The following is a 144179-nucleotide window of genomic DNA, read 5'->3' as shown; positions in this document are numbered from 1 at the left end:
TAATGTCACATTAATGCTTAACATATTTATGTATATATTAGTTCAAATGTGACCAAATGGAAACAATCGTATGTTTGAGAATATAGATCGACGATCGAAGTTCAGCGAAGTTATCCTCAGTTGAGACATTACACTGCGGACTTTCTCTTTTATATGATAATTTATGCATAGGCCCGGGTGAATTTGACCGGGGAGAATCGGACCCAGAGGTATAACGCAGTTTGCTCTTTCCACGACGTTTTCAAAGAGCATCATACAAACATGGCCAAAAGTTTGTTAATCAGCGTAACAATATGCAAGGCCTTAGTAAAGCTTCTAAACAGATTTCTAGGAGGTATGTTGAGGAGTGAGTGAGTTAATATTTAGCGTCACATTGGCAATATTGTAGCCATATCGTGACGAGAACAATTTAATTTATATCAATATTAAAATAAATAAATTTAGAAGGCAAAATCCTGTCATCGAAGGACAGTAAAAATACTAGATTATCACACCTCTTAATTTAAAACTAATACGCTATCATAAAAGTATATCACTATAAACAACAGTACAATATAAAAACGGGCTATAGATCACCAGCAACTGAAGGCTGATCACCATGCTAAGAACCATGGGGACTTAAAGTACCTTTGCTACCTGCACGCACCCTAGCTGGATTTATACCATCCCTTTAGCCGCTGGCGATTGTAGGAAAGTTAAGCTATAATTTAAAATCACACAAATGCTAGGTTTAAACATTCTGGTACTTTGAAGGTTTTGGGACTTACGTATCCTCGCAGGAGGACAATAATTTTACAGTACTTTAAGCCCCTTTAAGGATGCAGCCACTAACAATCTCAGTTGATAATCTCAAATACCATTAATAAAACATGAATCTTTTTACAAAACATATTTCAATACTTGTGCAACAATTCTATTTCTTTTAAAAACTCAATAATTACATGATAAATATGTTGAGGATATTTCCAAATTTGACCAATTGTATCAAAATGTTCAATGCAATTCCTTATTTAGAATCGTGCCATATTTCGATTATTGAGGTACATACGCAGTTCTTTGCGTGAGCTTTTGATAGGTGCACCCCATTTTGCAAGGATACTTGTTCATAGTAAAGGATAGATAGTTACCTAAACCATTTCTTGTCACATATGTGAAGGACTTACTTTGGTGTCATTTCTGAACAAGGGTGCCCGAATCTAGTTCCACAAACATAGCAGCATCCACATGCGTCTTTCACGAGGTTTCGTCTTCTGCACCCCTTAGGCTTCTCACATGTAGCCTGAGAACAGGGAGGACAGGTTTGACCAACGGCCTGGTTCACCAGCACCACAAGGACAACCACAACCAACAAGATGTACCTCATAGCTGTTAATGTTTTTGAGGATAAATAATCTCAGTTGTTTTTCTGAAAACAGATTAAACTTTAAAGAAAACAATATCTTATATACACTTTTCGATATGGTTGTGGGTGATCGCCATTGGACGTTGCTTCTTAATGACCACTGATAGGCTTGGCCGTATCACCCGCCCAATCAGTGTGTAAACTAGTTATTGCATGTGGTATCCACGCCCGGACATTTAAAATGATCCCTTCATCAATATTTTCAGCATCTTCTGTGTCAATATATACAGCTGTAAAAAGGGTAAAGCACCCCTATATATTTTCAGTGAAACGTGTATTGGAATGAAACAAAAAACAATATCAAGAACATCAGCATTAATAACAAAAGTGATCTGAAAAAAGACTCCTAGGAGAATATGAAATCACCATCTCGGGTATATTTTTTAAAGGGAGTGAGTGAGTCAGTGAGTTAGTTTTACGCCGCACTCAGCAATATTCCAGCTATATGGCGGCGGTCTGTGAATAATCGAGTCTGGACCAGACAATCCAGTGATCAACAACATGTGCATCGATCTACGCAATTGGGAACCGATGACATGTGTCAACCAAGTCAGTGAGCCTCACCACCCGATCCCGTTAGTTGCCTCTTACGACAAGCATGGGTTACTGGAGATGAATATTCTAACCCGGACCTTCACGGGTCCTTTTTTAAAGGGGAGGTGTATTCAACTAAATCACGTGTTTCTCATTTAAAACAAATCGGTATTTTAGAATGAACTATCTTCAATTTTCTCACATTGAAATTGGAACAATACAGGTAGTGAGATGTAATGACATTATGAGGCCTTAGGTCTCTCAGCCAAGAGTAACCCCTCTTAGAGTATGACGGAATTAATAAACATTGATTTCGCCTGGTCTCTATTAAAGTCCCAAAGCAAAAAGATACTCATAGTGAAATTAATCGCATAAAAATGAAGTATGTAAAAATACGAATAACGCATTTTAGTTCAAGCTACGAGCTTGATTGGTCGAGTGTAGTTTCATTCCTATACCTATACCTCTCCAAACAAAGCGTCTTAGAGCAGCTGAGCTGGATATTGGCGCTATACAAATATTAGCATAATAATACTTCTTTCTCAATAAAATACCTATTTTGGATAACAATGTTGACGTATAACATCACTAAATGTATCAACTCATTGAAATACATCGTATTTCCCTAATTCTTGGTGTGATACTCTTTCCAAGAATATTATTAAATTAATTAGCAAGTGTATGCAACGAGCATGAAAATATGAGCAAATGATACACAGCGTAAATTCTGACCTTTACTTTGTTTACATTTCAAACACGTTTTCAAAGCACAGCGTTCATTTCACACTTGATATACTGGTATTTTGCTTGCGTTCACAGACACACTTGGTATTTTGTACATGGACCATTTGTCATATAGTTGGAATATTTCGGCGTTAATCAACCAATAACTCAAGCTATTTTATTGTAAAATGTATGAGGAATTCACGGATTCATGTCCGTGTATCATGAAATATGGCGGAAAGTTTGACTTCGGCGTTCGTATTTGCGTTTTTTTTCAAATTTGAAACCATTCTTAGCGATAATGGGGTCATCGACGTTCCAGAATGATCACTGGTGATTTCCTAAATACCAGTGATTCGATAGTTATACTTAAAAATACACACAGACCGGCGTGAATGGTTATCTGGTATTGTGTCCGAGATGGCGAGATGTAGGATGTTCTTCTGTCCATTCGACTTACCCCTGTACTGATTCAGTCCATTCGACTGATCCCTGTACCGTTTCAGTCCATCCGATGGATCCCTGTACCGTTTCAGTCCATCCGACTGACCCCTGTACCGTTTCAGTCCATCCGATGGATCCCTGTACCGTTTCAGTCCATCCGACTGACCCCTGTACCGTTTCAGTCCATCCGACTGACCCCTGTACCGTTTCAGTCCATCCGATGGATCCCTGTACCGTTTCAGTCCATCTGACTGACCCTGTACCGTTTCAGTCCATCCGACTGATCCCGGTACCGTTTCAGTCCATCCGACTGATCCCTGTACCGTTTCAGTCCATCCTGACTGATCCCTGTACCGTTTCAGTCCATCTGACTGATCCCTGTACCGTTTCAGTCCATCTGACTGACCCCTGCACCGATTCAATCCATCCGACTGACCCTGCACCGATTCAATCCATCCGACTGACCCTGTACCGTTTCAATCCATCCGACTGACCCCTGTACCGTTTCAGTCCATCCGACTGATCCCTGTACCGTTTCAGTCCATCTGACTGACCGCTGCACCGATTCAATCCATCCGACTGACCCCTGCACCGATTCAGTCCATCCGATGGATCCCTGTACCGTTTCAGTCCATCTGACTGCCCCTGTACCGTTTCAGTCCATCTGACTGACCCTGCACCGTTTCAGTCCATCCGACTGATCCCTGTACCGTTTCAGTCCATCTGACTGACCCTGCACCGATTCAATCCATCTGACTGACCCCTGCACCGTTTTCAGTCCATCCGACTGATCCCTGTACCGTTTCAGTCCATCTGACTGATCCCTGTACCGTTTCAGTCCATCCGACTGACCCCTGTACCGTTTCAGTCCATCCGATGGATCCCTGTACCGTTTCAGTCCATCCGACTGACCACACCTATCAGGAGTGGAGAAATTACAACACAAGTATATTCATATACTTTCCAACACATTGTATCCTTGCATTACCTACAGATATGCCTTGTACAACATTTCTTCATATATAATAACATCTAATTCCCATCAAACTGTTGACATTCGTATTTCTCTTATACAATAAGAAATATCACAATGATAGCTGAAAGTCAAACCACACAGGTTGTGTGCACCCACACAGTGAACTGCATGCCACACCAACAAAACTTCACTCGACAGCCAATTCCCGCAACACGAAAAAGGTGAAAGAGTTTCATCTACTTCATGATCGCTGCATAAATGATAAGAGAAACAAACCACTCTCCACAACACTGTATGAAAAGAATGATAGCTTCATATTTGCAACAGTCATTTGTCCCTTTTATCGAGCAATATTTCAGGAACTCCAGCCTTTCGTATCTACTTTTCACAATGTTTGACAGTCAATTTAGCATACTCTTTCTTCGAAGATTTCAAAGAACGTCACACTTATCTTGGTTACAATTTGATTTATCAGGCTAACAACAGTCAAAGCCACGTTTTGACATGTGTAGAGCATTTCCAAATTTGACGAAAGTGTTACCATTATGATATCCTACAATTTCAGATTGAACTATCCTGTTTAGGATGACCAGTAAATGCGAAAGGAGCTCAATCTCATGGTAAACAGAGACATGCTGTTATGGGCACTATGTGTACGGGGTGTTTGAAAATATATGTTGATGTATGAATGTATCGTTTGTTTCTTTGTTGCTTAACGCGGCAATCGATCTACGATGACTTGTGTCAACCATAAAAGCGAGCCTGACCACCCGATTAGTCGCCTTTTATGATAAGCGTGGGTTGCTGAAGACCAATTCTGATCTGAATCTCCATGAGTAGTTTGGAACTATCATGATTGAATCGTCGCATATCACTATCAGAGAACACATGAACATATGCTACTGAGGATTGCAAGAACTGTATGCCCCATCAGCGTCAAAGACCTGGTGACACAACGGAAGAATTAAGGAGAGGCATAAGCATCCTTGAAACTGAGTCAACACAACCGTCTTTGGCGTTTTACACTTCAGATTATAAAATGTGTCCCTCGACGGAATGAGAAGTTGACAAAAGAAGCAGTTTTATACACTACTGATCCAAAGAAGTCACATTTGATATTTGACATCTTGCCCCTATCCTCCTAAAAGAGCGTTGGTGGTCAGCTGTCACACTTGCCCGTTGTTGTATGCCCTCAATTAGTTCATTATTATCATACAACTATTCTTAGAAAATAAAATCTCTTACAATTTAAGATTTTATATCAAAATATATTTTGGTCTGTACATATATATATATATATATTATCTGAATACTCATATTTTCGAGTATTCTCTTCTTTGTAGGAGTATAAGAAACATTAGTGCATCTATAAAACGCATAACATTCAATACTGTCCCACGCACGTCACTATAATTACTCAGCGGATTTGTATGAGATATAACTAAAACTGCAGCTGAGAAACCACCTCATCCTATCAGGTACCCACTCCTTGCTGAGTAGAACAGAGACATATTTACCATATTACCACACATATTATTACATGTAATACATAGATTTTAGTTTGAGGTAGGTGCGAAGCGTTAGAATCACTCAGAAGACATGATAAAGTACAGGTTAACCCATACAGGGACTCTTGGCGACCCACATTCTCTGTTCCCTGTGCTCACAACCATCTGCCACCCCCTAAATCACGCCAGATGATATTTTTTCAATATAGGTCCCATTATCTTTATAACAACTGGTTCTGGACTAATACGTTTCATCCTTTTTATTAGTCTTATCGACACTGTCAACAAAAATAATGTCATCTGTTTAATTCTTTAGGGCGTCCGCAAATACCAGCTGTGGGCGATTAATCCCATTAGAACGAAAGATCAACGGACGGTCAGTCTTGATAAAACGAATACAGTATATACAGTGTAAAAAGCAAATTGCTGATCCTGAGAATCGGTCAAATTACCTCATTACGTTACTGACAAAGATTGTTAGAAATAATTGCTAATTCCTTCTATATAGTAATTTTCATTTACTTATAACCTATATTTAGGGAACATAAGAAACACAAGGAACTGTCATCTGAATGTATAAACTGACGAATATAAGTAATACATGTATATTCATCGAAGTATATGTTTGTGCATATATATGTATGTATGTGTGTACGTGTGTGTACGTGAGCTTTATGTAAAGCTGTGTAAACCTATGTATTTATGTGTATATATGTAAATACACTTTACATGATTCTGCCTTAAGAGGTCGTTAACCTCAGTTTACACGACAATTTCATGTCCGAATGGGGTCAACCCTGTCTGATCAGGGTTTTCCACAAGACAGTGTTGTGTCTGTCACAATATTTAGTAGTAAAATAGTCTCTTTTCGTGGAATATTTCTTCTTCTTCTTCTAGGATATTGATATAGCGCTCATATCCAGGCAACTAGTGCATGCTCAAGGCGCTGGTATGTTTGGATGTCAATCTCAACGGCACATCGTATTATCAAGCTCAACTCCCTGGGGAGTATACAACTCTGTCAGCCACTAGGCGCACCGAGTTATTGTGTTCTTTCTCATCCTAACGAGGTACCCATTCACAGCTGGGTGAACTGGGATACATAGCCACAGTTCTTTGTCCATGTTCACTGCACGTTGCTGTACCCGCAACTAGGTGTTTGCACGTATTCATGTGGCCACCATCTGGTCATATACCAACGGATTCGTGGGTTCTTTTAAGTGCTCAGGGTTGTGTACTGTTCACTAGGGGTTGTGACAACACTGAAAGAGTCTGCACACAAAGTTGACTCAAAGGTTTTTACACCCGGTCACAGGTGGGCTCGATCCACCTCGCTGGATCACTAGCCTGGCGCCTTAGCCAGCTCGCCCACCGCGCGTGGCAAAAAATATCAATACTATTGACAGGCAACTAAAGCTTTGTGTAGATATAATGAATAAATGGTATTACTTAAATGGTTAAATTCATAAACTAATTGTATCCATTTTGTCGAAAAGTATCGTCAAAGAACATTTATTATTTTTATATACCAGCGCCTTGAGCAAGCACTAGTTGCTTGGATATGTGCGCTATATAGATATCCTATAATAAATAATAACAATATAACAAACCTAAGTAGTAAAAGTATCGAAAATCTTAAGTTTATGGTTGATGAGCATTAGCTATATATATTTCCTTAAGGCCCTTGATTTGCTGTAGGTTGCCTCTAATTCAAAGGGGTCAGAAAACCCTACTCCAACTGTACCGAGCACTTATACGCTCTAAACCCGATTATGAATCCGTCGTCTTTTTGTGGAGCCTGTAATTATGATATAAACGTAATACAGTCGAGCACCGTTGTGTCGAACTCTGATAACTCGATAACTCGGTTGTCTCGATATAACATCTCGGTCCCGGCAAAATCCATCATAATTTATCGTTATTCAAGCTCTTTTTACTCGATACGGATGTCTCGATATTTCGGATATCTCCATATAATTTCATGGTTCCAATAAGCAAAATTACCCTTTTAACTCGATATTTGCAAAAGAAACTCGATATTCACCTACCGTTCATTGGTCTAGGTCAAAAAGTCCCTTGAGACATGGGCAAGTATCCCTCAAACATACTGAGATGCGTTTTGTTTTCTTTCATAGTCATATGTGATGATATGCCCTGGTCGGATGTCTCAAGTTCGGATAACTCGATATGTTTTCTTGGTCCCATGAATATCGAGACAACGGTGCTCGACTGTAGATACTATTCATCATCAAGGCCTGAAACTGTCCCTTGGTGTTTTCCGAACTTCTCCAGTTGCTAGTCTGTACATGGAGGTTGATGAGCCGTCATAAAAACGCCGCGTCAAATTATCCTTGCAATATGTGACAAATCTAATCCAGCATCAGACTTCACTTTTCATCCTATGTATGGGGACCTTTATAAAAAGAAATCCCACCAGACAGACATCTCTTTTGTCCGCCAAAATATAATCATAGCCCAAAAAACAGTTTTTGTCGTCTCCTCCATGACAGTGTGTAAAGCCGGAGGTTGAGGTGAACCTGACATAAAAACAACGAAAGAAATAAGAAACAAACTAATTAATTTATAAAAAAGCATACAATCAATTGATAAACTCGTATAACACTTACGAATCTATATGTTACAGATGTATCCAATGATGGTGACATTGTTGTCAGCGCCACTAAAATTAGATCCAAATATTCTTATCCAGATTAACCAATTACCAAATAACTGTTGTGAACCTAATGCCATGTTAACAATCCTCAAATTAATCAGCAAACAGTCAGAGTGTAAGCAAATTATGTGATTCTCTCATTCTCGTTCGTGCCTTAAACCATTAAAAATATCTAATGTACACATTCACTTTTACTTGAAATTGTTGAATTTCGTAATAATCTGGTTACCCCTCCATACTGGAATTAGAACGGCTGATGCACTCGATAAATCAGCACACAATAATTCACCACTGCTCATCCCGAACAGTGATTATAAACCTTTCACATTCGGATCTGACTAAAAAGAAGAGGGATACCAGGTATAAATAAGCTGTCAGTTTCCAGTCCAAATTTGAAGATGTAATGATGCGATGATGTATTGGTCATTCAATATATACCCATGCATATTCATTGGAAGGTGAGGATCCTCCATTCTGTATCCTTTATGAATCCCTGTCAAGCCTGTCCAAGGCATAACTAATTCAAACAGTCATCCATGAACTTCTTAATGTGAGTTCGTTGTAATTCTTGGTTTTCTAAACAAAAATTGCGTTATTACACAAATTGTGATTGCTATGTTTCGTAAATAATAACAAGCTTTATATTTTCGAACATAAAATGATTGTCTGTTGCCTTTCCCTTGACGGGATTGAAGTACTGTAACATCATTGTCCCCCTGATGGGGTATAGTAAGTCTATATCATTCAAGGTATATTTTATCTTCCACGGGTTTTCAAACGCAGAATATTAGTCATTTTGAATTTAGTTAAATTTCCTAATTATCGCCACGGAGAGAAGGGATTATGTAAATCCGGCTAGGATCCATGCAGGTAGCAAATGTACTGTAAGTCCCCATGGTCGCTTGCATGGTGATCTAATTTACCTTGGGTTGACTGTAATCTATAGCCCATTTATATATTGTATTGTCTTGGATAGTGCGATTAGTTTAAAGTTAAATGCTAGTTTCAAATCTAAAGCTGTGATAGTCTAGTTTTTTTAATGTCCTTTGTCAACGGATTTTACAATCAAACTATTGGTTATCAATAAACATGTATGCCTTCGTTTAGTCACGGTATGGTTGAAATATTGCCGATGTATCTTAACATATTGTTACTCGTTAACATCAGATGCCGGCAGTTCTTCGCTCGCTTTGTGGTATGGGCCTGTGTTTCGAAGAGTTTCAGAAAATGCACATGACGCAGGGATGTCCTATCCCAACATCGGTGCCGACTTGAACATTAACCACACGGTTGTCAGTCGACTGGTGAGGGAGCACTTGGCCGCCGGTGAAGAACATGATCGTCCAAGACCTTGAAGCCTTTAGGATCTCCATGTCTTATTTCGTCTGACACTGGAAAATGGGAGTCTGACTCTCCTCCAGTCAGATCCCATGGGAGTATTGTTTTGTTTTTGTTTTGCCGTAATATTGCAGCTATATGGCGGCGGTCTGTAAATAATCGAGTCTCCACCAGGCAATAAGGCAACATGAGCATCGATCCACTCCATGTTGATACAATGACATGCACAAATCAAGTCAGCGAGCCTGACCACACGATCCCCTTAGTTGCCTCTGACGACAAGCATCGGTTGCTGAAGACCAATTCTAACCCGGATCTTCAAGGGTTTCCCATGAAATCAGTATCCTCTGGAAAAAAGTACAAGAAACACATACCAAACATCAGTCCCGCTGAAATGAGTTTGTTTTGAGAATGTCTGAATATGTGTTTGTTTCAGAACTCATTACTCAGCAATATTCAAGCTATAAACGATTTTAGATCTGCGACCAGCACTTACCATCGATCTACAAAGTTAGGTAAAGACTACAAACATCAACAACATCAGCGAGATGGACCAGCCGATCCCTTTAGTAGCCTCTGACGACAAGCTTAGGTTTCTGGAGCCAAAATTCAAAGACGTATCATCACATGGGCCAAACGCTTAAATCGGAGCCACTGTTCAAGTAATTAACATCAATTACAGGCATAAATATTAACGCAAAAGGCAGCGGGCAAAATACAGATATCCAACCTCACTCTCCTTTGATCGAAGTTTATTGATCATCAATGTACAGAGCATAATAAACAGATGGTACTTGACAGTAATATATTACCTCAATGACAGAACATCTGGCGCAGGAGTGTGTTTATCATAAACGCCATTTTAGTGAACTTTCTATGCGGTTGTTTACGTTCTTAATATATCCGTTTGTGGTTCATTTTGTGGAAAATGTTTATCGCATATTGTTCGAAGTGTTCCAGCTGCTACAACATCTAATATTATTCACATATTCGCAATGAGTAGGTGGAGATTTATTTACAAGTTGGCAACAGGGAACGAAGACAACGAGAGATGAAAGATCTCAAGAGAAAATGAAGCCTTTAAATGGCATTTAGAGGAAGAGACTTTTTATTGATGTCAACTTCTATAGTTGCCATAGGTTTTTTGGCTTTAACCATTCTATTCAGTTACCCTTTTCGATGAAACTTTGTTTATTGATGTATGACATTATATGAAGTGTTCAGTGAAACATATGTTAAATGACATATTATATGATTTGCTGTACAACAAAATAAGTGGAATAATAAAAAATTTCAAAAACTTCTCTATTATTAGGAACACAACGCTCATTCACCTGATGAAGGAGTAAGTACGTTCTCCGAAACGTGTTCCCCAGAACTTGACATCCATAAAAACTCATTTCCTCAAGAGAGAATTGCTTATCGATGTATTTGTACACACTAGCAGCACCTCCACACTCCACAGCAATGGGATTACTACACCGCTGTACCAATTCACATACCCGATGACGTGTACATATTATGCGAAAGCAGACATATGCTGGACTTGGTGTATTGGCTGCACTTAAAGGAGACAAGGGTCCTGAGCTGATGATGAGTCTTTCCATCCTGACCAGGTCAGGATCACTCGAGCTCTCGTTGTTTTGCTTATTTACTCTTATATGTGTAATGCGATAAAATAACTTTAGGTTGGCAAAAGGCAGTGTACATGACGCAAAGTGCAAAATAAAATAGGCACAGGTATGGTTTTTCAAGGGTAGGTTCTATGAATATCGAGTGTATTGGCAGTGTGGTGTGAAAACAGCACCTGAGACCATCGCGTGAATGACTGACTGACTGACTGAGTTTGGTTTTACGCCGCTTTTAGCAACATCACGGCGGGGGACACCAGAAATGGGCTTCACACATTGTACCCATGTGGGGATTCGAACCCGGGTCTTCGGCGTGACGAGCCAACGCTTTAACCATTAGGCTACCCCACCGCCCCTCGCGTGAATGAAACAGACCTGACAGAAATATGAGTGAGTGAGTGAGTTTAGTTTTACGCCGCACTCAGCAATATTCCAGCTATATAGCGGCGGTCTGTAAATAATAGAGTCTGAACCAGACAATCCAGTGATCTACAACATGAGCATCGATCTGCGCAATTGGGAACCGATGACAGAAATATGAAAAAGAAGGCTTTTGTCCTCGCCGTGTTTGATAGTACCTTCCTGTTTTGCACCAAAATGCAATGACCGTATTTCTGGCATTGAATTCGTTGTCCCTTTTGACACTGTGACAAGTTTCAGAAAAACATGGAAAATGTTCTTACCATGCGTACAACATGTCACGCTTTAAACCCAAAAATAAAGTTGTTCAACTCCTTATTGTTCTTTGTGCCTTAGCTTTGGTATCTCCCAATGTCTTGACTGACTGTGGGTGTGTATCCGGTTTTGCTGCCAGAAACATTTCTTCAGACATTTTGGGTTAGTGTAGGTGAGTCTTCATATTCTTCGAAAATTTCTGGGTAGCTTCGATGAGACAGCGTTTCTATTTGGAAATCCTTTTTGCTGTCTGGGTTGCATTTGAAGGCGGCAAGGGTCCTGAGCTGAAGACGAGTCTTACCACCCTGACTGGATCATTCGATCATATACTCCGAACATTTCTTGGTGACAGCGTTTCTTGTGGAAGATGCTATTTGCTGTCTTGGTTGCATTCAAACGGAGCAATAACCCTGACCTGATGATGATGATTATGACTGTGTCAGGATTATTCGAGCCCTCTTTGCTTCACCTTTTATTCTAATACGTGAAAAAATAATTCGACGTAAACCTTGACGTTAGCATGGGAAATATGTTAAAAAAAAAAACAGCTGCAATTCAAACTATGTCATAAGCATGAATAAACAATGCCATTTGTGGTGTGCTGGCGATTATGTGCCTGATTCTAAGAGTGAAGGTTCGAATCCCGGATAGGACTCAACCGAACAAAAGTACTAGAATCTGTACTTTACTGTGAATGTTTAATCCCAAACATAACATGCGTTACATATATCATAAGCATGTATTATAGAATCAGTGCCAAACGATGACGATACTCGGTGTTATAGGCGTTTCCGCCAACCGGTTGTATCTGCTAAATACCCCTATATCTGGATTTCACGTAAGATGCTATTTATGAGGACATTTAACATGCGTCTCTTTTAAGCAAATATTTCACTTCAAATACAATTTACTGTCACTTTGTATGGATAGAAAAGGAGCGATATCTAATCGAAGTACATTTTCACCTTTTCACTGTTAAGAATTACCTTTTACCTATTTTCCAGCTTGTTGAATAAAGTCCTTAAGCTCTAAGTGTTTTATCTATGCTGAATCAACTACAAATAAATATGTGGTCTTAGACATTAAAACCAACCATCTGTTACTGTTTTGAACAAATCTAGGTCCAAGAAACATATTTCGTTACGTGTTAGAGCGGGATCTTGTGAAATACAGAGATCTCAAAGGGTGATATATTGTGGTTTGAAGCTAAAATCGCATTACCAAAATCATAAACACGCCATATTGTGACAGATGCTGAATATAGTCGTACACAAAGACTTAAATCGATTCTCTTTAGGTATATGTGTACCTATGTACATGACTGGAGGCCATCTGTTCCCACAATACGTCAACAAGGGGAAAGGGGGTTACAAACTGTTGCTTGACTGCAAGGCAAAAGAAACGTCGTAATTTTGGAAATGACATTTAAGTATGAATGGAGTATTTAAACCTATTTTTTTAAATATACCCCGGAAGTCAAGTTTGAGGAAAACATTAATCGTGGTCGTATAGCCTGTCTTGCCCAATAAAGTGTTGTTTGAGATTGAGGCTAGAAATGTTTTTGTTTGTGGAAAGGGAAGAGTTAGCACAAACACAACATTGAAATCGAAATGCACGTGCATCATGCATGCATTCAGGCATAAATTGCCGGCTTGAACGGCAATCGTTTACTTGTTTTCTGAACACAGCAGCTATGGCTAGGTTAAGCGAGAGTTGTTGGTGGACGATATGACGGTCCTGGCGACGTGTTGTTGCACGGGGTAGACCACTACGTGGACGGTCATCAGTGCTGTTGGTCGCGTTGTATCGCTGTCTAAGACGTTCTATCGTTCGTACGCTGCAATTGAAGCTGCAATGACTTGAAGTCATTAGCAATGACCAATTATCGAGCACGTATCTTACTTGTTACCAGCGTCTAGACGTCCATTTCATGGCTTGTTGTTCGTTGATCTCTCATGGGTACAATGAGTGAAGCCCATTCCTGGTGTCCCCGCCGTGATATTGCTGCGAAAAGCGGCGTAAAACCAAACTCAGTCAGTCAGTCAGTCAGTCATTATTTCATTAAATATGTTTCACGTGAAATAACGACTTATAAGATTAGATGCTGTTGATTCATAGTAACATTTTCTGGCCAATAAAAACACCTTCACCCAGTTCAAACATCCAAATACCCAGTACATAATATCATTTCTGGGTCATCGCTACTGATAAGTTTAGTTTTACGCCGTTTTTAGCAGTATTCCTGCAATATCACTTCGGGGCACAACAGACATGGGCTTCACACATTGTAGGGATGTGGGGAATCGAACCCGGGTCTTCGGCGTGACGATCTAACGCTTTAACCACTAAGCTGCCCTACCACTCCCTACGTAAGGCCTGACACGTTGACTGATGGAAATCATGTATTTGCATTTGGTACATTTTCGCCTTTTGGGGTACGAGTCATCAAGGTGATGAGGTACGATTAGGTGCTGGTTATTCAACATTTGTGTCCCTTAACCAATTCTAGTACGGATCTCCCTGGGTGCTGAGTGTCCAGTGTTCATCACCAGCTCAGGACCATTGTCCTCTCTACACGCAGCCTAGATAGAAGGTGAGGTGCAATGAGGTTAAACGTCGTACTTGAGAGCAGTTCGCTCATGCATACGAGTGTATGTGTATGTGGCGCTGCTTGTACTAGCCCAGACTTAAGCTGGTTTTATAGTACTAGCTCACTGAGTTACCATGCCGCAGTTAAGCATGAATACCCCACTCAGACACAGTATACTGACTCCGAGCCGACCAGTCCTTGTTGTACCCACAAATGCCGAGCGCATTGCAGGGACAAACAAGTACCACATTTTAACGTCTTTTGGTATGACGCGGCCGGGGATCGAACCTGCAACCTTCCGCTCTCCAGGAGGACGCTCTAACCACTACACCACGGAGGCGGTCAGCCCAGATAGAAAATGAAACTTGGTTGTACTGTGGATGAACACAAAACCACAAGGATGCCTTGGCGAAGACGGTAAATAAAATATCGGGCCACGCCTTCATGCCGCAAATATACTGTCTTTGTCAAAGATGGACACCGACTTACAATGAGTTGAATGGTATCAATGCATTCACTGCATAATCTGCATTACAGATGTACACATTGATGTAAAACATATATTGGTGGTGTCGAGTGGAAAGTGACTGGTCATGAAGAGCACAGAGGAAGCCGTCTGTTTTACTTTTCAGTCGAGCCGACCTCATGGAAGCGAAGCACCATTGGAAAGTTGCGGTTCTTCACTATGTCTTGCATCACTGGTCCGTATAAGATAACTGTGAAATACCCTCTTTTAAATTCATGTCCTGGAAAGCAAATTGCGCAGTATCTGTCAAATCGCAGTCACTGCGTTTCATTGTTACCATTGCAAAAGTACTGAATGGTTCTTGGCGTTGTGATCTGCCTTCAGTTGCTTGCGATCTACAGCATGATATATATCGTATTGTCTTGAATGGTAATGTTGATTTTATCGAAACACTTTATTGATTTTTGACGTCGGCAGTAATCTTACGAGGACTCTTTGTAATCTGTATGTATATATTTCCAGTTCTTTGTACATCCAGTCTATTGTGAAAAGTCCCATTGGGTAGTTACGCACAACACTAAACTAGCCGTCCACTCAAAGGACTCTAACCAGTGAGTGGCGTTTCGATGCAGTTAGGAGGTAGATCGATGGAGGTGGGGACGTCACTGATCATACTGCTCACAATACTGTGGTGATATAATACACTAGATCGGCTACAACGTTAACCTTCTGAATCCGGACCAGACGGCCCGGTGGCTAACACCATGACAAATGACTGGTATACGACTGTAGCATCCGTTTAGTTGTAGCATCCGTAAAGTACTAACGGGTCTGTCACCATGGTTTTTCTCCTGGTTTTGTCTTACCTCCCATATCTTGACGAACGTGACGTCACAGATCAGATATTTTATTGCCAACTCAGCACAGGGGTTTTCTCGCATAAAGGTCTAAAATAAATAGCCTCTCTTCATAACGCGGGTTCGGTCCGTGTTTGAATTGGTCTGTACTAACCCATGCTTGTCGTAAGAGGCAATTAACAGGATCGGGTGTTTCGCTGACATGGTTGATTTTGACCGACCTAAGTAAATGTAGGTGGGTAGTTTGGTCCCCTCCACACTTAGAATTTGAAACGACTTTTAACAGATCAAGTGCTTTCAAACATTAAGCTTTAAGTGATTTAATACGTGGCAAAAAAGTTAAATGAGAGTCGAAAATAGACCCAAGAACTTGGCCTCCTTTACAACTGTGATGGGGTCGCCGTTAAAAAATCATTCTCGGTCTTTATGCGGTTTATATTTTCTGCAGAAATGTATACATTTAGTTTTTGTTATAGAAAAATTAGACCTGTTTTCAAGTGACCATTTCTGAATTTTATTGAGACAGTTACTTCCACTCTGTTGTATGCATATTTTTACCTCTACAAGAAATATTAAAATCATTCACAAATAGTGATCCATCAAGTGAATAACTTAAAACCTTTGAAAGGCTATTGATTCTAATGCTGAATAAAGTCACAGAGAAAATACTGCCCGGTGGAACACCCTGATGCTGATTATAGTGGTCTGACAGGGTTGATCCCACACGGACTTGAAACCGTCTGTCGGTTAAAAAGTTAAATACAAATTGAGGCAAGCGTCCTCTCAACCCAAAATCATGTAAATGTTTTAAAATACCATGCTTCCAAGTGGTATCGTAAGCTTTTTCAAGATGAAAAAGGATGGATACACCATGTTGTTTTTTATAAAAGATTTTTAACGAATGATTTCAAAGGAACCAAATGGTCAATCGTACTTCGGATTCTACAGAAACCACATTGTAAGTCACTGATTAGATTGTTGGTTTCTAAAAACCAAACTAAGCCATTACTGACCATCGCTCCATGGTTTTACAGACAGTTAGTTAAGGAATTACATGGATCTGTGTGATCCCTATCAGGCTTGGGAATAGGAACAACTATGGCGTTTCGCCATGAAGGAAGAAAATGTCCCGTTATCCAAATATGGTCTAGTAGCAAAAAGCAAAAGGTGTACGTAATTGTCAGTGTGTGTTGATTGAAGCTATACATTAAGATATTCATATAATGCATACATGAACATTCCAAATGCTCTTCAACCTGTAGTAATAGGTGTACGTAATTGTCAGTGTGTGTTGATTGAAGCCTTGTACACTATGAACTATTCCGACATTAAGGACATTCCACAACCGGGAATCGAACAATGAACAATTTGGATAATGATAATAACATAATATTCGTGGGAGAATTAGTGAGAAATGCTCATGAATTACGAAACACAGCCGCTTCAGAAGAACAAAATCGATCAATATGTTCAGTCTTGGCACGGTTATATAGGATATAGTTCTGAGATAGACTTGTAATAAAATCAGTGTGAACAAACGCTCTTTTGAAGACTAGCGTTCGCCTTTACGTCCCTTGTAACAACCCTCATTAACATTTGGGTCATGTATTTACTATCTTCCTGTAGTGTACTTTTGTGGAATAGCGTAAAAATAAAGCGAAAAAAGGGATTCGTCCTCTCTGTGATCGCTGTTGTAGAAGGCAACGCCTAAATACAAAGAAAAATCAACATATGAACTGAAAACTATCATAGAATTGGTTTATTGTACTGTTAGAACAAAATAAACACTGTCACTGCATGCCATTAACTGTTTAATTATTGAAATTATATGCTGTTGTACCACTGCCATTGGTACTTTAATTTAAATTATAATGAAATTAGAAAAGGTAATCAAACAATGGGGTTCCAAATTGTTACCGGGACAATGGGTAGCCTAATGGTTAAAGTGTCCGCTAGACAGACCCGGGTTCGATTCCCCACATGGGTCAATGTGTGAAGCCCATTTCTTGATATTGCTGGAATATTGCTATAAGCGTCGTAAAACCATACTCACTCACTCACATTGTTACCTTCAGTATCACAAATAGTAAATTTGGGGAACTCCAACTTGACAAGAAAAATAAGAGCAATTTGTCTTTTACGAGTGTTCATGGATTAGTGCTGCGACCCAACGTTTTCAAACTGACAACACAACACGTTAGTTGTTCTCAGGCATCAACTAAATTACACGTACATAGTTTTTTTGAAACAAATGCTATTTTGGTAATTCTATACTGATGATAATGATTGAGGTCTTTTTCAACCAAGAGCTTTCGGCATCTGCTACTTGATTAAGCTTCATACAGCAACGACATCCATCCATCCATCCATCCATCCATCCATCCATCCATCCATCGGCTGCATTTGACACGTTTACAGAAGTTCCGTCTGTCCGGCTGTTTGAGCTTGTTCACAGATGCAAATACACTTAAGCCTGCTACAGAGTCTGTCCACCCGTCTGTCAGAACTGACAACTTGATCATAGAGCTATAGCGTGTAAATAGTGCGACGTAATGTCCCTTTTCGTCAACGTTTCTGTTTCAACTATGAAGTCACTGACCATATGGCCTTTCGTTCATTGCATTACAAACTAATTACATGTACTATCTTTCATATACCCAGATAGTAAATAAATAGGTATGTCTGTTACGGATTCAGACATTACTAATCGCCGCTATACAGGTGAAATACTGTTGGCAGGTGTGGGCATCAACAATAATTCGCTTTATGGAGCCTCATCCCATTACGTCGACAACAGCAAGACAATACTGCCCCAATAGTTCAACTTTAGTCATTCAGCATCTGCTGCGCCCAGTATATCTGAATCATGATTCGCGAGTTTATTTTTCTATAGGCTTGTCATTTGAAATGTGGTTTAACTGTTGCAGTTTAATGTGACAAGATACAAGAATGAAGACGCCTGCTGTTTATGGCCTTCAGTTACTCTCATAACTGTAAAGTGATCATTCAACGTAGACGATGTTATAACTGAAGTGGTGACATAAATATAAGAATGACATACATTGAAAACTAGTATAGAATAACACAATCGAAAACTAATAAGAAACATTCGGCAATTCAAACTGAATTCCAGGATCTTTTCAATTTCTTGTTGTGTAAGAAACTGCATCAACCATAAATGTTCAATGAAATTTTAGTTTGGTACATTTGAACGCGTTGTGGGAATGAATGGAACTTTGGAAATGTGCAAATGAGCATATAGTTAATTTTGATCATCCCATTTGGCCAGAGATTGGTAGACAGTTACGGAATATGGGTTCGGCACCAGTGCCAATCACGAGTCACCAGTCACCTGCAGTCTAGCTGCTTGGCTGACACCGTCCATCACAAATTTCCTCTTGACGTAGCCAAAGATATTTATCTTAAACTTGTGGTAACTGAACTCATCAAGCTGAGCTCCCAGCTGAGATACCTGCAGCATACCTCATCACAATGAGCCGTGCTTTCTTCATAGTAGTTGTAATACTCGGTCTGTTTTATGCGGATGGGTTAAAGATCGCGGAGGGGCCAGCGTTGGAGACCACGGGAGGGCGCACGTTGGAGACCACGGGAGGGCGCACGTTGGAGACCACGGATGAGCGCACGTTGGAGACCACAAGTGAGTCCTTGGAGGGGTTCACGGAGACGTCCATGAAAGGCCCGGCTTGCCTTCCTTGTTCACAGGTCGAGTGCAAGGTCCTAGATTGCCCTCTATGCAGCCACATCAAAGACCTCTGTGGTTGTTGTGATATTTGTGGTCGGACACTCGGGGAGCCTTGCTCCGGATTATACCGGTGAGTATTACATGGTTTAATTATTTTCTCGAAATACACGTCGCACAGGAACGACTAAGATCACACCGGTACGTCAGAAGTTCAAAGTTCTTGAAGGCCCGGGTTCCCATATGCGTTAAGCTAATATCTAGCGTTCCCAGACGTGGTTGGCATACAACTATACGTGGCGTAAAACCACCACACTAATTTGTCCCAAAATCGTTTACACTCTGAGACATTTTTCTACAATTTTCTGTATCAATCAATCTTTATTCAGAACTGAAGGCCACATATACTAGAAGGCAAATATTATGGATGACAACTTCTTCTTTATTGTATGTCACAACGTTTCTGTGTGATTCCCTGTCCCTTCGTCAGGTGAACTGTAACAAACAAGATACATCAATGAGTATATATACTAAATATACACAGGCCCATAGTACAAGTATATTCAAAGTTCAACAGCAGAGCGGATTTCTCTTCATAGTAGCATGATAATTAAACAAAGCAATATTTTCAATTAATATAGGGTTACCAGTTGACAATAGCTGGATAAATATGTGTTTTGACGGTTGTTTCATAAAATAACTGGGTATATATTTGCTTCTAATGTTACTATAATGATCACAAATTAGCAGAACATGATATTCGTCTTCCAGGAGATTTACTTTACAGCATTTGCACACAGTAGGTTTGTTGTGGAATATTCCCTTATAACACCCTAAATCATAATAAACGGAATGGAACTGTCATAAGGCAATTCTTACTTACTTAATATTGATATATCGTACATATGGTTCACAGTTGAAATTGTCTTTAAACAGGGAATAGGTAAACACCCAGGGAGGATTTTGGAGTTTTACATGCCACTCCCGTTTAAAGCAATCTTTGCGTCTTCTTACAAGAAAATGTAAGAAATGCTGTTTATTTCCAACTCCCTGCCATATCCACGCATAGCCAGGCCCAAGTCTGAATAGAACTGTTTTCACGTGTGAAGCCCAATTAAACCTATTACACTCGACGCTTGCGTTTAAATCTAGATTACGTAACATTTTGTAAGCATTTGATGGGTAGCTTTAACCAGTAAGCAATACAGCGTTTAAGAGTGTACACATGAATAGGATATCTACCAGTTGCTCCAAGGACAATTGTATTTGGTGTAGACACTCGCAAACCAAGGACTCATTTACATGCATAAAGTAATACCCTTTCCAAGCAATCGTGTTCATGAAAGTCCCATAATTCTATTATTGGAAGTATCTTACAGTCGAATATTTGGAAGTCGATATCATATGGCAAATCTTTAAAGCTAAAAAGGCATTTTGTAATAGACACTAAATCTTTCTTTGCCTTAATTGAAATGTTTTCGGGAGAGAGGGACCAAGTTAGAGTTCTATTCAATGATACGCCAAGGTACTGGTAGGAAGACACAACTTCAAGCGTAGTTGATTTATCTGCCCACTTTTCTGATTTTGACAGTTTTGATCCATTTCTAAAGATCATTATTGTAGTTTTATCAAGGTCACTATGTAAGGACCATGTATTACAGTTGGTTTCTAAAGCCATAATTTACCTCTGTAGACCAATAACATGTTGATCCTCACTGAGCCTACTTACATCACTCTTCAGCTCAGTTATTGTATTCGTAACACTTCACGTGTTCCTGTATATGTAAAACTTCGTGTTTTAGCTGCATGACGTCGCCTTGAATAACATTCTTCATCTCAGTAAGGGCAGACGATAAGTCAGCTTTCAAACTGTCAAGGGCTGCTTGAGTGACTGGGCCAGGGTTTTGTTCAACGTCACTACAACACAATAACTCTTTACATCAAGATTTCCCTGACAGTATACTGCACACGAAGAGTTGATCGTTTTCGTGGCTGATACAATTTGTCATTGACCAATGCACATGGACAACAGATATACTGTAATGCTTCAGATCACATCCAAGTAACCTTCTTGTTACTGAAAGGGCAAAGTTAAAAAAGACTGTGTTGTGAATACTACCGAGCAGGCATGCAACGACAAGAAGGCTCGCCATTCTGTAGTTATACTCAGTTGTTGTTGACCAGTTCGTTTCTGGGTTATAAACACCATCTTGTCAGTCTGGCTCCACCCTGGTCGATGTGTGTACCGTCCGATACGTTGTCTCCATGTTGTCATATCCACCATTGTGGTCGACAGCCTCAAACGCGTGTTTGAACTATTTGTGTGTCATATCAGTCTTCAGTTTGCTCCTATACAACTGTAACACACACAACATCCTTCACCCAGTGTCATTTGCGATGTCTCTTCAAACGAACGAAGACGCTGATACTGTCGAACCAGTTTCACCACCTTTGGAATGATCACATGGTATTTGGAAAGAATATCACCGTTTGTTCTCTTTTCAAATTCACCAACTATTCTGATATCGTGTCTGCTGGTACGTGTGATATTGTGATACAATATCGCAGTATAATTAAGTGTATTGATTAACAGAATACACCCTCGGTCGCACATTCCCCAATGAGCTGAGAAATAAAAAATGATCTGTTGCCCGCTGTAATAATACGTGTATTGTTAGAGCATCCGCAGTCTGCCCTGAAGAACCAGGTTAGGAGGTCTTCAGCGTCCGTTGACCTGAGAGGCGACTCCATCTTATGGTCCGGCTCGGTGACTTTTCATCGTATCCTAGTTGTGCAGACTGGCGCCAAAGGATAAAGGAGTTCCATTGTTTTGTAGAACGGTGCGTTGAGACCCGTGAAGATCCGAAATAGAATAGTTCTATCGTCTGTGCGTGACGGCTTGTCGTAAGAGGCAACTGATGGGTCTCTTGTTCAGGCTTTCTAAATTAGTTGATGTGAAAGTCATATAAATTGCGTACACCGATGCTCATGATGTCAATCACTGGATTGTGTTGGTCAGACTTGGTTAGTTACAAACTCATTTGAAACACCTGTTAATACTTGGTAAAGATCAAAGAAGATGCCAAGGTGGGTGACAGTAAATTTCATATGGCAATTATGCAAAATGTCCTCTTAAATGTTCAGACAATACGGAAGCGTAGTAGGGCCACGATGAGAAAAATGTTTGGTTTTACTATCTCCTACGTAGTACTTAATATCTCCTACGTAGAACTTATCATCTACTAGGAGATACTAAGTCCTACGGAGGAGATACTAAGTCCTACGGAGAAGATACTAAGTCCTACGTAGGAGATAGTATGTATGATTATGAGACTGAAAAAAATTCACCGTGGCCCTACTACGCTTCCGTAAGAAACTGAGTAAATAAAGGTTGATTTTATGATTAAGAATAATGTCATGTTCACCACATGTTCATTTCTGAAACAGGTGCACGGATGACTTATGGTGCATACATGTGGATGGAGACAGAGCAACTGCAAGACGTCAACTTGAATGGCATGATTGGTACACAGGCGTGTGTGGAGCTCTGGAGACATAGTAAGTTACAGTAAATTAGAACCTACGCCGCTGAGGTACGGGGAATAGTGGTCTCAGGAGATGTGCACAATTCAGTTATTCATGCTACAAAACCTTCCATCTGGATTCCTGTGTCACAGTCCCCATTGTTCATAGTATGGCGGCCTAACTTTGAGTGGTGATCTTACCACCATTTGGAAAAGGTTTTATATGATATTTGTCATATTGTAAGGTTCTATATGTGTTGTAAATAATATCTGTGATACTCTTTTTATTTCTGTGTCCTTTGCCGACGGGTTATAGAGATAAATTTATGATTCAAGATTAATGGTTGGGATTTTAAAGCAACTGAAGTTCTCCCGACATCACTATTCAGTACTCACTCACTCACTCACTCACTCACTCATTCATAGGTTCGACACCCGGTCAGCCCCGATTGTGTCTCCAGGTTTGTCACTCCCATACCTGTGCTCGTGGGTCTCTCCAAACGGGTAAACGTCTTAGACACGCCTCGTGTTTGCTTTTCCTGACATTTGTAGCTGACACACGGTGATGTAGTGAGTGAGTGAGTTTAGATTGACGCCGCTTTTAGCAATATTCCAGCAAAATCACGGCGGGGGACACTAGAAATGGGCTTCACTCATTGTACGTATCACATGATTTGCGAGTGTTTAAAGAAAATATATATACTAGCCACATAAAGAAACTGTGCACACAGAAAATTCCTTCAGAATTGGAATACAACACAGAGAAGACGAAATGATGTAGACACTTTAGAAGCTGAAGTATCGGACCACAACAAAATGTCAAAAGAACATGAACAATATTCGTAACGGTGACGTCAGAAGTTCTAAATCGAGGACGGCGTCACACGACGATGTCACAAAGTCAATAACGGGTATGACCACCATGTGCGTGAAGCACAACAGTGCACCGAAAACGCATAGAGGCTATACCAAATGAGCATTGAAGGCATGGGGAATGGTCTTGGACGTGGTCACTGCCACCTGGAACCTGTGTCTGAGAAGAGGCACCGGAATCCATCTGTCCTGTCTTGGCGTCGTTACGTCGGGGATGCCCAGAACGTGGGTGGTTGGCGACGTCATTCGTGTTTCGATAACGTCTGGTCAATGCAGATATCGTGTTACGTTGGCATTGGCAATGTGCTGCCACCTGTTGTTGGCTTATTCCTGCTCGAACCATTCCAATGGCTTCATGACGTTAAGCAGATGTTAATCTTGGCATGATGTGCATGTGACTTCTCATATGAATTTGTGAACGTTTGGTTGACAATCAAGCTTTTGACAGTGACAGCAATTTCTGAGTTTCACAGGTTGTGTGCAGCTGCACGGGCTGCGCGTGCAGAAACACATTGCAAGTCCATAGGTCACCATCAATGACGTCACGTTGCCTGGCACGTGCATGAGCGTTTGATTGTCTCCAATACTTGCTATGTTTACACTTGTATTTATGTACAAAGACGCTGTGTGCCTACATCAATATTTTCTGTGTGCACAGTTTCTTTATGTGGCCAGTATATATCGCGGTAAGGAAAACTGAACACAAACCAGACAGGTGTTACATGTATTTCGTTTTCATATTTCAGACACAGAGGGCTACCAAGGCATCTTCTTGAGATTGATCGCCTTTTCAACTCATGAATAAACAAACATCCTCAAACAAAACGTGTTCTGACTTATTTGACGACGTCATTTGAGTGTTTACCGCACAACCTAATCGTTGGTAGCAGGTGTCCGTCTTGTGATGTGATGGAATACTCACATAGTGTCATGATTCAGAACATATTGCTGAGGCTTAGTGAATCGAACCAGTGTCAAACTTTCAAAGTTTAAACACACATACACGTTTAAAGCATTCCTGCTGTGCACTGGAAGTTGTTCCACAGCCTTGGACGTGTATTGACTAAACATCGGATACCAGACGCTGCACGTCCAGTCTTTGTTCAGTATTTAAAGCATCCATGACGTCATTGTCAGTAATTCGTCAAAACACTGAACAAGAAACAGCGTACGTAGGATGAAGTTTGTCCTTGTCAGGAAATCAATTATACTCGGTACAGACAAGGTACTATTGACTACCAGTTGTCGACTTTATACTGCCGACACATTTGACATGTCATAATCATTTTAGACTATCGAGTAGCACTACATGCCGATTGCATATCAAGAGTGAGTGAGTATGGTTTTACGCCGCTTTCAGCCATATTCAAGCGCTATCACGACACCAGAAATGGGCTGCACACATTGTATCAATTTGGGGAATCGAACCCGGGTCTTCGGCGTGACCTAGTAACCAACCGCCCCTGCATATCAAGAAGTGAATTGATGTAAGACTTCAAAGTCGAACACTGCGAAACTTTGTCTTATATTCTTTGTGTCTTATGTAGGGACTGATGAATAACGCACTATCGGCTACATACACAAGCAAAACGTTTTCTTTACATTATTGTCACAACTATTTCTCAAAAACATACACATAACATAACCTTCAAACGGTAGAAACTTTTACTATTAAAATTCTATAACTACTGCAAAGTGGTTAATGGAAATGAGATCTGTATGACCTAGCTTTTATCTTATAATCGCTAGTAAACGCGTTGTCATTCTGTAATGAAGTGCTCATTCCATATATAGACGTAGAAAGTTGAAAATCGAAAATTCGTTTAAACGTTTATACACAATGCACGAATGCATTAGTCTTCTGTATCATATCATTTCTTTCCGATGCAGGCATGAAGACTAAGATTGGCTGCAACGTTCAACCGTAACATATGTAATTACCCAAAAGTGTCATTAGAGAAAACCAGCCCAGTTTCTTCAGTAGAATCAAAAGCTGTCCTGTTGAACATTTGTGTGTTGAGCTTATGTGTTAAGCTTATGTTTTGAGTTTTTTGTCTCAAAATAAAAGTTTGGTCCCTGCGTAATTTAAATTTAGTCAAATGTGTCGTACCTCGAATCCTATGCTAGAAATATTTACGTAGGTGCCTTCAAAATATACATATCGGTGTACTTCACTTTTTAAAGGCCGGGGTTCAAACCTATACGCAGATGGGGTGTGGCCTCCTTACCTTGTCGAAGCTATTTTTCGATGCACAGCAATGCAGTATTCAAGTACATTCCATGAAATATTACAAAACTGACTAACCGATTCATGATGAAATTAAGCCATAGTGTAAAGAAGTATGTTATGAAGGCTCACGGTAAAATGTAGGGATGCAGACAGTCTGAAAAACATTTTGAAAATATAGTTATCTTTTTTCAAATCTAGATTTGAATTTTCCACTCTATCAGTCAGGTGGCCAGAGGAGATGCGTTTCCATAGAAACAAGCCTGTGAGTGGGTTAGTTTTAGGTGAAGTTTCAGATTTCAGGCAGGCTGTGAAAATGCTTTCTCCCCCCCCCCCCCCATCCCACCCCATGCCGTGCAGGGTGAGGACTGTACACGTATTTGATGTTGACATCACCATGTTGAAGAGTTTATTTTCAGAAAATAAGTAAAATGCGAAATTTCATATATGCTAATCAAATTAAACTCTTTAGTCATAAACATATGTAGTGAAAAGGTTGAAGGACATTTACTATAAGGCACATGTTTATACTAGTAGTAAATTCAAAATTGACATTGCCAGGCACCCATAACCGTTAAAGTCCTGTCACTCATGGGCAGATAACATCGACACTGGAGCAGCCAAATCCATGTTGTTGTTTAAGGTTTGCATCCCTGCCTTTAAGTTTAGTCTCACGTGACTATGGACGTTCGATTAAACAAGACTCGAGAGTGATTTTTGTTGTTGAGTAAAGTACGCCCAGAGAATACCGAGAAGGTTGGGGAAACGCTGCCAGGCAAGCACGCGGGAGCGTGGCGGCCAACAAATTAACGTGCAACACAAATTTTCTATCTGCCGTCATTATGTTACAGAAAGTGAAAACATGCTATGACTACCAGAAACTCAGCACAACCACTCCATCGACAGGCGGCAGAAACGGTCAGGGGCACTTTTCGGCTGCGACTTCAATGGTGTCAATCACACAGAGCATGACTACAATAGCATGTCTACAATAGCATGCCTACAATAGCAATGTAGACGTGGTTGTCTTCATAACTAGTCATGCTTTTTTGGCTTCTCCGTGCAAACGGAAACTATAGCAGATTTAAACTAAACACAAGAATGTAACTATAAAACGATATTTATAGACAAGACAATGCAATACAATAATGAGCTATTATACCACCAACAACTAAGGGTGGACCACCTTGTAGAAACCAGAGATGGATTTACACTATCCACAAAACCCTGTTACGCCCTTCAGCGTGTAGGGCACCAACAAAGGATCGCCACTCTTGTCTGTTCTTGGCTAGGTGCTGTGTTGTACCCCATGGCCAGGTGTGGTTTAGGGTCTTCAGTTCGCTCTCCACTGTACGTGGTGTTCTTTGGCCTTCCTTGCTTCCGTCGTCCTTCTTGGGTCCAGTGTAAAGCAGTGCGTGTACTATTGCCAGGTCCCATCCTGAGAATATCCAATCCACCTCCATCTTCTTCTGGTTAAGATGGTATTTATACTTTCCATTTTGCAGGATTGTTGGGCCAGAAGATTTTTAGGACCTTTTCGGAGGAAGTGTGGAAAGTACGCAGCTCTTGTACAGTTTAAGTTTGTAACGACTTCCACACGTTGTTCAGCATACGAAAGGCATTGCGTGCTTTCCAAAGGCGTTTTTTGTCGCTGCCTGCGCCTCCGTCGTGCCTGGTGAAATTGCCAAGGTAGAAAACTCCTCGGTCATGCTGAGATTTTCCCCGTTTACTAGGACAGATGCTGGATTGGAGATGTTCAAAGGCATCAAATCTGTCTTTTTCTGCTTTTACTCGGAGACCTAATTGTCCTGCACATTGTTCTAGACGAGATGTTTTTCCTGGATGTGCTCTGTCTCTCTCTCTCTCTGTCTCTCTCTCTCTGTCTCTCTCTCTCTCTCTCTCTCTCTCTCTCTCTCTCTCTCTCTCTCTCTCTCTCTCTCTCTCTCTCTCTCTCTCTCTCTCTCTCTCTGTGTGTGTGTCTTTAGGAGGGAGGGAAACTAGTGCAATGCATAATGTCATCTGATTCCTCTTGGCTGGACTTCTGTGGTTCTCCGCGTTACCCAGTCTATTGCTATGTTGAAGAGTACTGGTGACATGACACATCCCTGTCTGACTCCAGTCTACACTTGGTATATATCGCTGTTGCCTACTGTGCATGAGAAGTTGGTGTAAAAGCGCTCGGTGAGGAGAACTATTTCTTGTGTGATTCCGTAGTGGCGGATAATTTTCCATAGGCTGTTTCTATGGATGCTGTCGAAAGGATTTTTCAAACTCCACAATGTTGATGTAACATTGTCTTTGCCATTCAATTAAAACCGTTGTGGGAATAAATATACTTTGAATAACCAGTCTTCTCGTCACTATATGGCTGAAATATTGCCGATGTGACGTAAATTTTAACTCACTTACTTACTCGGGGGACAATAATTTTCACCCCCTTTGAGAATACAGCCGCTAAAAAGCTTATCTATTAGTTTTAGTAAAACATCTATTTGTTTACAAAACATGTCAATGAAAATGTTTCCAAGCAATACTATTTCTATTTAAAAAGAATAATTTAAAGGAAACTGACATTATTAAAAAATAAGCTTCATATATGAAACGTTGGAAAACTTATCCCTTGTCAGGGAAAAAGTCAAAGACAGGTCAAACAGGACATGCTTGACAGTGATTCTTTCATTACAAGAGATTCACAATGGAGGATCCTCACCTTTTAATAAATACTCATGAGAGTGTCAACAGGACATCGTCTTAAAAGGTGAGGTGAGGTGATATTGGGTTTTAACGTCGTACTTGAGAATATTTCGCTCATATGACGATGTGCATGCGTGTGTATGTGTATGTGCGGCTGCTTGTACTAGCCCAGACTGAAGCTGGTTTTATAGTACTAGTCCACTGAGATACCATGCCGCAGTGAAGCATGAATACCCCACTCAGACACATTAAACTGACTCCGAGCCGACCAGTCCTTGCTGTACCCATTAATGCCGAGCGCCAGGCAGCGACCAACAAGTACCATATTTTAACGTCTTTTGGTATGACGCGGTCGGGGATCGAACCGGGGCTCTCCGGGCGGACACTCTAACCACTACACCACGGAGGCGGTCTCGTCTTAAAAGGACTTGTTTAGATCTGGACCGACGGCCCTTGTAGGCGTAACCGAAAGTTTTTAGATTGATTGTATTTCATTTAGTTTATTGATACCAACTTGGGCGTACCACTTCTGCTGCATTAGATCTCTGATGTAACACCTAAAAACGATGTTGGTTGGCTGGTTGGTTAGCGCCATACTGAGCAATATTCCAGCTATGTGGAGGCAGTTTGTAAATAATTGAGTCTGGACCAGACAATCCAGTTATCAACATCATGAGCTTCCATCTGCGCAAGTGGATACAGATGAGTCTGAAGATATGTTATTCTGTTTATTCGTGGACTGTTTATTGATACATTTAAGAGTTGGTAATATGACGGTTGCTTCTGCTTTGAAAACAGAGCTCTTACCTGGTAATCGAGAAGAATGTTTTTTTTCTGGACCCAACGGAACTGGCACACGCAAATGCGCCACCATCCTTGGATCTACCTAGACTGTAAGAATCAAAAGTGTTTCTTAATTCATTGTATTCTTGTTTATATACTAGCCACATAAAGAAACTGTGCATTGTCAAAATATTATCCCAGTTTTTAAGTACGATAACAATGTCAAAGGTACATATAAACTTTAATGGAGGGATCATGAGACCATAACAAGTCGGGAGAATTTCAATTGAAAAGTCAATTACAATGACGTCACGAGTCCACAAGCGGGACAGGGGTCAAACGACCATGTCACAAGCTCAATAACGGGCAGTCCACCATCGGCATTGAGAACAGCAGTGCATCGACGACGCATAGAGCCTATCAAACGTGCAAGGAAGGCTTGTGGGATGTCACGCCAGATTCTCTCAAGTTCTGTTGCAAGGTCAAGGACGTTATCTGGCGGATGAGGAAGACTGCATAGACGTCAATCTATCTCGTCCCAAACATGCTCTATCGGGGAGAGATCCGGTGAATTTGCAGGCCAAGGCAGTAAGTCAACGTTGTGGTGGTGCAAGAAATCCATAGCAACCCTTGCCGCATGAGGGTGGGCATTGTCCTGTTGAAATGTTAACCCAGGGCCATGACATTGCAGAAAAGGAATTGCCACAGGTCGAAGAATCTGATCCATGTAGCCCACACCAGTTAAGTTGCCCTGAACAATCACCAAAGGAGTTCTTTGGCGTGCTGTTATTCCACCCCAAATCATCACTGAACCACCACCAAAGCGATTCCTCTCCAAGACACAGGCCTGTGCATAACGTTCTCCCACGTGTCTATCGGCACTTTGACGTCCATCACTATGGGAAATGTTAAACCTGGACTCATCTGTAAAAACAACATTTCTCCACCAGAACAAGGGTCTGCGGACATGATTTCGGCACCACATTCGGCGAGCTTGTCGATGACGTTGTGTCAGGATAGGCCGTATGGCGGGACGTTGTGGTCTGATCCCGTGATGACGTAAACGTTGTCGAACTGTGTTGGGGTGGATACGGCGAAGTCCTTGGATGGTTCGGGCAGTCATCACTGCAGTCTGAAACCTGTGGCGAAGATGGGTCACCCTTATCCATCTGTCCTGTCTTGGCGTTGTTACACGTGGACGTCCAGAACGTGACCGATCGATGACGTCATTTGTGTTCTGGTAGCGTCTCACCAGTGCAGAAATGGTGTTCCGGTGGCAGTGGAAATGTGCAGCCACTTGTCGTTGAGACATTCCCCCACGGACCATCCTAATGGCCTCATGACGTTGTGCAGACGTGAGCCTTGGCAAATGCTATGCGTTTCAATAGCCGTTTAATTTTTGAACGATCGCAAGGGCAGGGGTTGAGCTTTCCACAGTGACAGTATTGTGTGGCATGCATTTGCTCTGTTTCTCTTTCCCGGAATGCACGTGCAACAACGTATTGCACGTCTCAAGGACGAACCCACTGACGTCAAGGAACATGGCACGTGCATGCATGTTGGATACATGTCACTAATCTCTGAGTTTAAATCCTTATGTGTCTACACATGTTTGATAAATTTTGATTTTAAATTTTTGTATGCACAGTTTCGTTATGTGCCTAGTATAGATCAGTTGGTTGCTTTCTGATTTCGTACATTTTCTTAATGTAAGATCCATCTGTGGAGGAAGAAAGCGGGCGGAAAGGTGATATATTTTCTAAAAGAAATGAAAGTTTGAATTCGTATTCTTAGAGAGGATTTCGTATCGTATAGATCCTCACAAAGAGGATTAATATCACAGCTGTATGCATTGATGGACGCATTAGAATATCGTAATATATTCTAAAGACAATTTGATGCAGGGATGTTTGAAAGATGGCTCGTTGGCCTTGACGTAGGACGCAAGATGCTCTTGCACGCTTCACCTATCCACCGCTTCACTTATGGTATACCCTGATCCTGATGATTAGAACCCATAAGTCCTGGTGTAATCAATATGTGACAGTGTTGCATAAACACCAGCTTGTGATACAATAAGAATCGTATAAAGAACGTATTTATTCAGATAAATTATTAACGTGGTACATGGCAAACGTATGGAAATGCAAAGCATTCAAAATAGGTTCTTACAGTCACAGATGTGCACATATGCTTGCCAGTACTGTGGGCGGTGGCATTGTGCCACCTGCTGCGTCAGTCTTCTGCACACCGTCAATAACATATTTTTGCTTCTTGAGAGGGTATAAATATAGCTCACAGCTTGTTGTAAGTAACTCTTTCAGCTAAAGTCTGAACTGACATATCACAGCGAACTTCAGGAGCAATGAGCCGTATATTCTTGATGGTGGGGATCATCCTCGGTGTGGTCTTCGTCGACTTGTCTAATGGCCTGTCTTGCCTGCTGTGTGACGAAAGCAAGTGCGTGAGTCCAAAATGCAAACCGAAGCACCAGATCAAGGACCTCTGTGGTTGCTGTGACATTTGTGGTGGAAGAGTCGGAGACTCTTGCTCTGGATTTAATCAGTGAGTAGTACATGCTTTTGAATAAGTGAGTGAGTGAGTTTGCTTTTACACCGCTTATAGCAATATTCCAGCAATATCACGGCGGGAAGCACCAGAAATTGGTCCCACACATTGTACCCATGCGGGGGAATCTGACCCGGGTCTTCGGCCTGACGAACCAACACTTTAACCACTAGGCTACCCCACTGCCCCTGATTTTAAATGATCGATTTACAGGGTCAGTCACTACATCGGAATTTAATGATTGCCTTCCCGGAAATCGAGATGCCTAGTAATTATAGCTTTAACTTGTCAAGCATACGAGCATCTCTGTAGAATAGCGACAGATCATGCTGGGTATTACCAAATTCTGCGTTTCTGTTTTGGGTGGATTCTTAAAAGCATACAACTTTGCACATTTATTGACTGATGCATAGTGAACATTTTCAGGTATAGAGGCACTCAAAATAATTTGGGCTTTGGGTTTTGTTTGTTTGTTGTTAAGGCCGCACTCAGCTATATAGAAGCGGTCTGTAAATACTCGACTTTGGACCAGACAATCAATAATAATAAATAAAAATGGATATTTTTAGCACGCCATTATCCGCTAACTGGTACATGCTCAAGGCGCTACATAAAAGCATACATATAATACATACATATGATAAATTTGTAAATAAGCATACATTGAAACTGATGTCAAAAAGATTTTACAAATAGGCTTTTGAGAAAAAGAAGGTTTTTTACTTAATTTTGAAAGCTTCCAATATGGGAGACTGCTTTATGTGGAGAGGGAGAGAATTCCACAAAGTAGGACCAGCGTACTGGAAAGACATCTTGCCAAGGAAGAAAGGGAACGGGGAAGAGATATTGGTCTTGGGATCTGAAAGTTCTGGTAAGGGAGTACACAGTGAAAAGTTCAGAGAGATACGAAGGAACTTGATTCTGCAAACATTTATGCACAACGTAAAGAAGTTTGAAGTCTATCCGGATCTTGACTGTGCGCCAATGTAATGATGAGAGTACAGGGTGATACGTTCTCGTTAAGTGTTAAGGGATATAATAAGAGTTGCTGTATTTTGGACTTTTTGTAGTTGTAGAGATGTCCGTTGGTGAGTCTGTAAAGAAGGCTATTACAGTAATCCAATCTAGATATAACAAGGCATCGCATAAGAGTGTGGGCACTTCCCATAGTGATGTGCTTCCTGATCTTCCCAATGAGTCTGAGGTGATTATAGCAGGTATGACACAACTTATCCACTTGCGAATCTAGAGACAGGCCTGTATCGATGTAAACACCAAGATCTTTTATCACATCTGACGGCGTGATGCTAGCTGAACCAATCTTCAAACTACCCTTGTTCAATTTCTCCAGGCTCTTTTGTTTTTAAACAATTAAAACCTTTGTTTTAGTGTCATTAAGGTTTAGTTTTTTGCCCGTCATACATGTCTCGATTTCCAAAGAACACTTCTCAGTCTGTTTGATCGTTAATTGGGCATTGTTTGATTTAAACTTTGTCAGGAGTTGGTTATCGTCTGCATAGAAAAAGTGTAGTGTTGAGAATTTGTCTCTGATCAGAGAGAGTTGGTTGATCAGGAAGAGCACTGGGCCTAGAATGGATCCCTGCGGAACTCAACATGACAGAGTAGTCTTCTGTGAAAGTGAGATTCGAGATGGGGGCGGTAGTTTTTAAAGTCATTTTTGTCACGTTTTGAGTTCTTAACTGGTGACTTGATAACAGCATCTTTCAGTATATGTGTAAAATCCCAGATGGCAGACTCTTGTTGATGATTTCCGTTAAATTTGGTCGAAGCAGAGTTAGGTGCTCAATCAGAAGAGAAGTTGGTATCGGATCATTGAGACAAGTGGTCGTGAAGGCATGGATCTGGGGGAGATCAACAGCATAGGCATCGATCTACGCAGTTGGAATATAATAACATATGACAACCAAGTCAGCGAGTTTCACCACCCGATCTTGTTGTCTAACCCGAATCAATAAGGGTTTACAATTTGACATCAGCCTCCCGTACACAAACGAGCCTTCACACAAACCCATGGCAAGCCTGCAGTAGAATGTTACACTCAACATACAGAACGTGCTGTATTCGCTTTAAAGAGGGGGTGTATTGCTGTGGAGTGCTTGAAAAATGTCAGCGAGGGTGACCATCCGATCCCGTTAGTCGCCTTCTACGACAAGCATGGATTCCAGAAAACCAATTCGAACTCGCATTTTCACGGGCATTTGCAGAAGGTCAATACTACTTTTTTGTTACTGCTTCAGCTTTCCAAAGACCATCAATGCATAAGAGGGAAATTGTAACCAAAATAATAATGATCCATATATTCTGGTTAAATGTCATGAAAATAAAGGAGAGTCAGTTTTATTAACATTGGCTCTCACACCAACAGAGTCCTGTTCATTTACATGAGGACTGTTTGCACTTGCATATGTTGTTACACCCTTTCTGCGGCAACAAGAGACCAAACTCCTGACAAGATGTTGATGCGTGGTGAAGTGTCGTCCATTAGGGAACATATTTACCACTTTCCTGCTTTATCAAGAGTTAAAGCTGTGGAAGAATTGACTTAATACTTGTCCTGCCTGGCAAGCTGTTTTAACATGTTGTACAAGAGCTGCATGCGTTGGTGGGATAGCATGTTTTGAGCGTTACTGCAAGCACTACAACATCTGCAGCTACTGTTCGCAACATAATCTTTTCATGGCCATGTTTTGCAGCATGAGCAACATGAAGTATGATGCGAATATCGGTTTCTTGGTGACTCCAAGAGACATATTCATCAAATGTTTTGACTGTACCAGGTTTCATATTTTGAACAGTGAGAGCTCCGTCAATAACGAAAGTGGTAACAGTTGTTGGCTCTTCTGATATTGCTGTAACACATGCTTACAGGTCACATTTCGTACCAGTGTGAAAGCACTTATGATAGTCACTTTTTCTACACATTGCCCACGGCCGTTGTTACGTATAGAAACGTCGTATTATCTGGAGATGATCCATGCAGCTAATCCCATCAGTGATGGTGTGGGGTTGCGTTTCGTGTGGCTGCAAGTTGGATATCATTACAATACCTAGGACACACAAAGGCCCACAAGGAGGGAAATCACAAAGGTGCCCGCAAGGAGCCCCGATATAAACCCCATTGAACATCTGTTTCGGACTATGTTAGACGCTAAGTTCGAGCTGGACCTTATCTTGTTCAAAGTGAAGAATTGAGGCATACACAGTATCGGGAATGGCAGAGGAAACAGATGCCAATAATACGATCCTTGATGGCTACACATAATACTGGTGTGGTCGCCTGTGGTGGTCCATATAATCAGAACAACCATTGTTTAAAAACTGCGACAATCAGATTTGTGGGGTAGTAATGGTGACCATACTTTCCAGCATTGTTGATGTTCACGTTAATTTCAGTTTTGTTTTTGTTGAAATGTGTTACAGTTACCATATTTATCCGTGTAATTTTGGTTTTCAAAGCATATGCAACAACATATATTTTTGTAATCATCTTAAACAAGGGGGTTATTGCATGATTAATGCACTTGGATATATTTAATTGTGGCGTTGAGCATGAACTCTAAACTCAATATTGTAACTTGCCATTTGTAGTATAACTGTCACGGGGCCGATAAGCGAAGATGATTATTGTGTCACCATGACTTTTCTGTTTCTAATTAAATATTTTATGAACATAGACTTAGTGTATCATCATTAACTTTCTTGAAACGAAAACCTCACAATTTCTTTATACTGAAATGTATTTTCTCAAAGGAAATACCAAAAATATTTTATCTGACATTTGTAAAATCCAATTAGTCAAATTTTCTCACTGAATTGCAATAATGTTACTTGTTTTTAAAAAAATATTGATAATAAAAGTGCGGATTAGTGATGTTTACTGAAATAAAATAATGATGTGCTCCCTTGCAAAAGGCAAATCTGGATTATCTGCCACACTTGCTCTTGAGCCGAATGACTTTTATAGTTAAATATATCCAAAACCTTAGGTTATGAATTCTTGACCTAGAGTTCTTTTGTCAAATAGTATGTGCATTGTCAGTCAGTATTGGCCAATGAAACCATAACATACTTATCTTTTGTCATGGTGCTCCATATTCGAAAAACTGTCTGCTACCTGCCATTTTGGATGAAGGGGCATTTATATTTTGGTGATGTTTCATATTCATGTAAAGTAACTATTTCTTATCTTTTCCTGTAACTGTAAATCATTAAACAGTGAAATATTTGTAATGATTGGCTAGTCTGACTAAATGTACGGCATTTTTGTCTACTGCACATGCGCACACAGACGCATCGTGTGCCTCCATATCGGAAATTATTTCAGAAATGTTCTTGAAAATGATGAGCAACTTGTGTGCTTTTATCATTAAATGCACATTTTCAATGGAAACTTGATCTTAGACGCTTCACTACATCGTTATGCGGAACGAAGGGGAATTTCATTTTTGAAAATATCCTCAAAGAACACGAAAAACATTTTGATATTGCTTATTTGATCGTGAATTGTCCCATGTTTACAATCACATGTTCCTTTCTGTAACAGGTGCGCGAATGGCCTGTGGTGCATAGCGGTTAAGGGTAATGAAGCACAAGCAAAGAGGAAAATGATCTGGCATGACCAACTCGAAGGTGTCTGTGGAATTCTGCGGACAGATCGACGAGGTACGTTATGTTTCCTAAGAAAACTACATTAGACTCATCTAAATCTATACCTATTCTAAATCTTGATTTATTTCTTTACATAAACGATAGACATAATTCACGTATTTGTCTTTTGATGTTGTATTTTCACATTTCAGACACGAAAGGTTGACAACCTGTGTGACGTCATACCTTCCAGATCATTTTTTGACTGAAAATGAAATAAATATTCTCAAACAACATCTGTGTATTATGTTTTAGGAAATGCGACTTTAGTGACGCTATGACTGTTAAAAATAAATACAGTGTTACGACCTGATTCCCATTTTGAAACTAAAAGGTTAACCGGGAATCAGTCCGTAAAGGAACTAGGCGAGAAACCAACAAACCGCAAAGCAATATTATATCAGTAACAATTATATTCTAAAGTCCCATTAGTTCACAAATCCATACTATCACTATTGCAGTACAAATCCAAAGGTAATTGAAGAGCTGTTATTATGTCAATAAAGACAATTATGGCAATATTCAACTGCAACTAGACCTGGCAGGGTTTAACGATCATCACTCAAAGTGCTGGTTTTCTCGTGGCTTGAGATGTAAATTGAGAGCTGAGACAAGAGTTAGCTCCCTTCGAGTTCTTCCTATAGTCTGTTTGCAGTGAAAACGTACCGATGAATTTCACTCTAAACAAAAAAGTTAATCGATTAAAGCGAAATTAGGATTGCGAATCCGCATAATTTTACCTTGCCAATTGAACATTGAATTCTCAGAAGTTTATTCAACTTAGGATAAAAGTTGTTTAACAAACGATCATGGTTTCAAATCGCTAATATTGGTTACTTTGTATTACAACGGGATATGCACATTAGATGAAACACCGAGAACAAGTAGGGCTGGTCTAAGTTAACGCTCTTCACGTACCGCATGTGCATTTTTTACACTGTTCCATCTACTGCGCTTAGCCCCTTGTAATAGTTTTTTGTTTAGAGTGAAATTCATCGGTACGTTTTCACTGCAAACAGACTATACACTGTTTTCGGTGTCACTGAACATTCCTTTACGGTTGAAGCAACCCCCTGCGTGTTGTAAGAGGTAACTAACGGGATCCCGTGGTCAGGCTCGCTGACTTGGTTGACACATGTCATCGCATCCCAGATGCGTTGATTGATGCTCATGCTATCAACTGACTGAGTTTAGTTTTACGCCGCTTTTAGCAATATTCCAGCAATATCACGGCGGGGGACACCAGAAATGGGCTTAACACATTGTGCCCATGTGGGGAATCGAACCCGGGTCTTCGGCGTGACGAGCCAACGCTTTAACCACTAGGCTACCTCACTGCCCCAAGAGTGCGGCGTTAAACAACGAATAAAGGAACAAAGCATGTATAAAACAACAACAGATAACGAACGCCCTAACTACAGACTGCCAAGCATGACCTCGTCCATACATCCATGTATGGACTGGAAGTGGGCACCACATCCTGGACAAGTTTGGAGTTGTCATCAAATCCTTTGTTGACACCTTAACATGAACACACAATGCCATTTGGAAAGTGGTTAAATGTAACATATATATTATTTGTGATTTCACTTTCTCATGGAGTACAGATTCTAGTACTTCTAGTACTGTTAGGTTAAGTCCCATACGAGATTCGAATCCATACTCTCAGAGTCAGGGCCGTCATATAGCTGGAATACTGCGGCGTAAAACTAAGCTTAGGCACCTAATCGCCAGCACAGAAAGTCAGCCTTCTAACCCAGTCAGCCATCGTGGCTTCAATAATACCTTTGCCTTTTGCGTCACCAAGAGGCTTGTTTCAGACTTTGGTTGTAAACTTAAATCTGAAAAATATCCACCTTGTGTAACGAATGAGCAATGGTTCTTTAATAGCATCGCTGAAATATCAGATATCATCAATTGTGGAAGTTTGCAGTTGTCAGATATCTGAATAATGTCAATGTGACATTGTCCTCAATACGTCAGTCAGGGTAACATCTGTTATAAGTGATAGTAGTTTTATCGATACCAGAGACCATATAATAGATCTATTATATGGTCTCTGTCGATACGTAATATCAAACAGTGTCTTGACAACTGCACGTGAACAAAGCCCACTGAACAGTGAAACACCATTATGTCGACTTTGAAGGGAAACACTTCGAGTCATCCGAAATTCGACACAACCGCAAAATGATGTCTAATAGGAGTACGCAGCGAGCATGCTTTTTCTTCGAGACTATCGTAAGTTCGACACAAAAGTGTTTAACTATCTAGATTGTACATCATTTATATTTCTACATATTAGGTACGGTTATGAAATTGATGGGTGCTGCTTAGTTCTCGTTTGTAGTTGCCTTGAGCTCACATCCTGTGCCATTGTTTGTTTATTTGTTTGTTTGTTTAACCCTTTAACACTCAGCAATAGGCTAGCTATATGGCGGCGTGACCATCAGACTAAGACTGACTTTATTTAGTTTATAAGGTATGCCGGTGATATCCTAATAGTATATATTTTTGTGAAAACAAACACAGAAATAAACCAGTCACATATGCAACAGCACAATACAATCAATCAATTCCTTGTTCACGGTGTGAAAAGAAAGACATGTACGTGTTGCATATTTGCATACACGGGTTCTTCAAATATTTTGGTTATGAGTGGAAAGGTCACACACACAGGGTTTAAAATGTAGCACTGTGAATGACATTTCAGAGCATTTTTTAACCTTGCCAAATAATGGGTTGCAAAATGAGAGAGATATAAAATATTGGGTGACAAATGCTAAATATAAATCTTCCGATAATTTCACCGTCCGTAAAATCATTTGATATCCCTAGTAAGTGGATCCGTATGCTCAACACAGTGAAGGGAGTCAGTGAGTGAATGAGTTTAGTTTTACGCAGCATTCAGCAATACTCCAGCTATATGGCGTCGGTCTGTAAATAAGCGAGTCTGGACCAGACAACCCAGTGATCAACAGCATGAGCATCGATTTGCGCAATTTTGAACCGATGATATGTGGCAACCAAGTCAGCGAGCCTGACCACCCGATCCCGTCAATCGCCTCTTACGACAAGCACTGGTTACTGAAGATCAATATTCTAACCCGGACCTTTACGGGTTGAGTGAGTGAGTGAGTGTGAGTGAGTGAGTGAGGTGAGTGGGTGGGTGGGTGGCCGCTTTTAGCAATATTCCAGCAATATCACGGCGGGGGACACCAGAAATGGGCTTCATACATTGTACCCATGTGGGGAATCGAACCCGGGTGTTCAACGTGACGAGCCAACACTTTAACCACTAGGCTACCCCACCGCCCCTCGTTTTAAATGATCGATTTGGAGGGTCAGTCACTACATCGGAATATAATGATTGCTCTTCCCGGAAATCGAGATATCCAGTAGTTATAGTTTTAACTTGTCAAGCTTACGAGTATCTGTGAAGAGTAGCATGCTGAGTATTACCAAATCCTACGTTTCTGTTTGGGATGCATTCTTACGTCGACTTAAATATTTAGCACGTGCATATTGTGTTGTGTCGAAGGTTCAAGAATCCAAACACTTGTACATTTATTAGACGCTCAGTACCTCTACTCATAACTTCCAATACATTTATAGTATCATAGTACGGAAGTATGAAGTACGGTGTTCTCTGACAATTTGCACTAAGTATATGTTATAATTATTTGCTTTCTCTTATGTTTCCTAGTCCTGAGAAGGCCGTTCAGTTTACAAAAGTAATGCAAAACAGCAAAAGCCTTAAAAGTCTTAAATCGAACAAATCCTGAGCAGGAGTAACATGACGCTCCTTGAAATCTTGACGCAGAGCGTATGCTCGATTGTACCACAAATGTTCTAAGCTGGAGCTGTTCGAATCTTGCTGGACGGAAAGTGAAAGTTGACTATTGGAAAATTGATGCCCTCCTTCTTGTCATACAACCTTGTAGAGAGTAGTTTCGTTATTCTTTATTGCAAGGGCTGGCTATCGATATAGATCATAGTCATCGATAATCGTACTCACAATTCCAATCAAGGGGAATAACTCTGTTTGTATTACTGAAAGTAACGGTTTGCTTCTTCCAGAGTTACCATTCTTGCCAGATGTACTCTCGCCGGCAGAACACATCGTTTAAGCTGAGGGAAAAACTAGTAGATGTAAGAAAACTCAGGTCTAAATTCAGGACATGTCAGAAGATTTTCAGCGAGTCTCGAAAGAGATTAGCAGACTTTCGGTTTGTTTTCGGTCGTATAAAAGACAACATCGAACGCAAACTAAGTGGCATTGTTAAGGGAATGGCCAGTTGAATGGCCTACACGATGGCGGACGTGATTCGGTCAATGGGCCTATAGACACAGCTAGTACAGCTGATGAAAGCCTGAGAGCTCCACTCGGTCCTACAGCTAGTACCGCTGAGGTTAGTGATTGTCCTACCAGCTTCGAGCTACAAAGTAGATACCGTCAAGTCAGAGACGATTACAGCAAACACAAGTTAGAACAAACTTTATGGATAACAACTTCTTTTATTCGTGAGTGTGACGTTTCGATACAGATTCTGTACCATTGTCAAGCTTGAAACCTATTGAAACAAGCTTGACAGCGGTACAAGAATCTGTATCGAAACGTTGTACTCATGAATAAATGAAGTTGTTCTATATTGTACTTTTCAACTTCTAAAATGCCACTAAAAGAAGTCGAACACAAGTTGTCAAGTATTGTGATAGTACCAGAGACTAAAAGTTGTCGTGAGCTACAACCTAATGCTTCTCTAATAAATAGATGTACATGTTATAGTGAGACTGCTTTGAAAGTGCTATGGTCATTTGACGGCGTCCAAGAGCACCTTAGGGAAGGACTGACAGACTGAGTTTTGTTTTACGCCGCTTTTAGCAATATTCCAGCAACATCACGGCGGGGACACCAGAAATGGGCTTCACACATTGTACCCATGTGGGGATTCGAACCCGGGTCTATGGCGTGACGAGCTAACGCTTTAACCACTAGGCTACCCCACCGCCCCCTTTAGGGAAGGATGAGGAGAACTAGTAAGTGTTGTATTACAGGCGGAAATACCGTTCCTACAAGAAGAACAAGCACACGTTTTCGTTACTAAGAAATTTTGACAATGACTGCTAGAATATTTCGCTCATTGCAAGGTATTTACACTGCATCATACAACCACTCAGTGATATACAACGAGCAGACAGAAACAACGTTCTCAGCTGTATCTTTACTCGGTAGAAGTGGTCAACGTTCACGTGGGTGTAGCTTTCACGGTTCTCAAGGCGGCGGAGCTGAACAGGATTCACTGGCTACCAGGGGACCTATGGCGCACAAGCTAGATTTCAGCAAACACAATTCTCAACAACAAATAATTCAGTCGTAACGTCTGCCGCCCAGATAATGTTAGAAACGTCAAGGAATGTAATTCTGCACAGGTGTATGGATTTTAAGACCGCTTCATTGACTATTCGACGAGAGGCATGGAAGGAGATTCAAGCCTTATTTTATCAGCAATTGAACATGGTGTTAGATTAGATTTTACTCAGACCCCGTTAACATTTTGTGTTGACAATAACCAACGTTTGTTGATGGTGAAATTGCAGACTTACTCAGATCTCGTGCGTTAAATAGAGTTAGTTATGTACCTACATGCGTCTCGCCTATTGGATGTCTCAATAAGAAAGGTTGACATAATAGGTTGATTACCGAGTTTAGAGCTTAAATAGGTACATTAGGGTTCCAAAATTTAGGTATGAAGACATTGCCTCCCTCCCTGGCGAGGTTGTACACGCAGGTGATTGTATGGTTACCTGAGACTTGAAGAGCGGGTTTCAGCTGTGAATCAGCATGTACCAATACATACAGACTTTCATCCTTACCTGGAGATATGTCATAGGGGACAGTTCTATGTATGGACGGTACTACCGTTCGGTTTGAATGTTCGTCCATATTATATCCACAAGGTAACTAAGACCGTGACCGGATATTTAAGTTCTCATGGTACAAGCAGCTCCTGGTGAGGATATCGTTGGACAACGCGCCATTGTGATTCATACTCTTCATAGATTAGATTGGCAGTTGAAAATAAAGAAATCCTCCCTCACACCTAGTCATAGAAAGGTCTATTTCAGTTTCATAGTATCTACGGGGGGGTCCAATAAGAGCGCCGGTACTACGTTACCACCATAAAATTACGTCGCCTATAGCATGATCTGAATAAGGTTTGGAAAGTAGACACTATAAACCCAAGAACATTGGCGAGAATAGATGGATGGTGTATATCCTAAAAGCAAAAGCCGTCATACCAGGTAAATGTATGCTGCGCGGTATGGAAAGACTACAAGCTAAGTGCCGGACGTTGGAGGACACCTTATAGTTGAATGAGAAGGTGAAGTCGGAGTTCAGTTGGTGGATTCATTCTGTCGGACAGTGGAACGGCAGTTCATGGTTAACCCTGCAGATGCTCAGATATGGACATATGCAAGTGACTGGGGCTGGGGGCAGTGTATCAGGTAAAACAAGGGTTTCTGGGACAACCTGGTTACACACGAAGCATCCAGTTACAGGGAATTGTTCACTATCCGTATGGCAATACAATCCTTTCAGGACGACATCGCCGGAAAGCACGTACAATTCCTTTCTGACAACTTCACAACAGTTGCCTACTTCAATCACCTTGGTGGGCACTGCGCCAAGCTGGACAAGGTCGCGACTGGTATCTGGGAGAGGGCGTTAGAACTGAACGTCTGGGTGTCAGCACGGCAGGTCCGAGGGATACAGAACACAGCCGCCAACAACCTATCGCGACTCAACCCAACATACGAATGGCAGCGGAACCCCAATCTATTTATTCTATTAGACAACAAATGGGGTCCTCATCAAGTAGATCGGTTCGCGAGTATGGTAAACCACCTGGTACCCAGATACAACAGTCGATTCTTGGATCCCACGACCACTGGGGTAGATGCGTTAGCGCAGCAGGATTTGGGATCACTGAAGACTTTTGTCAACCCTCCGTTCCGTATGATAAGTCAGGTACGCAGCGTCCTCGAAACTCTGATCGCGCCATTGTGGCCGAGCCAGGCATGGTTTCAAAAGCTGTTGAAGATGGTAGTCGATGAGACGTTGAAACTGCCAAATACCAGGGAGACCATCATTATGAAGAATACGGCACCGGAACCATGCAAATACGTCAAATGGAGTGTATTTGCATTGCGTCTCTGTGGGAAGACAGACTGTGGTCAGAACGTTGTAGCCGCAAACTTCCACTGTGTCCTGCCAGAACAACACTAAATCTGTATACATGTAATAGGATGTTACAGCAACTGTTGATATAGTGTTCAAAAGTCCGAGCATCACTTCCAAGAGTTGAGAGATCAGCTTTAGTTTCATTTCTTAGTCAGTTAGCTAATGCATCGGGCAGACCAGCATGTCAGATAAAATATACCCCAGCACCGGTTGTTGCGTGTCTCTGTGAAGCGTTAGACATTGAGAATTTTAGTGAAAAACATGGACATCAGGAGGTTTAGTGACGCGCTAAGTTATCCCTGTAAAGAGATTTACTGCATTGTACTTAAGGTGGCCGGACAATAAAAAATTTAACCAAGGTGTGTCGAGGAGAAGTGTTTGGTTCTGTTTGCCCTAGCGGACTTATTGCGACCGTCAGATATTGCGCCTCACGATGTTGTGTACAGCCCAGACGGAAGGACGAAGCGGATGATGTTCGGTGTAAATCAACTCCATTTTCACTAGACATTGAGTTTCACAGGACAAAGAACGATACAGATAGGGTGGGTTTCATTTTAACAGTTCAGCATGCTAGTCATAAGGACATAGATCCTGTAGCTACTCTGAAGGAATACAGTATGGCGACGGATGACATGAGACGTTTTCTTAATACTGTGGAGACCATACATGGCTAAGACGGCAGACACAGCTACAAAGATATTCATATTGAACGAGTAGGCCTTGCAGAAGGATACTCAACAAAGGATTTCCGCCCGACAGGTGCTTCAAATGCGATAATGGCACTGCACGATCCCAAGAAGATCATGAAGCTTGGGAGGTGGAAAACCGAATCTTTATGAGCACTACCTACACTCACGACCAGATACCACTTCAACTGATAGTATACTTGAATTACCTGTTACCAATGAGGACAGTTGGGACAGATTCTACTGACTGTGAGACAGTTGGAATTTGTTCGCTATATTCCAGTTTAGTTTCTTCTTTCGCTTTTCACTATATGTCATTAGTATTCTACCGTTTACTGCTTCGCTGTAGTTCCTTACTTAGATTTACACTGCTTTAGACGTTCTGATTTATTGCTTTGGCAGTCTAAAAGACTACAAATCCCTTTGTATCAATATGTTTCGTATTCTCTCTATTAAGGCTTTGTATTGTTTATTATAAGTTAATAAAGATTGGAATTGAGTGACAATTGCAATCAAGGGAAGTAACTCTGTTTGTATTACTGGAAGTAACGGTTTGTTACTTCCAGAGTAAGTTTCTTTGGAATATTTCATATAGCCAGTTATTTCGTGAACTTATTGTCTTTTATGTACTTTATTCAACACCAATATTGGCGAGATAAGGCTTTGTATTGTTTCTTACAATTAAGTTAAGAAAGATTTGAATTGAGTGACGTTAGTTTTTCAAATCGTTATCCTTAGTATCAATCGAATATCGAGAAATATCGGCCTGAAAATGCCTGAAATAAATTTCACATCACTGGTGAGTGGTGACATGCATTTGCATTGGATTAACAAACAGCGTCCTGAACATAATTTAGAAACCGATCATGAATATACAGTTCTTAATTTGTATTTTTTGAGAGAACATCAAACCCTTTTTCGAATATTAAAGGTTTTTTTATTTAATTGTTCCCAAATCAAGTGTACAGAGTGTATATACAATGCATATAGAAAAATGTAAGCAGGTATACATTGTTGATACAACTGGGTTCTCCAATTTATTACATGTAAAATATTACAAGTTAGACGAAATCACAGGTTAATAAACTGCGAATAATGTAGATCAGTTTTATGAAAATATATCAAAATCATTATTGCTTTTGATTAACATGTTTGGTTAAAGTAAACCGAAGTCATCAGGTTGAAAAACAGGAAATAATGGAGACCATTTTTCTGAAACTTTATCAAAATCATTATTTCTTTGGGAAATAAAATCTTGAATGTGTCTTTTTAATATTTTAAGAAATTATTCAATTTTGGATACATTTTATTCAGAGTGGAAATGTAAATTTGTCTTTTAGCAGAGAGAATTTTATGATTTAATAGTGGGTCTTATTCTAAAATACCAAACCAAACAAGGAATTTTGTCAGTTGCAGTTCTTGTATGTTTTGAATGATCTAAGTTTGAAGGTCATTCCAAAAGGTTTTGGTTACATCACATTCCCAATATAGATGGCATAAGTTCTCATTCACATCATTACAAAAAGAGCATATTTCATTGTCAACCAGTTTCATCTTCACCAATTCTTTTTAGTATAAATGATTCCATGTAGGTACATATATTGAAAGTCTAGAAGTTTAATGTCCCTTAAATCCTTTTTATACGTACTAAAAGTCTTATGCCATTCAAAATCAATATCATCAAATCGGTTCTCCCATTTATGACACATATATGGTTTAACTTTGTCAGAAACCAGTTTATTATAAAAATTCCTTGAACCTTTTGTTGAGAGTAATAAAATCCCTTTGTAAAGAATTCTTTATGAGATCATTACCATCTACGTATCGGTATCCTTTTAAAGTTTTTTTCCAAGATTTGGGTAAAATGTGTAAAATACATCTTAGATCCAAATGTGTACCCCTTACGTAATATTTATTTTTCAAATCTTCTAAACATAATGATCCCTGTTCATCAAATAAGTCCTTGATGGTTAAAATTCCCTTATTAGCCCAGTGTCTGATAATGTGGTTTGGGTTTATAAATTTATGATTAAGCCAAATGGGTTGAGTTAAGATTTCATTAATGTTATCTGCGTCTATTGTATGTTTGTTACAGTATAGTTTCCATGCCTTTAGTACATCCCTCCAAAAAGGATTTTCAGTTTCGACAATATCCTGAAAATGTAATACATCCTTCAGTGGAAAATTGCAGGGGTTATTTAAATTTGTTTTTTTCATGTAACGTCTCAGTGTAGACAGTTTCATGGCATCAACAAAGGCTTTTATGTCAACCAAGCGCAACCCCTTTCAATGTAATCTTTTTTTTAAAGTGCTACGTTTAATATTGTCTATTTTGTCATTCCAAATAAATTTGAAAAATAGTTTCTCAAGTGACGTTATAAATGCATCCGGTGGGTTTGGCAAAGTATTAAAGATATGAACCAACTTTGAAATAGCCAATGTTTTAATAACCGTGATTATGCCAATTAATGTTAAATGCCTTTTCCTCCATGTTGATAGGAGTCTATTGATCTCTTCCAGTCTTTTTCTTGTATTGATAACACATAATATAAGTCATTCAAATCAGGAATAAATTTAATTCCCAAAAACTCAAATCCATTTCTTTGCCATTCTATATTCAAATCCTGACAGATAGTATCTCTGCTATCTGCTTTAGACCCAATCCAGATTGCTTTAGTTTTATCTATATTTATTCTTAATCCTGACATGCCATAAAAATATTAAGCGTATCAATAGCTGTATATAAACTTTCATCTGAGCCACCCAAAAAAGGTTCAGTATCATCGGCATATTGCCCTTATTTATATTCTTTATTATCAATTACAATGCCCTTTATACTATTATTTTGTCTGATCATGCATCCAAGGATTTCAGCTACAAAAAGGAAAAGGTATGATGATATTGGATCCCCTTGCCTACAGCTCCGCTCATTAGGAAACAAATCAGAGAGATGTCCGTTCTGAATAACACATGAGGTAGTTTCATAAGTTAATATATTGATCCAGCGTATAATTTATGGGCCAAAACCACATTTTAATAAAACAGAATTGATAAATTCCTTAGAAACTGTGTCAAATGCTTTTTCAAAGTCAATGAGTATAAACAAACCTGGCATATCTCTTTTCTTAGTCTCAAACATGATATCATATAATAGTCTTGTGTTTTCACTTAATGTTCTGCCTGGTATAAATCCAGTCTGATTTTCATGTACATGTATGAGAGAATCAAGGGTCGTTTTTAACCGATTAGACAGATACATACACTAATTATTTTATACAAAGCATTTAATAAAGTAATTGGTCTCCAGTTCTAAGTAAGTTTCTATTTTTATTAGCTTTAGGTATGCATGTGATAACACCTGTTTTCATGTTAAGAAACAGCATATTTGTTTGAGAAACTTCTTTAATATACCTGCAAAATCTAAGCTTTAAGTTCTTTCCAGAAATGTTTGAAAAAATCTATTGGAAATCCATCTAGACCAGGGCTTTTGTTATTGTTCATGTTCTTAACTGCCAAAGATATTTCATTCAAGTCTATTTCTTTTCCCAATTTGTCCCTCAGTTGGTTACTCAAAGTTGGAGTTACAACGTTTAGTTTCAGAAGAATACAGTTTTCTATGAAATTCTCTTAATTCATTTAGTATTGAATCACTGTCGGTAATTTCCTCCTTTTTATCTGTAATAAATTTGTTTATTGATTTGCTTACATAATTTCTATTTTCCAGGCTAATTATCTGTATATTCTTCCACTGTCTCCTTCAGAATTGATCTCACTAGGTCTGCATATTCAGGGTGTAACAGTAAAGAAGTATTAAATTTCCAATAACCCCTCCCTCTTTCCTGATTGATAGTGTTTGAGAAAGTGAAGCTAATGGCTGAGTGGTCTGATTTATATCCTGGTTGAATATCTGAATCAAGTGAAATATATCATGTGAAATGAAAAGGAAATCGAGTCTAGCTTGCTGTCTGGGATTCTTTTTCCACCAGGTGTATTTGTTTACATTATGATTACGTTCTCTCCAAACATCTACAAGGTTAAGAGATTCAAGTTTTTCTAAAACTGTATTTCTGGCTTTGGGATTGTTAATATTGTTATAATTTTCCAAATCAATTGATGGGTCAAGTACCAAGTTCCAATCTCCAATGATAGCAATGGATCCATTATCGAAATTGCAGATATTATCAAAAAGTTTTATATACAAGTTTGGATCATCATTGTTAGGTCCATACCCATTTGTTAGGGTAACTCTTTTATTTTCTACAGTTATGTCGGTAATAATATACTTTCATCGTCTTCTAATGTTCTATGTATAGTAAGGTCAATATCATTATGGCTCTAGACATGGATCTGAAAGGCACAATTATGCTTTGCCAGCCCTATTCATTTTTCGTCCTGTTCACATCATCTTTAGCTACATGAATGTCTTGCAAACAAATTATTGAGTATGATTTTTTGATATAGATATTCATAACCTCTCTCCTTTCATTTTTATCTGCTAGCCCCCTACAGTTAGCTGAACTCATTTTGATTTTTTTAATATTATCATCACTACAGGTCAAAAGAAATAACTTTTTTACATGTCTAAGTAGTATAAATCAATGGTTGGCACGTTACTAAATTTGCTGGCAAATCAGGGAAGATAAGTATATAATATATGATTTGCAAAGAAGAAATGGGTACATTTTTTCCAAGATAGGAGTATAAAAAAGGTAGAAAAAAGTAAAACAAAATAAAAAAACAAGAAAAGGGTGACCACTGGTGCTGTGTCCGCCAATCCCAGTACATTATCTTATGTCATTAAGTCATACTGCCTTGGGGAACTAACTTAGCATTCCCTATTTGCCGAATATGTAGTGTTGTAAATCAGACAAATATAAATATATCAACAATAGACAACATTCGCATCAACAAATCCTGCTGAAATTAGATTATGAATAAGTCTTGCATTTTATCGCGTTGATTGCCGTTATAATCGCTCATTTGAAGAAAAGATAACTATAGTGTACGGTATTTATTGTACTTCAAGGCAAAAACGTGATATATATAGATTCATAAATACAAACAGATATTCAATGACATGTTAAAAAGTGAGTGAGTGAGTGAGTAGTTTTACGCCGCACTCAGCAATATTCCAGCTATATGGCGGCGGTCTGTTAATAATGGAGTCTGAAACAGACAATCCAGTGATCAACATCACGAACATCGATCTGCGCAATTGGGAACCGATGACATGCGTAAACCAAGTCAGCGAGCCTGACCACCCGATCCCGTTATTCGCCTCTTACGACAAGCATGGTCGCCTTTTGTGGCAAGCATGGGTTGCTGAAGACCGCGGATCTTCACGGGTTTGTTGAAAGTGAAGATTGTCACTTACATATCATAATGTCAACATCACATCGAAACATTTCTTCAACACTTCCGGTTTCTGAGGTCACGTCCCGCAGTGAATGTTCTCTAAAAATTAAAAAGCACGTGTGCAATCTGTTTGTAAACAAGCCAGGCTTTGGACTGGTTGTTTTCTCTGTTGATGTTTGCCGATATCCCACTCTAAACACCAATGACCATTAGATAAGATGTCCAGATTTAAAGAATAGAACACGATCTTTTAAAGGAACACAATTACAACCACATTTGGTGATAAAAGACATAACTTAAAGAACGTTAAATTGCAGCTATTCAGCTGAGTCTCTCTCCGCTGCAGGCCGACTAAGTCGCCGATAATCAATATACATACTGTATTGTTTTTTCTGTTTTGCACTAGATCCTGTCGTCGATATCAATCGTCCTCCATTTATCCTGGGCGTTGTTCCTGATTTGGAGAGTCAGCTCAAACCCGCGTTCCTGGATCCTGGTCTGAACTTTTTGCGACTTTCGTAGTTCGAATGCTTTGTTGGCGAGTCGCCCCCTTTGTTTTTTTCAAAACAACTGGAAGATCTGTTCGAACGCTGATTTTGTTGTCTCGCAGGTAGGACGAACCTTTCATTGCCGTGTTGTATACACGTTGTCTGTCACCAGCCATCACAAATGTCACTACTATCGGTTTGGGCATGGTCGCCCGGAAATTCTTCGGATCTGTGCTGGTACGGGGAAGTCTGTGAACATTCACAAACAACATAGACTCCACATTTGTAACCCCCTGGGATGTAAATACTTCCTTGACCCCGTCTAGCGGATCCTTGTCATCTTTAATACCGTATATGAGAAGGTTACATTTCCTGGAGTACAACTCCTGTGTAAGAAGTTTCCTCTCGAATTCCTTTTTCATGCTGGTCATCTTTGACCTCAAGTTTTCAATCTCCCAGAATTATGTTCCATTTGCTCGGCATTGTTATTAACGGAGTCAAGAATGTCTGTTGTTTTAGAGTGTAACTCTTTAATATCGCTTGTCATGTTTTCTATTACCGAGCTCAGACGTCTGAAGATTCAGCGAGTCAGTTATAAATGTTTTTAGGTCATCCTTCTCCGAGTCCCTTGTCATGGCGGACGGCGTGGTTTTTGTATTGGCTGGCCCAGGTGGCCTGTCGGAGCCGGTGCGGGCTCTCGTCTGTACGCCGTCGTCGCTATGAGCAGTGTCAGGATTAACCTGGGCGTCCATGTTTTGCCTACCTCTTGAGCTCTTCTTTGCGGACATTTATGTCTCTGTTTTACCGGCTTTTGGAGAGCGAGCTTTTCTAGCGTCGTGTCATGCACGCAGCGCCACCGGAACTTCCGAATACTAAAGTTAATGTGCGATATTATCGGTAACACAATTTTCATATCGCTAATCATTAATATTTTTTTCCTATCAACGATATTTCCGATTATCGATCATTTTAGCCTACTTATGCATAAATCTAACATGAAACACGAAGTGATCTCGCTGATCTCATTTAGTTCAACTACAGGTGGGTAAATCAGTGGAAGGCAATTGCCTATTTGATTGTTATTGAACCAAAACAGATCAGACTTGTTTGTTTCGGCGATCATTTCACAAAATTTCCACACCATTTTACATTTTTGCACAGTGGCAGCTGTTTTGTCTTATAATCAAAGATGGTTGGTTGGTTGGCCGCACTCAGCAATATTCCAGTCATATGGCTCTGGTCTGTAACTATCGAATCTGGACCAGACAATCCAGTGATTAACAACATGAGCATCGATCTACGCAGTTAGGATACGATGATGTTTGTAAATCAAGTCAGCGAGCCTGGCCACCCGATCCCGATGCTAAACAGATTTTGTGAAAACAAAACAGTCACATATACAACAGCACAGTGCAATCATTCAATTCCTTGTTTACGTTGTGAAAGAGAGAGTGGAAAGGCGACGCAGACAGGGTTTATAGTGTAGCACTGTGAATGAGATTTCTGATATAAGATTTCTGATGGGTTTTTTGTGTGTAAATTGCTTTTCTGTCCAGAGCATATGTGTAACCTTTACCAAATAATGGCCAATAAATGCAAAATGATATATACAAATCTTCCGATAATTTGATAAAAATTATTTTATAACCCTAGTCAGTGGATCCGTATGCTCACCACAGTGGAGTGAGTGAGTGAGTGAGTGAGTGAGTGAGTGAGTGAGTGACTGACTGAGTGAGTGACTGACTGACTGACTGACTGACTGGTAACTCCAGGCATGGTTTTCACACAGTGTACCCATGTGGGGAATCTGACCCAAACGCTTTAACTACTACGCGACCCCACAGACCCTGGTTTTAAATGATCGATTGTAACGGTAAGTCACTACACCCGAACCTAATGATGGCTCATTCCGGAAATCGAGAAGCCCAGTAGTTAACATTTTTTGCTTATCATGCTGACGAGTATTCTGGGTCCAGGTTTTGTTCAGTATTTAAAGCAATCCATGAATTCATTGTCAGTAGTTCGTCAAAACACTGAACAAGAAACAGCGTACGTAGGATGAAGTTTGTCCTTGTCAGGAAATCAATTATACTCGGTACAGACAAGGAACTATTAACTATTAGTTGTCGATTTATACTACCGGTACTGAGAGATACGATTATAAACATTAAACATGCCATACACATTTTAGAAACTTGACATCTATATTAGCACGAGTTGTTGACTATCGAATAGCACTACAAACCGCATGCATATCAAGAAGTGTACTTCATAAAATTAACGTGCCCACAAATTTATGGGCTTGGAAATAAAGGGTTTCCATCTGTCTGTCGTCATTATTGTACAGTGAAAACATGCCACGACTGCCAGAAGCTCAGCACAACCACTCCCACAACCGACTGCAGACAGGCGACTGGGATTCGACCGCAGCCAGTTTTTTTCGGCTGCGACTTCAGTGGTGGTATCAATGACACAAAGCATACCTACATTTTTTTTCAAGGCCAGTCACGGTTTTGGAAACGGAAGACGTCATTTATTTAAAAAAATTTGTTCACATGCGTCGTGGGGAACATAACGGTGGAATGTGATGATGCGGGCAGCTATCTTCCAAACCTGTAGAACAGACTTGGTACACGCTTGGGGCAATTTAACGGCACAACGTAACGTAGATGAAGTTCTTTTGTCCATCCATTGCAACAATCAAACGGCAACACAACAACGCCCGACCTCCAGACTGACGACACCCTTTTAGTGGAACCACAATATCCAAGTACTGTATTAGCCCTTAAGGTCTCAAGTTCTACACCCCATCGAGTGAGTGAGTGAGTTATAGACACAACAATGCAATATAATGGGCTATAAGATCACCAACCACGGAGGGTGGACAAACTTGTGGAGATCAGAGTTGGATTTACACTATCCCATTTGTTATGAGGATGTGTTTTTGCTTATTGTGTCTCATTAATTCACTTTTAGTTGTTATGGGTCACAAAAGTTTTATAGGGCTGGGTGTGGATTTGAACTCACACCTTGAATTTTGCCAGTTTATTTTCACCTGTTAAGAGTTGGCTCGGGAGTTACCTCCCCTTTGTTTCGCTTCCTGGGTCGGATTGTAGAGGCTGTGAGTAATTTCTAGGTAAGGTGAGGTGAAATTGGGTTCAACGTCGTGCTTGAGAATGAGTAATTTCTAGATGGTTGTAGTGTGGCATGGTTTTTGTTAGTATTCACTGGAACTGTATAACAGATATATGAAGGGTGATTACTGAGATGATGGCCTCGTCAACTTTCGACAGCTATCAACAATCTTCAATCAGTACATGTACTAATGATGTACATCTGTTTACTGGGAATATCAATACTTTTGGTGAGTTAATATTTTAGGTTTGTGACCCAATATTTTACATTTGAGATCCAACTGTATTGTATCAGAAATACGTACTGTCATTCATTGTAACCGTGTTAATTGAATATAGAATTGAATATTATAGATGCGTCTGAGTTTATTTTGCTGGTTTAAAGGGGACTCACAAGCCTTCTATCTCAGTAATTTCTAAAGCGACATATATTACATGTTAGCGATTTTGACAAATTAAACGAACACGAATTCCACAAATATAACCGTTGTAGGAATAAATATATTTTGAATGACGTACATTCTCAGGGGACCAGTTAACTAAAGTCTTCCCGTCACTATTGCTGAAATAATGCCGATGTGACGCTAAAGTTTAACTCACTCACTCGGGGGGATAATAATTTTATGGTACTTCACCCCCTTTGAGAATGCTGCCACTAGTAATCTAATCTATTAGTTTCAGCATAAGCACATTAATCTATTTGCAAAACAATTTTCTCTGTTTACAAAACATGTCAATGAAAATATTCTATTTACAAATCTAGACCGACGGCCCTTGTAGGCGTATCGATACCAACTTGTGCGCATTAGATCTCTGATGTTAAACCAAAAAACGATGTATTGTATCAAGAGTGGTGTCTCAGATTTGTTGAGTGCTGCCTCAGCAACGGATGATGTCGTATTTGCCAATAGCAAGATCATTGTATAATTCTAGGATTTCGATTAAATATGTTTACATGACATATTTTTAATTGCCTGAAGGCGCGGACGTGAGTCTGAAAGTATTTTATACATGGACTGTTTATTGATATATTTAAGAGTTGTTAATATGACGGTTGCTTCTGCTTTGAAAATAAAGCTCTCATCTGGTGATCGAGAAGAATGTTTTCTGGACCCAATGATACTGGCACAAGCAACTGCGCCACCATCCTTGGATCCACCTATAAAGATAGATTTCTAAGTATAATAAGTGTATCATATTTCATTGTATTCTTGTTTATAGATGAATTGGTTTCTTTCAGATTTCTTACATTTTGTTAATGTGAGATCCACCTGTGGTGGCAGGGGCGGGCGGAAAGGTGATATATTTTCTAGCAGAAATGAAAGTTTGAATTCGTATTCTTAGAGAGGATTTCGTATCGTATATATCCTCACAAAGAGGATTAATATCACAGCTGCATGCATTGCTGCACGCATTATAATATAGTGATATATTGTAAAGACAGTTTGACACGGCGATGCTTGAAAGACGACTCGTTGGCCTTGACGTAAAACGCTACATGCACGCTTCCCCTGTAGCTAGAATATTGCTGAATGCTGCGTTAAACAACAACGCAGTGTAGAAATATCTTTTCGGTATGCATTTAATAAATATTTTATATGTGCTCGAAAGGTCAAATGTTGATAAAAAATAATACCAAAGAACTTGGGTACCTAAACAAATTTAATTGAAGTACTCTCTGTTCCTTATCTTTGTGAGGTTTATATTTCCGTTGATAAAATTAATTTTTCATTTGAAAAACTAAATCAAGGTTCCTAACACCATTTATTCATTACTGAAATATAATCGCGGTTGCCTTTCAATAGTATGCTTATGTATCCTCCAACAAGTCATCCACAACATCTCTTGACTCGTGTATGACCTTTGACACACTTTTAGCGTTTATCCTAAATAATGTCACAGGCATATTACTGCCTTGTGGTACATCCTGATCCTGCTGATTAGATGATGATTAAACGCGGTAGAACACATAAGTCTTGGTATGATCATGATCAATATTTTTCAGTGTTGCATAAACACTAGCTTGCGATGCAATCAGAAGCATACAAAGAACCGTTACCTGTTTTTTCAGTGAAGTTATTAACGTGATAATGTAAACGTGTGGAAATACAGAGCATTGCAAATAGGTATTGACAGTCACAGATGTGCACATCGTTTATGTTTGCCATTTGTGTGGGCGTTGGGCGTTGTGCCACCAGCAGTTTCTGCAGACCGTCAATAACATATTGTTCTTTTTTTCTGAGGGTATAAATATATCTCCCAGCTTGTAGTAAGTAACTCTTTCAGCTAAAGTCTAAACTGAGATACCACAGCGAACTTCAGGAGCAATGAGCCGTATATTCTTGATGGTGGGGATCATCCTCGGTGTGGTCTTCGTCGACTTGTCTAATGGGCTGTCCTGCCTGCGTTGTGACAAAAGCAAGTGCGTGGATCCACCATGCGAGCAAGAGCACCAGATCAGGGACCTCTGTGGCTGCTGCAACATTTGTGGTGGAAGAGTCGGAGACTCTTGCTCTGGAATTCGTCGGTGAGTAGTACATGCTTTTAAATAAGTGAGTGAGTAAGTAAGTTTTGTTTTCACTTTTAGCAATATTCCAGCAATATCACGGCGGGAGACACCAGAAAAGGTGTGGGGAATCTGACCCGGGTCTTCGGCGTCATGTCATCGTATCCCAGTTGCGTAGATCGATGCTCATGCTGTTGATCACTGGATTGTCTGGTCCAGACTCGATTATTTACAGACCGCCGCCATATAGCTGGAATGTTTCCTCGTACGGCAACAAATCACCAAACAGTTCGGGAAGAAATTATCGTGACACGATACATTAGAACAAAATTTGATAACAAAGTGAAACGGTAAAGGAAGAGAGCGTCGTTTAGTTCTCCTTTCTAAGTAACAACGGGTCTGAAAAGTTGGTATGATTCGTATCATATCGAGTAGGGTGAGTGAGTCAGTATGGCTTTACGCCGCATTTAGCAGTATTCCAGCAATATAAGGAACACCAGAAATGAGCTTCGCATATTGTACTCACGTGGATAATAGAACCCGGGTCTTCAGCGTGACGAGCGGACGCTTTAACCATTGGGCTACTCCACCGCCCACATATGGCGCAGAAAGCATGGTGAAACGTTATCGTATTTTAACTGAAGTGTATTGATTAAGACCTGACATGATGCAACATCGGTAGCACATATAGCTGAGAATGCAATTTCGTCGTTTGGCTGGAACAGTGATAACGCACCCGGATGTTTTGATCTTGAGCGACGATGGTTACTCTGTGATGATCTGACCTTGATCTGTCATTAACACTGGTGTTGCACCGCGACGATAAACTACAGATGGTCAGTCTGGACACACCAGTGTCACAGCTTCCAACTGCTTGCAATCTCACAATTGCATTATTGCTTTGAACCAGCGTCAATCTTGGCATTATTGCGTCATTGTTGTTATGCGGTCCGTTTGCTGGTGTGCCGCACCAAAGAAGGGTTCCTCATGCGCAGTTACAGAGCATACTTGCAGTGTGTTGTCTATACTGAAACAAAAACCAAAGAAACAAAGGCATGTTTGTGCAAAGACTATAATACTGTTCGCCCACAATTTTGTAAAGCGAATGTTCTAAAAGTATATATTTACTTCGAAGCAGCAAAATCTCTTGCCCCGTCTGTACCCTCTGGCTGGCATTTCAGTAAAGGTCGATTAATTCTTGTGGCTCTTGCTATTTAGAATTAACCGCCCTTTTTAACAAAAGAACCAATTTTACAGCAACAATTACAAAATTGAAAGAAATAGATATAGATTTTGAAAATTGATAGCACACATTCCCTTGCACTCAATAGCGGGTATGCCCCCATTGACTGTTTGGCATTATTGTGTAACAGCACACGAATTTTGGAGGTTTTTTCTCTAGAAGTGGTTCAAAAGTTGATCCAAATTTGGGGGTTCTTCTGCTCTTTGCATTACTCCTTTCCCCAAAATGCCCCATGCATGATCTGAAGCATTTAAAGTCAGAACTCTGTGAAGGCCAAGGTAGGACTCTGATGTGGGGCTGGATTACAATGTCCATCGTCAATTAAGCTGTGCGTGGCCAGGTGTTATCTTGGAATTCAAAGTTTCAACCCTCCTGCATGAAAAACATGGATACCATCGGTTAGCAATCTTGTAACACTGAGTATAAATTCGACCACCCAGACAATTTATACATATTGGCAGTAAGAAATGCTCCCCTAGATCCACCTCAATATTTTCCTACGTAGTGGCCATCAGCTAACTGTAGAAAGAATATCGCGTTTCTCTAATCACGTCTGTTCCCCATACCATGTTAATGTGACTGACGATGAAGAGGACGATGACTGTCATACAAAGTTTCTTTATGGCTCGTTCATTCAGTCATTTAGCTTCCCTGAAACGAAGTGTTGCAGCGCTCATTCATGCTACATTTGTTCAGATGAACTCAATGTTAAAACAGACGACTGGTTTGAAATGATCCGTAAGAGGTGAAGGCCGTGGTCATGTGATATTAACACTCCTGGTCGCTTGGAACGTGGTCATCAGACAGGATGTTACACTAACAGACTTTTCACACTGTCTGGGCACTTCCCTCTAGATGACTCTTCCTACACTTGTCGCTTGGCGTCTCTCCACCTCTGTAGATTAGCGACAAATCAATTGGTATTAATAATAATAATAATAGTGGGTATTTGTAACCGCGCCTATATCCGTGCATTCAATGCTCGCTCAAGGCGCTACAGCACACATATTATTACCCCGGATAACCCAAGCTGCCTGTTAGGCGCTAGAAGGTTATAGTCACATGACTTATCCAACCGGGTACCCATTTTCCTGTTGGGTGAACAGAGACAATGTTGAACAAACTCACTTGCCTAAGGTGAGACCACATGTGTCACATGTGCTTCGTTGTGGGGCAGGACTGAAGTCCTAGAAACTCTCAGGAGCCAAGCTGCCAAGCGCGGTCACCCATCCAAGGATTCTCCGAGCTCGACGGTGCTTAACTTCACCGATTTGTGACCTGAGCTTTGAGCACAGGACCACGCGCCACCACCATATTACCGTTCTGGTTGGTGTGCATTCTTACGTCGACGTCTGTACCCGACTTAAATATTTAGCACGTGCATGTTGTCGAAAGTTAAGAATCCAAGAACTTGCACATTTAGTAGGCGCTCAATACTTCAACCCATTACGTCAAATACATTTAGTACCATTATGAAGTCCGGTGTTCCCTTACAATTTGCACTGAATATATGTTATAATTATTTGATTTCTCTTCTGTTTCCTAGTCCTGGGAAAGCCGTTCAGTTTACAAAAGCAACACAAAAAGCCTTAAATGTTGTAATCTTAATGGAATAATTCTTTAGCAGGAGTCATGTGACGCTATCGATATAGATCACAGACATCGATAAAAGTAAAATATCGGCCAAAATGTCTGAAGGAAATAATATATTTCACATCACTGGTGAGTGGTGACATATGTGTGCATGGATCATTAACAAATAGCTTAATCATTTAGAAACATCATGAATAAAGTTCTAATTTTGCATATATTGAGAGACACTTAAAACGTTTTCGACCACAAAAGATACTGTACCATATTGTCGATAACACACTTTTCATATCGATAATCATTGATATTTCTTCCTATCAACGACATTTCCGATTATGGATCATTTTAGCCAGCCCTACTTTATGCATAGATCTAACTTGAAATATGGAGTGATCTCGCTGATCTGATTAAGGTCAAGTTCAGGTGTGTAAATCAGTGGAAGACAATTGCCTATTTGATTGTTATTGAACGAGAACAGATCAGACTTGTACTTTCATTGATCAATTCACATAATGTTTAGCACTATTTTACTTTTTTGCACACGTGGCAACTGTTTTGTCTATAATCAAAGATGATTGGTTGGTTGGTTGGTTGTTTAATGCCGCACTCAGCAATATTCCAGTCATATGGCTGTAGTCGGGACCAGACAAGCCAGTGATCAACAGCATGAGCATCAATCTACACAATTCGGATATGATGACATGTGTCAACCAAGTCAGCGAGTCTGGCCACCTGATCCCGTTAGGAAACCGATTTTGAAGTCCATGTCAAAGTGTGGAAGTCACCATCGCTTTTCGGAACGAAGGGAAATTTCCTTGTTGAAAATATCCACAAAGAACACGAAAAGCATTGTGATATTCCTAATCGTGAATTATGCCATGTTTACAATCACGTATTCCCTTCTGTAACAGATGCGTGAATGGCATGTGGTGCATAGCGATTACGGGTGAAAAAGCAGAAGCACGATTGAATCCGGCCAGTCATGAACCATTCAGAGGCGTCTGTGGAATTCTGGGGACAAGTCAGGAAAGTAAGTTATGTTTCATAAATAAGCTTCGACATTAGATATTTTAGAAAAACTATTCTAAATCTTGCTTTTATTACTTTGCATAAAAGATAGACATAATTCAATTATTTTCACATTTCAGTCCTCGATGCGGCATCATATCTTCCAGATGATGTTTGGGACGAATGGAAATGAAATAAATAACCTCAAACAACACCTGTGTATTCTGTTTTAAGAAATGCAATTTCAGTGACGCTGAGACTGTTTAATATAAAGTGTTACTAGATGATTCCCAATTTTGAAACTAGAAGGTTAACCGGGAATCAGTCCATGAAATGCATGTAACTAGGCGAGAAACCAACCAACAACAAGGCCATATTATATCAGTAACAAGTATTTTCTAAAGTCACATAAAGTTCACAAATCCATACTATCACTATTGCAGTACACATCTAAAGGTAATGCAGACTGACTGACTGACTGTGTTTGGTTTTACGCCGCTTTTAGCAATATTCCAGCAACATCACGGCGGGGGACACCAGAAATGGGCTTAACACATTGTACCCATGTGGGGATTCGAACCCGGGTCTTCGGCGTGACGAGCCAACGCTTTAACCATTAGGCTACCCCACCGCCCCGGTAATGGAAGAGCGGTGATCATACCAATAAAGACAGTCATGGCAATATTCACCTCTTAGCAACGGTAATCCAACTTGCAACTAAGCTTCGCAGGGTACAATGATCATCACACAAAATGCTGGTTTTCTTGTGGCTTGAGATGTAATGTGAGATCTGAGACAAGAGTTAGTTCCCTTTCTAAAACTAAGAAAATACTACCAGATCTTTCTACGCTGTTCTCGGTGTCACCGAAGATTGCTTTAAGGTTGAAGCAATCCATGCGTGTCCTAAGATGAAACTAACGGTATCCCGTGGTCAGGCTCGCTGGCTTGGTTGACACACGACACTCGTCATCGTATCCCAGTTGCGTTGATTGATGCCCATGCTGTCAATCACTGGATTGTCTGGTCCAGGCGCGATTATTTAGAGACCGCCGCTATATAGCTGGAACATTGCTGAGTTCGATGTTAAACCACAAATAAACGAACAAATAATGGATAATGGATTAATAGATCAGGTAACGAACGCCCCACATACACGTATGGACTGGAAGTGGGCACCAATCCTGGACAAGTCTTTTTCGCCACTGAATTTGGAGTTGTCATCAAATAATTTGCAAATATCATAACATGAACACACAATGTCATATGACATCAAATGTAACAGATGTCATATTTGAGATAACACTTTCTCAGCAAAGTACAGATTCTAGTACGTTTGTTAGGATGAGTCCCATCCGGGATTCGAACCAACACTCTCAGAGTCAGGCACCTAATCGCCAGCACACTAAGTCAGCCATCTAACTTATTCAGCCACCACGGCTTCAATACTACTTTTGAATCTTGCGTCATCACGAGGTCTGTTTCAGACTTTTGTTGTAAACTTAAATGTGAAAAATATCCTCCTTATCAGTAAGGCATGAGCAGTGGGAATCACTGAATAACAGATATCATCAATAATTTTGATACTTTTCCGTTTTAGTCTTCATTATGGAGATCTTGATAATGAAAGACGCTACTTAGTGTTTTGGACAAACGTGGTTGTGGCCATTATGGAAGCTCGCAGTTAGACAGGAGACATCTCTCTTCATTTAATCTCCAAGGGTAATATCAGTCAGCCCCTTGCGTAACACGGAAACAGCGCTTGTGAGGATTGTAAAAAACTGGATTGCAATGAATTGCTGACTCTAAGATTAGGATTTCTTCTAGCGTGAAGAGTCTTGGTGTACTCATTGACTCCCGCCTCACTATGGATGCGCACGTGAACTACCTGTGCAGAACTTGCTACTTCCACCTTTTGGGCTATTGGGAACATTTGCTATCTTCTAACAACCGATGCTACCAGACCCCTGATTCAGGCCTTAGTTGTGTCTAGACTAGATTATTGCATCATCCACCAGCTGCATACACGTCTTCAGCAAGAAGAGTCATCAGGACGTCTAAACCGTAACACATAGAGCCAAGGATCCACTTCAAACCATAGTGTCTGGCCTATAAATGTCAGCATGACTAGTTCCAACATATCTCAGTGAACTCATCTTAGATCACAAGGCTTCCAGAAACCTCCGGTCAGACCACCAACATCTCCTGTCTGTTCCAAGAACTAAACTGAACCTCTTAGGTGAAAAGGCTTTCAGTGCATCAGACCATACTTTGGAACAATCTCCCTCCCGCCATAAAGAGTTCACCAACCATTGACACTTTCAAGTCTCAGTTAAAACAAGATTTGATAAATATTATTCAGAGTGACTTCTTCCAGTTCTTTTTTAAATGTTTTGTACAGTATATCAACACAGGGTGTGTGACTTCTATAAGCGCTTTGAGCATGCATATAGGTGGGATTGACTATTTAAATGCGCTAATTAAATGCCCATATGTATACATATATATTATCGGTTGTTCGAAATGTGACATTGTCCTCCATACGTCAGTCAGGGTAACATCTGTTCTTAATGATTGTAGTTTTATTGATACGTAATATCAAACAGTGTCTTAATTACTACACGTGGACAAAGCCCACTGAACAGTGAATCACCATTATGTCGACTTTGAAGCGATCTGCGTAAACGCTTCGTTTTATCCGAAGTTCGACCCAAACGCAAAATGCTGTGTAGATAGTACTCAAAATACAATAATATAAATTTCTACAGATTAGCTACAGTTATGAAACTTATTGGTGTTGCTGCTACGTTAACGTTCTTGTTTTATTTTGCTTGAGCACAGAGAGAGAGAGAGAGAGAGAGAGAGAGAGAGAGAGAGAGAGAGAGAGAGAGAGAGAGAGAGAGAGAGAGAGAGAGAGAGAGAGAGAGAGAGAGAGAGAGAGAGAGAGAGAGAGAGAGAGAGAGAGAGAGAGAGAGATTTTATTGAAACTAACCTGCTTGTGGAATAAAATGATATTAATATTTGGTGAAAAATGATAGAGAAATTATGCATCTTCTAATAATTTCACCCATAGCTCATTTGAACCCATACTCAAACCATACTCATTCTCTCACTTGCTAACAGGATTCATTGGCTGTGTAGCGTATATTTCAGTGAACATTGTTGGCTAAATAACCACCTGGCCACCATAGCGGGATAATGTTACATATACCAGTTACATAACCAGTTACTTAGAATCCATAGAGTTGGCAATATACAGACTGACAATACAGGATGGAATATCAGACATACGTATTACTGTACGTAGAGCCTATATTAATAGACACTCGTAGGTATCGACCAAGAGTGTTACCAGGGTCCCGCGTCCCACGTCCAACGTGTCATCCGTGAATAGAAGTACAATAATACAGATTAATACAGGGTGATATCTTGCAGTTCAGAAGTAGGACACCGATGGTTGATTTGGTTTGGTTTGGTTGGTTGGCTGTTTAACGCCGCATTAGGCAATATTCCAGCTACATGGCGGCGGTCTGTAAATAATCGAGTCTGAACCAGACAATACAGTGAACAATAGCATGAACAACATCGATCTACGCAATTGGGATACGGTGACATGTGTCAACCAAGTCAGCGACCACCCGATCCCGTTAGTCGCCTCTTACGACAAATATGAGTTGCTGAAAACCAATTCTAAACCGGCTCTTCACGGTGTTCATTTGAATGGAATAGTTTTACATGCTTTACAGATTTGCACCATCTGTGATACTCTAGTTATTTTACAGTACCGTGATGGATATTTACCAGATTGTATGTATTATGTATGCAAAACTTTTCTCGTCACTAAATGGCTTAAATATTGCCGAGGTGACGTTGGATTTTACCTCACTCACTCAATTCATTTGAAAGGACATGAATAAAATGACTTTAACTAAAATTGACAATAATGCTTATCTAAACCATAATGGAGTTTGTGCTCTTTGACCCGCAGTATCGACAAATACTTTGAGTGTCTCAGCACCTGGATTACCTACTTCGCTGGCTATGGAGTGATTTTACGTGCGCATCAGAATTTAAAACAGTGGATATTCCTTTTTAAGATTCATTATGTCTTGATCGACGGAAATCATTGCTTTGATACAGTAGCACAAACCGCCAGACCACATACCAGTTTTGACTTCATATCCGTGTAGCTGAGTATACATATGGTGCGTTGCTTCCCTATAAACCGAACATTTCATTCCTTCTGCGTTCTGTTACGCAAATGTAATTCACATAGAACGTCGGGAACATACGAAAGCATAATCCTACGACCTGGGCTGCAAAAATATGTTCTCGACGAACATACACGTTTCATCAGTAAAACTTGAATCAATATTGAAATAATGAGAAAACAGTAACGAGAAACAAACAAGAAATTTCGGAACATTTTCACAAATAATTGAAATTTGTTTAAGTTCGGTTTAAGAAAATATATGTATGCTATATTTGAAACCAAGAGACTCCCTTGTGACCATGCAGCAACTACAAACATGCAATGTTTTCAGATTTTGTGTACTTATTTTGCATTTACTTGTGTACAAGACTATCTGTGGGCGTGGCTGCAATCTATATGGAAAATGGACAATAGGATGATTCCACTTTCTTAAAACCCGGAAGTTAGTTCTTAACTGTTCAACCCACAGATACACATAGTACTTGGTGCCATCACACATTGTGATGTTCATCGTCGTCCTTTAAGATATATATAAGTATATATATGAGCCTACAGAGGTGCCTACGAATTTCTGTTAAGGTGCCTATGTATCAGTGTATAGATGTGCCAATCGAGGAACATGCAGAGGTAACTACATATATACTATAGAGTGAAATCATATGGCTGTTTGTGCCGCACCCAGCAATAACCCAGCTATGTGGCGGCTGTCTGTAAATATTCGAGTCTGGAAAATACAATCTTGTGATCAACATAATGAGCATCAGTGTACGCAATTGGGGTACGATGACATGGGTGAGTGAGTGAGCTTAGGTTTACGCCGCACTCAGCAATATTCCAGCTATATGGCGGCGGTCTGTAAATAATCGAGTCTGGACCAGACAATCCAGTGATCAACAGCATGATCATGGATCTGCGCAATTGGGAACTGATGACATGTGTCAACCAAGTCAGCGAGCCTGACCACCTAATCCCGTTAGTCACCTCTTACGACAAGCATGGGTTACTGAAGATCAATTCTAACCCGGATCTTCACAGGTCTCCATGCATTTGATGGGAGATATATACGACACCAGGCCTTAAAAGTAAAATAAATGTAGTTTTGAGACAACAATACACAACCTGGCACATAATTGTTAAGGATTTCTGTACAGTCAAACAAAACAAAATTTAGTTGTAATGGACCTAAACCTAAAACCAACCGTCTATAATTGTCACCTCATCTCTACGTACTTAGATGTAAAATCCCGGTACCCTTTACGATACAGCTGATTAAATCTGATCAGGATGATCATAATTGATTGCTTACTCGTCATTTGGTTGCTGTCAACGTCAACCATTGTTTTTCTTCGGCTTGAGTGTATGCCACGAGCTGAGGTAGCCTAGTAGTTAAGGCGTTCGCTCGTCACACAGAAGACCCGGGTTCGATTCTTGTCACGGATACCATGTGTGGAGCCCATTTCTGTTGTTCCTGTCGTGATAATGCTGGAATATTGCCAAAAGCTGCGTAACTAAACTTACTCGGATATCGGCGCCATATAGCTAGAAAACTGCAAAGTGTGCCGTTTAACAACAAACCAACGTACATGTATACATCGTGTGTGTGTGTGTGTGCGGGCGTGCGTGCGTACGCGCGCGCGTGTGTGTGCTCTCTTGGTATGGAGCGGCTGGGAACCAACCTTCGTCCTCTGAGACGCTCTTTCTACTAAACCACGGAGGATTCTTTTGACAATGTCCCCACATGGGCACAATGTGTGAAGCCCATTTCTGGTGTCCCCCGCCGTGATATTGCTGGAATATTGCTAAAAGCGGCGTAAATCTAAACGCAATCCCTCACTCACTTTTGACAAGGTGCGTGACATACTAATAGAAATACAAATATTGAGCTATTGAGGTCTTTTATTTCCATGATTACAAAAAAAACTTTTGTTTTTCTCCACAAACAACATCAAAGTGCATTTGAAAGGGAGAAAGATAGAATGTTGAAAGGGCAATAATACACAACTGAACCATCAGATGTAGCGACAGATGCGTACATAAAATGAAGAATATAACATGACGAATGATCATAAAACACGGTCCGGCGGTCCAAAGACTCCAAGTCGAACGGAAATCCACCGACGTTTATGTTCAACATCTGAAACAAAGAACAACAATGAAATGACAAAAGAAAAGTATCGCAAGACGTTCTCTTTATAACACTGCTGCTGGCGACAAAATCGTCATGTTGTTTGGTTGCTTATTGTTTAAAGCCACAATCTTGCCCAGAATATTCCAGCTATATGGCGGCGGTCTGTAATTAATCGAGCCTGGACCAGACAATCCAGTGATCAACAGCATGAGCGTCGTTCATCGATACGATGACACTTGTCAACAAAGTCAGCGAGCCTGACCACGGGATCCTGTTAGACGCCTCTTACGACAAGAATTCCTGGAGGCCAATTCTAAAAGGGGTCTTCAAGGGTACCCGGACATTGTATACGTGACGTTATATATTCACGTATTCATCTTTACTTCTGAATTAAGCCACTGTAATGAATACGACGAACATCCTTTCAAGGATCATTTCTATAGTATCAATCGCCATGACGTAAGGTAAAACCAAAAGGGCTCTATAAAAAAAGAACATTTGTTGCCTGGCGGCATGGAACCCCCATATCCGACAATCAAATGATGGATCAGACATTCAGTCACACGATAATGCGTCTCACTGATTTATCAAAACTAAAATCGATACAGTAAGTTTGAAATACGCGTCCTGTGGGCAAATGCAATAATTCCGGTGCTTATTAGAAGAATAAAATCTTTTTAGAAATATGTACTTTTTGCAATAATAAAAATATCTTACGTTATTACTCGCTAAATGTGGGTATTCTAGAATAACGTGCCTCTGGTCTTGCGCTTTACCACTGTTACAGGTTGAGGCACAGGGTTAAGGCCCACTCATTTGTAGTGTGTGGCGTTCCGGTGTTGTTGTTGTTGTTATTGTTGTTGTTGTTGTTGTTGTTGTTGTTGTTGTTGTTGTTCAACGCCGCACTCAGCAATATTTGGGTTATATGATGATGTTTGTAAATACTCTAATATGGACCAGGCAGTCATGTCATTGACTTCATGTCCATCGACCTAACGGGATACTTTGACATGTATCAACCATGTCTGACCACTCCATCCAGCTAGTCACGTTGCGACAAGCATAGGAGATCCCCTTTTTCAGCTTCAAATAGATAGTCAGCGCTAACACTAGTTTGGGCCCACATGCAAGTTTGTACTGTGAAGTTGTAAACAGAAAAGGCGGTGGGGTAGCCAGGTGGTTAAAGCGTTCGCTTTTCACGCCGAAGCCTGGATTCGATTCCCCATATGGGTACAATGTCTGAAGCCCATTTCTGGTGACCCTCGCCATGATATTGCTTGAATATTGCTTAAAGCGGCGTAAACCCAACTCACACACACTGTAAAACGTCAACGGTAGAGAACAACCACCCTCGACAAAGCTTCTGAATTTGTACATGCAATGGCGATGTCGCTGTGAGATACTTCCAAAACCGTCTGGCAATGGGAGGTGTAAACTCGATAATAAGATGATAAAATACTGCTTAGAGGCTGTGTGAGATAACCGTTCATATGCATGTAACATCGACCATCAACATCACCATCAAATAACCATTTCTGGTCTTTCAATGGCTTTTAGAAGTGATACACATGAGGAAGAGAGTTTTATGGATGTCAACTTCTTTTTTGTGAGGAACACAACGTTTCGGAGTATATCCGTACCTCTTCAGGCAGCCATATCGCTGGAATATTGCTGTCTGCGGCGTAAAACTAAACTCATTCACTCACGTTACCCCTTCATCAGGTGGATTGAGGTTAGTTTCATCCTCCCGATGAAGGAGTAAGGATATACTCCGAAACGTTGTGTTCCTTCTAAAGTAGAAGTTGACATCCATAAAACCATTTCTTAATTCCCAGTTTGTTTTCCCGTCACCATCAAACATAGGTGTATACTTTCTTTGAACGAATAGTTAAACGCGAGAGACTGACAGAAAGACATACAGTCGGCACAATAAGAAAGACAGCAAACTTACAGTCTCCTACATGTACCAACGAAATCAAACTCGTTCCATCGAATGTTTTTCTTTGCAACAGTTCCGTTGTTGTGAACACACAATAAATTTTACCGCACCTGAAACACAGATTTTCCATATTATAGATGTCGCCATCTGTTCTTAGGAAACTGGTAATATTGTAAATTATATATATAAAACTACGTGCTAAATAACAATACTTAAATAATATAAGTATATAGATACAGATAAACAAGGGATATCCTTAGTATTAAGATAACCCTGGGTGTTAAAAAATTAGCACACCGATCAGGTGCTTCTTTTGCTCCGTACAAGGGATGACCATTTCAAGTAGGAATATATTAGTGCCTTTCAGAAAGTGGCCAAATGTGACATATTTTAATATTTGGGTGGAAATGTTGTATATGGAATTACATTTTATTGGATTAGTAACCATTCCAGTAAATGTGGGATGGAGTTTCATCCTGGTTTTTAACTCCCAGACATTACATATGTGACTCGATCATCTTTACTTCTGAACAGAACCCCTGTAAATGGTGATGAATATTTCAACCATTATATAATTTGTGGTTATCCTCAGGACCAAATGTAGCTTTTGGACCTTAAGTTCCGAGCGACTAAAAAAAGTCGCCAATTAAAGCCCCCAAAATATAAGACAGGTTTGAACTCTGTAAATATACCACTTGTCATTTGAGAACGATTTTCAGCTCTTTTGTAATATTTGGTGTTTCGTACAATAGCTTTAACACTTACGGGGCAGTAAAACTGTTGCAGATAGCACCTCTCAATTGTCGCACACTCGGGACAGCAGATTTCCACATGGACGCCGTGAACAGGTTTAGTTTGTGGCGTGGAAGCGAGCGTTAGGACAGTGAAACGATATCTTAAGGTCACGTCGAGATCGCTTCACGGAAGTTAAAGAATCGTCATTTCTCGTGCCGAAATGTAATGAATCCAGCTGATTTTGATACACAACTTGTTGAGTCAATGTCTTCCAAGAAGAATGAGGTTGAGGATCAGCTTCATGCTCACCTAAGGTAGCTAGCCTGTTGCATTTACGCCTAAGAGAAATTACATCAACGCGTTTTATATGATCAGGGATGCTTTGACTGAAATACATATTTACCAAAGAGAAAAGGAGGATGTTTCGCCATATCAAAACAAACCTGGACAATACCATATATCCTCAGACTGGCGGATTTTCCCGACAGGGCGCCGCCATTTTTAAAAATAAAAAAATCATTTAGAATTAATGAGATTATAGTTTGTTTTCATCAAGTTAGAAAATCAAGACTACTTTCTACTCGTTGTTAAATATGTATTTGAATCATAACCAAACGGATTTTGCATGACACAACTTATAACATAACGATTTCTTCCACGGAAGCTAGGTGGGGGTCGAAGTCACAATACTGCGCGATAAATTTCTTGCTACATTCCCATGGTTAATGTCCACTCACCAGTATGTAGAAACTAGTCAATGTGCGTCTTTATATTTGGTCTTATAATCCTAATTAGTTTATTATCACACTTGTATGCATTTTGAAACTAAATAAAAAGCAGACGATCTGCTGATACTTATAGTGAATTTATAACAGAACTGTAATATCTAGACATTTTATAGTTTGCCAATGTGAATCATAATTCGCACACACACCCTAGTGCATGTTGTCTGTCTCATTACACTTCACGGCGAAAACAATGATTCTGTTGAATGCTACGACAAATGAATAAAAACAAAATGCAAATATTAAAATTAAAACAGATTAAAGTTATAGGAACAATATCAGGCCATTACCTTGTTCGAGGAATGTATCCATCAATATCCTCAAAACTGTTCCAAATGATTTGTCTTTTAACAGTTTAATATACGAAAAAGTGATAACTCTTTTCAGGTATTGGTGTATAGTCTCATTGGTCACCCCAAGATAGCACACCTGGCAACTAATTGCATAATGTCCGCCTTTCTTTAAAAACAGTAATTTAGTTAGCCAATAATGGGCAATCAATCAATGTATTGCAGGTTAACCCTTTGAAAGAAGGACGTTGTTTTTACGCAGACACCGACACGACAGAGTGTATTCAGTATAGATTAGTAAATCTACATACATAAACACTACCTTTTGACAATTCCGCTGTGTAAGATAAAAGTAATTAATCAATCAGCGTGTTATCGGTTAATCCTTTGATCGATGTTTATAATGTTGAATATTTACTCCAGACACAAGAAATGCCAAATGGGAACCTTTGTCGGGTAATCTAAGTGTGTTACCACTAATTATACCTGTTATAAATTCATTAACTGACCATCAAGTGAAAGATGACAAATAACATGTGTAGGTTTATACCACCTAACACGGGTTACAACGAGGGAGAATTAATTGCTGTATTGCATGTGAAAACTTATGGGCCGACACTGTTTTGAGAATACAAACAGATTTTTACATGACATGATTAAATATCGAGGTAAAACAACACAGAAATGAGATCAATTTGGATCAGTCATTATACAAATAGGGCCTAACGACACCAATCGATTTTGACAGAATCGTCTATGAAAACAAGTTGTAACTCGGAAACTAGGCAAAGCAGGAGACAAAATTAAATGACAGTAGATTGCGAGAACATATAGCTTTCATTTTCCACAACAATTGTCACGATTTCAGGTTTATACAAGCCTGTAAACACGATAATTTACCCCCTAAAATGTAGATGAATTCTGCATCGGCTCTCAAAGCTATTCCTCATATGACGTCACAGAGGCGCGCCGCTCTGATTGGTTGAAATTTCGTTCGCGGGTGAGAATTGTGCACTGTTGTCAAAAAGGTCGATTTAAGTCAATTAAAGGTCGAAATGAGTAGTTTTAATAACGGGGTTTCATTTATAACGATGCCAGTTAGTGATTTATGTATTTGTACCCCCTAGGGTTTATGTGACCTTTAAGTTCTTCAAAACTTCAAATACAATTAAAGCCCCCAAATATATTTGAACTGGTAAATATACCACTTGCGTAGAAATAGCAGCTCTTTTGTAATATTTGGTGTTTCGTACAATAGCTTTAACACTTACGGGGCAGTAAAACTGTTGCAGATAGCACCTCTCCTTGTCGCACACTCGGGACAGCAGCCACATGGACGCCGAACAGGTTCACAGCCACGGCGGGGCAACGTAGGACAGTTTAAGGTCACGTCGAGGCCACACAGACAATCGTCATTTCTCGTGCCGAAATTAAAATCCAGCTGTGATATACACTGTTGAGTCAATGTACCCAAGAGAATGGTCACGAGGATCAGCTTCATGCTCACCTAAGGTAGCTGCCTGTTGCATTTACGCCTAACCTCGTACATCAACGCGTTTTATATGATCAGGGATGCTTTGACTGACTTCCTTATTTACCAAAGAGGGCAAAGGAGGATGTTTCGCCATATCACGTACACTGGACACTAACATATATTGACTTTGTTCAATCATGACAAAGGTAAATTAGCAACATTTAAAATTTGTTTTTGGAATCCTAAACTGTTAACTGATAAACAGGTACATAATATCAGCCGACTATATTTATAATTTTATAATTAATAATTATTAATGCTTTCTCCTTCGCCATCCTCTGATGTCATCACTGATGATCAGGGATCCATTCAAATACTTTACACCGTTGTTTTGACTTTACGCCTTACATATTGTTTTCGTCGGATAAATGAGAATGATTTCTTTGAGTGGCATTTTAGAAGTTGGGAAGTACAATATAGGACACACTTTATGGTATCTATATTGTAAATGAGAATGGTTATTCTCTCGTGTTGACAATTTGTATTTACATTCCACTTGTTTTCTCAGATGTTAAAGCATGAAATAATGAAAATGTATATTCGTAAGTTAATGCACATAATCCATGGTTCATGTGCCTACGTGTTAAACGTGATCCATGAAATCGTTATTTCTTAGTTATAAGAAATTCCAAGGTGATTTGATCTAATAATCAAATAATGACTTTACATAATTGGGGTCGTAGTAGATTATTGTGAATGAATAGTGTCTTAAAGCATAATTAGTGTGAATGATCAAACATAGGCACAGTGGCCAGGAAACTTGGCGGAAGCTGCGGTTTGAATTAGGCGGCAGTTAACCTGCGGCGTGCTGTAGGCGACTACACCTGCCGACCGTATGGCGGAAAAGGACGACATCCTCCGTGAACGTCACGTACACATGTTGACAGTCTACACAAGAGGGAGGAGTGAATGTCGTCCATACCTTCATTCACGTGTAAGGCCATGAAGATGCCCCTTGTCGCCATTTAATAATGTCACGGGGGTGGTTGTCCTAAATGTATTTCAATTACACTATACCGTAAATTAATTGAATTTCCCGTTTCAAAATAATAGCTCACAATGAACACTCGCATAAAGGCAGAACGAAATATTATATTATCTTCAAGGAGACGTCATATCCTACAAGTGGATAATTTGTTCATTCATTTGAGAGATTTTGAGGCCTTCGTTGGAGCTGATGAACTATTTTATGACTCCTTGTTCAGACCACGTGGTTACAGTTGCAAGGGAAGATTTTGATGATTTTACATGCTAAATGTTTTAAATAAATTCATACACTGCTCTCATTCAGATATCTCGGCTCAAATGTTGTTCATATACTCATGCCAATAATGGTTGTCACCCCCCCCCCCCCTCCCACCCCAACCCCACACACACCTCACACCCCACCCCACCCCTCTCCAATTAAAAAAATTGAACGGGGTGACAACCATTATTGGCATGAGTATATTTATACTGAGTGGATCCGTGTGCTTCTGAGGAGGAAAGTAAATACCATGGTTTTGACACCCACCTCACATGCTAGGTGCTCAATCCGTGACACGTGAAGAGGTGCATTTGAACTAAGTCGCTTACCGAGGACGCACGTCACGATTCGTGTGCATGTACTTATTAGTGTGTGCACTAACGGCTCATCCTCCAAATGGTGTCTGGGTTCATGTGCTGTAAACATTTCTTCCTAGCCATTTGTGAGATACATTCTCATGACACTTCCCAGCACTCCGTCACATGATTACCTGACCTCGGTTGATGTGTAGTCCTGGCAACACCTCAAACGCAAGTTCAAAGTTGATGATGTGTAACAATTTAAAAGTTAATGAATAACTCTTATCATACGTGTACAATTACGTTTTGTGACAAAGGCAGAACATTTGTGAGTATGGCATTCCAACTCTTTTTTATTCATACTACCCATCAAAAGTTTAGACTCACTTAAAGCGCTCACTATATGTTATGCATATGTATATGGTTACATCGAAGATGAATTTCTCCACTAACTTTGGGGAGCCATCTGCAAACCTTATGCAGATGAACTGCACGAGGATCATATATCAATTTTCTGAAAAACATGTTCAAATATCGTGCATGTGAACAGCTGTGGTTTGGTGTAAAGTTTTGTTAAGAATTCGCCAATTTTCACTGAGTTTCATGATTTATTGAACTCATGAAAATAATTTTTTCAACGTTACGAATTTGATTTACAATACATCAGTTCATGTGTAAGCAGTACCTTTAAACATTATGGAATATTTAGCAAAATCTAGTTTAGAACAGTTGACTGAAGTGGCTACATTTACACTAGTGAGTCTAAATTTTGCTGGGTAGTATATTTTCCAGTAAAGTCCTGCCGGACGGCACAGGGACTGACTGATTGTTGTTGTTTAACTCAGCAAACAATCGAGTCTGGGCCAGACAATCCAGTGACCTATATCATGAGCATCGATCTACGCAATTGGGATATGATGACATGTGTCAACCAAGGCAGCGAGTTTGACTACTCGATTCCGTTAGTCACCTCTTACGACAAGGCGAATTCTTACCCGTATCTTCACGGGTCGTCACAGGAAATGAGCTTCACACATTTTACCTGTGGTTGGAAACGAATCCGGGTCCTAGGCTTTACAAAACGAACCCTTAAACAGACCGGCCAGGCAGAATAAGAGCAAGAGCGTGAAAGCTGAACGCAAGGGCGTGATGCTCCCTTTAAGATGACAACAGATGTTACGTCTAGTGTACTTGGAGAACGCTCCACTCAATTACTGTAATACCCTTGAAGGTCCGGGGTAGAATATTGATCTTCAGTAACCCATGCTTGTCGTAAGAGGCAACTAACGGGATCGGGTGGTCGGGCTCGCTGACTTGGTTGACACGTGTCATCGGTTCCCAATTGCGCAGATCGATGCTCATGCTGTTGATCACTGGATCGTCTGGTCCAGACTCGATTATTTACAGAACGCCACCATATAGCTGGAATATTGCTGAGTGCGGCGTAAAACTAAACTCACTCACTCAATTACTGTAAACAACGAACAAAGACATAAAGTCCCCAAACCATCATTTATTGGCCTTTAGAATGGTACTCGGAGATACATGAAATGTCGAAGAAACAAATGTGCCATACTCTTTCTGTATTTAATGAACAAACTATTATAGATGACAAGGTGTAAGTCACATGACAGGAAAAATAAACAAACAACGCATAGTAAATTAGTGGACAGAACTTTCAGATGAATAAATTAAAGACGGGGTCGGAATCATCTTGGTACGTGTGGCTGCAAGAATACGTGGTTTGAAACAAATGTGCGCATTGTATTCTCATTTTATATTTATATTTTATGTCAGCGAGTTCTCTTAATGAGGATCACGGTACAACACGATGCACAAACATAGTTACATAAAGAGGACGTTAAGCAAATAATGATCCATATATGATAATACTTCGACGTTGACATGTACAACTACACATCAGAAATATATATTAGTACCAGTTAGCAAATCTGCTGTGAACCCTACCCAACACGGAGAGGGAGTGAGCAAGGAAGTGAATAACTGTAAATTACCAATCGATAGAGGGAATTAAATCCAGGTAATTAGTTTTCAGGATCCCCTTAACGTACAAAGGTACATAGGGTATATTAATCTGTACAAATGATGCGCTAATCCGGACACTGGTAAATCCATGCGATTTACACGCTTCCAGCAGTGTCCGGAGTACGTGGGTTTCACCGCTTTAGTTCTAATCACTTGTTATTTCGTTACTGGAAATAATGGGGGCTGCGTGCATAAGAACACCTCGCCCTATATGAAAGGCTGATAATTGTGGAATTGTACTTCGAATTAAAATGCATTCGCCATGGCTTAACTTAATGACTAAAAGTCATGTACTGTGTGAACATTCGGGTATATGCTCTCAGATCCCACACTGAAACACTTCAGTCAACGTACAGTTAAGAATACAACATTGTTCAACTACAATGAATATATGTAAAAGTGGTCATTTTTACAATCAAACGATTCTGATCTCGAGTCTTGTTTAATAGACAGACAAAAGAACTGGACACCAGTGTCAATGTTTGCGCTCTACACAGTATACTAGTACTCATGCAAGGGTTCAAGGGGATCTTGGATACGTGGCTTTATAAATAGAAATGATTAACAAATATGTCGCCTGCAATAAAATGTCAAGGAGCGTGTTAGTGGTCTCTCGCTGTCATGGTTACTATTCAGTTCTACCACACACCAAACACACAGGAAACAAATAAAAAAGTTAATCGATTCACTTTTGCAATTATAAGGTATCGGTAGATATTACCGGTAACACAGCAGGAGCAGCGCTGGCGCAATTCTGGCATACAATGCCGTACTTCCTTGGCGCCATTTCTACCGGACATCTGACCCTAAGAACTATGCTTGGCAAAGGCTAAAACTATTAAAACACTTGCAAGGCCGTTTTTTTTTCAGAAGGTTGATCGTTGGCAAAGAAAGAAACGTAGTCTTTCTGTCTCCAATACAATACCCTTGCTTAAAAAACTGAAATTTCTACAGACTATAACACAAAAGCTATCCTTATTTTTTAAAAGTGAACTATAAATAAATAAATAAATAAATAAATAAATAAATAAATAAATAAATAAATAAATAAATAAATAAATAAATAAATAAATAAATAAATAAATAAATAAATAAATAAATAAAATGCTCACATGCACAAACAAATAACTCAAAATGAGTAGAAGTCTTACATTACTTACGTACTGTAGCCGTTCGACTATTCATGTTGTTATTATGAAATTTATATTAGGATGCAACCGTAGGTCGACACATTTGATTAGAATAGCGATGAGGAACACATGCATTGAAAGCACATTTGACACTGCATTGCAGAAAATGTTTGCTTAATATGTCAATAATACGTTTGCATATCCGTTTCAAAGATACCTGTTGCCATTTTCAGTACATCTAAAGTGTGTGCACAGGTGGTATTTTAGGTATGTGAAGTTTGTTCGGTTTTACCACACATAATAAGGGTACACACAAGCACTTGGCTGAATCTTGCCATGATGTCAGTCACTGGATTGTTTAGGGTAAAACAACAAATAAACAAACAAACCGATTTCAACAATATCATATAGATGTCTCCATGAGTCGCTACCATGATGGCACCACAGCGTACACAAGAGGTATAGTAAGACAATGAAGTTAACTCCCCTTTTATGGTATGTTGGGGAGGTAAGTCTAAAGATATCCAAGTTAACCACCTTCTGAAACTCTCAAGCTGATCAAGAACTATTAATGGTGCAGAATTAGACATTCCATCTAAGAATGGGTAGATCATAAACTTAACGTCTATTTTGAACGATATTTCTGTTATGGTACGTCCTGTCAAATAAAATCCGTGGTTAGGCCAAAGACAAGGACGTTTATCACCCACTGAAACCAAACAAATATGATCGTGAAGAACTAGAGATTCGATCCAAGAGCATTATATCCTTGAACAGCTCTCTGCGGTATTTAACCCATTGTCGCGCCATTTTTGTGAAACACAAATGTTTCCAGAGAGACCAGCTCCGGGAATAAATTCCTTTGGGCACAAATAACAGTGGGTGACGTCATATGAAATTATTCGCAACAGTGCACCGGTGAGACCTGACGTCATTACGAGCACCTACACAAATTATCAACGCAATGGAACTAAACAAGCAAGTTCCGTCATGCAAATATTACATTTATCGCTGGGCAGCGTTGACATTACTTCTCCTGTTGTCTGTCTCCATATATAATGATACTTAATGTCCACCTATGCCCTGTATTTCAGTACGGGCTATAATAAATGTCAATACTATCATATGAGATATAGGAATTAACTTACATGTTCATGGAAATTGCAATTTCCAGATAAAGCAAAACGCTATTGAATATAACTTACTCTGGATTCACAGAATATTGAGTTGACAAAAGCTCCAACTGCTCTGATAACCAGTAATAAACGATTTTGAAAGCAGATTTGTGACATTAAATGTTCTATTTCACTGATAATATAACTATCAGGCTCTTCAATAACGAAAGCTTCATTGGGCCTAACCGTCCGTTCTTGTTCTTTTGTCTATGCAATCAACACATTGCTTACTGGTACGTAGAGGAATGAGACAATATCTATTCTCTGTCACAATTATCCTAAATTTTGACAGTTGTTTACAAACATAGTATTTGACGGTTTCTTTGGCAACGAAACCATTCCTACTCCTATAACGCAGATTCATGATGTCATTAGTTTTCAAGAAGTGAGTGATTACGAAATCAAATTGACAAGATATTTCCTTCTTAAGTTCAGTTAAACAAACTCGTGATTGGGCATGTTTTATACACAGGATTATACATGTAATAATATGTAATATATAATATCCGACTCGCAGGTTAACCAGTACCGTAGACATTCCAATGTTCGAACGTTCTTGGAGAACACGATACTTCAATAACTCGTCAAACTGACTGTTTCTGAGATCCGATTTCTATTTCCCTAATCCCAACAGAAGCATCATTGGATCAACTTGTGACCGTGCGCCTCGGTAGACACCTGGCATTCGACTATTAGCCATGCGCAGACCGTAGTTCCGGGTCCGGAGTGACCTCCTTACGGGCGCAATGGGTGACCCAAATCTATAGGCCGATCTTTCATTTGGGTTTGGTCTGTAGCTCTTCCTGAGAATGTCACCTGATTGATGTAGATTGCTTTTAATTAGGGTAAGGAGATCCAGACGTTTCCCGATTTTACTGTGAAAGCGAAAGAAGTCCAGAGTCCGTTTTCCTATTCCAACATGTCGGTACTTCTGATCCGGAAACATTGTTTTCCATTCTCGTTTTAAGTCTGATGGCAGTGGAAAATCCTTTGATTCAAACGAATCTTCGTTCAGTCCTTCTGTGTCGTCAGCAGCACCTACAACAGACAATCATGGACTCATGAGCAAACAGTCTGACCATACTCGTGTCATAGTGTCTCTCTCTTTCTCTCATCGTCCCCTGATATACACACATTTTAGATGTTCATCTTTATTCTTTTCATCACCAACAGTGCAATACAAGCTTGTGATATCCACATGATATGTGCTTGCAAAATGTGCCAAGACATATATACTACGTTTTATTGTTTGTAAATCATAGAGGACAACGAATAAGGAAACGCCTGATCAACAATGAGCAGTACATACGATGACATGTTCAACCAAGCAGAAGCCTTAACACCCGATATTCTTTCATTTGAACGTTTTGTGTTGTTAAAGAATGAATTTCACCAACAGTGCAATACACGTGCGAGCAATTTTCATGTGAAGAAACCTGAAAAGAATGACCGTATCGTGACAATGATCATCGCACATACTTGTGAGCAAATACTGTTTGTTAAATGCCGTTCCTTAACATTTCGGTACTTGAATCATCGGAAACGATTATCATGAGTATACATGTCTATTTCTAATACTAGATACATATCGTCCAAAACATAGTCATACATACACACACGCACGCTCGAACGCACGCACGTAGGCACACAGGCACGCAGGCAAGCACGCACGCACATACATACATACATACATAATAAAAATTAATTACATTCATGCGTGATAACCCTTTTCACACATATTGTCATTCTTTAATTGTATCGTCGAAATAGCAAAGTCTCTTATGAATGGTCATTTCCAGGAATAATCGTACTGTTGTATAACTTCACAATCTCAATGAGTCGGACATTCCCAACAGGTAAAATAGGTGAACTGAAGCTTGTTAGACTACGATAATGGCACACAAATACAGAAGCCTAAATATCAATTGACAAGGAAAAGTGCTTGTGCGGCGTTAAGCAACAGTCACTCTCATACTCACTCACTCAGTGATCGTCCTTCGCGGCAATCCGTTGGAGTAATGGCGTTTATGAAAGGGAAATCAGCTTATGAGATATCAGTAGTGTGTTCACTCAACTCATGTATAGGTAGTTCCGAGATCGGGTAAAATGTCAAGGCAGAAGATGACATTTCTGCTGCATTAAGACATCAAGGCGTGTGAAACATTTCACTAAGAAACAGGAAAACATTATCACAAAAACCAAAACATGCTTGTTCACCACTGCTTTCTCAACTCTCCCAAAATCAATTACAGTCGGTTACCTTAACAACGGTGTGGAAGTATATATGCCAAACCCACTCCAATGCTCTGAATGCCAAACATTCGGACATGGTGCTAAGACCGTCAATTACAATACTATTTGGACCCGTTGCAACGGGGCTTACGAGAGCTATGAATGCACTGATAACATCAAGTGCGCCAACTCTGATAGACAGCATTTAGCATCACCATAATCCTGCTCCAATTTTGAACATCAATCCAAAATCCTAAAATAAAACACAAACAATATCTCTTCTTACGAAGCAAACCTGTAGTTCCAAATCAGACTCTAACAACTGCTTGCATCTATTCCGCGGCAGTTTCTTCGTCCCGTCCTGCTCAGGTTTCAACTGTTCTCACAGTAACAAAGAATTCTGTTTCATGTCAAACTGTCATGTCTTGGGTGACAGATAAATAGGTCACAATGTGAAAATCACAAACAAAAAAGTTCATCAGCCTCTTGCACAGAGGTTCAATCAGACCCAGTTGCATATATAATGATGATTCAAAGATCTATTTACATCCTGCCCCTGGAACGTATTTAACACTTGACATTATCTCTCATAGATGCAGTAGCAGCGCTGACTTTCACAGCTCAATGATATATCTTATCAACCAATACCTAATTCGTATGCAAATCCGCACATACATAAACCACTGGTTTAATAAGGAATGCAATCAGGAACGAAAGTAAAGTAAGGAAAAACACCGCCGTCACCCTACAGTTCACATTTACTATCATGATAAAATTACAAATGCCAAGGCACTACGTTCTTTAAAGAAAGTAATTGTTAATCTTTGAGGTGCTATATCTTCGCAAAATTCTTGCACTACTGTGGCAAATGTGTGGAATATGACCAAAAAAATTCAAAAGCAAAGGATCGCATTCTTCTTTTTACGTAACTAGGTAACAAGCCATTAACTGATAAAACTGACCACTATAAGCAAGGTGGAATACTACCCAAAAATACTTCATCTTCTAATTTTGTTCTTGAGTTTAATAAATATCAGAAACAACTGAAGAAAAAAGTACATTTTGTTTCAATCAATGGTGAGTCTAACCATGCATTTTCCCTGGATGAGTTACATACCGCCCTGGATCAAGCTCCTGATACTGCGAGCTGATACGATGCATTACCAGCTTTCGAAGCATTTGCTTGATTCGTGTTTCGAGACCCTTTAACATATATTTCATCAAATATGGATTTCAGGAAATTTTCCCCCGCCATGCAACAATGCCAGTGTAGAAACCATAGCAAAGCCAGATTGGCATCATATAGATCCCTCAAATTATCGCCCAGTATCTTCAACAAGTTGTCTATAAAACCATGGAACGAAAAGTTTATACTTGATTAGTTTGGTATTTTGGAATAAATGATCTTATCACAAAAATTCAATGTGGTTTCCTGAGAAATAGAAGTACTATTGATCATTTAGTACGTCTTGAATCCTGTGTAAAAATACTGTTGTAAATAAGCAACAGGTAGTCTCAAGGCAGTATTTTGTCTCTTACCGTATTAGGTACCAACATAAACAGTCTGTCAAAACGGTTAAATGATTGACTTGACGGATCGCTATTTGTAGGCGACTGTAACATATATTATTGCGGTAAAAACATGCACGTCATTGAGAGGCAACTGCAATTGTCGCAATGAAATCCACAAACGCTCGCCTGGTAACCTCTTCAGATTCACAAAATCTAAGACTAATTGTATACAATTCTGCAGTAAAATACAGGCGGCTAAAGGACCCAGAATGTATTCTATCTGGCACACCAATCAAAATAGTTGAAGAGACCAAGTTCTTGGGCGTTATTTTCTATCTTCACCTGTCATGTTTGCCATATCTCAAGGCAAAGTGCCCAAAACACTAGACTTGCTGAAATTCGATTAAGCTCTAAGTGGGGATATAACCCATCTTCATTTATACAGATACTTGATCCGACCAAAACTGGACTACGGTTACAGATGGATGCTGTAAAAGCTACTAACAAAAACTAGATTCAGTACATCACCAGGGCTTGAAGCTTTGTCTCGGAGCTTTCAGGGCGTCCTCTATTGACAGTCTGTATGGAGAGGTTGATGAGTCATCTTTACAACAGCGTCCGTTAATATTGCATAACAATATATCACTAAATCAAAATTAAATCCTGCCTATGATTAGTTTTTAACCCTCAATATGAATTCATTCATTCCAAACTAAACTAGGATCAGAATAAATCCTCATATAACAGCAGCAAATATAAACCTTGATACAGTTGCACCATGCCGATGAATGACTACGCCTCCTTGGCAATTATACCAGGGGTTGACCTCACACTTACTAATTTAAAAGAATGGATACAAACCAGTTTATCTTTAAGCAAGAACATGTCCAATTAAGATCTAAATACGATTCTCATCGCTCTATCTTCCAAGGTTGCCTGTGCCTCCATCATTGGATCAAACACAGTTTCTTCAAGATTACCAGACCATAGCTCCATATGTTCTGCTGAGGCCAAGGCTATCCAAAAAACTTGGAATATATCCAGAAACAAAGAGTATGTAATCACTTCATCATTTTCCCTGAGTCCTTATCATGCCTACAGGCACAGGCACTTAAAATGTCAACTCGAATCATCCCTACTTCTTGATGTCTTAGAGTGAGTGAGTGAGAGTTTAGTTTTACGCCGCTTTTAGCAATATTCCAGCAATATCACGGCGGGGGACACCAGAAATGGGCTTCACACATTGTACCCATGTCTTAGAAACATACACTACTCTTGCCACTGGCCAATACGATATCGTAATTTGTTGGTAACCTAGTTGTGTTGGTATTCCAGGTTAAAAGAGCTAATGATACAACCAAAGTAGCTCTTAATAAGTCTTTGTCTCACCTTATAATTCCCTACAGTGATTTTAAACAATGCATTAAGAATATGTTCTTAGTTCGATACAACAAAGATGGTTCACGCAAGTGGTTAAAAGTAAACTTATAATTAGGTTACACATACATAGCATGCCATTCAAGACATGATGAAGTTATAATGATACGATGTCGGATTGGCAATACGTTAATTACACATGAATATTTATCAAATAGTGAGCATCCTCCATTCTGTGTCCCTTGTGATGAGAGATTCACAGATATGCACATATTGCCTGATTGTGTCGATTTTACTCTCAGAAGTGCTACATATTATCTTTCATCTCTTTAAAGGATCTTTTTTATATTGTTAATGTTCCTTTAATTCATTTCCTTTTTGAATAATTTGAAATATTTCAGACATGTTGAATATATGATGTCTTGTTAAATAAGAGATCATTGACGGCGGTCCCATCAGTGCGTTAAAGTACTTTTCTTTGAGAGGCATTTAGAAGTTGGAGCAGTAAGGAAGGATGACAATATAAAAATGAACAACGTCTTTATTACAGTGAGAGCGACGTCGACGTCTCGATGTAGGTTCGGTGTACGTTCTCAGGTGCTTGATAACAGTGTTAGAACAGAAACGTTCTTAATGTAATAAAGATGTTTTCAGTGTAAAATTCTTATCCGACAGACAGTGGCACGTAAGTCCATCTGGATCAAGATATGTATCATCAGCTAGTGTGTTAATTCCTTGATAATATTTTGATAATTTAATATTGGTTAGCATTGCACACACTGGTAAACAACGTGACGGCGTATATCCTACAAGGAAAGCATGCAGGAGACAGAACACCGATTGTGACCAGTATCCCCAGTAAGGTGGTCTAGATTTAGTTGCTTGTGGTCTATAGTCTAGCTATAATTTATACTGAATAATCTACTGAAACATTGTCTGTTTTAAACATTAATATGGCTGGTTTTCTACTAAAACTGTGTTATACAAACACCCACCTGTTAACTCACTCCTCACTCACCTCACTCACTCACTCATGGAATATCACCACAATCTTTACGGTGATCAGAATAAATCCTCATATAACAGCAGCAAATATAAACCTTGATACAGTTGCACCATGCCGATGAATGACTACGCCTCCTTGGCAATTATACCAGGGGTTGACCTCACACTTACTAATTTAAAAGAATGGATACAAACCAGTTTATCTTTAAGCAAGAACATGTCCAATTAAGATCTAAATACGATTCTCATCGCTCTATCTTCCAAGGTTGCCTGTGCCTCCATCATTGGATCAAACACAGTTTCTTCAAGATTACCAGACCATAGCTCCATATGTTCTGCTGAGGCCAAGGCTATCCAAAAAACTTGGAATATATCCAGAAACAAAGAGTATGTAATCACTTCATCATTTTCCCTGAGTCCTTATCATGCCTACAGGCACTTAAAATGTCAACTCGAATCATCCCCTACTTCTTGATGTCTTAGAGTGAGTGAGTGAGTTTAGTTTTACGCCGCTTTTAGCAATATTCCAGCAATATCACGGCGGGGGACACCAGAAATGGGCTTCACACATTGTACCCATGTCTTAGAAACATACACTACTCTTGCCACTGGCCAATACGATATCGTAATTTGTTGGTAACCTAGTTGTGTTGGTATTCCAGGTTAAAAGAGCTAATGATACAACCAAAGTAGCTCTTAATAAGTCTTTGTCTCACCTTATAATTCCCTACAGTGATTTTAAACAATGCATTAAGAATATGTTCTTAGTTCGATACAACAAAGATGGTTCACGCAAGTGGTTAAAAGTAAACTTATAATTAGGTTACACATACATAGCATGCCATTCAAGACATGATGAAGTTATAATGATACGATGTCGGATTGGCAATACGTTAATTACACATGAATATTTATCAAATAGTGAGCATCCTCCATTCTGTGTCCCTTGTGATGAGAGATTCACAGATATGCACATATTGCCTGATTGTGTCGATTTTACTCTCAGAAGTGCTACATATTATCTTTCATCTCTTTAAAGGATCTTTTTTATATTGTTAATGTTCCTTTAATTCATTTCCTTTTTGAATAATTTGAAATATTTCAGAGATGTTGAATATATGATGTCTTGTTAAATAAGAGATCATTGACGGCGGTCCCATCAGTGCGTTAAAGTACTTTTTCTTTGAGAGGCATTTAGAAGTTGGAGCAGTAAGGAAGGATGACAATATGAAAATGAACAACGTCTTTATTACAGTGAGAGCGACGTCGACGTCTCGATGTAGGTTCGGTGTACGTTCTCAGGTGCTTGATAACAGTGTTAGAACAGAAACGTTCTTAATGTGATAAAGATGTTTTCAGTGTAAAATTCTTGTCCGACAGACAGTGGCACGTAAGTCCATCTGGATCAAGATATGTATCATCAGCTAGTGTGTTAATTCCTTGATAATATTTTGATAATTTAATATTGGTTAGCATTGCACACACTGGTAAACAACGTGACGGCGTATATCCTACAAGGAAAGCATGCAGGAGACAGAACACCGATTGTGACCAGTATCCCCAGTAAGGTGGTCTAGATTTAGTTGCTTGTGGTCTATAGTCTAGCTATAATTTATACTGAATAATCTACTGAAACATTGTCTGTTTTAAACATTAATATGGCTGGTTTTCTACTAAAACTGTGTTATACACCTTCCTGTTAACTCACTCACTCACTCACTCACTCACTCACTCGTTCACTCACTCACTCACTCATGGAATATCACCACAATCTTTACGGTATACAGTCGGATCACACATAAAGCAGGCTTACTTGGGCCAAATCCAGCATGTTCAACTTCAGGAAAATACCCAAGGTCTGCAACACAGGTATGGAAACCGATATTCCGATTGTATTTTTAATGTTGCCTACACTTGAAAAGGTGCCCAAGAGAAACATCGATAACAATGAATAGTTTCCCAATGGTCAGTTTGGACTCGAGTCATGATATGTCATGTGCCAAATGACAAACAATGGCGCCAGGGTTTGATCTCCAAGCGTAACAAGCAGATCTCACATCAATAAGACAATGCCTAGTCATGGTCTGTCTGTCTATTTATTTGTTTGTAGGCAACTTACCCAAATCTGAAATACCGCATCCAAGTCCACAGAATGTAAGTAAGGCTAACAAAATGTAAGCGCTTGCATCCATGATTTGTCTGAAACAGAAAGGTTTAAGATGTCAAAGGTACAGAAAAAGCCACAAAACTATTAAAAATATAAAATATATATTCTATAGTCAACAGTATTTTCTGAGCAGGTATGTTGTAACTCGCAACAGTGACGTGATGCTGATCCCGATCTGAAAGAATGGTTACAATGGGAAAAACTTACATTATGGAATGTACTATGGTTCTGGCTATTAAAATTAATTAACACGGGTCTGGGTTTTTAAGGGCTCGAAATCTTAGAGGAACATGCTCATCAACAACATCAGACATCTGTTATATTTGGGATTACACTTTATCAGTGATGTACGGAATCTTGTACTTTCAGGGTTGAGTCCCAGCCGGAATTCGAACCCACACTCTCAGATTCAGGCACCTCATCGCCACCACACAATGTCAGTCATCTAACCCACTCAGCCACACCCCCTCCCTAAAACATGGAAGTGATACAACTGGTAGTCTAGATCATGTCCTGTAACAATAGCATTATTACTTCAAAAATGTATGAATTCCTCATCATTTGCTGCCCCATAAATAATATTCAATAATATCGACAAACCCGTTTTCATTGTCATACAAGCATGGCCTCATTACAATTCCTACTATATCATGAGAATGTGTCCATGAATAACTATCAAACAGTAATGATGCAGCCTGGTGCTGGCAAATGGTGAACAAACCTGCCCCATTAGTTGATAGTCACAAACACACGCAAAGGCAAGTCACCTTTTGTAAAATTGACACCGTCACCAAGAATTGCATGAGATGAGCATACCACGCTATTCTTCTATGTCTGTGTGTTGCTGTTATAATTATGGGTCCGTTATATTTAGCCTGTGTATTCTCATCTCACCTTTGACAGATCGATCTGTGCCCGACCTTTCGTATCACAGCCAGACTATTGAAATGCGTATCCGTTTAAAACGGCATGGTATCTCGGCTGGCTAACACTATAGAACTGGCGCAAATATAGCGATAGCGTAAAACTAGCTTCCAGACTTGCCCCGCCGACCAAATAATATTCACGTCTTTCTTAATCAATATAAATTAGGCATGACACCACTTGTTCGCGAAACGATAAACATAATCCACCCACAGGTACCGCACACATCCAAAGGCATGTCAAGTATTCACCTGAAGAAAAGTCTTATACCGTTTTAAGTGACTCATACTGATCTGACTTCACAGGACTCGTAGCAAAACCAAACTAAACAAAACTACATATAGTTTACTGTACTTACTGAATCAGCATTTCGTTTTAATTTTAACCTGACATTTCTTAATAAATTACTACAGCCTCCCATTTGGTTGTACCTTATTATGCAAGCACAGTGAACTATAGTTTTAACATCACATGGTGTAAGGAATGACTCTAAAGATCTATAAAAGAGTGGAAACAGCTGAACCAGGTGTCTCCGCTTACAAGACTTAAATACTTGCCGACTCATCAACATCCAATTACCTCACTTACTAGCTCTTTAGTACTAACAACGCCGACAATTACCCTACTTGCAACTGAGAGGCCTCCGTGTAGTAGTATAATTGAACCGTACGCGTGGATAGTCATGATAAAAGAACGACACTGATTTCATTATTAATGCTAAGTTAAACATCAAATTAGATTTTAAAGTTAATAAGCACGCTAAAGTGAACGTTGGTATATTAATAACGATTGACAAGATTGTAATCACATTTGATTTTGTCGTCCTTTGTAACAGAAATTGTGTTATCAGCATATGCCAGTGTTAGCAGAATCGGGTTTAGTAACAACACAATGCAATATATGGAATGTATTTAGAAGTGGTTTCTCATACTAAAGCTGCCAATACAAGATGGTATTTCGTTAATCGATATTTGTCGAGACACAAATCGATTTTGATCATGGTGACGTAACAAGGTGTGTGAGGTCGCGTTCATGATTATTGAACTTTTAATGCGACTTCTGTATGCGTGGGCGGTGGGGTAGCCTAGTGGTTAAAGCGTTCGCTCGACACGCCGAAGACCCGGGTTTGATTCCCCACATGGTTACAATGTGTGAAGCCCATTCCTGGTGTCCCCCGCCGTGATATTGTTGTAATATAGCTACAAGCGGCGTAAAACTCAACTCTCTCACTCACTCACTCACTCTGTATGTGTAATTGCTAATCAGCACTAATGCGGAGGTGAGGTGAAATGGGGTTTAACGTTGTACTTAAGAACATTTCGCTCATATGACGACGTGAATGCGTGTGCGTGGCTGCTTGTACTAGTCCAGACTTGGGCTTGTTTTATAGTGCTAGCTCACTGAGACACCATCCTGCAGTTAAACATGAATACCCCACTCAGACACATTATACTAACTCCGAGCCGACCTGTCCTTGTTGTACCCATTAATGCCGAGCGCCAGGCAGGAACCAACAAGTACCATATTTTAACATCTTTTAGTATGACGCGGCCGGGAATCGACCCCGCGACTTTACGCTCTGCGGGCTGTCGCTCTATCCACTACACCACGGAGGCGGTCCGCATTAATGCGGATATTATAGTGCTTTCTCTTTGAAAAAACATGAATTAACTAAACCTAGACACATCGTAGTGACTGAGAACCTACCAGGCACTATTTTGTTGATTTAATGACGAAACACAAGGCAGGGAAACAACAAGTACCACCTTAAAGCGTCTTGGTATGACTTGGCTAGGGATCGAACCACCTGCCTACCGTTCTAGGGGAAGACGTTCCTTCACAACACAACGAAGGTGGTAGTGTTGTGGTTATCTAGGGATACACAACCGATAATGTTAACTTAAAATAGTTAAGTCACTCTGACATGCATGTGAATTTTCAAAGTAACGTAGTATTATGGATCTAATCCACCACGTGAGACACATCTATAACCCAGGATATAATTGCCACTGCCGTGTTTAGGATATAATTAAGCAGAATCCTCTGCCCCTCTCTATTCACTAAAGAGCATGCCTACTTCTATCAGACATAAACATTGCAAACACGCAGCCTGTGAAACTACTGCTTTCAGGTTCGTGAAATGACAAACGTGTGATTTTCGAGTGAATTTCAAAACAATGTGCCAATAATTTACAACCAGCGGCAGCAGTTCACAGAGTCATCCATTGATGTTCCCTGTTATTGAAGTACGAAGGACGTTTTGAAATACGCCGTTCGCTTGATTTATCCCATATCTCTACCGTGTGGAATATTTCTGCGAAACTGCGTTAAATTAAGGTCTTCCAGGCATCACATGAGAAGTACTAAAACACGTATGTAGAATAACAGTTATTATGCTGCAACACAATGGCCAAAAATATACCTTAAATCTATTTATCGGAAATAAACCCAAACATTAAATCCGTGACGTCTACACAGCGAACCTTTATGGTCAATCTTTATAAAATAAACATGTGTTTACACCAGTGGAAATGTGCACAACTAAAACAATATGTATATTTGGCTTCATAATGATATTGATTCCAGTCTGAAGGAGCCGTAATAGAGAACGTATGAACATACGTTTCCTGTAATCACACTTCCACAGTATGTAGTCTCCGGAACACTGGAAATCATTTCACCTCTGTGATTACTTTTCTGTTTTGAAATCACATAGGAAGGTTCCCTCACACAGCTGATGATCAAACCAGAGTTAGTTTCGCTCTAATGAAAAGAGTGGAGACAAGGGTTTGTTTATTTATGTATTACTTTTTGTACAAGGTTAAAAAACAATGTTGTTTACAGTCAACAATAACTTTTCATATTTGTACCGAGGTGTTATCTTTGATGCTGGAGATGATATATATTTATGCGTTTTAATTATCCTCGTTTGTAAATGGCTGTTATGATGCTTACACCTATCGCAATCTAAATGTAATTCAACTTTAACTTCAATTGATCTGACATGTGTATTTAAGTTCGGATAGCTTGGAAAAACAATTCCAGTGAAAGAGACACTATTTCAATTTATGCTCGCTCGTCAGCTTATGAAGCACATCGCTCTGAACATGAAAAACAAGAGAATAGCAAGCAAAACACAACATGTTTGAAAAAACTCCAAAAAGGTGCAATTATGTCAAGAAAAACCTTCAACAGAAAATCAATAATACAAAAGTTGCCCACATCGTTTGACCTGAGAATGGAATGGAACGGAAGTGGCCCTATGGAATTACGGTAATGATTATAGTTAGTTTAATTACCACCAGGAATAAGAAGCACAGTGTCGGAGTATCTCTTGTCCACTTCCCATCTAATAGTGACATGCAACTAAACTCATGTATCGTTAGCTCTCACACATAAAGAACAGATCAATCTGACAGATGACTGCTCTCTTGTGTGCGTCAACTCTTCTCTGATTCTGTATTCAATGTTGTGTTGTTGATTGTAAGGAATGGAAGGCACGACGTTCTCAGGAACTTAACACCAATTTGACGTAAATGAAAACCACTTCGTTTCCGTGTGTAATCGTCTGTAATTATTTTTGATTGAGATGCCATGGACCAATTTTGAAGTAATATGTGCAGGTTTCTTTGTCACAGCGACAGTTGTTGAATCTTACAGAAAACATGAGTATGGCGCTAAGATGTGTGTGGGGCACTCAGGAGTTTGGCAGTTTAGGAGCGCGGTGGGCGAGCTGGCTTAGGCGCCAGGCTAGTGATCCAGTGAGGTTGAGGTGTCGGGATCGAACCCACCTGTGACCGGGTGTAAAAACCTTGGAGTCCACTTTGTGTACAGACTCTTTCAGTGTTGTCACAACCCCTAGTGTACAGTACACAACAGTGTGCACTTAAAAGAACCCACGAATCCATTGGTATATGACCAGATGGTGGCCACATGAATACGTGCAAACACCTAGTTGCGGGTACAGCAACGTGCAGTGAACTTGGACAAAATACTGTAACTATGTGTCCCAGTCCACCCAGCTGTCAATAGGTAACTCGTAAGGATGAGAAAGCCACAATAACTCGGTGCGCCTGGTGGTTGCAAGAGTTATATACTCCCCAGGGAGTTGAGATTGATAATACGATGTGCCATTGAGATTGACATCCAATGATCGAGGGGAAAATATCAGCGCCTTGAGCAAGCACTAGTTGCCTGGATATGTGTGCTATATAAGTATCCTATAATAATAATGAATAACAAAAATGGCTCTACAAACCATAAATATTTGAAGAAATTGTTCCAGATTAGAGGTCTCTCTCACTCTCTCTCTTTCTCACTGATATATATATATATATATATATATATATCCCCTTCTCTTCTCTCTCGCGCGCTCATCACGCCGAAAACCCAGATTCGATTCAACACATGGATACAATGTGTGATTCCGTTTCTGGTGTCCCTTGTGTGTGTGTGTGTGTGTGTGTGTGTGTGTGTGTGTGTGTGTGTGTGTGTGTGTGTGTGTGTGTGTGTGTTTCAATTCCGAAGGTAAAAATATTTTAAATTCAGTACATGTGTCCCGTTTCCTTGCTCAACGTGACTGTGAGCATTGACATTACCACCCTATATGGAATGGCAACTACCTTTCAGTGTTGCTCCTCCAATCAGAGGAACACATCGGTCGCAAGCCATCAGAAGCAGATAAGGAGACCAGTCTGTTACAGAATAAATTGGATTTAGTCAGACCGACCGAATCAATTGCTCATCACCGGCAATTCGTCCAGTCAATTTTTCACAAAAGAAGGATAAAGCTATCAGAAAACAGTGTCATTTGAGAGATCAAGTAGGCTTTTGACTTCATAAAAACCCGTGAGAGTTTAGTGAGTGGAGTAAGTGAATTACGAATTTTATTATTGTTGGGCAGCTTTGCCTTCTCTGTCAAGCGGTGAACGTTAACGGGGCGCCCTTATACAAAACTGGTGTATATTCAGAAAGGTTTTATCATTCTTCTACACTGTAAAGACTATGAAACAATGATGACGTCATGTACGTCTATCCCATCACTTTGAAGCGTACCAACAACCCCTACACTACAATCCAAGCACCATCTCCACCTGAACCCCACAACATAGCCAAGGATCCGCTCGTTAGTGGTTTCAGGAACTGAGTCAGTGAGAGTTCATAGCGAATATAACAAACTGTGTTTACATATGAGACGAGTATTGGGTGTTGGACCTCTATTCGACATGAAGACAGATCGCTATGAACATGTGTCTATCCTTTATCCGACCTGCATAACATAGAATATTCTCTTGAGTTATAGCAACTTTATCTATACATGTATACTCCATGGGTATTTTGAAGGAGGGCTACATTTGCTTTTCAAAGACCGATTCGCATACATTCAAGCATAAAACCAATCCAGTGTGGAAATGCACAAGAATTACAATAGAATCCGAGCTCCTACCACCGCATCAGCATTCATAATACGAATTATGCAATGGAAAATCTCCTTTAGGGGAAGATCATAACTCAAACATATGCAGAAAGCGATGCATGTATCCAGACAGTGTTTCGATACTGCCGAGGGTAACTTTAATCTGAGAGGACATTGTACTCGTTATAATTACTAGCCGACTACACAAAAATTTCACATTGAATGACAGTTCATATTTCGATCTGAGTTGGCATCGTTATACGTCAAAATCAGCTACACTATGTCAAATGTCTTCAACAGTTAGAGCAATCATATTTCCCGGGTGAGATATAATACAGTATCACATATTTCTGATATTTGGAACAATGTACACGGTACATTTTTGTCATTCTAGTCATCTGATTATGGAGCCAGTGTCTCGATCCACAAAGCGTTCGTAACGTTACGACCTGTCGTAATTCTATATTTTATTATAGGCTTAGGAAGCGCTACGAACGTTTTGTGGATCGGCGCCTGATCTTTAGGGGAATTTTTAACAATTTTATTCACAAGAACACTTTTTTGTTTACTTTGTCCTCTCAAGTGATATAATACGAATTACAAATCAGCAAAGTCCGAAACTGGATTTGTCCTAAAAAATGTTTTGAAGAGCACGTATGAGCGACAAGCCCGGACATTATTGGTTTGGATGCTGTCACAGTGGACGGTCGTCGGGGCAAGTCCCCTCAGGCACACTGCTTCACGTCCACAAGAAGTTTGAGTTAGTGTGCCTTATCATCAGTGACCATTAACACAGAATGTAAGGCCTCAAGTTACATTTACGGTAAATCACGAACATCACATAGTCATTGATACATGGTCGTTTACAGCTAGTATTACCGTCGGGGCATCACGAGGGAGTGAAGGCAAGGTCGAGCGTTATTTCAACAAGAAACTAGGCTACATAAGATGTGAACAAACGAGCCATCGGCATCATTTAGAACATCTGATGAACTGTCTGTGAAACACATTTCCGATTGAACATTCTGTGGTCGTGTATAGTGCCAAGTTTCGCGCTTTGAGTCACTATTTTCCCTTAGCCTTGACATTTGCATCAGATGCATCCGGTGACCACTCTGTAGAATCTGTCAGCGCAGCTGCTTGCTACGCGCGTAGACAGGGCACTAATTCATAGGACCAAATTAAAGCAAGATGTCGATAAATCTATCCTGCTGAATTAGTGGAGTTCTTTTATCAGTTAAAATAAGGGGTTACTTTGTTACAACTCAAGTATGGCCTCTAATTTGCCAATGAAACACAACTCAGTCGTTTCACAACCCTTTAGTAAAAATAGCAAGATGCTAATTCTAAAGCGCCATAACATTACATGTTGATGTTTCTTCCACTTGAGGGTAATGTGACTGAAATTCTTGAAGGGCATTTAGAAGTTGGACGAACATGAATGCATGACACGTTTTATGGATAACAACGCTAACTTTGTTATTCTTTATCACTTCCTTTCAGAGGTAATTCTTAATCCTTCATCAGTTGAATGCTGTTAATATATCATACAACATGTTTGCACAACGCAAGGCGGGAGGATGTACAAAGATAACGATATATAATGACAAAGTGACTGTTGATTCTTTTTCAGTTGCATCGGTTGTAATACTAAGTGTCTTTTCTTTTGATTTCATATCACGTTAATGACCATCGATGAATAGCTTGTGTATTCCTCGGGCAAACTGACATGACGTCACTCGGAAAATACACGTCATTAGAATTATCGAAAGGGGTGACTAACGGGATTGGGTGGTCAGGCCCGCTGGTTGACACATGTAATCGTATGACAATAGCGTTGATCATGCTGTTGATCACTGGGTTTTCTGTCAAGACTCAATGATTAAAAACCGCCGCCATACAGCTTTAATATTACTGAGTGCTGCGTTATACAACAAACAAAATCTCCTTCATTAGAAACGGAGTGTAATATTCTTCAAATGTATTTTAGGTTCCTCAGTGACGTACAAGTACAAGTACACCTGAAGAGTGGCCAGAAATAGTTTTGAGATGTTGTTACAAAGAATAAAAAGTATCATCGTTAGCAATAGTTAATATACATGTCTTCACGATGGGGCTGACATATTACCATGGGACGTTACCTATTAATTCATTCACTCTCTCATAGATAAAAGTACAAAGAACCGCATTCTGATTAACGTCTAAATCCACGGGCACCAAGTACTCAATAACACCTGCAATCCAAGCCTCATTAGTCTGTTTCTCCCTCTTAAGTGACCCAACATCAATTTCGACAATCCCTATCGTGAGAATTCTACATCTGGGTCAATCCATATTGATGTGGACGGAGTCCAGGAAAGATAATGCTTATTTCACCATGTAGATCTGTCTACAATTTACTAGGATATTTCGTAAATAACCTTTGTAACCATATGTGCATACCCCATTGGGCATCCATTGGAATAGACCTGGAATATATCAACGAAAACGTCCATTGGCCTATGTTACGTTATCCACGATAAAGTGGTCCTGGATGCTGACAACAATAACCGTTTTCAGGAAGACGTTTAAATTGGGATGAACGTAAGTTCATAGACTATATATATTCATCGAAGAATGTAAGAACTCAATGCACATGTTTCTGTCAAAGTTAAAAAAGAGAATGTTTTGCAAATATCAGAATAATATGACAGGAGTTATGTATGAATGCGTGTACACATTTATATAATTTACATATATATGCAATGTCTGTTTATACGAGCGAGTCTCATACACTGACATTGTAATGTTATCATTGGAATCTTTCAAGATTAAGAACTATATAACATTCATAGGTATTTTCATATTGCTTATAAACAAAGACCAGCAGGCTTAAAAGAATCACCAACACAGTTGATGTGTCCAAAATTATCTAAACGAACACCCGGGTTAAAATTGGCCTCCAGCTATCCATGCTTGCAGTAAGAGGCGACTAATGAGATCATTGGTTTGGTTTGATCATCTTGTCGGTAGATCGATGGTCATGATGTCAACCTCTGGGTTCCATGGTCCAGGCTCGACTGTTTACAGACCACCGTCATGGAGCAGGCATATTGCTGAGTGCAGCGTTTCGCATCAAACAATCATCGACGCAAATAACCTCCAGATAATATGTCGTTACAATGTATTACAAGGAATGCTGATCACTTACCGTGGAGGGTACGCGAGAGTCAACTATACTCGTCACAGCTTGTGATACCTTCTGTCCATACACTCATCCACTGTGGATAAGAGGACATCTAATTGAGGTTATATGTAATCTCCTCTCATCCCACACATCAATTAGAGACGTCGATAAAGACTGTTACCTTACCATTACAGCAATCAATACCCTTGCCATTCCCCCACCCTTCTCATGGTCAAATGGGTGGCAGTACTCACAAGAAGAAATCGAAACTCGCAAGATCGCTCTTATGCATGATCTATCACTATATAGCTAGATTGTGTATATTTGTTATGCAGCTGTGTTGTTGAACACTTAATATTATAAAAGATCGACCTGGAATAATATAATATCAGTTATCTCATTTTCTCATTTCCCCTCATGGGTACAATGTGTGAAGCCATTTATGGTTTCCCCCGCCGTGATATTGCTGGGATATTGCTAAAAGCGGCGTAAAACCATACTCACTCACTCACTCATTTTCCCATGGCACATCCAGAAGTATGTACAGTAATGGAAGAGCTGCATCAACAGTGGGTGAGTGAGTGAGTTTAGTTTTACACCGCTTTTAGGAATAGTCCCGCAATATCACGACAGGGGACACCGGAAATGGGCTTCACACATTGCACCCATGTCGGGAATTGAACCCGGGTCTTCAGCGTGACGAGCGAATGCTTTACCCACTAGGCTACCCCATCGCTCCCAGTATCAACAGTCACATAGTGAGTAGTTCATATGTTCATGGTATATTTAGTCTTATAAGTATTATTCACATGGAACGTCTTAGCCATCAATAATTTCCTGCAGTGGTATATTGGAAATTAATTTCTTAGTTGATCAGATCTTGCCGAACAGGGTCATATAATGACAGCCGACTTTATACAATTGAGTGATTGGGTTAACGTTTTGTCGTTTTGTCTAGCTTACCAGTTACATCAACATGTGAAGATACGGTTTAGAATTGGTCTTCAGCTAACCATGTTATAGTATACTTCTAGACTAAACGGATCGATGTTCTTGATGTCAGTCACTGGATTGTCTGGTCCAGGCTCGATTGATTACAGACCGCTGTCATAGAGCTGGGATATGGTTAAACAAAACACTAAAATAAAAATAATTAAACAAAACACTAAACGAAAATTACCCAATCGCGATGTGTCGAAGGAATGCAGGTCTTAGATATCAAGCTGTTGAAGGTTATCCCACAAGCTCGGGTATGGCGCTAACAAACCTCGACCTATAATCAGGTCGTTTTCAGTTGTTACATCTATTTTACTTCTGTTTGATGTTCGTGGTTTGTGACATAACTGAAAGAACCAACCACGTGTCAGGCTTGTTTGTACAACGATTGTACAACATCCCCAGGGTGACGTTAAGCACCAATGTTGTGACATTTACTAATGCCTGCCATATGATGGATATTCTACTTCTACAGTAAAGCCTTACAACTGGGATCATATACATGCAATCAGGACATTTGTGGATTTAAAAACGTTCAACGTACACAAGCTTTTATGTAAGTCATATAATAACGATGAACGTCTTAAAACCTCTTCTACTTCTAGCAATAATGTATCACTACCAGTAAGAAGATGGTTTGTACATACGAGGCTAACATCAATATAAGTACTGCTTCATGACATACGTTGATATTTGTGTGACGTTCAGTGGTACAGTGATACAGTACATTGCATGTACCTGGAGTTAGGTTCCGAAGTGGATTTCCTTCTCTGAGATCTTTAAAAAATATATCGATTAAATCATGAATCCACTGGCAGGGGTTCATAGAGTTTCCTACTTGGCATTTGAGAAACGACGTACATGAGACTTCTAAATTACTTAATCCAAAGAATATGATATTTGAAAGACTATACGAACCCAAGGCAAGGGAAATAATGCTCAGATGTTTTACATTGATGTTGATGCAGTTGTTGCAGGTAGGCATGTTGGTGGCTGGTTCAGTAAAGCCAGGTATCAACTCAGCGTCAGATTAGAATGAGTGAGTGACTTTAGTTTTACGCCGCTTTTAGCGATATTCCAACAACATCACGGCGGGGGACAGCAGAAATGGGCTTCACACATTGTACCCATGTGGGGAATCGAACCCGGGTCTTTTGCGTGACGAGCCAACGCTTTAACCACTAGGCTACCCCCACCGCCCCCTGATTAGAATGAAAACATTCCAGCGAGCGAGTGATATCTAATTATCGAATGAGTATTTTGGATGTATAACTGCTACCACAATCACTGGTACGTAACTGCAACAGCAGTTGTCATAATCGAGCTTATCTTTGGGTTGATCCATCTCTCATGATCAGCTTATCCTGACTCACCCAAGTGGCACAATTAGGACTTCAGCAGACATCCATGATCTCAGAACACTTGGCCCAGATTGAATCAGTTATTTTGCCATGAACTTTGAAAATACTCGATTCTTCTCAGAGCACTCAATACACAATAACCGTCTTAAAGGGACAACAGATATATGCGAGGTCGGTTCAGCGGTCTCTTTACTTCCGCCACGTGTGTAGCTCTTCATAGAAAACACTATACGCTGATCTCCTTGATGCTTATATGGCACAAGGCCTGCTATTAAACCAATATTACAACTACAGGTGATCAGATCGGTAGCAAACTGTGAGGAAAGAGTTATTCCATTATAGAAAACACTATACGTTTATCTCCAAGATGACTTATATGGCACAAGGCCTGCTATTAAACCAATATTACAACTACAGGTGATCAGATCGGTAGCAAACTGTGAGGAAAGAGTTATTCCATTATAGAAAACACTATACGTTTATCTCCAAGATGACTTATATGGCACAAGGCCTGCTATTAAACCAATATTACAACTACAGATGGTCAGATCGGTAGCAAACTGTGAGGAAAGAGTTATTCCATTATAGAAAACACTATACGTTTATCTCCAAGATGACTTATATGGCACAAGGCCTGCTATTAAACCAATATTACAACTACAGATGGTCAGATCGGTAGCAAACTGTGAGGAAAGAGTTATTCCATTATAGAAAACACTATACGTTTATCTCCAAGATGACTTATATGGCACAAGATCTGCTGTTAAACCAACATTACAACTACAGATGGTCAGATCGGTAGCAAACTGTGAGGAAAGAGTTATTCCATTATAGAAAACACTATACGTTTCTCTCCAAGATGACTTATATGGCACAAGATCTGCTGTTAAACCAGCATTACAACTACAGATGGTCAGATCGGTAGCATACTGTGAGGAAAGAGCTATTCCATTATCTAGCTCCAAGATGACTTATATTGCACAAACTTTCCAGTTAAACCAATACATAACTTCAGATGGTCGCAGCGGTAGCAAACTATGAGCAAGGGAAAATCCATCGATTTTCGCCTTCTGTTCACAGACATGGTTGAAGTTGTATGTTCAAGTTTGTTACAACGAACATATAGTTAAAGACACGATAGCCGCCACTCTCCACGGTCTGGTTCCCATTTCCAGGCAAGGTCTAGACAATGTAATGAGTATCTAGTGGGGAACGGAGTCACAGCGGGCACATAATGGTGGTAATCAGGTATTTCGAGGTGGATCTTGTGTTTCATAAACTGCGAGAAAAGCGTTGATTTTATTGAACTGTCTCAAAACCGCCAAGCTTCGAAACCTGCTCGAATCTCCCATGCTTTGACTGACAAAGAAATAGTCACCCGTTCTTATGTAGGATGATAGTAGTTGCAGGACTAGTTCCTCAATTTGTCCATCGCAGCACTAAGTGACATACACCGCGATGGCATGTCGATAAGTAGGTGTGATTGGTATTTCATCCTCAGGAAACAGGTTTGATACAGGATGATTTCATCGCCAATTTCCGGAGACCTGCGGTGCTACTTGCCCTAGTAGAGTTCGAGTTCTAGAGAAGGAGAGAGAATGAGAGAGAGAGAGAGAGAGGGGGGGGGGTAGAATGTGAAAGAGAATGAGAGACGGAGCGGGAATTAGAGAGAGAATGTGGGAGAAAATGAGACAGAATGTGACAGAATAAGACAGAGAATAGTAGAGTGAATGAGGATGAGAATGATAGAGAATGTGGGAGAGAATGAGAGAAAGAATGTGAAACAGAATGAAAGAGAGTGGGAGAGAATAACAAAGAGAATGATAGAGCGAGTGAATGAGGGTTGAATGAGAATGAGAGAGGAAAGATAGAATGCGAGAGAGAATGAGAGAGAGCGAATGTGAGAGAATAAGACATAGTAATTGAGAGAGAGAGAATGAGAGAGATAATAAGAAAGAGTAATAGAGAGAGAGAAAGTGAAAGAGGGGAGAATGAGAATGGGAAAGAGAATGTGAGAGAGAGACGATTACAACTATTATCAGCACACAAACTGCTGTTATACATTGTGTACACGTTTGATCGGCGACAACCCCACATATTGGCTTAGATATCGAGCATGGGGCACTCTCTATCTCATCTTCCGAAATATCCAGATTGGGTATATCCTGATTACATTATAATGATGGAATAACATAATATATCTGCGAATCCATAAAATAGAAAGTGTTGAAGGAGATTTCTTAGTTGCTTAGTTTAATTGAGCATTTGAACTTTTTCACATTCTAATCTCTTGTCTAGGGCCTTTATTTCCAAATGAATTTCCGAACATCGAAAATCCATTAACACACAAAAAAAACCAATGTAGCATTTAAATATATCACGGATATGTGAGAGGCGTGAGAGGGAAAAAATGACTATTTGCCCTACTGAGAACCATGGCAAATGAATGAATGCTTTGTCGATTATTTCACTTGTCCATATATGAATAACGAATTATACGATACTGTACCTTTGCTCTTTACATCATGAGGATGAACAAATATTAGACAGAAAAAAATCGGTTGGTTGTCATGGAAGCATATGACGTAATCCTTTGCTTGTTGCATCATAGCCGATTCATTACAGTTCTAATATCTTACACGTCATATGTTCACACATCTTCTTGAGTATTTTGTATCATGGACATCAGACATTTAATGAATGCTCAGATAATGATGGTCGTTTGACTGGAAATTGAAAAGTCAAAATCTCAAAACATGATTGTAGTGCAAACAAATTAGATGTTTTGGCTTCATGAAAATGCCTGTACTTGAAAGCGCAAATAGAAAACAATATTCCCAAAAGAAGAACACGATCTCTATCGGACATCTATCGCATTTAATCAACATTCTCTGCCACTAATTCTGTTTCCTCGAGTGGACATTTGATTGTATTAGTTTCCAACGGATATTAAGAAACACAAAGATACAATGTCCGGGGTTTATTTTTGTATTCTGGATGCTGAAAGAATCGTCAACAGCTGAAGCAAAAGGGATCTAGTTACGTTGTCTGGGTCACTTCTCTGAAATAACAGCTATTATCCCAGTTTTCCATCCAGCTAGAATATGATACAATGCCAGGGTAATCAAGCATAACGTCTCCTGCCAATTATAGCCATTAATTACAGATGCAAACATCACTGTGGTACACCAGTCTCGAACATAACAGAACCACCCAGTGTCTGATAACATTGACAACTGGGTCACAAGAAAGAAGAATAAGATGACGGTATGAAGATCTCAAACACATGTCTTGGAGAAGAAAGGAAGGTAATCATAATAAATTATGAATTTAGTGTTCGCCTGCACGAACCGAGCTTTGAGAATCTGTCATACTTTCCCTATTTGCATCATGTTAACCTTGATGAAAAGAAAAACCGTACCGTATTTTGGGACATCTTGGTCATGAATGGTCGAGCTTGTTTAGTGATGCTAAGAACATTACTAAAGCATATTTGTTGGATGAATGAAGGTGTTTTACTTGGCCATCGAGTTGCTATTGTTTGCATTTCATTTTATTGATTACGGGTGAAGCAAATGGTATTCATATAACGGTACTTATACTGCTTAATTCCATCTCTGTCTCGTGACAGATGCAGCAAAGTGGACGTGACAAAGTCAGTTAAGCTTCCGCTTATGAGATTATTAACTAACAATGGTGACACCCAATGATCGCGAAAGCGTGAACGTGTCCTGTCTCTCCGCTTCTAATAGTATTATGACATTTCGGAGGGCGACGGGAGCTGTAAATGTGTCTAACAGCATCAACATAATCTCTCAAATGAGTGTCTCAAGTAAGACTGGCTAAATGTTCGAAGATAGCGGATATTTACAGTCAATGGGTCAATCGGGGAATTGTCTCATGGCAAGGAGTGAGCTTTCTTTCGCAATAACTGAGCGGCCATACATTTTGCACAATGTACATTCTTTATACATTATACATGCACGAATAGCAGTGTAACAAAACTAACACATGTGTTCAGTAAGGGACACACACACACACACACACACACACACGCACACACACACACACACACACAGCGGATATAATATGCCATAGGGTGATGACTATGAGTGAGTGAGTATAGCTTTCAGCAATATTCCAGCAATATGGCAAATAATCGAATCTGGACCAGACAATCCAGTGATCAACAGCATGGGCATCCATCTACGCAATGAGGATACGATGACATGTGTCAACCAAGTCAGCGAGCCTGACCACCGGATCCCGTTAGTCGCCTCTTACAACAAGCATGGGTTAGTGAAGATCATCCCTTACCAGAGGCAACCCGAATCTTGGGTTACTGATGATGAATGTAAATGCGTGTTATACCAGAGGCAACCAGAAACTCCGATTTAGTATATACGTTAGGGCAGTAAAAGATATTAAGGAAACAGCGTTGCTGTCAAGCCAATAAGCCACTGCCTACACCATTGTGTAAACTTCAAGTCCAGGCAGTAAGCATCATCAACACCCTTGATCGACACTTAATAGAGGCACCTATCAGTATTAGGACATTTAACATATTAATGAATTTGAATTATAGAATTTAGTTTGAAATTTTTTGGTATTTGATAGCATATATACAATTATATAATAATTATATATGCATACATAAAAGCACACACATGCACGAAGAGGATTCAGTGAACATTATGAGTACCTATTAAACAAATAGAGCACAGCGCGAACTACTCAACAACAAACAATAGTTTCATAATATGTGACCACCCAGCTACTAAACGAGAGACTCACAAACATCACCAAAACACTATCTGAAACATTGGACTTCCTACGTCGAAGGTTAGTACGTATTTTATTCCACTCCAAATACAGTGTTGTATCTCCTCGAAAAAAATAATATTGACAATTTAATTGATAAATGACACGCTGTCATTGACAGAAGTCTGGACCCTTTGCCTGGACACTGTATCCCTGTGTAATCGGATCAATGCTACCGCAGCTGACGCCGTAGCACAGGACGTCGGTGTGATGGATTGCTGCAGCTGTCTTCCATAATGATACTCTGTTATTCTCTGCACTATTAGTACATACGAGAACTGTTTCAGATGCCATACCACAAGTCAATTACATCTACGGCTTACACCTTATATTGAATTGTTGAACAAATTACTATAATTTACCTTATCAGGTTTTGGCAACTCACTGAAACATCCGTCAAAAGGATTTTTTTAATCATACCTGTCCAGTTTGAATTGTCAAAATTGTTAAATTAAAAGTGATACACATTTTGTATTATTCAACTGATAAACTCTCTATCAGATTTAATCAGACAGCATCAAGTGCATTGGATGTGACACGTCTTCAGCGACGATGTTGGTCTTAAGGGTTGGTCAGCAACATATGGTATTCAATCGGTACTGTTTGTAATGTTTTTTTCATCGACGGAGATTTAAGTGCGTCCATCCGGCAGTACTGACGTTTTTAATCACAGTGGTGCCTCAAGATGATATGAATTACTAGGCCAAATTCTGCGGTCGATTAGAAAAAGGAAATTGCGATGTCATGAAACATTGCGGGTAAATAACCGAATAGCCTTTAACTAGAAAATCCTTATGGCCTTGTTTGTTGAAACAAGCTACACAATTTTACACTTAATGAGTAAAGCCTGCCCATCGAACACAGGCGGATCCAGAAGAGGGGAAGGGAACCCACCTTTTGTCCTGAAAGTTTTTTAAATGACCATTCAAACTCTCGTGAAAATGAAGTGTGCAACCCCGTCCCCAACCCTCTTTCCCAAGCGTGTTCACTGCCTCTTTCTCAATAGTGTGCACTCCCTCTTTCTCAAAAAAGCTCTATCCTCCCATGTGGAATAATACATATTTTCCTTTCGGAGGGTTTTGGTAGCTCTCTCTAGATGATTTAAATGACGTCTAATGAGATTCGAACCGTGGTACTCTGTACGACTTTTGCAGGATCAGTCAGTAAATATTAACACCAGAAAAGTAACAGTCTCGAGTATCTGCTGAAAAACACTCCATTGGGCAAAAGAGGCAAACGAGCCCTAAAAAATGTACGACTGGATCACGGAAAATCAGTTATTACACTATTTGTCAGCGACATGTAGGCAAACATGTCGAAGACAACTGCATGCAAAGCCCATTTCTGATGATATCGCTGGAATATTGCCTGCGTCGAACCACAAACTGCAAGCATTAAATGACTTTCGTCGCTCTGATACCTTATCACTAAACTGACGGTCGTTTCAGATCAGTTCTGATGAAATTACATACTATTAGGGTTATCAATAGTTGCTAAGCATTATCTAGTTCTTCAAACAGGTATAAGAGACACGCCACTGTGTACTGTAGTTTTGATCAGTGTCTTAATTTATCTCACACACTCCTTTGTTCTCTTTTGTAATGTACCACTGCTGGGGGTATGAAGAGAATAGACCCTCCCTTTCTGCTTTTTTCATACATTATACATAATTTGGATAGATATTCTACTTTGATATTCATTTACTTCAATCGAATTAACAAACTGATTTCATCGAGCGATTGTAGTGTGAAGGCAGAAACTGTCTTCCATAATTGCAAATCCGGGAAATGTTGAATTGTATTATAATTCTTTGAATCAATAGCAAAGCAAACATAAATATCATGCATTCCATTGTATTGGCACTAACCCAGCAACAAATATATTTCATATTTCCAAGCATGTAACCATAAACATTTCAAAGTCGGTCGGAACGGGAGAGTTTATCAGGCGATCTGAGACAAACAACAAGGAATATTGTATTCATCATTTCTAACTCCATCGTTGTTTTTCATCACACGTGTGTGCCTTGTCACGTTCTCATCAGCAATGAACGTGGAGCATGAGCCTCGTTAGGGGATGTTATTGGATATATTGCATATGCTGGAGGCTGTTCGGTGCCACTTCATTGATAGATTGTTGCATACAACTACGTGTTGACAACCTACTGCAGTGAACGGGAAAATATGGCTTGAGCAGAACATGACCAGGTTCATAATGACACGTTTAGTCATTCTCCGTATGAGAACAAGCGATCTATTAATGACCACGTTACATTCACACACATATATCGAAAACAATTTTGATGACTTATTTTAGATCTTGAGCATCAATTGGAGTTAGCAGGTGCTATTTATTAATGCAGACAGACAAGTATGGACTGTATCACCCATAAAAAAGTTACATACCCTCACATGTTATTAAAGATATTAATGCATTAATGTCGTCGTCAAGTTTACTTGAGTAAGTGTTGTTGTTGAAGAGTGTTATTATTACTGTTATGCATGATGTAATGGTACATTTGTATGACTTAGTTATCAAACTCTTACACTAGAAATATACACAAGGAACTTAGTTAAGCACTCCCTGTGTTTTGGTATTTATAGGCTTTTATGATCCTTTGACTCATAAAAAAATGGTTGGAATCCATGTTGATTTTATCATGATAATTGCGCAGTTTGAAAAAACCCACTGATTTTCATACAAAACCATGTATGTACAAGTATGGCCCTGAAAAGTTTAATGTTGAATTTATTGGTGAATGTGAACATTAAAAAATGTCATTTTGCGTGTCTTGCATGATTCAAGGTCAATACCGTGTGTAACCTCCTGATGACAGCCAGCACTCTCCTCCTCATACCCCCTGTCAGCCTCCTGGTCTTCTGAAGGGCAGTATACGCCATTCCTCGTTTAAAACAGCTTCCAATTGGACAAGGTTCTGTACAGGAGGATCCCTTTGTTGCACACGACTACCGATCATGTCCCAGATATGCTCCGCAAGTTTAAGGTCGGGCCCATTCAATCGTGATATATGTCAGGGGGTGCTTAACTAAGTTCTTTGTGTATATATTACAGATACTTGCCCAAAGTTATTCAATCAATTTTACGTTTTATTCTTGTAGAGATTTCTTATGAATATGGAAAGGATTTGTTGATGTTTTTTCGTATGTATTTAGTGTTGTTTGATCAAAGAACTTGGCATATGTATCGAGTAATGCCACATATAGAGTCTGTGTGAGTTGAGGAAGAAGTAAACCATCAACCGGTAATAGAAACTGTTTTACTTTTACATTTGCACTGGATTCAAAAGGTCCATAAAACATCCAAAATGTACTCCAGAAAACTTGTCTTAAAGAAATTTCATTATATTCAGGAGAGTATGTGAGACAATTGTAACTAATACCGTTTGAATTCTCACAAACTCAAGTCCGAATTTTTCAATCTCAAACGGAAAGGTCTTTGATAGGCACATAGAAGCTGGACGAACGTGGAATTATAATACATTTTTATTAACAACAACTTCTTTTATCCTTTGTAGAGACGTTTAAGAGGTACGTATTGAACCATAGCGTGAAAAAAGCGTGAATAATTATATAAAGAAGCAAGTCGGATGCGTTAAAGGTGTGAGACTGGGCTAGGTGCAGCTGACTATGGTAATACTAAAAAACAACCAGTCGAGATACAGTATATGGTTGCTGATTCATGGGTATGGTTCATGGTTGCCGGGTATGTAGGTTCTTTTGTCTCTCTTATTGACTATCGTCAATCTTTGGATTCAATACTTTGTAAAAGGTTTTCTGTTTCCAGTCATAGATGCTCAAATGGAGAATCTTGGTTTGTAGCCAGGAAATATGGTATTCGGGAATGAGATGAGCTGTTCCAAAAGTACACTTTCTAATCTCAATTTTGTTACAGGATATTTTGTGCTCTTTTATCATGGTGGCCAAGGGGCGCAAAGCTTCTAGATCTCGTCTTTGTTGCACGGGATATCATGCATACATTCCCGAGGTCTTGTGTGGATTGGATAGGACCTTTTACTCTGGTTTGCCTGAATGTTAGTGTTATTGTAGTGAAGTCTGTGTCAATGTCTTCACCTCCCCCCTACATTATTGGTTTCATCTGTAATTGTCACTGATTTAATCAGATATTGTTATCTTTGTAGATTTATCATAATGTGTCTTAAAATATACAAACCACATATAAAAGGGCAAGAATTACTAAAACATCGTCAGAATAGATGATTGTCCATAAGACATAATATCCAGTTTGTATACATGTACTTCAAAACCTTTGAAACATAAGCTTACGGGAAAGTATATTCTTTGCTTGGAGTGTTTGCTACCAAATGTGGGGACTCCAGACATAGTCAGATCTATATCTTCACAAGTTCACAAAGGGTACTTTGTTAAAACTGAACGCACATGTCATCTAATGATTATTGAGAAAACAATATGTGAAAATTGAAATTTAGACTAATTGTATATGGGTAGAGTAAAATATACACAGGAAGTCGGCATCCGAACAAACACTAATTTTGTACCTGACCCTGTATACAAGCCAGTCAGATTTTCTTTTTCGGCTTAACAAAATCAAAACAAGGAAATTCCACCACCTTAAGCTTCAGGTTTATTGTGTGAAGTACAGTCTTTCTTTTCAGAACACAAAGCTATATCCCTTCTATTGATTTATCCACCTGAGCTAGTAATTATAGACACCACTCAAAACGCCTCATCTTGTTCATATTCGGATCGATGAATTAAGATTGAGAGTGATCTACATTTCTGTAAAGGTGGCTGACCTCAACGTTCCCTTTGTGTCGAAAGCAATATTTCAGAAGCTCCATCTATTGGTGTTCACATTTCACAACGTTTGAAGAACGTCCAAGCATGCTCTTTCCACAAAGATTTCAAAGGTGGTAAATGACATTGCACAAAAGTCGTTTTATCAGGATCTCAACAGGGGTGCTTTTCATGGTATTTTGAAAGACCTGTAAGATATTTACTAATTTACGCTTCCGTGGCTAAAATGATGATGCAGCCCTGTATTTTGGCTGAACACTTGATCTTTCCACCTTGTGAGAATGTGGATCAGGATGGGGATATCTCTTCACGGACATCTGGTAGCATAACTATTTGATAGCGATTCAGAAATAAAGCATGCTCACGGTGCTTTGGAATTAGATATCGTATCATTGTGGACAAAGCTGTGTCACATTTTAAGTTCGTAAGTCTAGTTCATTCTAACACATCTGATACCTTTCTTGACAAATCGCCAATTACGTAGATCTATGGTCATGCTGTTGATCACTGAATTGTCTGGTCTAGATTCGATTATTTACAGACCGCCGCCATATAGCTGGCACATTGCTGAGTGAGGCGTAAAACTAAACTCACTCACTTGACAAATGTTGTTGTTTTTAATGAATTATTTAGATCCCATAGACAAGTAGATGCCGCTGCTCTGCCCAGTCCATTGAATGTTAAGTCCGTGTCTCATAGTGGGGTTCATAAAAGTTTTGTTTTTCACCAATCGAAACAAAATGTAAGGGACATTCATAGAAAATGTCCCTTGGTTCTTTGCAATGGGTTTGGCTTTCCCTTCAGGTTGTAGTCTTGCACAAAGGTCGAGGATTGAGCATTTGTCAATTGAATCATTCGTCTACTTGATAGATTTGTACCGATTGATTTTGTGAAGAATATGCCACGTACATTTTAATTGATGTATTACTTATACCAGAATATCGTAATGAGTTTGCTTACCTTTGTCATTAGCACCATGGCATGACACATTGTATATAGCAATTCGTGAACTGAACTGAACTAAATATTCGTTCCATTTTACTGGGGAATGATTACACAGGTTCCTTTCCAAACAGGGACATGTAATACTTATGCTAAACACTTCTCTCAATAAGGACGTTAAGAGGAACGACTTGTGAATTGGTAAAGTGACTACTACACATATATCACAGAGTTCCGTCGGACATATTCTCAATAAATACTGTCACAAACAGAGAGGTAATGATGAATCATGATTCAAACTACACAGTCTGGTTAATTAATTAACGCAAATACCGTCCCAAACCTAATATAAAATGCCACAAGTAGAAGCAAGAGTGACAATTGTCATTACTTGTTCATTCATCAATAGTGTTATTTAATTACCTCTGTTCAAATGCAATCGTTAGGTTGACCATTAAGGTGTAAAAATTCCTGTTGTGACCAAGACCAATCCCCTATAACATATAGTGCGTATAGTCAACATTTCATTAGGAATCCCAACTGGTGTTTCATCCATGGTAGTTTTGATGGGCCCTCGATGAATTTACATCAAAGTTTACACAGAATAATATGTAGTTCATTACTGTTTCTCTCTTGTCATACCATTTGATCAACCAGCAATAATATTGGCACCTTATATTGGCAGTGAAGACCAACGGTCTTTTATTAATTTATACCAGAAAAATAACGAAGAGCTCAATATTGTATGAACATGACATTCTTCCTGCAACACAGAAGGTAATTTCTTAATTCATGTAGGGGCACGGGTGGGCTATTGGTCGAAAACACCAAAAGTCGCGCTTCAAAGCCAAAGATCGTGAGTACAATCTCATTTTTTTCCTGATTTAATTATGTTTCTAGGTTTGCCATCCTCATGCCCGGCCTTGTTGGGTTTCACAAAGTGGTAAACAATTAACACCTGCATAATGTGGGCTCTTCACCATATCAAGGTGAAACGCCGTGATATCAAAGGCGCTATCAAACCAATGCAGTTGTATACAGTATTATATATGTATGACTTGTGCTAGTCACGATGTGGCTAAAATACTGTCGATGTGATATAAAAATTGAGACAATTGTACAACCATTGTATCTTAAGTAAATGTTTATGAATGCCTACAGAACACACCGGTGACACCCATCCTAGTGAGTGAGTGAGTTTAGTTTAACGCCGCATTCAGCAATATTCCATCTACATGGCGGCGGTCTGGAAATAATCGAGTCTGGACCAGACAATCCAGTGATCAACAGTATGAGCCTCAATCTGCGCAATTGGGAACCGATGAGATGCGTCAACAAAGCCAGCGAGCCTGACCACCCGATCCCGTTGGTCGCCTCTTACGACAAGCATGGGTTACTGAAGGTTCATTCTAGCCCGGACCTTCAGTGAAGTGAAGTGGAGGTACGAAGCCCTCTGATGTTGGTGTCATAAACTAAATCGCTGACCTTAATATAGCCATTATGTCATTTTCTCTGTATCAGTGCTTATGACAGTATGTAATATAACACAGTAGTCATTCACGGAGTTACTTTTAATTATGTTAAATTATATTCCGATATTACGAAAGTGATACGATGTTGAACAACGAGATACGATAACGAAACATTGTTGATAAGCCATTGATGAAACTGAAGCAAGAATCAAGCTGCGTTTCCATTCAAATCAATCCTTTCGCTGTACGTTCGACTCCTTCCAAATTAAATACAGTTGGACACCGTCCACGTCGTCGATCCTTAATGAGTGATCTCTTGTAGCTATTTCATTTTAAACAAGAGTGATAAGTTCTCCTTAATTTTGTTACTAAATTAGGTCATCAAACCAAGTCAGTACCCAGACCTAGTTGGAAATCTCTCACTGTTAGACATTACTTAAAGATAATAATACATTTGTGATTGAAACTACCAGTTATCAACGACTATTTACATATTTTGCAATGGACTTCCTTTTGTTGGCTTTTAACGCCACACTCAGCAATATTCCAGCTATAAATAATCTGGACGAGACCACCGAGTGATCAGCAGCATGAGCATCGATCTACGCATTTTGGAGTCAGGGAGTCTGACCACTCGATGCCGTAAGTCGATTCTTATGAGAAGCATTGGTTGCTGAAAACTAATTCTTACCCAAATCTTCAAAACCCTGGACTTATATTGGGTTTGGAGGCCGGTGGTTGTGAGACACGAATGACACAATTGCGCGTATCTGCGTACGCCAGAAACCTTCTTAATGGTTTCAGGGCTTTTCTCCAACAATAAGATGACACGTGATATAACTGGTATAAGCCCAGGTCTTACACGGTATTTCCCGACTATGATTTGATGAAAATATCATCATTATGACTCAAAATTGAATTTGAAAGACATGCCGATGTAATAATACTGTGAACATCGTTTCTCCAGTTTCAATGAACCTTTTACTTTCAACAAAATGTAGCTAATACTGCGTTTTGGGCTCTGATAATGGGTCCGCCTACGATCTACATTCATTCAAATTATATGTGATCATTATTACGTCAAGGAGGGAGAGGGATGTGTCTCCTGGTCAGAGATTCCTCAGACAAATCTCACACAAACATGGAAAGACACCAACCCTTCATCAGATGATCGAGTGATCTTTTCCAAAACGTCGGCCATCAACTGATGTACATTTCTACAAGTCTAGATGACGGGTAAGAGTTTTGGTTTTGAACACGACGCTCAAAGGTATACCTGAACAAATTGTCCCAACGATTGTCTAACACGAATACAATTTTATATGATACTTCAGGCTAACGTAATTTTCTGTGATCATCTGTAGGTTCATTCTATCAACTGGTGCAATGACTGTTCCTTTGTCTATACATCAAAAGCGTTCCTTGATCTATCTGAATTGAGCGACAAGAGGCAGACAATGGTGTGTGTTCAAAGAGTCAGACAAACTTGGTCATCTGTTGAATACAATCACTCTAGTCACATCTAAAGGACACGAGTGTCTCCAAGAGCAGAAGAAAACCTGAACGAAGTCGTTGCCAATTCGAGAAAACCGCACGTTTTTTTAAACCAAAAATTCAATTATGAACAGATATTGATTACCCTTCATTAATGTGTTGTTACAATACTCCGTCTGCTGAATCTTACATGAAAGAAATTTTTAAAAAGTAATTAAATCGGAAACGAATCAAATGTCAACACTGTGTAAGACGAATGTGTTTTCGCCAATACAAACATCAGCCACAGTTGAGACTGATAGCATGGTTGAAAAATACTCACCATGGAAAATGCAAGCCATGGAACCTCCTGTGGGAGTTCGATTGATCCTAAGAATGGATTAACTGATATTGACACCATTAGGGGATTGTGATAGAAAGTGAGATATAAAACATGACATCTCGGGGCGTCGATAACGTATGTTGACAGGCGTGTGTGTTGGTGATGTTACAGTATCGTGCTATGTTGTTATCACCGCCATCTGCCGCGATGTTTGTTAACGATACCGTGGATGCTATTACACCTACGGTCACACCTATAACCTTGATTGGAAAGCAAACTTTGGGGCGTGCTAAAATCTGATTGCTTGATAAACAATGTTACGAACCATGTGGAATGTCTGTTAAAGGCGAATTACATTGTACGTTTCCGTTCATGATATAAGACAAGACAAGACTTTTATAAGTGAGTGAATGACTTTAGTTTTACGTCACCTTTAGCAATATCACGTCCGGAGAAACCAGAACTGGGCTTCACACATTGTACCCATGTGTTGAATCGCACCCTGTCTTCGGCGTCACGAGCGAACGCTTTAACCACTAGGCTACCCCATCGAGTGTGTGAGAGAGAGAGAGTGAGAGAGAGAGGCAGAGAGAAATATGTTGTATCCATGATCTAAACCATAACAGACCTAACAACATACGCAACAATATTTATATCATTCTTTTATATTTCATGATAAATCTTTCTCAGGGCTTACTGAGAGGCATGAACACTGCCCATCCTCATTCTGCTAGTGTCCTTTGCCCTCTTAACTCTCTTAAAAGCACAGGTCTTTGTCAGCTCTCTGATTGCTACTGAGTACATCCTCTTAATGCCTGTATGAGACACATTTGATAATTAAATTCAGGTTAGTTTAAATTGTATCGATAATACCGTGGGACCTATTTCATTTCGTTGGGAAAGGTCTACTACAGCTCTCACAACTGACCACAACGTATAATTAGAAGGGTATGTGTCTAGTGTGAATTGTGTTTCAGTGTCATGGCAGGTGTACTGAACACGTTATGCTTGGTATATTTAGTTCCCAGACCTCTATTTGTATCAGGGAGACATAGAGAGATCATAGAGTCCATGCAATTTTCAGATGTGCCGCTTTAATTGAGTATTTGACCTTTTTCACATTCTGATCCTCAGACTAGCGCCTTCATTCCAAATGAATTTCCGAACATCGATAATCCATTAACACCCGAAAGTTTCAAAACACAAAACACAAAAACGCATCTCTTAACTGCCAGTCCACGGTGATCCATGTAGTTCACATGATTTAATGGCATAAAAAAATATTGTATTTCTCGTTCCCGTTAGCTTCATTTTCGAAGATCGCTTTCCGTTCCCTGCAATAACAGGCAGATAGCCACCTACGCCAATTTCAGTGGCATAGTACACATCTGTACCTTAAACAAAACTTTAACAATTAATTTATAAACAAAGGTTGAAATTTTGTCTATCCCTGTAATTTAATTGTTTAATGGGTCTTTGGCAACACAACCTTGTTAAACCAAAAACAAAACAAAAATCAACTCCAAAAATTAACACAAAACAACAAATCACTGAAGCTGTACAGAGTGAAGAGAAAATTGAATGTATTATATTAATTGAATTTAAGCCATTACGTGAAAATGTTTTTACTTAATACAATTTTTAATACAATTTTAATGATCAAGTTCCTACGAGGCAAGCAAGAAAACATCCCAGAAGGTGTCAGTCGGGATTTCTAGTGATGATGTACCTTAAATATACTAACACCCATGCATGGAACATTCTTCTCATTTTAATTAGATGGTTATAGCTCTATATAGGAGTGTTCCTGTATGCCCAAAAGCACAGTATCTGATGGCTGATTTCACTACTTAATGCCTAGTTTACAACATCAAAGTATTTCTTCTGTGTTTAGCTGTGGGTGTAGTAGCAGGAGTTAGGCCGTTATATGCCTTCGTGTAGGCTGTTAGAGGACGAAGGCCATATCTGCACTCAAAGATTATTAGTTATAGAGTGTCTCGCGGTCACAAGGCATTTTTACCCATTGTTACGCTTTGTCCGCAAGTCATAGTATTGCAAGGCTTCTGGTAGCATTAATTACTCCACCGAGTGTGGTTGTCCTCGTGCATCAGAGATGATTAAAAACAGGATTTGTATCTTTATGTAGTTTCAGATTTATCCATATGTTGTTCTATACACACACACGCTAACATCCATCAGTGGTATTTGTCACGCTGTTGATCAAGTGGAGATTGATTGTTCCATTGTTCGACGCTCGTGTGATTAATGTAATTATTAAGACTGAAAAGGGTTTTCGAAACTAATCCCCCCTCACTAATGACTACCTCTAATACCCTTCGTCTGTCTTCTTCACGGGACCGCGTATACTTCCTATGATGTTGGTCGCGTTACATGAATGATCGAAAGGTGAAAAAGAACATTATGAAAGTTAAATATAGATAATAAAACTTGTAAATGAATATTTGGAAAATTATATTCATTATGGTGCAAAATGTAAACTGATACTTATTGAAGCGCAAAACGCAAATTGATATTTATTTAAGTGTATCAGTCATCAGAATGAATGCTTATTCAAATCTTTATTAATTAAGTTAAAGTGGTTTTAACCACCCACTTTTATAAATACTAAACTAGAATAGAAATAACTGCCTGTTGGCAATCATTTCAAACAATATCCTGCTGACAGAATTTCGGAATGTGTGATTTAGTTGTTGAAAACATAATACTTAATATCGCGGTACAAAGTAATGATCATATGGTGGATCTGTAGAGTGAATTATCGACCAGAGCCTGAACTACTGTTCCTGACACCAAAAGTATATCATTGGTAAACGGAATCCAATGAGATTATTTAACAAAGCATCAACATCGGCGGGTAATACCAGAATCAGACGAGTCTCAACGATGTCGAGGACATAGACAGTTCAGGGCCAGAATTGAATATCTCCACATAGGCCATTATTACAGATGTGGAAAATCTCATTCTCATTCATTTACCAGAAAATATGGCACCACATAAATTCTAGGATGAAAATTGTATCTGGAATTACATTTCAAATTGGCACACAGGTTGTTTGAGACAGACATTTAGAAACCCGGATCAATCATATTTATTCAGGGAAAAAGAGCACCAATCGATAGTCACCGTTGTGGAATTAACAGATGATCTTCAAAATCCGAATGACCTTGCCATACTATTTGATACACACCGTGCACAGCTACACATATGAACTCACTTGGATCAACGAAACAGACGTAAATAAAATAATTAAATTCATCTGGAGGTGAGAATATATCTTCGCATATATAGAAAAGTAGTTATTCTGAATGAGTGAGTAAATGTGCTTTACGCTACATCAGCAATATTGCAGCAATTCGCTTCTTGAAAAAATCCAATATATCCTTTCAAAACAAATATATGATAAAACTGACGACGGTGATCATTGAAACTTCAGTCCATTACCACAGTAAACAGTAAAAACTGACATTTAAAATGAAAAATCTATATCGTATCATACAATTAAATTTTCTTGAGATATGCTAAAATTGAATCGTTAGCAACGGAGGCGTATTAAGCAAATAAACACTTTTGAATTATAATTAACTATGCCCGAGAAATATGATGAAAGTATTAAACGCATTACTGTAGATGCAGATTGATATATTGTTTCTATGTATGCTATAGAACACTGAACCCGTGAAGGTCCGGGTTAGAATGAACCTTCAGTACTTAACCTATGCTTGTCGTACGAGGCGACTAACGGGATCGGGTGGTCAGACTCGCTGGCTTGGTTGACATATTTTATCGGTTCCCAATTGCGCAGATCGATGCTCATGCTGTTGATCACTGGAATGTCTGGTCAATCAGTCAATGAAACCGTAGCTCAGCTCATCTTGTGTGGCAGTGTGATAAATAATCGACACTCTACTCTTCCAATTTATACAGCGAACGTATATATTTCTAGAAGAGAGTTGATTTCGCTCTAATTACATTGTCAGTCAGGTATATAGACAATTCAACAAAATATATCAAGAAATGTGGATGAAGTTTTTGACTCTCCCGAGCATGGCGTTGATGTATATTGATATTTTCTGAGTCATGATTTTTCGGATGACATTTTTCATGTAATTATATGTTCAGTGTTCACTACGAAATCCCCCAAGTATTAATCTTCTCAGTCAACGTTCCTTTTATTCAGGGTATCTGATATCAAACGGCGCAAGGGATTCTGTTTATCATCCAGCATGCACCCAGCAGCTGTACTTCGTAAACTGTATCAAGCAGTGGCAGAGATTAGTGATGTCATTTAAGTGTGACGTCATGTTGAGCATTGTCTGTAAGGCAATATCTCCTTAGAGAAGCTATGTCTCGTTTGGAAGCCAGTGTACATGCTGAAAGACATATGCAGTATATAACGTTGAAACTTATGTTTGTCTACTGCGTTAAAACATTACGAAACAAATTGCAGCTTCAAACAACGGACAAGGATCAAAGGTTTGTTTAATTTCCTGGGTTAGGGATGTGCACCCTGGGACTTCTTTGGTTCATTTTATCAGTCAAAAAGTTTGCGTCAAGTTGTAATGTTCCCAATCTAGGAATCGTCACTGAAAAATGTCACCATTCATTTTATCAGTCAGAAAGTTTGCGTCAAGTTGTAATGTTCCCAATCTAGGAATCGTCACTGAAAAAAGTCACCGTTCATTTTATCAGTCAGAAAGTTTGCGTCACCATTCAGTTATTTTCTATCGAGAACACACACTGTTTCATTTTCATCTTATTATTCCATATAAAATCTTGCCAAAAGTCAATAAGGGTGCATTTCTTTATTCAATTTTAATATCTAAGCAAGAAACAATTTCGTTCGCCAACAGTGCCATCATCTTCTGAGGGCGACCACAACTCACTTGACTGTCATTTAAGGCAGCAGATAGGTCATGGTTCTTCAGAATCACGGCAAATTACAATGCCAGTGGGTATTATATGTGTCTGTGGATTGTGGGAGCATTAGGGCCATCATTTGGGACAGAAATGTCTGCATTAGCACATGAATCAATAGGCACGTATTCGGAAAGAATATACTCTCTGAACTATCTAAACTTTCTCTGAGAGAGGGTATGTATGTAGGTCACGGATCTGCTAGATAGTGGGTTTTAATTTTTATTCTGCTCTATGTATCTTTATGATATTTAAATATCAAAGTTCATTGTGACGGATGTTATGCTGACAGTATTTGGATCTGAACTCAAACTCGGCTGGCAAAGAGATACATGATTTAGACCCTTGAACCAGACGTGTTCCCAACTATAACAGAACGCATTACATCATTATTCCTACCATTGGGAAATGGTAAACTCTACCACAAGTGAGTGAGTGACCACTTATTTGTGCCCCATCAACATGAATGTATGTTGTGTTTGTCTGTTATTACAGATGTATGGCGGCGGTCTGTAAATGATCGGGTCTGGACCAGACAATCAGGTGATCAACAGCATGAGCATCGATCTACGCAATTGGGATACCATGATACTAGTATGTGTCAAAAAAGTCAGTAAACCTGACCAAGGGATATCCCGTTAGTCGCCTCTTACGACAAGCATCGGTTGCTCAAGACCGATTCACAGTTGACTGCATGCATGAGCCAAAATAGCTATGAAATGTGTATAAGTTTGACACAGAAAAAATTGATTTGATTACATTAGCAACGACCTGAATACACTGCATGGCTTATCCTTTCCCACTGTGGTTTGACATATTGTAATACCTCCTTAACATCAGTCAGCGTGGTATTTGCTCTTTACAAGGTAAACTGTTTCCTCTGTTTGAATCGTATTTGATACACCAAGATGAAAGGGGCTTTGAAAACCCACACATGCCATTCAGAACTTTATTTCACGTTTTAAGATACAAATCGAAATTCTATCTGTAATGCCTATTTTGTTGGGTTTATTCGACGTGGAATTAGCAATAAAACATGTTGAAATAGGGTTTCTTGGTAGTTATCGGATCTGTTTTCATCGGCGATGGCAATAAAGACACAGCATTAGATTGTTTCTTATGGAAATTGTTGTTCTCCTATCCAGATAATTCGTTTCCTTCTTAAACAGAAGAGGATAATTCTTGGTTGGCAATTTCAGAATTGCACTATCAAGAGAATATTTAGTTTAGGGCCTGTTCTGCTTCGAGTGGCAGTTACATATAGCATTACGTTATTGAAGGAAGGGCCGACTCCTTCCGAACCTTTCATCTCCGAGTTGCCGTCTTTTGAAGAGGTGCGCCGTGCTCTGGGCGTATTATGTTGTGTTGATAGAGCCAGCCATTCGACATGTCTTTCTTATTTATGTTGTGTTACGTGACTTTGAAGATTGAAAATTACGTCGTTGGTCTTCTCCTCTGTCTCTGGTTAAATACTCTACACGCCTGGTATGGTTCTAGATTTGCCGCAATTGTCATTAACTCACAGTCCTACACTTTAAAATGACAGGAACCTTTTACTAAAGAGTAGTATGTCAGGCGATAAAACTCAATCTGCTGTACTTTTAAGATCTGTCTATCCTGGCCGCATAAAACTGTCATAAAGTAATTCGATATCATTCAGATATCCGTGTCTCTATCTCGATACCGGCTGACTGATCCTTCGACTTAGGCACGTCAGTGGCCAGTGGTAAAGGCGAGTGTGCGAGAGAGCCATCAAGTTAGATGATAAACCCCTCTTGGAGTTATTTAATGATGAGATCTCGAGATTTCACATGAACAGCAAACATCTGAGTTCAGATCTCATTCCCTTCGCCGCATAGATTCGCTGATAAATTCCTTTGCTACTTTGTTATTTATTGCTGAACCCAGCAATATTCCAGCTATGCGATGTCGGTCTGTAAATAATATGGACTTCACAATACAGTGATTGGCATTCGGAACATCGATTCACGCGATTAAGAGACTATGACACGTATGAACTAAGTTAGTGAGCCTGACCGCGGGATCCCGCCAGTCGCCTCTCACGTCATGCATGCGTTGCTGAAGACCAAACCTAACCTGGATCTTCACGGGATCTCTGTTTAGTGGCCATGCGTACCGAGTACCACGCTATGGTTACATTCAGAATATGTGTAAACCTACTTGTTTAAAGGATGAAAAAGAAAATATCAGCCACATATGGCTGTCGATAATAACAATAATCACGACATGTTATTAATTAATATAACTAATGATCACTCATTCAATCTCACACTCAGTTTGTTAGGACCCTGAGTTTGGGTATGGTGTTAACAAATCAAGACACAATCATCACCATTGCGAATCTGTGTTTCGAACTTAAGAATAGCCTGCAGGCACGCCCAAGAAATTAGACAGTGAGTGAGTATGGTTTTACACCGCTGTTAGCAAAAGTCCAGCAATATCACGACGGGGGGTACTAGAAATGGGTTTCACACATTGTACCCATGTGGAGAAGCGAACCCAGGTCTTCATCGTGTCGAGCGGACGCTGTGACCATTGATCTAGCCCCCCGCCCCTCGAGAGTGAAGAGCGGAGCCATTGACGACTGTGCCCCGGAGAATGAGCATATGAACAAATTCCGCAGACACCATTAGCCAAGATTTTATATGTGGAACAGCCAACCATGTAAGTTGGATAAAGACTCCTTATCCTTCCGGCAGAGGGACTACAAAGGGCCGATAATCCATCCACAAGCTTGGCAAATTAGTCCAATCAGCAAGCTCCAGATGACGGAAATACAAAATGGTGAAGTGAGGCTCGTTTGCTACTTGAATGGTCCATGTTATCATGTTAATAATACAGCCAGCAGTCAAAAGGGATCGTTTCCCCCTCCAGCCATGCCAACCTTTAACACCGTCGATACTTTCCGCATCTTCTGACAGCATGAAAACAAGAATCAAGCGGGGGACGGGTGTTCATTTCATCAGGCGACATTCTCGACATACCAATGGAGGCATGTATTACAAGCGAATGGTTGTTAGGGAAATCATAGAGTGTCTTTTTATGTGGCACACATTTCCGCATGAAGACGTGATGATCTGACTACTCAAGCTTCCCCAGCTTCCCCGTCTTCCCGACAAGCGTGAATGTACGTTGGCGGTGTAAATGTTCAAGAAGTCGTTTCCTGCGACTGTGTTGGGTGAAATGGCATATATAGTTTTATGCAAGACATTATTTATACTTCTTGGTTTATCAGACCAATATATGCGATTTCACTGAAGTTAGTGAGACTTGCATCACTTCAGGCTTTTCTTCCACATTAAATTTATGTAAAATACTGTTTAAGACGGCGTTAAGTCAAAATCACTTGCTTTATGCAAACTTATATCTTAATACAAATATTTTCTCACTATTCACAACAGTGGTTCGAGAAGCATATATACCCACCGACTAAACTATAATACAGGTAATATTTAACAAAAATAGAATATGTGCAATATATTCACGAATTAAAATACACAGGTAAAATACACACCCAAATAGAGCATAGGTCATGTACACCTCAGCTAAAGAGACGTACTTAATATACACGCCGCCTAAAATATATCACGGGTAATATACATATCGACTTAGATATAACATAAGTGATTTAAACAACGACTGCGTCCAACGAATGGAATATATACACTAAATAAAATAGAACGCAAGTAATGCGCAAACATCTACTGCAGTAGATAATATACCTGTCGACTAAACGAGAGGCTGCATATATATACTGACATGGGGAAAATGAATAAAGATTTAAAGATTTAGAAATATTGTACATGTTATATTGGATTTGAAACTGTAAATATTACAGACTAATTATATATAACCGACCATGTAAATCATGGCATACCCACACCTGGTCGGTTATTACACACATTGATCAACAATGCTTCGGTCAAACTAAATGATCTAATTCTGTCTAGATAGCATCACTGAAGTTAACAATAAAACTGAGATAGCTGGAATAGTTATAAAATACGGACGACAGAGACTCGCAAATCATTCCGTGAATTTCTAATAAATCCATTTGTTATTTACGATGGTAAGAAATGTTACTGTCATCTATTTGATAAATCTTGACCACATGTTATTATAATTATCTTAACTTTAATCTATTGTACCTTAACTGTATGCTACTATCCTCGGCACTACCGTCAGGAGTATGTGACGTATGACCTACTTTGGTCTATTTCTCAGATATTCTCATTATATAATGTTCAAGATACATTACTTCAATTCTGTATAAATTTATTACAATGTTTACCTTTGAATAGGTATGACTATGTATACTGCATATATTCTGTGAATGCCCACTGTGGCGATGTATTAGTAAGAGTGTGTTAGACAAATAATATTCAGTCATGTATAAAGTGTTGCCTGGTTATGTTGGGACACGTATCGTAACTAACGCACTGTTTTATGTGTGTAATTACTTTATATCGCTTCTGTTCCTGGAATTAATTACTTCTAAAATTGATTGTTACATGCTATAAAACCTGTACATTCCATTTTGGCCTAATTATGTATGATGACTCTGTGGCTGACTAATATACACATCGTTTATTTACTCAGGTCTTGTGTTATTGTGTGACTTGGTAGTGCACGTTGGTACCCCTGCTAAGCGAGAGTGATTCTCCAATTCGTTTTAAATATACACATCGACAACACAACACAAGCATAAAATAGACACCGGCAGATATATAACAAGAGAAGGATACGCATAGACACTTTCAACATCATTAGATAGATTAACAGCATATATCTACGGAATAAAGTTCACATTCTTTGCAATCTTCCATAATCAGTAATCTGTCGATACCCAAATTCGCGATATCAGCAAATTGGGAAATATGACTCAAGAGATTGTGTTTAAGAAACAAAATAATCGAACGAATACATAACGGATTGTGCCCGTGTCCACTGTATGGCCATCCATAACAAGCAAAATGAGTGATTGATTGATTGAGTGAGTGAGTTAAAATTTATAGTAACATCGGCAATATTTCAACCATATCGTGACTAAAAACAAGTTTCATAATAAAAGCAAATTCTAAAACCCTGTCAACGAAGGACAGTAAAACGACTAGACTATCACATATTTTAATTTAAAACTAGTAATTAAATCTACAGCATATAAATAAAGATGACAATACAATATAAAAACAGGTTATAGATTGCCAACAACCGAAGGAGATCACCATAATAAGGACCACGGTAACCAACAAAAGAAGGAAAGACTTGTCTACAAAGGAACTGGGAACTGTACTGTATAATCACTGAATGATGATTAGTCTGGGTTTGTAAGTGTTGTTACTGAACAAGATGACGATATCGTGCTGTGCGTGTAGATCCAACTTTTAAAACCATGGCGCCTGTCTGTCAGCTGGCATACCAGCTGAATTGTCAGTTATACATCGACTTCTGAACAGTGAAACGGCAGGCTAACGTACATTGCTCTCTGTAATAGCGAACATGAAGGAAATGAGCATTTCCCTGTTACTTATGGATATACGTTCAGAATATTTGATATTTGATATATGAAAGACGCTCCTTAAACGTTAAGATGAAAAACTAAGTAATTTTTGATCAAACAAGTTATATGTAAGTGACGGATAAACGTAGGCTTAAAATAAACTGCTCATGGAACACATTGTTTAAATAGGCAAGATCTTTCGTCCCTTAAATGTTGTCCAATTGAAGATCAGACTCTGGTTCCTCATCGTACATCACCTCATGAAATGTTAAAGTGTGAACATAATGCCACAAATACATTGGAGCATTTTGATCTATCAGCCAACTCCTAATGTGTCCGGCAAGCACAATCACTCTGGATGTTGGATCGGGTTCTCCTCTGGTCACCTAGCTCGAGGTATATCGGCTACATTATGTGGGATAATATGTTATTTCAATATTAACGTAGACTTGCTAGGAGCACACTCGTGGTATACATATATTACAGATCCAGACATATCCCGCAGTACTCCCGAAACAATGTCCGAGAGAAGATTCCTCATCATCCAGCAATCAGGTTCATAATGAAGTACTGATCAAGACTGCTGATTCAGCAGAAGGTACATGATGATGTTCAATGGTTTCATAAGTATCCCTGTTGTGGAAACATAAGCCAGAGCGTGGGATTATATACCAGCTAAACCAGCATATTATTAACTACTCTGATAGAGTGGAGTGGGACCCGTGAAGATCCTGGGTAGAATAGGTCTTCAGCAACCCATGCTTGCCACAAAAGGCGACTATGCTTGTCGTAAGAGGCGACTAACGGGATCGGGTGGTCAGGCTCGCTGACTTGGTTGACACACGTCATCGTATCCCAATAACACAGATCGATGCGCATGCTGTTGATCACTGGATTGTCTGGTCCAGACTCGATTATTTACAGACCGCCGCCATGTAGCTTGAATATTGCTGAGTGCGGCGTAAAACTAAACTCACTCACTCACTCAGATAGAGTGGTGCAAAGCTAAATTACTATGTTATATTATGGTGGGTCTCTTGTCTGCTTGGCAATTTAAGATGACAGATTCACGAATAAAACCCATATGTCGAACCAAGAAGAGAGCAGCCCGCCAAAAAAGGGATGGTATTAAAAACTCAGTATCGGGTGCGACCACCATATGATTGATACCAACAAAGGTGATCGTAATCCTGCTGTTAATGCTGTCAGTGTAAATACTCGTCCTGCTGTATATAACAGCAGTTGTGATAGTAGTCCTGTTGCCGATACTGGCATCGTTGATAGTAGTGCTGCGGCATACCGGCATCGGTGATAGTAGTCCTGCTGATACTGCCAGCGGTGATACTGCGGATACTGGCAGCGGTGATAGTAGTGCTGCTGTTGATACTGGCAGCGGTGATAGTAGTCCTGCAGCGGTGATAGTAGGCTGCGGTGATATGGCAGCGGTGATAGTAGTGCGCTGCTGATAGTAGTGCTGCCGTTGATACCTGGCATCGGTGCGGTGATAGTAGCGGTGATAGTAGTGCGGTGATAGTAGTGCTACGTTGATACCGGCAGCGTGATAGTAGTCCTGCCGTTGATACCGGCATCGGTGATAGTAGTCCTGCTGTTGATACGGTGGCATCGGTGATAGTAGTGTAGTGCTGCTGCTGATACTGACAGCGGTGATAGTAGTGCTGCTGTTGGCAGCGATACTGATACAGCGGTGATAGTAGTGCTGCTGTTGATACCGGCAGCGGTGATAGTAGTACTGCTGTTGATACTGGCATCGGTGATAGTAGTCCTGCCGTTGATACCGGCATCGGTGATAGTAGTCCTGCTGTTGATACTGGCATCGGTGATAGTAGTCCTGCTGTTGATACTGGCATCGGTGATAGTAGTGCTGCTGTTGATACTGGCATCGGTGATAGTAGTGCTGCTGTTGATACTCAGCATCGGTGATAGTAGTGCTGCTGTTGATACTGGCATCGGTAATAGTAGTCCTGCCGTTGATACTGACAGCGGTGATGGTAGTCCTGCTGTTGATACTGACAGCGGTGATAGTAGTCCTGCTGTTGATACCGGCAGCCGTGATAGTTGTCCTGCTGTTGATACCGACAGCGGTGACGGTAGTGCTGCTGTTGATACTGACAGCCGTGATAGTAGTCCTGTTGCTGATACCGTCGCTGGACAAGATTCGTCTGATCAAGACTTGTTGATATACAGACTGCAACGATCCAACTGGAGTATTTCGAACTACAGACGTCAACAATAAATAAACAAACAGACATTGTATGGAGTGTCGTATATGTTATTTTAGTTACAGGTTCAATGTATGAATGTATTTTGCCAACACACCTAATGGTGTTAGTTAATATCGGAAAAGTCCCTTCTGAATTTTCTTTAAATGTTTGTTTCAGCTCTTTCGTCTTAACTTATAAAGTAACACTTGCATATTACTTACCTAGCAATCATTAAAGCACGAATTCGTATCACTTCCGATGATTGTGTAGTGAACAAACTGCTCCAAGACCCATTTGTAGATTTTGGAAACTAGAAATCCAAATGTCAAAGAAATGATATTTCAATGAATGTCAAGTAACTCGACTTTCACTTGACTCGTAATAGGATAACTGAGTCATCTTGTCCATCAACAAATGTCATTACAAAATGTCGATAACATGTTATTTATTGGTCCTGACGGTGTAGGCATGCATTGTAGAACGTGACGGACACCATCATACGGATTTGGAACTGTCATTAATAATACACAAGTAGATTCAGAGGCACTCCAGATATTTCTTACCTAAAAACGTTAAAAAACGCAAATGAACAATTCTATAAATATAAACGTCTTTTTAGTCAGATATGTCGATTTTAAACCCTTGTAAGAGGAGTGGCAACATGAAGTGACTTTCTTGTCCTCAATGTCTTACAAATATCTTTGAGTGGTCTTACTTTCAGAAATAACCAAAAGGACTTAAGAATGAAGGTGCGGTTCTTTCTTAGTGCACACCAACCGCTGACGCTGAAAATGGCGCTAATCCTGTTAAGAGTCTTGCTTCGGATCTCTCTACGTTCCATCACACGAGGAACCTTAAATAAGTGAGTAAGTGTGACTTATTACAGATATATGCTTTCAAATACTCAATAGAATGTGTATATGCCTATGAACATGGGTATATATGTGTACTATTTAGGTGATTGCAAAAGGTAAGGATGAGAAAGCCACAATACCTCGGTGGCGTAAAACTAAATTTACTCATATAAAATAGTGACGTTGTATGACGTTCCTCAGACTGGTTAACCGATAATTTCACTATAAGGTTGTTGATATTGCAATACATTTATGATGACTTACGAGTCTGTCTTTCATTATGTGTGTTGCCTTCTGTTTCTATAGTACTGTTAGACTGTTTAAAGTGAGTGTGTTGGTACGCCGCTTTTAGAACTATTCCAGCAAAATCATGACAGGGAACACCAGATACGGGCTTCACACATTGTATCCATGTGGTCGATCATGTCTGAAGATTACACTGACTTTTAAAAAGGGATGCAAAAGAAACTTACAGTCTAACAGTTTAATGTGTCTATACGTATTTCAATTGTTACCCCGCTTAACAGTTCACGGTGTTGTTTTGTAATATCTTCCTAATGTAGTCAAACGCATGTTCAAAATAAACCTCATCTTCAGGATTATCAGATCGTGACGATGGAGTTTTCACACGGAAAACATAAGTTCAAAGCAGATACTTGAATCTCTTCTCGATGTAATGACGGATAAGTGTGTGCATTCAGATGTCCAGAGTAGCAGTAACCTTGGTTTCCACAGTCTGGCCATGTCATGTCATCTGTGAGTAAAGCGTAGTGACCCCGAACTTATACATCAACCAACTCAACTCGATGCTTTTGAATACCAAAAAAATCTTGAAAGGAGAACTTTGGCATTATGCGATTCAGTGACTCAGTTGTTTGCGGCCTTTAATAGCCCTTGACATCAATACAACTGAAGGAGGCTCACCACGGTTGTACTATCATATCAGCTCAGGGTGTAAAAATGCAAGGTACGGTCGTTAAGGTGTTAGCTCGATTCTCTGTATAATTCATTGGTTCAATAGCTGTACAACGAGCGAGAAAAATCTGTATACATTGTGGTTACATGATGTCAGGATATGTGTAAATACCCCCACGGCATCATGAAATGACTGCATGAAAATTGTGATAAATTGAAAAAACGTACGCTCTTTCACTGAGATTGTCTAGGACGTTGGTACAGCACTACCCAGCCCTGAAGCACTGGTTACACGTGGTGTCCCCACAGGGAAGTTACCTTCTTTGAACTATATCTATGTTAACACCTGTACCGTAGTGAAAGGTTACCAGGTAGGATGAGAGTGTCGACCTACATCAGGTGTACATGCCTCGTTTAATATCAAGGCAAATATTTTAATCTAAGGTGATAACTTCTTTGAGTGGCATTTTAGAAGTTGGGAAGTACAATATAGAACAAATTTTATGGATAACAACTTCTTTTATTCGTGACAGATTCTTGTACTGTTGTCAAAGAAGGAAGTGGAACATGAAGAAGGGGATGTGTATACACATTCAGTATATATATACATCCCCTTCTTCATGTTCCACTTCCTGCTTGACAACGATACAAGAATCTGTATCGAAACGTCGCACTCACGAATAAAGAAGTTGTAATCCATAAAGTTTGTTCTATATTCTAAGATGATACATAATATCCATTATATCTGACAGTGTCACGTGTCATGATACCATATTTTAACATGCCGGAAATGTTAAAAAAGAATTTTAAAAAATACCAACAACAAAAATAAACAAACTACAACAAGAAAAACTAGACACGCACAAAAAAAACAACAAAGACAAACAAACAAAAAACAAAAGAAACAAAACACACTCACACACAAAAGAAAGAAGAAAACAACAACACAAACAAAACAAACCGATTAGTTCCAGTGAATCACAGGCATCCTGGGTTGCAGGGCTGGCGGAGACCTTTGATGTTAACACGATCCCAGAAATATAGTTTCAATTGATAATGAATACAAGAGTGAGAGAGTGAGTATAATTTTACGCTGCTTTTAGCAATATTTGTAATGTTCCAGCAATATCACGGCGGGGAACACCAGAAATGGACTCCACACATTGTATCCATGTGGGGAATCGAACTCGGGTCTTAGACGTAACGACCGAACGCTTTAACCACTAGGCTACCCTCCCTACCCCCTAAAACCCACCACCACCCCACCCCCACACACACACACAATGAATACAAGACGTAGAGGCGAACCAGTTAAAGTACATACTTATGCGGGCTTGTTTTCTGGCCACCGTGATATTGCTGGAATATTACTTAAAGCGGCGGAAACCTGAACTCACCCACTTTCTTGTCCACGTGTGGATTTGGTCTTAACGTCGAATATTTCGAATCAGGCTGAAAACGAAATCTATGTTGGCAAATATTGTGTAATGGAAATGGTAGATGTTTTCTTTCAGGCCGTTATTTAATATTTTGGATAATTGAGCACAAATGTTGAACATGAGGGGGTGATCACATTGCCTACCAGGTCACGGTCTGACGTTAGAGAGACCCACGTGTAACGTTACATGTGGTTTTCGTGTAAACCATCACCTGAAACGTTCGTGGAAATGGCACGTGCCTACTTGTGGAAATGTAATGAAAATCACTTATATACACGAGTTAGTCTTCGCATCAAAGACTAAGCCACAACGACCTTTAGCGTTTTGATTTTCTAATATCACATTATCTTCTAAGAATATCACCAAAATATATTTCGTGAGGCTTTGCCTTTTAGAGTCGATGAGTAGAGGGTATGTGCAAAAGCCACAGATATACATTTCACATTGTTTAGAATATATCTGATGCACATGGATTTGATAAAAGGTTTTGGAAGGTAATAAGCTTATGCACTACGGGATAATACGGTGCACTCAAATGTGTTATATGGCACCATCAAAGGTTTTTGTACTTACAAAAAGCAATGGTGTCGGGTACTAAAATGATTGATTCGTGTCTGTCGGGTTGTGCCTCACTAGTGGGAAGATGACATTTACATTACAGCTATTCCTGCTTGTCAATTCCAGAGACAATTTGGGACGTTCATTGATGGACAAGATAACGCATATAATGGATAAACGAAAAATACCCTTAATCGTCGCCGGGTGATATTTATATACACCGAATGTTGAAATAATAGCGTACTGAAGTCGATGGACTGTGCATTGACGCCGAAGTAGCTTTGTACTCTGTTTTTAATGTAAACTTTGGTAATCCTTTCAATTAGTGGCTTTGTTAAAAACGTTTTACTTCGGGTTGTGATAACGCGAGTAATGTATTGTGTGGATAGCTTACATGTAATGAATTAGGATTTAGTATGTATTAATGGATTGACCAGGCTCTTGGCATCAGTGAGAGGATGATCCACCGGCATCAGATTGTCCAGTGTGTCATGGGATGGAATGGCATGCAATATTCGGGAATCTGCATTCTTCCATCTCGTGTCAGATTTGTAACTTTTTATTGTGTCGCATAATTAGATACACACCTAAACTGACAGACAGCCATGCAGTCATGGACGCAACAACAAGTCACTAATCCTGAGCCTAATACTAAACAGGGGATGCACGGTCATAACGTGAGATTTTAAAGTTAATACAAAAACAGCATCAGACTTGGATGTTGGATACTGTGTCAGAATAAGTCATATCCTAAAACAATACAATTCAATAGTAACACAATGAATAAACATCATTACCCAAATAGGTCACGTGATCACACAATTATTACATTTCCGTAATGAGATTAATGAGCGTTTTCGGTGTTTCCATCGTCTTCCAATTCTGTTGTCGCATATATGTCCACTAGCTTGTTAAAGGTGAATGTGATTTAGACTCTTTGATGAGGGTAACTGGACATGGCTTATTGCCTCGGAATCTCGTGGGAAATCTTCATGCGCAGTTAGGCGATTGAGAATAGACGCCTTGTTCCACCTTAATGGACATCACTTGGTCCATGTTTTGTCGAATTACTAATGAACACAATGTTAGAACGACCATGGTCGAGTGTTTTGATGTTCTACTGTCGCCAACTGAGATAATTTCTTTGACATAATGATACGATAGAGGACTAATCAAGTTGGTCTGGGGTAATTATGTTCTCCAGAATCAAAGTCAGTTGATCACAGAACTCGTGCGTACAGAGACTGAGCGCAATTCTTAATGACACCTTATTGTTCAAGGCAGATGTAGTCTGTCGTGTCTGCTTGTCTCCTCAGAAGATCCTATGGATTTACGACACGTGGTAAACCGCTGTAAACCATGTTCCGGGGCACTTCTGATCCTGACTGGTTCTTTTCATTGTTCCAAAAGAAGGGATTACAAGGAGCAAGCATTATCTTCGCGAAAGATGAATAGAAAACCCATCGATAATAGGCATTGTTCTTTGATGCTTGACATGTTTTTCATCTTTGACTAAACGTTTATGAAGTTAGGTTATATGCGGACGCTCGCAGGCGCCCCTCACACGTGCTTATTAAATTATTAATGGAAATATGTATGATACGAAGCATATGTGACACATTTGGTCTCACCTCAGGCAAGTAATAAAAGTTTGTTCAAAATCGCCTCTGTTTCACCCAACAGACAAAATGGGTACCCGGTGGGATAAGTCATGACTATTAACCTTCTAGCGCCCCACAGGCAGTTTGGATTATCCGTATTAATGTCAATCATGTTGTATGCGCTTAGAGCATGCCCGTGCGGTGTGGAGTTATATAAGTATATATAAGTGGCCTTATTAATATTATGATCATACATTGCAATCAAGTAATCATACAAAGCAACATTTTTTTTCAGAATCGGAAGAACTGCTAACCCCAAAGTCCATTGTATGATTCGGACTTTATCATGAGCATGTGTTTATTATTATTATTATGTTTTACAGATTAAAGATAATATGCAGCAGAGAGGGTTTGGGTGATCCTGGCACAGTCAGGCTGGTAAGGCTCATCATCAGCTCAGGGCCCTTGCCCCCTCTACACGCAGCCCAGACAGCGAATGGGACTTCTCCCAGGAAACGCTGCCTAGTCGAACCCACCAAGAACTTTCCGGAGAATATGAAGGCTCCCCAACACTGCAGCCTTCTGCATTACCCAGAGTGTCAGAAGGGCTGTACTCCCGGTGGAGAACCCGGGCACTCTCCTGATCTGCGCCAAAAGATCAGGAGGTACCAAACCAAGGGCACCGAGAACAATGGGGAGCCTGACGACAGTGTACTTGGGATGCAAGCGAGACATTTCAAAGGCGAGGTCCGCATATTTATCATGCTTTTCCTTAATCTTGTCAATCACATTCCTGTCAAAAGGGACAGAAAATTCAATGATATATATAAATTCATTGGCTTTATCAAAAAGGACAAGATCAGGTTTGTTGGCAGGAATTCTTCTGAGGCTGTATATGGGCCTATTCCACAGAAGTTTGAAAGCATCATTTTCCATGACGCCCTGGACATGTTCAGGGTCGTACCATGGATGGACCTCGGAGTCAAAGCCACAGGCATGTCGGAGACGGTAGTAAAAGCAACGAGCCATGCCATCATGTCGTTTAAGATATGCTGTTTGTGCCAAGGAAGGGCATCCACTGACAAGGTGTTGGACGGTCTCCGTGAATTCATTGCAAAGTCGACATTTCATATTGATATTTTCTTTAAGAATCACATTTAGGCGATTACGAGTGGGAAGTGACTGGTCCTGAGCAGCAAAAAGGAAGCCCTCAGTTTCACATTTAAGACCAGCCGACTTCATCCAGGCGAAGGAGTCGGAGGGATTGCTATTCTGTTCAACACACTGCATGTACACACGATGCAATGGCTTCTCAGAAAGCTTCTCCACAAAAGACCGACTCTGGGCATACTTGGTGAAGGACTTCACCTGGTTTACTCCCATCACTGTACCGTCCAGCAGTACATCGCCATTAACAAAATCAACCTCAAATTTCAGATTCTGTCCAACAACCTTTGCACGCTTAAAATAGCTGTGGAATTCCTTGCTTTCATCATGAGTCTTCACATGCATCACCAGAGGATCATCCGATAAATAAATATGTGCAAAAGTACACAATAAAATTCTATCATGAAGAGCCTCCACATTAATCAAACCCCGACCTCCAGAATTGATTGGCATGTATAAACGGTTAAGAGAGGAACGAGGGTGGTGGGCTCTGTTATCAGACATGATCCTTCTGGTCAGACGGTCAAGACTCTGGATGTCTTGTTTCGTCCAATCAACTACTCCAAAGGAATAGGAAAGGACTGGCACAGCAAAAGTATTGGTGGCTTTGACCTTGTTTCGAGCATTTAGCTCTGAGCTCCAGATTTTCTTTAAACGAGATTTGTACTCGGCCCGAAGTTTGTCTTGAATCTGGGCATCCTGGAGCTTGTCTCGAACTTGCATTCCAAGATAGGTGTAGGCCTGATCTTCCACAAGATGCTCAATAACTCCTCCCCCTTGTAACTTGACCGATCCATCATTAGTTACCTTGCCTCGTTTCAAATGAAGAGTATTACATTTGTCGAGTCCAAATGTCATGCCAATATCATTCGAAAAGGACTCGACAAGGAGAACCTGCTCTTTCAAATTGGTATCTCCTTTGGCAAGGAGCTCGATATCATCCATGTAAAGGAGATGAGTAAGAGGTGTTGGGGATCTGTGCTGAGGAGGTCCGGGATGGTAACCCTCCTCTTTATTGAGCAGAAAGCTCAAAGGATTTAAAGACAGACAAAAAAGCAAAGGACTAAAGGAATCCCCCTGAAATATTCCCCTTCTGATTGGAATAGATTCCGAAGTCTGCACCTGCCCCAGCGAGTACATCTCAAGCTGAGTCGACCAGCAACTCATTAAAGACTTGAGTAAATCAAGTAGTCGCTCAGGGAGGTCAATACAATGAAGAGACTTCAGAATCCATTCGTGAGGGACAGAGTCGTATGCCTTTTTGTAGTCAATCCATCACATGGAGAGGTTGCGGTGATATGTTTTTGCCTCTTCCAAAATCATTTTCTGCACAAGAAGTTGATCCTTGCACCCCCAACATCCCTTTCTTGCCCCCTTCTGCTCTCTGTAAATGATATCATTGGAAGAGCAGTAAGATGACACGAGGTTTGTCAAACACCCTGTGAATATTTTGTATTGTGTATTCAAACATGTGATAGGGCGGAAGTTTTTGGGATCAGTCAAGTCTCCTTTTTTGGGAAGGAGTATTGTGCGACCTTTGCAGAACCATGGAGGAACATCACCTGTGTCCACGAGAGTATTAAAACAGTGTAGTAATGGTGTTTGGACACAGGGGAACAGTTTCCAATACCGGTTTCGAATGCCATCAGGCCCTGGAGCTGTATTAGATTTGGACTTTTTATAACACTTTTCAGGCAATCTGGTGAGATGTAACAGACAAACGACCTAGTTACTTTCTCATGCATTGCATGGTCATAATCACGGACCCATGGTGCCTCAAGGTTACAGTTGCCGGGTACAGACCACAACTGTTTCCAGAACCTTTCATTGGCATCCATGGGAGGCCGTTTATCATGTTCACCATCACCCTTTGTTTTCAATTGCCTGTAGAAGTGCTTTTCATTATTTCTAAAAAGTTTATTTTGTTTGATAAATTTATTTTTCTTTTCCCATTTTTTCTTTCTTTCAGTCCAAACCCTTATTTTGGCCTTAAGGGAATCGACAATTTGGAGAAGTACCTTTTCTTTTGTTGTCTTGTATTGTAATTTTAATTTTCTCCAAATTGCCTTTTGCCGTTTTGACATTGGACTCCCTGATGATCTTAACTTCAGGCACAGCTCTATCCAGGAAATGTATTTTCGAGTTTCCGTTAGTTTTACTTGAAACCGGTTTTTCTTTGGTGTATTGTTCTTAGTATTAGATGATTTTTCCTTGTTTATTTATGTTTTACAGATTAAAGATAATATGCAGCAGAGAGGGTCTGGGTGATCCTGGCACAATCAGGCTGGTAAGGCTCATCATCAGCTCAGGGCCCTTGCCCCCTCTACACGCAGCCCAGACAGCGAATGGGACTTCTCCCAGGAAACGCTGCCTAGTCAAACCCACCAAGAACTTTCCGGAGAATATGAAGGCTCCCCAACACTGCAGCCTTCTGCATTACCCAGAGTGTCAGAAGGGCTGTACTCCCGGTGGAGAACCCGGGCACTCTCCTGATCTGTGCCAAAAGATCAGGAGGTACCAAACCAAGGGCACCGAGAACAATGGGGAGCCTGACGACAGTGTACTTGGGATGCAAGCGAGACATTTCAAAGGCGAGGTCCGCATATTTATCATGCTTTTCCTTGATCTTGTCAATCACATTCCTGTCAAAAGGGACAGAAAATTCTATGATATATATAAATTCATTGGCTTTATCAAAAAGGACAAGATCAGGTTTGTTGGCAGGAATTCTTCTGAGGCTGTATATGGGCCTATTCCACAGAAGTTTGAAAGCATCATTTTCCATGACGCCCTGGACATGTTCAGGGTCGTACCATGGATGGACCTCGGAGTCAAAGCCACAGGCATGTCGGAGACGGTAGTAAAAGCAGCGAGCCATGCCATCATGTCGTTTAAGATATGCTGTTTGTGCCAAGGAAGGGCATCCACTGACAAGGTGTTGGACAGTCTCTGTGAATTCATTGCAAAGTCGACATTTCATGTTAATATTCTCTTTAAGAATCACATTTAGGCGATTACGAGTGGGAAGTGACTGGTCCTGAGCAGCAAAAAGGAAGCCCTCAGTTTCACATTTAAGACCAGCCGACTTCATCCAGGCGAAGGAGTCGGAGGGATTGCTATTCTGTTCAACACACTGCATGTACACACGATGCAATGGCTTCTCAGAAAGCTTCTCCACAAAAGACCGACTCTGGGCATACTTGGTGAAGGACTTCACCTGGTTTACTCCCATCGTTGTACCGTCCAGCAGTACATCGCCATCAGCAACCTCAACCTCAAATTTCAGATTCTGTCCAACAACCTTTGCACACTTAAAATAGCTGTGGAATTCCTTGCTTTCATCATGAGTCTTCACATGCATCACCAGAGGATCATCCGATAAATAAATATGTGCAAAAGTACACAATAAAATTCTATCATGAAGAGCCTCCACATTAATCAAACCCCGACCTCCAGAATTGATTGGCATATATACACGGTTAAGAGAGGAACGAGAGTGGTGGGCTCTGTTATCAGACATGATCCTTCTGGTCAGACGGAGAGGACTGGCACAGCAAAAGTATTGGTGGCTTTGACCTTGTTTCGAGCATTTAGCTCTGAGCTCCAGATTTTCTTTAAACGAGATTTGTACTCGGCCCGAAGTTTGTCTTGAATCTGGGCATTCTGGAGTTTATCTCGAACTTGCATTCCAAGATAGGTGTAGGCCTGATCTTCCACAAGATGCTCAATAACTCCTCCCCCCTTGAAACTTGACCGATCCATCATTAGTTACCTTGCCTCGTTTCAAATGAAGAGTATTACATTTGTCGAGTCCAAATGTCATGCCAATATCATTCGAAAAGGACTCGACAAGGAGAACCTGCTCTTTCAAATTGGTATCTCCTTTGGCAAGGAGCTCGATATCATCCATGTAAAGGAGATGAGTAAGAGGTGTTGGGGATCTGTGCTGAGGAGGTCCGGGATGGTAACCCTCCTCTTTATTGAGCAGAAAGCTCAAAGGATTTAAAGACAGACAAAAAAGCAAAGGACTAAAGGAATCCCCCTGAAATATTCCCTTCTGATTGGAATAGATTCCGAAGTCTGCACCTGCCCCAGCGAGTACATCTCAAGTTGAGTCGACCAGCAACTCATTAAAGACTTGAGTAAATCAAGTAGTCGCTCAGGGAGGTCAATGCAATGAAGAGACTTCAGAATCCATTCGTGAGGGACAGAGTCATATGCTTTTTTGTAGTCAATCCATCACATGGAGAGGTTGCGGTGATATGTTTTAGCCTCTTCCAAAATCATTTTCTGTACAAAAAGTTGATCCTTGCACCCCCAACATCCCTTTCTTGCTCCCTTCTGCTCTCTGTAAATGATATCATTGGAAGAGCAGTAAGATGACACGAGGTTTGTCAAACACCCTGTGAATATTTTGTATTGTGTATTCAAACATGTGATAGGGCGGAAGTTTTGGGGATCGGTCAAGTCTCCTTTCTTGGGGAGAAGTATTGTGCGACCTTTGCAGAACCATGGAGGAACATCACCTGTGTCCACAAGAGTATTGAAACAGTGTAGTAATGGTGTTTGGACACAGGGAACAGTTTCAATACCGATTTCGAATGCCATCAGGCCCTGGAGCTGTATTAGATTTGGACTTTTTTATAACACTTTTCAGGCAATCTGGTGAGATGTAACAGACAAACGACCTAGTTACCTTCTCATGCATTGCATGGTCATAATCACGGACCCATGGTGCCTCAAGGTTACAGTTGCCGGGTACAGACCACAACTGTTTCCAGAACCTTTCATTGGCATCCATGGGAGGCCGTTTGTCATGTTCACCATCACCCTTTGCTTTCAGTTGCCTGTAGAAGTGCTTTTCATTGTTTCTAAACAGTTTATTTTGTTTGATAAATTTATTTTTCTTTTCCCATTTTTTTCTTTCTTTCAGTCCAAACCTTTATTTTGGCCTTAAGGGAATCGACAATTTGGAGAAGTATCTTTTCTTTCGTTGTTTTATGTTTCAGTTTTAATTTTCTCCAAATTGCCTTTTGTCTTTTTGACATTGGACTGCCTGATGATCTTAACTTCAGGCACAGCTCTATCCAGGAAATGTATTTTCGAGTTTCCAGGTTTATCTATTATGTTTTACAGATTAAAGATAATATGCAGCAGAGAGGGGTTCGGGTGATCCTGGCACAGTCAGGCTAGTAAGGCTCATCATCAGCTCAGGGCCCTTGCCCCCTCTACACGCAGCCCAGACAGCGGATGGGACTTCTCCCAGGAAACGCTGCCTAGTCGAACCCACCAAGAACTTTCCGGAGAATATGAAGGCTCCCCAACACTGCAGCCTTCTGCATTACCCAGAGTGTCAGAAGGGCTGTACTCCCGGTGGAGAACCCAGGCACTCTCTTGATCTGCGCCAAGAGATCAGGAGGTACCAAACCAAAGGCACCGAGAACAATGGGGAGCCTGACGACAGTGTACTTGGGATGCAAGCGAGACATTTCAAAGGCGAGGTCCGCATATTTATCATGCTTTTCCTTAATCTTGCCAATCACATTGGTGTCAAAAGGGACAGAAAACTCTATGATATAAATAAATTCATTGGCTTTATCAAAAAGGACAAGATCAGGTTTGTTGGCTGGAATTCTTCTGAGGCTGTATATGGGCCTATTCCACAGAAGTTTGAAACAGGTTTATTTATTATTATTATTATTATTATCAAATAATGGTGATGCCAGGTGTTCACGAAAAAAGTAGCGTATCCTTCCCCACCGGTGGCAGTCGTCACAAACACATGCAAGGGCAAGTGAACATTTCGTCTGAAAAAATACCACGGGCATATGTGGCGCAAAAAGAAACAATCATATCGGACATATCGGGGCGTGGTGGGCGATCTGTCTAAGGCGCCAGGCTAGTGATCCAGCGAGCTTGGAGGTGCCGGCGTCGTGCCCACCTGTGACCGGGCGTAAAACCCTTGGAGTCAACTTTGTGTGCAGACTCTTTCAGTGTTGTCACAACCCCTAGTGTACAGTACACCACCCCGTGCACTTAAAAGAACCCACGAATCCGTTGGTAAATGACCAGATGGTGGCCACATGAATACGTGCAAACACCTAGTTGCGGGTACAGCAACGTGCAGTAAACTTGGACAAAGTACTGCGACTATATGTCTCAGTCCACCCAGCTGTGAATGGGTACCCGAAAGGATGGGAAAGTCACATTAACTCGGTGCGCCTAGTGGCAGCAAGAGTTGAATGATCCCCAGGGAGTTGAGATTGATAATATGATGTGCCGTTGAGATTGACATCCAATGATCGAAGGAAAAACAAATAAGTGCTTTGAGCATGCATGTGGGATGGACTATAGCGCTATATAAATACCCATATATAACATAATGTTTGTTGATTTTGTCAGAAATGAAACAATAGTTGGCATTGTTAGGTGAACATTAGCTCGCAGCATGTCAACTGATACGGGAGGAACGTTCGAGGCTAGGTCACATATGTTTACCACAAAGTATTCCAATTCATGTTTATACACCAAACGGGAATAAAACTGCACAATGACAGAATGTGTTTTCCGTCAGATGTTACAGCAAGTTCTTATATGAGCAGCCAGCATATGGGAGCATGGCATGTTTTGAAAACGTTAGCAGGATTATCGTCTTGTTTTTTCATCCATGGTATTAACAACACAAACGTAACTACGCTTTAGGAGATTATTGTGCTCCGTCATTATGTTTGCAATCAAAAGGCTATGAATCGAAAGCTTTGAAAATGAGTCCATAAAGATGTTGTTGTGAGACTTTGATTCTCTGCATTTAGACCGTCTTTGTTTGCGGCACCGGAAGTGTATCTGTGAAGGGGGCCCGCTGTATAACTTCTGCCTCTGATCACCAACTTGTGCTAAGCGTTGTCCTTTCTACCAGATTAATCCCTATGATGGCCCTTGGTTTCTCAGAACCAATTACGTTTTCGCTGTTTTCATAATTAGTTGTAACCCACTATGACCCGCGTCACTTTGACTTTACTGCCAATCTAAAGCCTGGCTCATTGTCTCAAGGGTTCAGGAGAAACTGTTTTCCCAAATTCTATGAAAGCCGAACTTAATGACAAGGAGGAGTAAAACACATGGCAGAGACTTGTATCATTTAGGAAGATATGGTCCTAGGGGGCGTACAAAAGAAACTTAGGGACATGTTGCTATTTAATGTGCAAATTATTAACCCAACATCGTTATGGAAGTAAGGGGGTAGGGTAGCCTAGTGGTGAAAGCGCTCGCTCGTCACGCAAAAGGCCCGGGTTCGATTCCCAACATGGGTACAATGTGTGAAGCCTATTTCTGGTGATATTGTTGGAATATTGCTAAAGGCGGCGTGAAACAAAACTCAAAATCACTCACGTTGTGGAAATGTTAAGAGCTTCGTGTTACATATCAAATCAAATTTCTTCAGTTTGAAACATGTCCCGTTCTAAACAGTATTTCAATGTTTGGAACGCTGGTTTTATAGAAATCAAATCATGCCATGATATACCTGGAACAGCGTTCAAAGTGCCGTTAAACTCACCGAAACAATTTCTTTAAACATTGCATCAAAGGTGAATGAAAGGGATATATTTTAATTTTATTTAAAAAAAACACATGATGACAACGTACATTACTCTCATGTGATCTTGATTTATATGTCACATTTGAAATGTGTGTTTCGTGTTGTTGTTGGAGGTAATGAAAATAAATTCAGATTTGATGAAGGGGAAGAACACGATAAATGTTAATACGATATTCGAGTAGCATTGCTGTCCATTATCCTTGTTTAAAAATAGATCGCAACAAACACCATTTCCATAATCATAAGTAATGCGTATGCGTCCATTGTTCGATTCCCATTCCGGTATCACAAGCCTATATCAAAGGGTATCTTGGTCTCTATACAAAAAGTGTTTCAACCGTAGATTTACGAACGTCGTAGGGCTCAGTGGATTGGGGCCCAGGTAAATGTTGTGCGTACGCAAACAAGTTTCACTTGCAACAAACACACGCAAAGACAAGTCAATTGGTCACCATACAATATGGGCTTGTACACATGGTTGTACGTGCTATTCTATAATACGAGGTGATAAGAGTTTTTGTTGTAAACATTTTTCTCACATACCTTTGCCAGCGCATTTCCCACATACCATCCTAAGCGCATTAATTAACATTTCATAACTTGATAAGGATTTGGTGAAACTGGTTCAAACACGATACATAGCAGAGCATTCTACAAACATTCATGAAATATCCTGAATACTTAAGATCATCGACTTTGACAGATATTCACTACTGCCTTACGTTTGAACACTTTTCTCAATTTCGGAAACACTTACACACTGATAAGTATTTCCTTGAGATTATCAAATAGGTCCAGTGTCTGAAAAATCTTGAGCCGAAGTGCGAAAGATATATAGTGCACCCTTAACAGTTTGCATGTATCAAGTAGCTTTCCATGCTGCATTTCAACCAGATACGCAAACAGGCATCGTATTTCTCCAGACATTCAAAGTGGCTACGTAGTATCTGTTGGTGAAAATAGACAAAATTGGCTAGCGCGCTGTCATTAAATATCTCCATCCATGCGAACATGTTGTCAACCAGGGAATGCTTCTCCCACCGTTGCAACTGTTAAGAGGTGGGCGGCGGATTTCAAGAGGTATGAGAGACCCTCGAAAATAATCCAAGATCAGGCAGATCTTCATCTGCCATCATTAACAACAATGTATATAAAATACATGATATGATGATGCCGTAGTCCATACAGTAGATATGTCATGAGAGATTTGTCAACAGTCTCAGAAACAGAATCTTCATCAGAAATTCTCCAGGACCTCTCGAGTTTAGTTGTTTTGAAGCAGATCCAACTGTTTTTGGTGATTTTGTAACCATTGGTGAATTTTGTGACCAGAGTCTTGCCCACCTGCTTATAGAATCAGCGAGGACCCCGTAGATAATTCACTTAATTCTTCCACCAGGACTTAATTCTTGCATCTGTTCATGTCTGTTGTTGCCATGGCTAATGTTTTGAATTCACCTAGCATCCTCCGTACGCACCAGATTTGGCATCGTCGGAGTTCCGTCACTTCACAAATTAGAAGAAAGAATTATCTTGTCCGTATTATGCAAATGATGACGACGTAATGTCAGCTTCTCCACCCATTGCATGATGCCATCCAGGCATGCCAACAAAGAGGTGTCTAGACCTCGGAGGGATTTATGTAGAAAAAAATCAGGACTTTAAGACACTTCCCGAATGAAATTAAGATGAATTTACTGAATAATCTGTTCGTTTCCTACTTTCTATCGTATCATCTGTTTATCTTTGGTAATATACGAGTCTAAGACTGAGGGACTTTAGCTCTTCGCCGCTTTTAACACTGTGTCTAAATAACGGCATGTCATAATCATGTGGAGGACAATTCGCAGTGAAGCAGGTCTCTCCACTCTGGTGAAAACAATCAGCAAGGGAATGATGCTGAGAAATATAGAAACATAATCAGAGCACATCTGTATTCGAACCCACGTTCATAGGTTTCTGGCAGGCCTAGGGGACGCAACTCTGCATATCGAATAGTAGCACCTCAGACAACTAGGTTTCCATTGTTTCCGGTTACATAAGGTATTCTATGTTAGATAAAACCGACCAAACTTTCCCATACAGAATAGTCGGACGATGTCTCAGTCAGAGTTGACTGTAACTTGCCGAATGTGTCACGAGGAATGATACCGATCTTAGTCGTCCCCTTTCTTTCTTCAGTCAGTATATAGCTACATACCAAATATGTTGTGAAATATTGAAATGATTTATATTTAAATATGACAAGTCACACACTACTCAATTTAGACTGTTTACCTTACCAAATGATTACTATAGTCCATAATCCCCTAAGTCAAAGGTTACATGTATAAAGGTTTAAAGCAAAACATCTGTTCGCAGAATAAACCGTCTATTTATAAGTACCGAAATGTCTTTGACGTTCTAATCACATGTCGTGCCCCATGTCGTTCTGATACAACATAAAAGCAATGCTTAAGGCGACCTCATTAATGGGCGGTTGCGTTATTAAGCATGAAGTAAATATTTATAAAATATATAATTATGAAGTGTTTTTACATTCTGTAATGCATCACTCATATAGTCTTAATACATATTCTAGATAATCGTCAGAGCGCCCAAAAATGATTGTATAGGCTTTCATTTGAAAAGATATCTATTGAATTTCATCAACCTATGCCACTTTTAAGAGAGAGTTGTATTGATTTTGGTAATAGACGTTCTCAGACGTCTTGACTGCTATCTCATTATCGTGTTAAAACAATGGGTGAAAGTGCCATACGGATGTAGGGAATGGCTCTGAAGTGGGCACTGACATTAGCTCTGTACTGTAAAGTGTGAAGCGATGTACGAAAAGGCATATGGCCAGGAGAGCCACATCTGTCACAGATCCGCTACGCGCTCGTCCACACAGTAAAGATCTCATGCCTCTAGGGCATTCAAACTTGTATCTTTGACACAAGAGAACAATGTTTTGGCATGAAACACTTTCGTGAATACACGTACAAATTGTGATGTCACTATACTGACATGAGGAAGTGCCCAGTGTGAATAAAGGTCATGGTCAAGATTAAAGTTGTCTGTGTTCATGACAAAAACCTGTTGTCAATTTGTTTAAGGTTTTGCAATGCGTTGTTCAAAGTTGCCTCCCTCAGACAGGATCATGGGGTTCACCGTCTCAGTTCGCCTTGGTTATGTTTCTCGGACTGTCACGACTAATCTAGGGCACGAGGGTTACACTAACTGTGGTAAGACCAGCACACCTCACTGCGTGTGTGCTTGCGTGCGTGCGTGTGATTTATAGTCACATCGGCAATATTTCAGTTATATGTGACTAAAACCTGTCATACATTGATTTTAATTATTGAGGACGATGGGGCTTCCAGTATAGTGTTGCGACCAAATTAGCTCGCTCACTCACTCACTCACTCCAATGCATGTCTGCGAGGTGTTTGTGCATCATGGACCAACAGGTATGAACTCCACTACATCCTTTTACATATCAAAGGTGAATCATGGTTTTGAGGATGTAGGACATTCATGGTCTACACATAATTGATCATGTACCATTTCGCAACCAAAGAATGACAGAAGTCATTGCTAGACACGCAAAACATATAGAAAAAAAATGTGAAAACTATTGGATTTTTTTAGCAAGTGTACACTTTCTTCATTACAACGTCACTGCTACAGATGACACTTGGAATTAGCGCTAAGGCTTAAAATAACACATCCTTACTCACTGTCAAACAGTGGTAGAACAATATGTTTGTGGACACAACCTGATGTAGGATATAAGGTTAAAGACATTTACTCCTTAGGAATACCGGAAAAGATGTTGACCACAGTAAACTAGAATATCGATCACTGGATGGTCTAGTCTGGACTGGATTATTTACAGAGTTCAATAATACAGCAGGAATACTGCTCAGCGCGGCCTTAATCAACCACATAAACTTACAAATATTGAGCTTGTCTTCAGATTCATTTTAGTCAGAGGGGCATTTGAAAGTAATAAGACTGAAGGCATAATGTTTACATAATTATTGCTGATTCGACAAAATATGAAGGTTTATAGCGGTACTTTAAATACTCATAAAACTGACTTTAGTTAACTGGCATTGCGATTGTCTGTGATCTCCATGACCTCCGATATGTCGTCTAAAGTTTCTCAAAACGCATTCCCTCAGCTAAATCTTGCCCAAATATCATATAGTGTAATCTGCTTTTCAGCACATATATATATATGCACGCATATCTATGACGATACATTGATCGCTTTAGGTGTCTCCCTAACGCTGGGTGGCTATGTCTCTCGATTTGTAGCCGTTTTCGCCAAGTCGAGGTTCCGTTATGTCCAAATGGTGCCGTTTTCGCCAGGTGCCGTTTTGCTGTGGTTCCGTTTTAACCTGAACCCTCTCTCTAAACCTAATTAGTTTGCATTCTGTGTAAAGAATGAACAAACTACTGAATATGTCTGCAAACCTCAAAGTTTAAACATTGCTTGAGGAACATGTCACAGACATTTTGAGAGCTTTTTGAAAAACAGCATGTAAATCTCTCCCAATAACATCGAAATGCTAGATATTAATTCAACCAAAATGAATTGCTGTCCTTCTCAGCCTATACCCCGTTGTAATGATTTTTGTATATTTCAACGACTACTTAGTGTTAAATCTGTTTTTAGCATTTCGTACATTTCTTCTAAGACTACTCTCTGTATTTAGTTTTTATCACTGTTGAAAAAACACGTTTATAATGTTATGTCCATAAACATATAGTAACAAGGTAGCCAACGGGTTTTGCAATAGACATTATCGATAACAGGAACACAGATCCAGTGTTTAAAGCAAGTAACGGTTGTGTTTCTTGTTCGTTTCTACAAAATATACTTGTAGCTGAAAATGAAGACGGTAGGTGCTGTAGGAGACAGCTACATGTACACGAACGTAAAAAAACGCTATAGTCGTGAAACAACAGCCCTTGTTTTAAAGTTACAACTGTAAGAAAACAGCAATAAAGGTAACATACCTGTAAAAGTTGTCTTTGTGAGATATCCTGGCCTGGATACCGTCTCTATAAATACCGGGAGTGGTTGTCCGGATTTGAACCCAGAACGAAGGAGAAACGCGTTAGTGAAATAACAGCAGGCAGACCAAACTTAGCAGCCTCCTTTGTGCCACTGCTGAGGAGATTTCCTCAGCGCAGTTATAGCCAACAACAAGCGTGGGATGGCAGTTGATACCCTTCGCTCGATATGTTTCCGATGATAATCTGCTATGCTTGTTTGGGGATCTAGTCAACTTGAAGCACAGCGCGATGTGATGTACGAATGTAAAGTGGTACCATAGCCACCTGTCACTGTATCCTGTTCGGCTCCCGTCGATCGATTGGCTCACCATAGGCCGTTAAAACTCAGATATCTAATTTACACTTAACGTTGTGGTCAGGGGCTGGTTGGGCGCAAAGCATGCTGGACGGATGAGGATATCATTGAGTAGCAGAGTCTTTGATAAACTGACATTTTGGTAAATATTGTTTATTCAGATGTTAGTGATGGATAATTATGATTGACAAGGAAATGGGCGAAAATATACCTTGATATTCGTGTACTTCTTGGTACAGGCTTATTATACAGAAAGGTTAGTACGTGGACCAGGAGTCTAATTGTTGGTTATGGCAAAAGGCGCCGATGACTTCAATTGACCATTGCAACGGTTCGACATCAGGGAACCTGAGTTATGGAATTTAAATATATT

At 39.9% G+C, this 144179-nt stretch overlaps 3 protein-coding genes and 1 long non-coding RNA gene across 4 annotated transcripts; 3 read left to right on the top strand and 1 right to left on the bottom strand.

Moving 5' to 3' along the window:
• The first annotated feature begins 19306 nt into the window (after positions 1 to 19306).
• LOC124258697 (perlustrin-like) lies at positions 19307 to 24740 on the top strand. The gene is made up of 3 exons (XM_046692768.1): positions 19307 to 19651; positions 22966 to 23076; positions 24662 to 24740. Coding segments are annotated over exons 1-3 (453 nt in total). The 5' UTR covers positions 19307 to 19310; the 3' UTR covers positions 24663 to 24740.
• A 7170-nt stretch (positions 24741 to 31910) lies between these two features.
• LOC124258705 (venom protein 302-like) lies at positions 31911 to 37091 on the top strand. Its single transcript, XM_046692779.1, has 3 exons — positions 31911 to 32184; positions 36752 to 36870; positions 37008 to 37091. The coding sequence occupies exons 1-3, from the start codon at positions 31985 to 31987 to the stop codon at positions 37019 to 37021; spliced, it is 333 nt and encodes a 110-aa protein (XP_046548735.1). The 5' UTR covers positions 31911 to 31984; the 3' UTR covers positions 37022 to 37091.
• An 18900-nt stretch (positions 37092 to 55991) lies between these two features.
• LOC124258704 (perlustrin-like) lies at positions 55992 to 60325 on the top strand. The gene is made up of 3 exons (XM_046692778.1): positions 55992 to 56291; positions 60015 to 60133; positions 60252 to 60325. The coding sequence occupies exons 1-3, from the start codon at positions 56092 to 56094 to the stop codon at positions 60302 to 60304; spliced, it is 372 nt and encodes a 123-aa protein (XP_046548734.1). The 5' UTR covers positions 55992 to 56091; the 3' UTR covers positions 60305 to 60325.
• Positions 60326 to 63407: 3082 nt separating this feature from the next.
• Positions 63408 to 143790, bottom strand: LOC124258696. Its single transcript, XR_006893655.1, has 4 exons — positions 143452 to 143790; positions 85874 to 85953; positions 77929 to 78666; positions 63408 to 63418 (listed from the first exon to the last, which is right to left on the bottom strand). It is a non-coding gene; the product is annotated as an uncharacterized LOC124258696 (long non-coding RNA).
• Positions 143791 to 144179: the final 389 nt, after the last annotated feature.

The sequence above is a fragment of the Haliotis rubra genome, unplaced genomic scaffold (assembly GCF_003918875.1).
Source record: "Haliotis rubra isolate DU_JTF1 unplaced genomic scaffold, ASM391887v1 Scf7, whole genome shotgun sequence".
NCBI classification, from domain to species: Eukaryota; Metazoa; Mollusca; class Gastropoda; order Lepetellida; family Haliotidae; genus Haliotis; species Haliotis rubra.
This window is presented reverse-complemented; position numbering and strand designations above follow the sequence as displayed.

What these genes read in the sequence shown, in the direction of transcription:
- LOC124258704 (XM_046692778.1), top strand. Translation starts at nt 56,092, where the DNA reads ATGAGCCGTATATTCTTGATGGTGGGGATCATCCTCGGTGTGGTCTTC. An exon ending in TCTTGCTCTGGAATTCGTCG is followed by an intron (nt 56,292 to 60,014) that starts GTGAGTAGTACA and finishes CTTCTGTAACAG; the next exon opens with ATGCGTGAATGGCATGTGGT. An exon ending in TCTGGGGACAAGTCAGGAAA is followed by an intron (nt 60,134 to 60,251) that starts GTAAGTTATGTT and finishes TTCACATTTCAG; the next exon opens with TCCTCGATGCGGCATCATAT.
- LOC124258697 (XM_046692768.1), top strand. Translation starts at nt 19,311, where the DNA reads ATGAGCCGTGCTTTCTTCATAGTAGTTGTAATACTCGGTCTGTTTTAT. An exon ending in CCTTGCTCCGGATTATACCG is followed by an intron (nt 19,652 to 22,965) that starts GTGAGTATTACA and finishes TTTCTGAAACAG; the next exon opens with GTGCACGGATGACTTATGGT.
- LOC124258705 (XM_046692779.1), top strand. Translation starts at nt 31,985, where the DNA reads ATGAGCCGTATATTCTTGATGGTGGGGATCATCCTCGGTGTGGTCTTC. An exon ending in TCTTGCTCTGGATTTAATCA is followed by an intron (nt 32,185 to 36,751) that starts GTGAGTAGTACA and finishes TTTCTGTAACAG; the next exon opens with GTGCGCGAATGGCCTGTGGT.